Source organism: Accipiter gentilis, chromosome 32 (genome assembly GCF_929443795.1).
Source record: "Accipiter gentilis chromosome 32, bAccGen1.1, whole genome shotgun sequence".
Lineage (NCBI taxonomy): Eukaryota > Metazoa > Chordata > Aves > Accipitriformes > Accipitridae > Astur > Astur gentilis.
Window position 1 is genome coordinate 11781759 of NC_064911.1, and position 138043 is coordinate 11919801.

The 138043-nt window shown below is 38.1% G+C and overlaps 1 protein-coding gene across 3 annotated transcripts; it reads right to left on the reverse strand.

The window, feature by feature from the left end:
- Window positions 1-8053: 8053 nt before the first annotated feature.
- Window positions 8054-110956, reverse strand: USP9X (ubiquitin specific peptidase 9 X-linked). 3 transcript variants are annotated; one of them, XM_049834797.1, is made up of 46 exons: window positions 110737-110956; window positions 88372-88571; window positions 86050-86303; window positions 84021-84166; window positions 83627-83706; window positions 79265-79377; window positions 78275-78493; window positions 76990-77105; window positions 76497-76748; window positions 76279-76417; window positions 74549-74701; window positions 70590-70694; window positions 68862-69068; window positions 67783-67919; window positions 62770-62903; window positions 57892-57979; window positions 55950-56292; window positions 54455-54550; window positions 52605-52816; window positions 50645-50885; window positions 50286-50435; window positions 50063-50183; window positions 49440-49570; window positions 48901-49179; window positions 46139-46264; window positions 43500-43625; window positions 39956-40122; window positions 34766-34874; window positions 34024-34170; window positions 33762-33908; window positions 32713-32935; window positions 30128-30348; window positions 29542-29732; window positions 28924-29097; window positions 26564-26705; window positions 25637-26387; window positions 24992-25115; window positions 23424-23649; window positions 22181-22310; window positions 18195-18380; window positions 16278-16498; window positions 15116-15204; window positions 12342-12498; window positions 11601-11813; window positions 11058-11153; window positions 8054-9639 (listed from the first exon to the last, which is right to left on the reverse strand). In XM_049834797.1, exons 3-46 carry the CDS (start codon window positions 86143-86145, stop codon window positions 9505-9507), a joined length of 7659 nt encoding a protein of 2552 aa, XP_049690754.1. In that variant the 5' UTR covers window positions 86146-86303; window positions 88372-88571; window positions 110737-110956; the 3' UTR covers window positions 8054-9504. The 3 variants fall into 3 exon arrangements, with proteins under 3 accessions (XP_049690754.1, XP_049690755.1, XP_049690753.1); XM_049834798.1 differs by lacking the exon at window positions 88372-88571 and having other exon boundaries at window positions 32728-32935; XM_049834796.1 differs by lacking the exon at window positions 88372-88571.
- Between the last annotated feature and the right edge of the window lie 27087 nt (window positions 110957-138043).

Here is a 138043-nt window from a genome sequence, read left to right on the forward strand (position 1 = left end):
ACCTAAGTTCGCAGAATAAACAACAAACCATGTTCAACAGAAAACACGTGGCTTCCTTGCATGGTCTTGTGCTGCTCCTACCCCTGTAACTCATTGTATGCTTTTATATTCACTCCTAGTAGTTATATTTGAGAAGTACATCATATTCAGCAACCTCTTGCTTAAACCAGCTGTTCTCATCAGCATGACAGACTACACAATTGATTTGCTTATATAGTTTATATCCACGATACTTACTTCATGGTTGAGCATCTCAATTCCCAGCCCTAGCGCTGCACAGAGGACATGAGCTACTATACATATAGTCAAACTTCAAAAACTACAGCCGTGCTTATTATCAAAATAATAATATAAAAAAAACCTCCTGTAAAGATTAGCATGGTTACAAGGACATCACAAATCTTGAAATGAAGCAAATTCTGTTTCAAGGAAAGACATTAAGTGTTCATGCAGGAATTTCAGTATAAGGCTTTGTTTGCTAAAAGGAAAAAAAAAAAAAGATACGTACCAGTGAAGCACTAAAAATCTTCCTTTAGAAGGCCTTCAATTTTCCACCTACCAAAAGACCAAACAGCATTTTCTTTATACTTTTTTGAGGACGTATTGAGAATCACCAAGTCCTACCTAAGCATCGACATGTATCAGAAGTTCCTTCATCATAACGCAACACCCTCGTTAATGTTGTTATCCCTTTCCGACCTACTGCTCCACCGCTATCTCAGCGGCCTGATGGCTGTTGCACAACCAGCCAACGCGACTTGTGCCGAGACGCGCACGGCAGAAGCACGACTTCATCCAGAGACGGGCAAGGCTCACCTCTCCGGTGCTTCCCACACCACCAGCTCCCAGTCCTACCGGGACACCCGCAAACTGACCGCCCGCCCCGGATAAATCCCAAGGGGGCTGCGTTTTTGGAGGATCAACAGCCTGCGACACACCAGTGCAGGGAGGGAGGAAATACAAAGGGAGATGCAAGGAAACCCTGTAAGGTAGAAAAAGGTCAGAGCAAATCCACCTGGAAAGTTTTTGCGAAGAGAAGAGAAGGAAACAAGCTTCAGCAACAAGACTATAACGCTGACTGTTATGCTGAAGTTACCCAGTAAGCGAGTGTCAAAACCAAGAGAAACGCTTTGGGCCGTATTTTCAGCTAATGTAAAAACCACAGGAGCCCAAATTCTAAAAGGTTTCAAGGGGCCGGGTGATCGATAAATCATTATATATTTCATGGTCTCCATAGAAGTTAAATTAAAAATTGGCTTTTCTGTCCTGTGGCATTAATGAATTCTCAGAGAGAAGTGTGAGAACAGAACACATTCGTGGGAGTCACTTTATGTTTTTGCCGTCTTCATCAAAAGCTTTCTTCTCCCAGTTTGTAGCAACACCCCAACTGGTAATGATTTATCGGGATACATCCAAAATTTATCTTGAATTCTTATTTTTCCTAACATGTCAATTCCCAGAGAATTCACACGCACGTCCACTCAGATGGGTTACCTCAACGGAACCGAGCTACAGTAAACTCGGGTGTCACCCGCTTCCATGGATGTCCTTTTAAATTGCTTTTTATTTAATGTCAGTACTAGAAATTCCCAGTGATTTGCCATTATTTTGTATTTTCATTTACGTGTCTTCAAAGCCAGCGCCAAGAGCAAACAGTGAACCAGAGGTTTCCATTAGCTCTCCATTACACCCACTTCAAACTCCTTTTACGCGATGGCCCTCGCTCTGCTAGAGCAAAGCAGCTCGATCGTCGGCACGTTAGGGAAACACAGGCAAGAGCAGCTATCCAGCAGCCCGCATCGGCTTGGGACAACCTGGAATGTGAAAGGCCACCTGTCCCTGGAATTGCCACTTGGTACCCAAGAGAGGCAAGTGCAATTTACAGAAGCCTTTGGCCCTCAGCAGGCGTGAAGGCGGAGTGACCCCCAGGAACGTTCCCATGCAGCCAACTCTTCTCCAGCGACTACAGCGCAAACGAGTCGGTCCTTATGTGCTAGAACAGATTCAAAGGCAACAGCGAACCTGGCTACCTTCCCGAGTTGAGAACACCCCAGCTTTATTTCCCTGTCGTCATCACAGCGAGTCTCTTCCATCGACAACTTCGTTATATTGTATTTTAATAAATTCAACACAAGAGTCCTCCACTAGCCCATTCTTCAGTTAAGTCCACATTTTATTTATGGTTTGCTGTTGGTACTTCAATCAGATTTATATATACATAATCTAAAACCTACATCAAAATCATGTTGACTGCTCTGAAGACCGAGAGAAATGACACGATTGAAGTTTTCTTCCACAGCTATATGGTAAGTCTACATTCCCACAGCAGTTTTTTGGTTCAGGTTGCCGAAGCGTTCAGAAAGCCAATGCCAGGTCTCTCTGACTCGGAGTGGGAGGGTTACACAGTTCTCTTTCAGCATTTCAGTCTTACACACAACCACGGTAGCAATTGGAAACATTTCTTTCTAGATAAACACCTGGGTTGATCTGCAGAATACTGGCTTCTCACATTCTGACATCTCTCCCTTTCTAAACCCTCACCATATCAACACAGCTAGAAACAGATACACCTCCCCGCGGTTGCATTATTGGAACAATATTAGTTGCGAAAGGATTTTATGCTACTTCACGTGGGTAAGGAGGTAGCACAAGAGACTAAGTAGATGTGTTTGTGAGTCCACGCGGTGCCACCTGAAAAAAATGCCAGTTTCTTCATTTTGGTGCAATCATACGTACCTACTCTTGGAGTCACGTTTCAAATGATTTCATACACGCCGAGGGGGAGGCAGGGACTGCCCTGTGCCGGCCCGGCAGACAGCCTGACCAGGTATTTCTGCACCCACATTGGCCTGACCCAGAAGAAACTCGCGCCGCTAAAGCCACTTACCGGCATATCAGCCTGCAGCGGCTCGGCAATGAACGTCAAGAGGTAGAAAGTATTAACAGAACAAGCTCGCGAAGCCTCTCGCTCAGCCCGCTTCCTGCCTTTATGTGCTCAGAGGATTCAACTCGGTACAGATCTTAGAGAAGAAAAATAATGGAAAATGCTTTAGATGTCACTGCATCAACTTGCTGCTAGAAATCAATTCTGCGGTGCTCGGGGAAGCCCGTGGTTCAGAAGAGCTCACACCGAGAGGGCTCACACCCAGCTGCTGCCAGTGAGCCCAGGCAAAGCACGCTCACCCTTTCCAGTTCCCAAGGGATTCCACAGAGCACGACCTCTCTCCCTTCAGTGAATTATTTCAATTTCCGCTATGTCACCTGGTCTTAATCACGCAGCAGGACAGGCAGATGGAATTTGTGAGTATCATTAAGTCTTGAAGACCTAGTCTTCACGTTCCTAAGCTTTTAAATTTGCTTCCAGAAGACTTTCTAAGGACTCTGAAGCACCTACCAGATATTTAAATACAATCCAGTATATTAAGAAGTGTCCAAGCTTTCAACCAGCCGCCTTCTCCAAAGTAGATTCCAGCGAGACCTACCATTTTTATTCACCTGTAGAAACTAACTGTTGAAGATAGAAAATGAAGCAAAAAAACCCCCAACCACCCCAAAACCCAAACAAAAGCCAATAAGCTACAAGCTATTTGAATTCAAGACTGCCATCAGTAGCATGAAACTTCCATATCCCACATAAATTTTGGGAAGATTTAAGAGATGACAAAGCCCACCTGGTCAAGGCTGTGGCTGCAGCTACCACACTGTAAAATGTAAAAGGCTCCAGTTTGGAGAGCCAGGTTCTTTTGTAGCAGCTAACAGCAAAACAGCAGGTGTAGGTAGAAAAGGAGGTAAAAAACATCACGGCAAGAGAAGGGATTTGATTCCAAGAAAATACAAAAATATTAAATAGAAAATGATCCTGGCAATCCAGAGTGAGAAACTTGGTAAGAAAGAATCATAAGAAATGATGGACAGGAATTTAGGAGTGATGGACAAGAACCGAGCAGCATTTCAAGAAATAAAGCTACAAAAAAGGCCAATACCTTTAAAAGTTGTATCCACAGAGGTATCATTACAGAAAAGGAACATAACTGCTCGTTTAATGGCTCAGGTGAAACCACACTTGGGAAGCATTTATCCAGTCCTGGTCATTGTACAAAAACAGAAACAGCACATCACGACAATGAAAATGTGGATTAGGGAACTGGCTTGTATGGGAAAAACATTTATAAAGATTTTGCTCTGGTAAGGACTAAAGGGGACATAACTGCAAATGCATCAGGAAGCTGCAAACTATGCAGCTGACACTGCTTAGGGCAATATAAACCAAATTACTGGAATAGCAGTTGTAAATTAAGAATAAAAATTAACATTATCAGACATTTTAAATAGTATAGAGACAGAGAAGGAGGGAATGATCTTATTTTCCTGCACTGCATGATTTTCTACGGTTAGATTTTGGATTAATTCATAGAACCTTTTTTCCTTTTTTCTCCTATTTTCATTATTCATCGTTGGCTCATTGTTAAAAACTAGAAGACATTTGCACATTATTTTGACCACTGAAGAATGACACTGTCATTTCAGAATTGTGCTGATGTAATTAAGGCTATATTGAATTCTTCCAAGAAAACAGCCTGTAGGTCAGTTTTATTATCAAAAAGTGGCTTTAAAGAATTCTAAAGCTAAAAAATACAGAGTTGGGTATTTAAAATCCGATTAAAAGTTAGCCCTTATTCAGGAGTGTTTTTCTTCTTCAGAAGCTGCTTCTCCCATGCCCATTCTGATTTCATTGTCCGCAAATAAGCGTAAATAAAACAAGTAAGATAAGATAGCTGTCTTTGGGCCACCTGCTGACTTATCTGGCTTGAACCCTGCAACACATCACCAACTTCAACTCTTACAGTGCTGAAATCAACAGGACTCATACAAGTACCGTTCAAATCCATGGATCCACCACAGCTTGCATTGGAAAATCAGATCACAGGATGAGGATCTCTGAATTTAGGTGCTGGAATCTACATCAACACACTTCTGCGAACAGCCTACCGTAACAGACACTACAGGGGCAGGACTGAACACTTGCTCTTGTAAAAAACGGGCAAAAGAATGGCTGCTGGACATTTTAAAACAGTTAGTCCAAGGGAAATTTTTATACCTCAGAAATAAAAGGACATTTATAGTATGAACCTTAAGAAGTTACATAGTGTAAAAAGTGACAGTGCTCAGATTGGGTTAAAGCCCTTCTAGTGCAGTACAGCTGTCTAGTCTGTAACAGAGGGCAAGTCTCAGTGTAAATGAATGGATTAACGTGACAATCCTCAAAGACCAATAAAAGTAAGGTATCAAGAACCCTGGAACAGTATGGAGGGCATACATAGGACGTGTTGCTTGTGCTGCTGCTGCTGCACAGCAACCTTTGCTGCACTAGCACAGACCGATTCTAGCTGCAAGCCAGAAAGAAAATGCTCTGAGCTTTCAAGAGCTCTGTTTGCTGTTGTCCTCCTCATGAGACCACTTGCAAGAGGAACAGAAATCATGCAGAAGGATGCAGCTTTCTGTTTACCGTAGTACCACTGTGCAGCATGCAGTATTTGCAAGATGGTTCCTACTTCTCCCCCAGAAAGCCTCTTTTGTCTTGCTCTAGACAGAAGGCAGGTTTAGACTTTATCCCCAAGACCTCATGGCTGTCTGAGAAGAGTTATTGTGAACACGATGGAGAGCACAGGCGGTAAGAAGACGGGGAGCCAAAGCTACTGTTGTCCCGATTGCACTGTGCTGGAGCAGGGCCACAAACGGGAAACTCCCACACCTGTCTTAAGAAAAGGTGGATTTGCAAGTGTGGACTAACGAGGTTTAGCTAAGCTATTTAAACACTAAATTGGTTACTCTGCAGATTTCCTAACGTGCCACTTCTTCCTCTAATTTATACAGTTAGTCTTTAACTTTCATTTGAAGTTAAATTCATTGCATTGAAAGCCTCACTGCAATGCCTAGTAACAGAAACACAAGCCAACAAAAACATTGAGCCACTTTGCCTTGACATAGTTTATCAGCCTATTCATTTCTGGCAAAAGACTCAGAGGTAGACAAAATTTATGGAAACCAAAAATGAAGGAAATTGCTACGGCAGCCTATTTTTGCCCATTATAGCTTTGGCAGAATGGCTCATCTCATTCCCTCCTGGAACTTAGGAAACATATAGTAAGTTTTGGAACCGTAAGTGCTTCTTCATGATACATATGCTAAAACACACAAGCTAGGCACAACAAAGTGGCTGAGAAGGCATAATAGCAATTACTGTAACACAATTTTTTCATGTTGTCTAAAGTAAAGTTTCACTCTGGAAAAAAATATGAAATGTCATTGTGGAATTTCATTTCTTTCTGGCTCAATTTCAGCAAGATACACGAGCTTTAAAAATAGAGAACTTAATTTTTCAGAGCTGGTAGTTAGCAGGGAAAATAATCTGAAAAATTCCAAGTCAAGCAGAGTCCTTTTCTGCTTGTTCATCACCACAAAATCAGGTTCTGCATGGCAAATAAGCTTTGACTGAACCCTGTGCAATCTCATTGTTGTCAATGGGATAACACAGGTGTAGGTGACCAACTTTGTGACCAAAACTTACTACATTTACTGATACACAAATAGTAACTGAATTCCTTTCATATATGGCTGTACTGTTTTTTTTTTAATAACAGCAGCAAGTGTTAAAAGCTTATTTTAGTCAATAAACAAGCACAACCCAAATGTACAAGAGGGAGAAATTATGCACAGTAAGGTTATGCATTTCCCCCTAGGTCAAACTACACATTAACCACCATGTAACATCACCTATAAATCTTCAGTTTCTATGTATTTGATGTTACATTGCCAGGAACATTAGTAATTGCTTTACTATTTATTGGCTCATTTTATGGAAGACCAGAGATACCCTAGTTACTGTTCTATACAGAAAACAGGACTGAAATTAGTGATGGGGGAATTAAAACTTTAGGCACTTTGAGGACTACTATTTTAAAGTGTGCCATCAACAATGAGGTACTGTGTATCGCCTGAAAATGACCACTGCCAAAATGCTGTGACAGTAACATGCATATGAAACTTTTTGCTTGTACAATATTTGTTAAGTACAATTCAAAATTGTTTTGCCCAGAGTGAAGAAAACATTGCACCTTTTACTGTAGCTATCCGTTTAAAAGCAGCAACTGCAACAAACAATACAAGCTATCCTTCTTCAAAGTCACAAAGATGCACAATATTCTCAATTTGCTGCCTGAAAAACAACGGCCACTGCAGTCATTCTCAATTCAGGGACAGGGGTGTGTATGACTGAAGAGAGTCACAGCCTTAAAGTGTCACAGGTTTGACATGTCTCTACAATCATTGCAAAAGCAAACGCATTTGGCAAGGCTGAACTAGCACATTACATATTTTACCTACACAGTAAAAAAATACATAATAATCCCCTCTGAAATAGCTTGTTTAAGAATTACTGGTCCAAATAAATATGAACTATTTCAACTTGAGTACTCAGGGTGGAATTTTTGAGTTAAAACCTCCAACAAGCATTCCCAAACATAAACGGGAACACTTTATCCAAATTTACTAAGTCCAGGTAAAATGGTATTACTAAAAAACTATGAAAAAATCTGAATTAACTTGAGCACTAGGGAAAACATGGAAGCATAAAAGTGATCATCACTACACAGCATATTCAAAAATCTGTGTGTCTTCCTTACTATACTAAATGCATAAGAATGCACTTGTGACCGAATTTTCCTCTCTTCATTTCAAAACTACCGACCTTTAATTTGATAAGCAGCTTTGCTTCTATCAGCTCATTTGTAAAAAACACCATCAAGCTTGTGCTCATTAAATATATATATGTATATATAAAAACATACAAAAAGTACAAGATAAATCACATTAAGAAACTTTTACAGTGTAATTGTCCTGATTATTTTATTCTTAAGGGCCAAATTTTTTTGTGCACAGAATCTCAATGTGACTGTTCCAGAATTCAGCATAGTGCCACTGCACAGAATTCACCTTTCTGTGCAGTCCATTAAAAAAAAAAACCCAAAAACAACACACACCACAGGACAAAACATTCTTCTTAAATCAAATTCTATTTGTGAATTCAGCAAAATAATTTCTATAAAATAAAACAGCAAAATATTTAAATAGTATAGGGTGGGCTGTATCTGTTTTGCAGGGGTATTTGGTTTTTAGACAGGTTCCAAAAAAATTACACACATTCAAGTTACCAATTTTCATTTAAATACAGTATTTACTGATGCGTTTCTTGAAGTCTTTAAACAAATGTTTATTCTGGAATAGAGATACCTCAGAATTGTATTTGACTAACCAGTAGTTTCTTTTATAATTAAACCCTGCTTCTAATGTTAAGATTTCCTGTATAATGGATAAAGAGCTAAGACAATTCTCGCTTTCAAGTAGAACTGTGAACGAGCAGAAAACCAGCAAGTTAACTTGGTGCAGTGGCACTCACAAGTACTGTGTGATTTTGTTGACTTCCACTTCACTGGGATGCAGTAGAAGGAAAGTGTTAGAAGTTCATCTAATAAGCTCTACCAAAGAAACAAAACAAGCACACCAAATACAGTCTATTATGCTCCAGGCATCCTGGCATAGCAGATTTTTGCATATTTGTTTTAAATCTTTTAAATTCCTATTACTGAAAACTAAGTGTTCTTTATCCCACCCAGAGACAGAACTGTCAAACATCAGATGTGAGGAACATATGTGAAACTGAAAACCACTTGTTTGTCACATTTTCCCTCCCCGTTTTATAGTCTAGGTGTAAGAAGAAAAAGTTCTGAGCAATACAGTTGTCACATTGGGACAACTGCTGTCACTTTTTTCCCCCCCCCTCATTGGCTACACTAACTTGGTGTGAAGCCATGCTAAATGTTACAGCATAACTATAGCTTCAAAGTGATTAACCTAATACCAGAATGAAAAAGGCAATGAAAAAAGATCTAGAAACAATGTTACATCACCAATTTTCCACATCAACCAAATAATTAAAAGGTTACCAGCCATTACGTTGCTCATAGTAAAATCGACTCCAGTGGCAAAGAATTAACATGAAACTATTTTTGTGGTTGACATGGATAGGCTTTTTTGTAAAGGAGTTGATCCGACTGCCATGAGGCAGGCAACACTGGTTGCAGAGCGCAGCAGATATATCAAGAAATTATTTTTTTGTTTTTGTAGATCTGTGAGTCTCATCAAGACAAAAAAAATGTTTCTTGCTCAAGAATTAACAGTCAAACATTAATATACTATATACACCTTTGCCATTTACACATTAGCATCAGGCCATTTATTACAAAACACTATACACTTTCCACTGCAGGCGGGTTATATATTGACAGCAATTTTCTGCAGATAAGACAGTGAATAGACTCTCCACTCCATGTTGATTAGGAATAGTTTTTCTAGTTTTAAATATTAGCCAGACACAGAGAAAGGTTGGACTGTAAGGCCTGGGTGCACAGTCTTGATGGAGCAAGTTAATTGATTATGTGCATTTCACTAATCTTTTGTCTGAGGCGGGGAAACTTCTTCACTGCCTTCATAATTTTCTTGTGCTCGTTGCCCAGTTCGCTGAGGGTTGTTCATATGATGTGCTGCCGGGCCTGTATATGGCTGTCCATGCACGTGGTTATTCTGTAATAAAGCATGAACATTTTAAAGGGACATTAAACTTGCCAGCTGTTTCCTGACTTTTTTCCCCTTTACATTCAGACTATTGAAAAGTATCCTCAAGCACACTGAACTTCTCATGTAGTAATACCTAAGTGAACACACATCATGGTTTCTTCAGTCCTCTGAATCACATCTTTCACTTACCTTTTTAATTTACGGAAGGTAAACAAACTCTGAACTTGTAAAGATAAACGGGTTAGTTAAAATAGTAATCTCAGCTTTTGAATAAGTTACATGCAAAGCAAAAGCAGCAAGAAAAAAAAAAAGACGAAGAAAGGCTGCCTATGTGCTGCGAACATTAAACTGTGCACATATTTTATCAACAGATTCAACCGGCTTGAATTTTTTTCCTACGACAATGGAAAAACCATACCTGTATTTATGCAGCATACTTTAAGTTTTAAGAGGGAAAACGTTTAATGTTACAGAACTGAATGAAATATAAACCCAGTATTTTCTGCAGATGCTCTTCCTCAATTTAAAAAGTCATACACACATCTGGCAAATGAAAATGTCTCATCTATCTACTGTTCAGCCAAGTTTAACGAACTGTGGAGAAACTAGGAATATAAGGATTGTGTGTGTTAGTGAGAAATGCCATCTCTTGCAAGGAAGTGAACACATCACACGGCTAATGGTGAGGTTACAATACGTGTCTGAACTCGGGAGCTCAGAAAGGAGTGGGAAAATCTGCATGACTTACCAACTGCTCTGCTGAAAACACGAAGTAAGGAAAGCAAGATGGAGGGAAAATGGGTTTGGGCAGGAAAGGAAATTAAATTAGCAGATTTGGAATATATAAAATGAATTGGAACAAAAAATGGCAAATAAGTGGTGGATCTACTAACTTAGTCAATTCAGTAAAAAACCTGGTATTTCTTTCAGATTTGGCTTTCCACTGAAAGGTATTAACAAAGCAGCCTTTTAGCATATAAGCAGATTTAGAGATCAGTGTTCATAGCATAAGTTGTATGTAACAAAGTCATGTGCATTTTTCTGAAAGCCTTTCAATTACCCAAACTGAAATTCAGGCCTTGAGGCTTGATTTTGTATTTAAAAACAAGAAAGCAACTCACAAAATATTATCAATGTCAGTGAATATGACAGAATCAATTTCAGTATGCACAAGATGGTGATGACAACCGTCCCCCTGCTCTTTCTATGGACGATTAATTCCTGATCTGGTAACATTAAAATTCTCACCTGAAACTCCGATGGTGAAACTGTTCCTAGCAAAACAGAGGTGTACCTTTATTCCTCCAAGTGTGATATTTGACAGTAACATGCTTCTGGCTAAATGCCTATAATTTAAGTTACCCTAAATGCTAAAAACAGCTAACCTGGAACTCTGAACAAGTGGTTCAACTCTGAGCTTTTACCTGTTGATACTGAGAACCAGGTGAATGGGGATACAGTGGGGCATCTTCAGGTGGAGAAGACTCATGTTCATCTGGGGCATCAGGATCATCTGGTTCCTAAAGTTTGAAAAGGACTTTTAATTTACTTGGGTAAAACATATTACAACTATTCTATCCAGAACCAATCCTACACGCAAGTGGTTGTTTCAGACATGCTCGGAGAAAAATTCCACCCCACCACGTGACCCATAGCTTGTATTGTACTATATAAAAATACCCACTAGCAGTGAATTATTGGAAAAAACAGACCCATTCATTATCTACCTTAAATGGTCAATTTCAATTCTATACTGCTAATTCTTTAAGTGAAAGATGTCTACAGAAAGAGTAATAAAAATAGACACAGGAACATGTAACTGAAGCCAACAAAAATAGAAAGCCATATTTGTAAAATACTTATAAAATGTGTTACCTCTATAATGACCAGAGACTGTTGCTAATGTTAATTATTTTATAGAAGCACTTTACTCAAATTTTTTACCAGCAGTCAAATTAATTCTTTACCTCCTCTGGGCAGAGTTCACAAGCTTTTGCAAGAGTCATTCTAGCACTGTGCGATCTCTCTAGGAAGTAGCCATTTGATGTTTCATTGCTTTGTATTGGTGGAGACCAATTATTATAGGTGTACTGGGGATTGCCAGTGTATGGTCTACGCTCAAGCTCATCTCCAAGCCATTCTACTGCCCAGGTCCATTTTCTCTTCAAATCTCCATTGCTCTGCCGATGGAAAATTAACAATTCAGGATTATTTTCTCTATTCTTCAAAATATTTCTATTTTTCCCTTCCTATACATCAGCTATCAGAGAACAGACCACCAACACATATGCTGCTGTTTATAAAAGACTCCTTGAAATATCCTGTTTTGCACAAAGAAAACTTCAAATTTGAAATGAAGTCTGTGGATTTGCAGCTGCACCACAGAATGACAAGTGCAAGCTTAACCAATTGCTCTCAATCTCATATATTGACCTTCTGATATAGGAATGTTCAAATGAATTGTACCTGTAAGTTGTAATTTCATCAAAGTGACAAAAACTGAATAATGGTACAATGGGGGAGGTGTGGGGGTGTTGTGTGTCTGTTTGTTGGTTTTTGATTGTTTGGTTGGGGTTTTTTTGTTGGTGGTTTTTTTTTTATGGTTGGTTTTTGTTTGGTTGGTTGGTTTTGTTTTTTTTTTTTTGTTTTTTTTTTTTTTTACACAGAACTGGAAAAAAAGCAGCAAGAAACAGAATGAAAGGTATCACCTGAAGGATCTGGTAGGCTACAGGACAGTTGCTGAAGAGAGCTACCATGCACTTTATACACTGGTAAGCTCTTTTCTGATAATGATTCTTAGAGCGCTGAATGGTGTCAAATAGTCCATCCCTGTCATCCGGGATTCCCTTAAGTGCATTGTGAATCCTACAAAACAAACAAACAAAAAAACAACAAACAAACCAAAACCCCAAAACTTCCAAGTGTTAGAGTTTTAGTATTTGAATTAAGGCTTCACTTACAATGTAATTACAAAAGGGATAGTTCATATTCTGACTTCTGGTTTTAGTAGAGAGTTTTGTTGGATTTTTAAAATCAGAAAACTAACTTGACACATCATACACATAACTTCCAATTTTAGCATGTTTGGTAATATTTAAACTCTCTGAATGAGATATACAAAACATTTAAGTATGATTAATTCTAATCACAGCAATCAACTTTAACTAGTTAATTTTTATTACTTATTTTAAAAATAAACTCCATTTATAAAATAGACCTGTTAAACCCAATAGATCCTTACAGAATTGGAACAGTTAAGTCCTCAACTGAATGGTTACTTAAATTATAGTTATGCTTCTCAAAGATACACTCTTTTAGATGCAGTTCCTCTGAAGAAGAATGAATGCTGCATGTTTGTGCATGGGGGTAAGAGACTTGGGACATTCCCTGGAACTAAACCCACTTTTTGTGCCTTCTGCTCTCGAACAAGGGGTAGAGGAATTAATTGCCACCCTGAAACTGTGCAAGAACCGAGAATTGACATAGTTTTAACTTTGAAAAAAAGTCAGAGGAGTGCATGGAACCTATACTGATGTCTCAAAGAGCTACACTCATTGCAGGAAAAGCAATTGCCCTCTTTGCTTACAGCCCCAGCAACAGTAAGTGTATAGACTCCAGGCAGCTGGCAACCCTGGCTCCACCTGTAAAGTGGTGATGAGCTTTACTTCAGCTGATTTAACTGAATGGTACTTGTAACACTATTATCTGAAACTTGGCACCTCAAACTTGGCACCTGAACTTCTCAAATCAAGAGAAATTTATGAGAGTGGATCTGATGCCAAAGAACAGCAGCAGCCATCTTACAGTACAAGAATACAAGGAGCACTGAAGATGCACACTGTCTAAGATCAGATGTTTGTTTTCTAAGAGTTAGAAGATATTACCATTTACTATGGACAGTTACACTATTTGTTGTTTTGTGGTGGTATTCTTTGTTTCGTTTTGTTTTTTAACAAGAAGACAAAGGTCATTAAAATTCTGTGATTATCACAGCAAAAACAAGAACCGGACAAAGACAAGTACTTCAAGCTACTGCCAGAAGTGGAAGCAAGAAAACAGAGGATGACTGCAGCTGGCCACTTAATGCCCCTCTGCTGAAGCCTAACACTATTCCAATGAACACTGCTGTTCCCGAGGCTGCAACCTTGAAGTGAAGTACATCTCCAAGTATACTGAAAGCCATACTACACCATTCAACCTCCTTCTTACCCCATTATTTCAAACACTGCACTATCCCAAACAGCACTTCCATGATTTCTCACCTGCGTTTCCACCCTAAAATATATTATTTTACTTCACATCTGCTAAAGTATGCCCAACCTCCAGCGTTCTGTGGACTTAAAGACATCTTATGGAAGTATTTGTTTATCAGGAAGAAAATATAAACAAACTGCATTATATATGCATTACATATACATATATATGCAAAACTCAAAAGCTTATCTATAAAGGGTATTCTCGTCCCTTACCTAAGCTGTAATTCCTATAAAGAAAATGAAGAAAACTCTCCAACTTGGTCTTCATGTTTTGGAGTGTGGTAAGCCAGACCACCATCTTCTCTTAGAGCATCTTCTAAAGTAAGGCTAAACAACTGATAAAATCCTAAGAGCGCAGTCTACTTCTACAGGTTAAGTAGAAGTTCACTCCAATACTCTTATTTGAGTAAGAGCACACTTGCTGTGTGCTCTTACTCGAAAAGTGTCTTAAGTGTCATATGAGACATGGTTGCAAATGATTTATTAAATCCAATACTATCTATATTCACTTATTATGAAACAGTGACATTTTGAAATATTGACAGGTAGCATGTTGATGACACTTATTTTGTGTTACCTCACCTACTACTACTTCTATATAAAACTTCTGAAAAATTGACTGTTTTCTCAAATAGTCAGTATTTGCAATAATTACATACATTTTTTAAATCTCGACTTTCAGAAACCTTATTCTGTAGACATAGAAAAATCAGGTTTCAAACTGGATGAATATTTAATATATTGAAGTTAAAATTCTTTTGAAAAGTGATCACATAGACAATATTTATGTATGAGATATGCTTTTCTCCCAAGTTCACGCTTTATGCATGTCTTGGTATCACTACTACAACTGACATGCTTCTTAGTAAGACCAGGCTATCATTGGACCCTCTTGAATGAGATGTTTCTAAGAATCAGTCTAAGCACCTCACAGTGAATAGCAGTGAGTTTAGCCTAAATGGCACATTCTCTTGTATGTGAAAAATATTGGGTTTATAGGACTAAGTAGCAAGTTTCTCAATGGTAAGGAAGGTCAAGGTGAAAAATTGTAGATTTATCTCAAAAATTGAGATAAAAGTGAGAAAAAAAAGCTGCATTCCTATATTTTGATTTTATATATATATTTAAAACAAACCTCTTGGAAGGCTTAGCAACAGAACCACTGGGAAAAAAAGCTGTACAAAATACAATAATCTTGCATTATAAAAAGACAGGTAAATACGAACCTGTGAGTTTGCCAAGAGTCCTCAATTAATAGGATTTGCAGAAGGAGATCCAAATAAGGTCGAAGCTCATATGTATATGAATATGCAACCTTAAAAAGTAAAAACACAGAGACATAAGAAAGCACTTCTTGAAGCATGCAAATTACATGGTGCAATACAAAAACACAATTCATTTGAAGTGAAGTTTACTGTAATTTAAATGATATTTCAAGATACAATGAATACTTTAAAAAAAAAAGTTAATTGTGTCAGGGTTTTGGGGGTGTTGTGGTTTTGTTGGGTTGGTTGTGGGGTTTTCTGTTTGTTTTTTATTTAAATATAGTAGGTTTTGTAAAGGACAAAATGTTTCCTCATGAGTCTCTAACACAATTGTTCTGAAGCCCCAAGCATGAGATGCTGAAGATGCTACCTTAAAAAAATATCTTTAGAAAAGCAAAATTAAAAAAGGATATTTTTCACCGATACTGCTACTTCAGACAGCACATTCAAATGTTATCTTCAAAGGTTAAAATAAAATGTAAAATATATGGCTAGCAGAATATCAGTAAAGTGATTTTTATCATGATTCTTACTACTGCGAAACAAAGCGACATTGAAAAATGTGATGTTTACGTGGAAAAAAAAGGGCGAATATAAAGATGAGTTAACAGAAGTAAAAAAATTTATTTGGAGTGGAAAAGCGTGGCTAACCTTACAGAGATTACAAAGGAAAACCAAAGATTCTTTCCTGAGTCTGAAGCCAAGTATGTTCTTCAGACTTGTAAAATGAACCTTACAAACATACTCAAAATAAATACAAGGCAGATCTTGGGAAATGATTCTAACTTTCCATGCAATGCAAGAAGCTCTTTTATGGATAATGTCAGAAAAGCTTCAGGAAATGCTCTTGCAAGATATAAAGACTACCTCAGTCTACTTACTTCCATCCTTAACATAGTGTTCCTAACTCATAAAAGGTCAATTGCTTCCCTAAACTCATAAAAGGACTTCAACATGATGTACAGACCTAAGAGTGTAAATACTGACAGAGGATGCCATCTTAAGGAAAGTTTATCTATCAAGCACCTGTTGCATATTTGATACAACATTCCTAGATATAAATATAGAATCTTGCATCATACACATTTATATTCCCATCTTTCTTCTGGCTTTTTATTTTTACCTGCCAAAGAAGTTCACTGAGGACAGTGGAAGAAAACTGAGGATTCTCCCAACAGCAGAAACGAAGCAACTTGATGGTCTCTTCAGAGTTGCTGCAATCTTCAATAATTTTCTTCACGTAACTAGTTCTCACAAATAAAATGTCTGCTACGTTCTGCTGAAGTGCCATTATAGGTTGAGATAAATTAGGATCACCATAAGGGTTGGCAAGTGGGGGATTACCTAGAATAAACAGTTATTACAGATGAAAAGGTACTGAAGTACTTTCAGTATAGACACAACAAAATATAAACTGGTTTAACTCATGAAAAACAACAGATGGAGAAAAAAATGCAACCCCTAACAGCTGATTTTCTTTGGAAAATACTATGGTATGAAATAACTAAGTTTTCTGATTGTGAAGCTTGACACTTGCTGCCTGAGAGAGCTACTTCTCCCTGTCAGATAAGATTATGCAGTGACAATCAAAGCAGAACAGCTGGAGATGTGTTCATATGCAAGAAGAAAAATTACTGAGAGTTTCCTCAGTGAAATCCTCTTATCTCCTGAATTTATCTGCTTTACTGCCTCTGTAACAGCCCAAATCTATCATATTTTAGGACACAAGGTCTATTTACCTCACCAGGCAATGGAAAAGAGTTCAGAAGAATACCTATGTCACAACAGTCCCGTCTGAATCTCTAGCGTGTAGAGAGAAGTAATATACTCTTGAAAGAATAAAAATTAATGTCTTATTTAGCAAGCTTCATTTTGTATAAGGAAAGACTTGCTCCTGATGTTTCTAAATTTAGCAGTGTTTTGAGTTATTGTTTGAAGATGCCCAGAAGTCCAAGGGAGAACTTTTCTAGCTTAATATGCTGAAGCAAAAAATAACATTACTCTGCAAACAGTAATCATAATCAGTAGTCAGAGTAATATTCATACAAAGTAAGTTTTGTTAGTACAATATTATGAATACAGCGAATATACAATTATTTTTCATAGGCAGAATATCTTTTCAGTGTAAGCCTCAAATAATGCACTGGAAACAAAACCAAATCAGTATTGCCAAATGGTTCTGAAGCTTATTATACCACAGTAAAATTTTCAGTTCATTAATCTTACTATAGCACATTCTAGCCTATTGACTTTATAGCCTGACACATCAAGCTGTAATGAGTTTGCCATTAAATAGCTTCTCTACAAATTCCTAATTAGGTTTTCTAAAAGATGTTTAATAGAATGTGTACATATACAGGCTATAAAGTCCACGTAGTCCAATATTCTGTCAGCATTTCTCAAAAATAACTGCACTCCATTCAACTACTGGAGATATTAATGATTTATACTGTGGTTGACCAATTTCTAGCTGATTCTTTATCTTTTATAAATTAAAGTGCTAGCTTCTGTTTGTCATCTTGACTGTGAACAAGCACCAAACCATTTTCAAGAGCTATCCACAACAATGCAAGATCTCTTTACTGATAAACAGTATTAGTTATTTCAGAGCCTGCTACAATGTTTTTCCTGTACAGATTACTTTTGTACTGGTAACATTAAAATAATCTATTATTTTATTGCCTATTCAGAATCAAAAGATCTTTATGCAACTCTTTACAATGAGCTTAAACTATTCTAAAATAACTACTATTTTGTAACCTACAAACTACTACTTTACTACTCATTTGTTTTCCTATATCTTAAGGAATAAGCCAAGAGGCACAAAATACAGAACAGACTTCTGTCTTGTGCTTTTTAGTATAGCAAATCAGTTTTACTTACGACAAAGAGATTTCTGTCTTTACACAAAAGGAGTTGCTAAACATAAAAGGGAAACATTTTTTCAGCTAAGCCATTTTATACTTAATAGCTAAATATGCACAAAAGACATTTACTGATATATTCAATTAATCTAAGAAAAACTTAAAATTCACTATACCATTGATAGAAGACTGCATCCGTGATGACACATTGCAACAGCGGATCAGTTGTGACACAACAGTGTATAGCTTCCCCAGTTCAGCATATTGGTATTTAATTGGAGGACCTGGACCTTCATCCAGAGCCACAAGCATGAAGGTTGCAGGAACATTTAGTTTCAGAAGTTGCGTCTTCTCTGCTACACCTTTGGGGGGCAGGGGGGAATAAAAAAAAAAAAATACATCTTGTTTCTGGCACTGATAATACCTTTTTTTTTAAAAAGAAAAATAACTACTGTTTACATGATTCGTAACTTTTCAATTGCTGGGTTTTTTATAACCATCTTTTATGCTTTCTGAGGAAAAAAGATAAATCAGTAAAGATGCACAAGAAAATTATGTTCAGCTGAAAAACCACGTTGAAGGAGAGTTGTAAATTACTACAATTTCTTTACAGTGCTCATTAGCACTTTAGTAACCAGCATCTGTGTTAATAGCAAAGCATCAGAGAAGCCCTTTGGACAAAGAATTAATCTTTTTATTGTGAGGCCCAGGATAGGATGAACACCCCCCCCCCCCCCCCCAGTATATTTCATTATTCTTCCATTGTTTCCTAGATATACAATTTACAAATCTGAGACATTTCCAACTGTGCCATACTATGCAGTAAGTGTAAATAAGAGTGACAAAATCAATTTAATAAAAAAAACAAAACAAGAAAGCCTCCAAAATCAACTAAAAACTCAACCAACCAAAAAATCTGAACATACAGCTAGTTTCACTGCAGGAATACCTTACACATGCTACACAAGTACTTACCAGTAAATTCATTATGTCCCTTCTGATCTTGTATTCTGTTTCTCAATTTAGTTAAAAGTCATGATTTTTCATACATTTCCAAGTTTTTTCTTATTCTGAAATAGAACTGGACCTTACCTACCATCTTTCTGATAAGAAGGAGGAATCCAGATAGCCTTATTAGAGCTCTTTTACAGTATCTTTTTGTTAGATAGTTTTGTAGTTACATGCTTTATAGAACTAATCTCTCGCTTGCTTTGATGTGAGCAATATACTATTTGGTTTCTCATTTTGAGACAATTTAATCTTTTTCACAGAACCTTAAGTGCTGCAGGAATGATGTATTGTTGCTTTTGCTGAATGAATGCTCTACATCCATACAGAAGCCTTCAGTTAACAGTAGCAAGATAAGCACAACTGCTTAATACTTCCATGTTTACCTTTGCAGGGTAGATTGTGAAAATGATCAGACCCACTGTCCTGGTTTCAGCTGGGAGAGAGTTAACTGTCTTCCTAGTAGCTGGTACAGTGCTATGTTTTGAGTTCAGCAGGATAAGAATGTTGATAACACACTGATGTTTTCAGTTGTTGCTCAGTATTGTTTAGACTAAAGTCAAGGATTTTTCAGCTTCTCATGCTAAGCCAGGGCACAAGAAGTTGGCACAGGACACAGCCAGGGCACCTGACCCAAACTAGCCAGCGGTGTATTCCATACCATGGGACGTCCCATCCAGTATAGGAACTGGGAAGTGGGGGCAGGGAATCGCCACTCGGGGACTAGCTGGGTGTCGGTCGGCGGGTGGTGAGCAATTGCCCTGCGCATCATTTGTACGTTCCAATCCTTTTATTACTACTGTTGTCATTTTATTAGTGTTATCATTATCATTATTAGTTTCTTCTTTTCTGTTCTATTAAACCGTTCTTATCTCAACCCAGGAGTTTTACTTCTTTTTTCCCGATTTTCTCCCCCATCCCACTGGATGGGGGGGGGGTGGGTGAGTGAGCGGCTGCGTGGTGCTTAGTTGCTGGCTGGGGTTAAACCATGACACCCACAAATAAAATTTAGTTATGCCTTCCCATCTGGCTTCTGAGTGCTCTCCTAGTCAGAGGCTTCAACTGCACTGACTGACCATGAAAAGCTAGTAAAGAAGAAAAGATAAGTTAGAGCAGAAGAATTGCATCTCTCTTCTCTGTAATGACATTAAGTCCACTCTGGGGGTCATGGTGGAACCCTGCTGACAGAGAATGCTTTGGTAGACAAAGTATATGAAAGCAACATACATTTTAGGTGAAATCAAATTAACGCAATTGCCTAAATTAATTTTACAGATAGGAAATTGAAATCCTTTGAAATTGTCTACCCACTTGAAAGAGCTTCCAGAACTCTGTGTGTGTCTGTGTCAATTCTGTGTGGAAATCCTGAAATAACTTCATTTGGACCGATACACTTGCTTAACACTTTAGCCACGAAGTAATCTAACAGAAACTCACATTTATAACTTGCCTGCATGAGCTGATAACCAGCAATGGCTGAGCTGCTCAGTATTACGGGCATTTTGTAAAATTTCCAGGGGAACTGGATCTCCTAGCTTCATACTACTTTACATAAAAGGAGGAAAATATCTTGTATTAGAGTAAGAGGGAGAGTGTAATAGACTACCACTATGGAAGAATATTGTGGTAGAATATTGTTTACAACTTGCCGGAGAGAAAGATGCTGCTTTCTCACTTCGGCTACCACATGTGAAAGACAAACGGGCCTGCAACTGAAGACCCTAATAACTGAGGAAAGTAAGAATGTAGAGCTCTGTGACAATTCACTAGATATGAACCTGTGACTACCCTCATCAACCTAAGAGTGCAAAAGCAATCCTTTATTCATTTGACTTGCATTTTGTTATTCTTAATTGCTCTTCCTCAGGGCAAATATATAAAGTAGCAATGGATTAACCCACCTGAGAAACAGTTTATTCGATCAATCATCTATTAATTTTCAGCATGCTGGTAATGCTATGAGAAAGCATGATTACAGCTGTTCATTTTGATGTGAATAGGACTGATCTCAGTTTAACAACAAAAATATTTTTGTTTGGAATAATTACTTCAGATACTATTAGTATTATTTTATTATATTCTTAGTATACAGACTAGTGACTTTCTATGCAATGAACCTACATAATCCAGGTTTTTGTATACTTCTAAATCTATACTTATTTTCATAATGCGATTAAGATCCTGAAGAAAAATGGGTGATGCTGAAAGTGCACAGCCAGTATTTCATGTCCATCACCACAAAACTGATACCATCTCATCTGTTAGATGCTAAAAATAAATATTCATTTGCAATCATACTCAACTGCTAATTGAATCTTTCACCAGAAAATTTAGGACTCTTGTCTTTATAAAAAGAATCTTTATGAAGAGTCTCGAGCCTGGGAGAACTTTACTTAAGCCTTCCTATATTGCAAAAACACTGGATTTTCTTGCTTGTTTAGTCTTGGAGGAACTACATCTGATAAATTTACAGTGGAATTTCCCAATTCTTGCATTCTTTTACCTCATATGTTGTGTACGGTGAAAGCATTCTGGCAAGCAATGATTTCTAAGAACATACACAGATTGAGCTATTTAACAACTCTTTGGGAGGCTGAGGAAAGGGAAGACAGATACAGAGTCAGTGTTTTGCATTTACAGCTGTGAACTTCAAAGGTAAACTAAAGAAATTGATATTGAAAGGGCACAGTTGGAATATATAGACAAAGCATGACCATTGTATTCACGTTTCTATAAAGAAGAATCATGCATCTCTCTCTTTTTTGAACTTTTATCTTCCTCAACTTCTTCAGGCTCAAACCAGTTGACAGCCCCACATGCTTCTTGGGTCTTATGACCTCCCTGCAAATAAGCCCTGAACAAAGCATCATGCCTCTCTCGCCATTTTTTCACCCACCCCCACACCCTTTCAGAAGGACACAGACTTATTGCTCCAAGCTTCTTGTGTTAACCTTCCAAGGATGGCAGGAAGACCAAAGCCCTAAACTCCAAATTAGAGAAGCACAGATGTTCTAGAGAGCATTTATATGACATTTAGTAATAATGATCTGTCTGAGGCTGAAAAACGGGATTCTCCTGCTGTCACCTAACGGGATCATTAATAAAAACCAGTTTATTACAGTGTCATCAGTAAAAGCATCTGTAATTTGCTTACCTAGATTGGCATACATCACAAACAGATTGAAATACTGCTGCAAATGGCGCCCATGTTCAGATACTTCCCTTCTTAGAAGATTTAGTACCGCTCTCAGTAAGTGATCACTTAAACTTAAGTTATCATAAGCCTGTAAGAAAAAAGTTATAATATTTGTGGTTGAACCTATCAAATCTTTATTTAGTTTATACTTTCTCCACTATGGCAGAAAACAGAATTGGTTAAAAGGTATGGTATTCATACAAGCTCCAATTTACCAGCAACTGGTTAGTCTTCTGTATCTCACACAAAGACAGACAGACATATAGGGAATAAGACTCCCATCACTAAATACCATGTAAGTCCGAGAAATTATGCAAGTATAGAAGCTTTTAATTGAGCTTTTTCTCCGATAGCAGCTAGGCTTAAATACTCAGAAAAGCACATGCAGTTCCACTGTGAACTTCATAGACTAAGACAGACAACCAAATCACCTCTACAGGTATATCTCAAATACCTCATGAAACTGTCAAAGCATATGTAGCTTTAACTTAATACAAATTCTTCTGCTGGATATAGTAGTGAAAACATTCTGAGAAGGTAAGTGGAACAAATACAAATAAAAAGTGTCTTACTGTAGACGTTAAAAACATGACAAAGCAAAGGCTCAAAAAGGTTATCTTTTAAATTTTAATACAGTCCAAACAAAAACGTTGTTATGACAAGTATTATGTTAAGATTTTGGGTTTTTTTGTCAGTCAGTTCTAGGTGTATAAAATTAGGCAATTCACTGTCTACTCCTATGCAAAGTTACAATTTCTTACAATTTCAATGTTGTAGAATACAGGGGAAGAAGAAAACTTAGGGAACTCCTGCATGTTTCCACTGGGTTTGTTTAGGTTTTGTTTGTTTTGGGGTTTTGTTTGTCTTTTTAATTCTAAATGAAAAACAAGGGTTCATGCCCCTACACATTACTTCACTGTAAGCCCCTACTTTTAATTTGTAGATTTCACACTTGCAATTCAACTCAAAGTTCTCACCATTTAAGTCTTCACAGTGATTTACAAATGGGGGGAAGGGGAACTGAACCCCTCTGACACCAACTCTCACACAAACTGGCTGAGTCACATCATGTTATGTAGCGCAAAATGGACTGTACAGCTATCCCGTCAACACCGATGCATCTACTCCAGAATTTACTTTACAATAAATGCTTATAATGAAGAAGTAAGTTTCCAAAGTTTTTCATTAGAAAATTAAATACCTGACTGGAAGGTCCAGGAGAGGCAAAAGGTGAAGGACATGGTCCATCTTGCAATGAAAAATGTGCAATAAATACTATAAGTTTTGCAAATGCACCCCTCACTTCTGCACTAGGGCATTCCAAAAGATACTCAGAGAAGCGGTTTGAAACATTAAAAAGGACGTTGTGTGCAAACCAAAAGCGTACATTCTTGCTGTGACGAAGAAGGATGCATAATGCATCATACCTGAAATAGAAGATGACACAACTGAGAGATTGACTAAATGCAGACATCAGTGAATTTTGGCAGATGTATTCTTTTGCAGAATTAGAAGAAAATACATGTTAAAGGTGATCCCCAAACATTTTTGCTCACAAAACACTTACAATCAGATAAATTGTAATTCCTGTAGTGACAGTCTCTGTTACTAGCAATCACAAATTAAAAAGATAACTTCCATTAAAAACCTAAAATTTTACCGTAGCATTTTACTTCTATCACCCATAAGAATTAAGACAGGATTACATCCCCTAACTCCCAAACTATTATTCAAAGCAGGTCCTAAATTGGAACTGGGGGAGAAGGTGAGCAGCGAAGAAAACATAAGGTGGACTTGATGAGCTGTGTATAAAACAGGTAACTAAATTTGTAACCTATCAGGAATTTATATTCTCATTTACAGATCTAAAAAAACAAACAAAACCAAAACCAAACCAAACCAAAAACAAACCCCCAAAAACCCACAACCAAAATCCAAGGAGTAAAATATCTGTTCCAGAGAGGGTCTTGTATTACTCTGTCCTCCTTCCTGCAGCAATATTTGAATTTCTCTTAATCTCTTAAAGTAACAGGAGTAACTTAGCTACTCTGAAAGTTGCTATTGGAGAAAAATTTGAGATACATATTTGCCATGTATTACATAACTACTTACTAGTAGCTGGTAAGCTACTGGTCATCATGAATACTAGATTTTTCTCTCTAGTTCTACCAGTAGTAACCCACAGTCCTCTCCACAACACAGAATAACCTAGCTTAAAGACTCAAATGCTGTGGTGCTATGAATAAAATTGTACTGTTTGTTATACTACAGATTTGAATTACAGGCCCCATAGAAATGTACATCAACCACTCTGCTAACAGTCTAAAAGACTATATATACACATATTTCAGAAAGATAATACAAATACAAGCTACAAAAATGGGTTGAAAAGAGCTTTGTTTAAAACTACTCAAACCATGAACAAACCATTCTGAATTGGTCAGAACACATAACCTATTAGTTTTGTGCTAGCGATAGATTCTACTCCTTTATTCTTTTTAAAAGACAGACAAGAGGTAGATTTAAGCTCTGTTTGAAAATGAATTTTGAAGCTGTTCAGCTCAGCAGCCTGTTTTAAGGCTCAGTTTCTTCCCATTATTTTCTGCTCAAATTTTTCCCCCTTTTCATGTGCACCTTGACCACATATTTGGGGGAGAGGGGAAAATAGGACAGACCAATAACAGTTTCTATTGTCATATGTATATAACTGGATCTTTTAACAGACATTAAACTTCCAAAACTGTAATTGTTGTTAAAAGACAAAGATACCAATCACTAGCAGGGCCACGGACTATTTTCTTTGTATGAAATCCTGTGGTGAAGAGAAATCTAGCAGCAAGCTGAATACTAATCATAGTTATTTCTTCCGCTTCAGGCAACAGATGATCTTGTCCTAAAGAAAAATCAAAATACTCACATGTAGACAAAGTAAAAACAATTTACTTTTAATAATTTAACTGATTCCAGATTACTAGTTTGTCTGATTTTGTGTTCCAATTTTAACAAGAAACTTGATCAAAACAGCCTCTAGCTTCTATAATGTACCATTTGAAAATGTAAGCTTTAAGACAGGTACCTGGAGGCTAATGTATGTCTGATTTTTAGAAATTCAGCATCTTACCTTTGAGAACTGTCTTCATCAGAATGGCCCACAAACTTAAGTATTTTAACATGACTTAGTACATAAGCTGAATAATAGTCGATAGTTTATCAAAGTATTTTTTGCTAAATATTCTGGCATGTTATCACTGATGAACAACTCAACAACAGATGTTTAACTGCAGAAGTCCAGAAAGACAGAGTATTCAAAGCAGAATACACAGAATTTTCACTGGCTAGACAAATTCTTGACAACACAAATCAAAACTCTTCTTGCAAGAAATTAATCCATAATTATTGCACTAACATACTAACCTGGAGGAGGATTTAAGTAGACACTATTACAAGTAAGCAACTTCTTTATGAACTGGAAATATTCTAGGCTGTACTGCATACGATTATGCATGAACTGCACGTTCTGCTTCCGTACACTTCGTTCAATGGCTGATGGCATTTTAATCTGATGGGGTTTAGTGGTAATAGCGAGTTCTGAAATATATTTTATTAGTTCATTGTCTTTGTCTATTGTGTCCATACGTTCGTAAAAAAGAATATAAGCATTCCACCACCTCTTCTGGCGTCTGTAGGACATACGCTTCATCATGTGATCAAATACTTCTCCCATGTATTCTCCACCAAAACACTGATTTTTCATTTCTTCATCATCATCCATTTTACACTCTGTCACATCTCCATCATCAAATTTATACCACCGATTTTTCTCACCATCTCCACCATTCCTCTGGATAATATAAGAGTAATAATGTCCACCACTGGCCTGTCCACTGTGTACAAGTACACCAACAAGCCTATATTTTGTGCTCCCAGAGTGTTCATTTTCAGACTGTTCATTTTGTATTATCTGATTTTCAGGATTTACATCATCTCCTTCCAATTTAGCTACACCTGCCACCGTGTAAGGCTCCATGTCCAGCTCTCGTGGAAATTCAAAATAATCATTGAACTTGATTGCACATTCCCTTTCCCAGTCATAATCAAATCGTTTCAACTGGATTGCAAGAACTGGAGGCAACTTCTTAATCAACAAGCGTTTCACTGTATCAACCTAAAAAGGGACATGAACAGTTATCAGCTTTAAAGTTTCCATTCATATACTCTTAACAACAATCAAGTTCAGTAATTAAAGGATAGCTTTTTTCCCCTGAGCATGAACTAAGACTGAACTTAGTATGGCTATAACATCACAGTTGTATACAAATTCAATATATAAGGCATCATTACCTTTTTGTTGCATTTTTCACAATGATATGCATTTGCACCTTCCAATAAATCTCCTTTGACGTACTGTTCCAAAGAATCAAGAAGGTTTTGGTGATTTCTTATATCTACATTCAGAGTTGTGAAGGATTCCTCGCATTCGTACCTACCAATAAACACAACAGATGTGAGAAAAAGGTAAGAAACATGTTCAACTTTTATGTTTTACAGGTGTTACACAGCACCTTATTGCAAAAGTTTTATTCAGCATTTGATGTCAACTTCTTGCAAAAGGAGTTGAGCAGTAAAAAAACAACTGAACTGTTTTTTATTGCAGACTTCCTATAATTACATTACAGTATCTGCACATTGTATTTTTTGATCTGCACTAACTATAGTTATTTTATGAAGATCGTAGAAATGACTTGTACGTCTCAAGTTCACTGGAAGTTAAATCTTTTAGCACATCTTGTTTTTAAAGCAGCTAAAGTAGCGTGACAGACTCTTGGCTAACATAAGCTAGTAGAGAAGCACAGATAGCAAAGTAGAGTAGTTTTTCCATTGCTGACCTTTACTGTCAGGAATCAGACTGACAAACACAAGTATTGTATCATTGTATGTTGTATATATTGTATAAAGCCAACAGTTCAAAACAGGTTTAAAAAAACCAAACCTTTATATTTTTCTATGTGAAAAAACCTGAATAGCTGTCTTCATAAAATTACTTTGCATATTTATGACTGGCTCTGACTTACTGTGTTCTGATATAACCTTCAAACAAATTCCTAATGATGAACCAGCAATGTTTGAGAGACAACCAAGTAAGACATCTTGGAAACGATTTTATTTTTTTAGAAGATAAGGAAGTGATGAATACATTTTAAAATAAGTAGCACCTATTCCACCATAACTCTGTAGGGCTTGTTTCTCTGATACGCAATCAAGCATACAAAGGGTTTTGTAACAGTGCATAAATTAATATTTAGAAACACTTCAACCAAAACAGTAATACTCATTTATCTATTGAATAGCTTACAAATTTAGAAAGGCTATTAATCTGTCATACCCCAAACCAATAGTTTAGTTTATCATCACTTTTGTCCTCCCTGAACTACAACCAGGGCAGCATTTTTATTAAGAAGTACAATTATGCAAATCCAGTAGAGTTCCAAAAAGACAGGTTATACTTCAGGATAGTACACAATATCAGGAATGAATGGTAACTCGCGTTGCTTCACATCTGTAGCTTCCATTTAATTACCCATGCATATAAAATAAAATCAGTGCTTTCATTTTATCTTGCAATATTTCAACTTACTTCTGGTCACATATTTTAACCCATGAAACTTAAGATGTTCCACTTAAAAGTTCTTCTATTCACACATGAGCTCAACTGAAGTTGAAAGATTACCACAATAAAGTCAGTTTGTAATCAGTGTTTTTTGCTCTATTTTTATTGCTAACTGAAGGATAACAGTAAATGGTCAACTTTCACAAGAGAATTTGCAATGATAATGTGCCGAGAGATCTATACTGTTTAAGAATCACACATGATTCTTCTGTAGTGAACAGTAAGAAGGCCAACTGTTAGTGATACAAAATTTAACACAATAAAAAAAGCCAACCATTGAAAAAGAACGAGTCCGTCTTGAATCTTGCACACAATTTTAATCATCACGTCAAAACAAATATAGAAGAAAGTCTAGAGAAGTACGACTGTAAGATGCCCAGTTCTATTCCTTCACTAAGCATTTGTCATTGATCGCCATCATCAAGACAGTGGGCTACAGACTTTCAGTCTGATTTGGTATGTGTGTTTTTTTACATATCCTATATGAAGCTGATTTTCAATGTTCACATTTTAAGTTAATTGAAACTACACGAGAAATCTTAAGAAAAAGATAAACTTTCTACACCATTCTCCCTAATTACAGCTTACATAATGAGTCTGAATGGAGTTTTACTCACTGGAATTAAAGATTCATACCTGGGTCTGCTCTATCCACACACTATGGAAGACGGAAGACAGCAACAGCTGTTGGCCATATCTTAAAATTTTATACATTGCATTCGGTCCCTAAGTTGTTTTCACTTTAAACATTAAAAAGCTGTATCTTTTCCTCCCCTGATCAATACAGAATGTTTCACATACAATCTGCTAAGTAGAAGCAATAATAATCAAGTATTTCAAGGCACCTGAAGACTAATTAATGTTAAGGCTGTAGAAAAAACAAGGTAGCAAATTCTATCAGCTTTAAAAAACATAAACAAAACCACTACCACCAAAACCACACAAAACCCCCACTCTTAACTCTTTAGTCACTTTTATAAGGATACAAACACAGGTTGTTTTTCTGTAAGAAAGAAGAATCTTAAACACTTACCGATGTGGGCATCCTTGACAAATCTTCTGATCAGCAAAGGACCCTCCTAAAACTTTACTTAACATTGCTGGATGGCCCAAAGCTTTTAAAGCTTCATCTAAACTGTCCACCAACGAATTAAAAAACTCTAAAGCATCATGTTGTTCACGCAGATTTACAGGTTCACCCCAAAGTCTGAAAACAGAAGCACATTCTTGTCAAATATTTTTTTTGTTCTTCAACAATTTATTTTCTAAAAAAATATTATTCAAGCTATTAATCTCTCCTTCTTACTGAGAAGAACTATTTATTGGTTTGTGATGTAGTATACCACCTGTTACTTTGTCCCTGACACACTTACTGATAAGCAAAACCAAGCTTTTGTGTATAACTTCATACTTAATTCGAAGTCTCAATATCAAGGTCAAGAACTACTAGAATTCAAAATAACCATCTTGCTTTAAACTTTGATTTATTAACAGACTTCTACAGAATGGTGAAAAGATAGGATAACAGATACAGTGCTGCAGAAGTTCTGCTAATTTACATTTACATCACTACCATTTCTTCTACTACGATTAGTTTTGTTGCATTTCAGTGGTCCAGTGAACAGACATCAATACTAAATTTTCTATTTACCTGAATTGTTTCCAAAACCCTCTTGGTACATAGTACTGTAGTCTGGAAGCTGCTAGATGACCAAAAATTACTTGGAGATGCCTCAGAACTCCAATATTGTATTCTTTTCTATCTTCTGTTTTACTCAGTGCTGGTTTGTCTTCATACTGATGTGGATAACCAAACACATCATCTCGTGGGTCAACATTGCTCTGAAAAGCAGAAGAAAATTTGTGCAATTAACTTTGATATGTAGCTGTCTCATAGCTAGTTGTATCCCTTGTTTAATTTAACAGTCTAAGGTGTTTCATGTTCTCATCTGAAGAAATAGATGTCTTTGCATGCATTAACAGAGTTCTGGTGGCAGAAGTGGTGTACAGTGCTTTCATGTACAAATCCACGAGGAGGAAGTCTGCAAACCCTGCTACTTGGATGTTCTGAACTGCCTCTGTGTTAGCAAGCCTATTCAAGTAAGAAATATTATGCTATTTGCTTTCCACTGCTAACAGTGGAAAGCGAAGCGATTAGCAACTTAAATTTGTTATAACCTTTTCATAAAAAAGAATTCTATTTTAAAGATAAGCAAGTTCTACATAATTAAATTTACCTCATTGTCCTGCTTTTCATCCCCAGACATGTCATCATCTACATCACTGCCTGTGCCTTCAATTGCAAGAATCCCATTCCTGATGGCTGGAATCATGTACAGCTGCTGAATGACAGAATTCATGTAACAAGTGGCACCAGCATTTTTTAGTCCTACAAATCCCTTTGGTGGTCGAGGCCCAACTGGTGGTAGATATTCCCATTCTGTAAGCGCTTCACAAGCTAAAAAAAAATAGCAGAATGTGATTAGGAAACTATTTTGTTATAAAAGAATTAGACCATCAATGCAGTACAAAGGGCAGTTGCATAAAATTAGTATTAGTTTGTATCATACTGCAGTTTAATAAAACAAATGTTCCACCAGAAAACTTAAATGCTAAAATTAACACAACTTCTATGAACGACAGTTCCATCTGTAATCTTAATGTTATACCATTTTCTTCTATTGCATAACTAAAAAGGTGGCCAGACAAAAAAAAAAAATCAGTCTGCTTATGTATCAAACAGAAGTCTTCTCTCAATATCAGCAAGTTTCTTAGCTGAAGAATTCAGCTGAATGAATCTAGAATATATAACCAACTTATAAGCCTTTCACAGATTTATACTTTTAAAATTACAATAGTTCACTTTTGCCTCACTTTTCCTTGCCAGGATGGGAAACAGTTTTAGATAATGCTTTCTATATAACCTGTGATAGATTTTCTTCTTCTGAGTCTTCTCCCTCAGGCCTCTCACAACTCTTCAGAGTACTTTTACGACCACAGGTTTCCTATGCTAACCTGTTGTTCTGTAGTTTTAACAAAAAATTCTGATGTAAAAGAAAGTAAGAGCATGCATGTTTACAAGCAAGCTTTACTTGGTATATGAAACACACAGCATGCACAGTTCATACATGTGTTCTCTCTTCTGTCTGACATACCATAGAGATCTGGTGTTCTATCGTGCTTATCAAATACTTGAGTGGAAGGAAATGCCATAAAATCCTTCTAATGGTGAGGTGATAAGAAATACACTACTTCCCAATAGAAAAGGGTGAAGAAAAAAGGATGAGGTGGGGGGAGGGAACCACAAAGCCACCATTTTCATTTGTTCATTTGAGATGGAACCAAACAGGAAGAGATTAAAACCTCAAATGACTCACTGATACCAACAACTGGGCAAGCAGCGCTGCCATTGTGAGAGGTAGTGGACAATTCCACTATGGGATACTATTTCCAGTCGCTTAGTTTTGCTAAACTCTACTAGTTTAAACATGCTGTTAAAACACAGAATGGTTTGGGCTGGAAGAAACCTTTAAAGATCATTTAGTCCAAGCTCCCTGCCATGGGCACGGACACCTTTCACTGGATCAGGTTGCTCAAAGCCCCATCCAACCTGATCTCGAACACTTCCAACAGTGGGATGTCCACAAGTTCTATGGGCAACCTGTTGCAGTGTCTCACCACCCTTAACGTAAAGAATTTCTTCCTTATGTCCTATCTAAATCTACCCTCTTTCAGTTTAAAAATCATTGCCCCTTGTCCTGTCACTACAGGCCCTGATAAAAAGCCTGTCTCCATCTTTCTTACAAGCCCCCTTTAAGTATTTAAAGGCTGCAGTAAGGTCCCCCCAGAGACCTCTTCTCCAGGCTGAACAACCCCTACTCTCCCAGCCTTTCTTCCCATAGGAGCTTGTGTTTGCTTAGTTTGTTTTTTTTGGTCTGTCCGACCACAGTCCCGTCCCCGTCCCTGTCCCCCCCCCTTTTCCTGTTAACATTACAGCCCAAATGGTTTAGCTATCCCATTTAGGGCTGCAGAAAAGATGTTCCTGTTTGTTCATTTTTAAGAAAGTCTTAACGTGTTTTTTATCAATAACAAAATCTGTGTTAAGTATGAGCCTTTTAGCATCCTTGTGAAAATTAGCCCAAGTTTCATTTGACTGCCAGTTTTTGAAACACTAACATTTGCAAGTTTTTGTACATTCTGCAATTGCTATAATCTTTCTCCAGTGAAGAGGAGAAATTAAGTGCAGAGCTGTGCTAAGACAAAGCCAAAACTGAAAACAAACATTTGAGGAAGGATACGACAAGCAGAGAATGAGTACAGAACTAAAAAGGGAAAGAGGACAGTGGACCTGTGTCTGTGTGCAGACAATAACGACAAATTAGGTGCGCAACCAAGAGACTGGCACTAAAACTAAGCCGAAGATACCTGGTGAGGTTCTGGGATTGGTTAGGCAGAGCCTGAAACAATGAGACAAAAGTAGAAGATACAGACAGAATGAGGTTCCTGGGAGCTGGTATGAACAAAGGGGAGTAGCCAGAGATCAGGGTAGGAAGGGTCAGACTGTGTAAGTGACTGGGGCTGGAACTTGGATGCAACCATGTAATGCAAATCAGTACATTTACTGCATAAAGAACAACAGATAAAGGCTACACGGACAAACTTTTCCAGATTTTGACAGACTCATTTTGCAACATTAAAAGCAGCCACAAACAAACCACAACCGAAAAAACTCAGCATCTAGTTTAGTTGATAATATAAACAAAACCTGTGTGTAATATATACATCAAAAAGTAGAAAATAGATAATTAAAAATATTACATACTAGTGATTGCTGTACCTATGTAATACATTTCAGTCAAGGTGTCTACTATCTGTTTGAGATTTCGCACACATCCAACTGCTAGTGCAACTAGTAGCTCAAAGCCAGCATTAATAGTAGCTGGTGAACTACAGACTGGTATGGCCTGCTCAGCAGGCAATTCTCCATTTCTCATGTATTGTAGATAAACATTGGATGCCGGAAAGATGAAATCATCTATCAACTCCTGTAAAACAAACAAAAAACAACAACAAAAAAAGAAAATAAATCACCTATTACCACAGAAATGCGTACTATTTTATAACAGAATAAGAGATATTACACAAATGAATGCCTGAGAACCAGAGGAGTACTTCAAAAACCCAAGAGCTAAAATTGAGAGCAACACCACAACAAGCTTCTAAATTTAGAACAAAGTAACTCCGTTCTAAAGTGGCTCCCTGCAAACCCACCCCCCTCAATTTAAAAATAAATCTGTATTATTCTTGATTGGTAAAAATTTTCTTTTGCCAAACCAGTATTATCTACAAAGCTCTTTATCTTTTAGTGCTAAGAAACCCAATATTCCTATGGTATGATATCAGAGGTACAAAGAAAACACATCTGATTAAAGACACGCTCAGATGTCATGCATTTGTTCAAACCCCCCATAAACATTAACAACACTAATTAAGAACATGTGGAGAAAAGACAATACAGGAGTAATGAAAGCAGTCCTGTACAGGACTATCCTGTATCTAAGCTCACTATCCTTGTGTGATGTTTGCCGAGTCTTGGAATAACAGCTTACAATGTCACAGCAACTCCATACACAGCAGTTCTGAAGAACGAAAATGTTAAGTACTCTTATGAATGAAATGTGTAATTTTTTCTAAAAATTAGTTTTAAAGAAAACATTAAACTCCAATTAGAAGCCCTTGTCAGAGAGTTAAATTGGGACCTTTTACAGTTACAGACCACAAGATGTGAATGAAGCTTCTTTTTATCTATTTATAGTTTAAAAAAAAAAAAAATAATCAAGAAACTCCATAGGTCAAAAAACTTGAACTTACTTTAATGAGATTAGCTCCTCCTTTTTCACAACCAATATGGTATTTCTTCTCAGGTGTCTGGAATGCTAACAACTCTTTTGTTACTCCAAGGTGACCCTCTAAGATAGTTTCTTCAACACCCGTTTCCCCTGTTCTTTTTACTTCATCCTGCCATTTCAGAGAAATTTAGTTAAATAATATACATCTACCAAGCTTAAAACTGTACTTCACAACAAAGCAGCAAAAAGCTGATTATCAGAAATAAATTGGTCCTAAAACTTACCCTAATCCTCTTAAGCCAGTCAATTTCATTATTGAGAAGAACTTCAGCATTGGGTACATTAATATTACTGTTGTAAGCATAGTTAAGAAGATGTCTTAAGAGAGTGAAGTAGTCTCCAGAATGCTTAGCTCTCTCTCTTGCAGTACTCTATGTAAACAAAAACAAATGACATAGAATTCACAAAGACTTCTACTTATAGTACAACACTAACGTATTTTCCCTAAAACTGGCAGTAAATATGAAAGAAAAGAAGTGTAAGGCAATTTTCAACCCTTTACAAATTTATAATTGTATTTTGCTGTTAATGAATGACTTCTGGACTATTTTAGTAGCAATTTCTATACCTGAATGGGAACCAAAGAGTGAAGTGATCAAATGTTCAAGAAAGCCATGAGCACGCAGAATTGAAAAGCCCTGGCAGGCCCAGTAAAAGAAGGCAATAACTGTAGGTATCTATCTAATCTGCTAATGATTTTTACTTGAGGGTTAGCATTCACTGAAGGCCAAATGCATATATTAAAGCTTATTGTTCATGTTCTTATCAGAAAATGCAAAAAAAGTCCCTTTCCTCTTCATCTAACTCAAAATGGAAATCAACTGTGCTGCTTGCTTGTAGGTCAAAAGGAATCTATATTTTGGTGACCGTTATTAATAGCAATTTGCCTTTTCTTGCAGATATTTTGTCTTACTACTTTTTACAGAAATTCACATTGTACTGAAGCCTTTACCACTAAAAACTTACCCCTAGAACAGTAAACAGCAGGGTAATGAAGAAAAGGAGAGGTCTCTGTCCCATGCAACACCTGGTAGCCATTAAAAAGAATTGCTCCTGTGCCATCTGACGAACAGTTCTGGAAATAATTTAATAGAAACATTAAATTCAATCTCCCTATCCAAACAGGACATTAAAAAAAAAAAATTAAATTTGTGCTTATCTGCTTAATGCCATTTTCTAAAACTGCACATAATGTAAGAAATGGGAATACTTTAATTATTCACTACCCATTATACTGTTTCTCCTTGCAGTGAAATTTTAGACACATGAATTACTATTACAAAACCTGTTCCACAAATCAAATATTTAAAGGTAAAAGAAAAAGAAACTTATCAGCATCTAACCACTAAACCTTTGCAACTGCCAGCAAATACTGGATAACACAACAAGCAATTTGCAACCCTGAATAATTTTTTCTTTTTTTTCTAATCAAGCACCAGTTGTGCCTGAAAGACAAAGTAGAACCACCCTAGTAAAACTGCTCTTATGTATCACTACAGCAGTTTGCTGAGCATCTATGAAGTGATCAAAATTTATCATTAGTAAGAAATGAGAAAAGATGATCCCCTGAAAATTCAAGTGGCAAGAAGTAAAGGAAATTTTCCATCTAAGAACTTAAACTAACCACTGGAATAATATGGGAATGGATAAGCTTAAGGACAAAAAAATAAATTAAGGCAAACCCTATTCTTTTAAGTTGTAAGATTAATTGTCTAAGCACTGTATCTTGTAAAAACTGTTAGAAACAACTCTGCTTGGGTGGGGGAGAATACAAATGAATGCTGTGCTTTATGAAAGTATCTCAACATACAAGAAACTGAATTTTACAGTGTCTTTTTGGTGTGGCTGTCATTGTTTTCTGCCCATGAGGTCACTGTGGAAAGCATACGAAAGAATCCCGTTTCCTTCAGAGTTCTTTCATGTGTGAATAACTGTGCTTCGAAAAGAGACACAAGAATGACCATGAGGTCAGAGCGAAGATGCACCTAGCTGAGCACCCCGTCTCTGGTATACATCTAGGAAAGTACAGAAGAAGAGGGAAGCATGCAGTGACACTTCTCCAGAACGTTCTCTCAGCTTCTAACAATTTGTGGTTCAGGAAGACTACCAAAAGCAGTATTTCATAGCCCTCACTGGACAAATTCATGAAAGAACCCCTCAAACTATTTCCAAACCAAAGGTTTACACTGCTTAAATGTTATGCTCAAGAAGTTCTTACACAAAGAAACACTCTTCTCTATTTATTCTCTCTTTGCTACTTCTGATTTTAAAGGTCTCTGTGGTATTCTCCTCCCACCATTTATCTCTTCTCCAATACGAAGTGCCCCAAGCTATTCAGCTGTTCCTCAGATGGAAGTAATTTCAGAGCTTTGATCTCCCTTGTCACTCTTCTCTGATCTTTGCAAGTTCTACTGCATTGCTTTGAGTTGCAGAAGACCATGGGGTGGAGGAAGACTGTTTTGGTCTTAGTAATAACTGACATTTTATGGGATCTGATCGCTGAGCTGATGTTTTCATAAAAGTTCTCACAGAAATTTATTTTAAGATGCAACCCTTCAGCTGCTTGGGACACATCACATAGACACTCCTTAGGTTCATGCACTTAAAGGAAGAATTAGATAAAGGTGCTATTTTCCAGAAGTGAGAAACGTGACCAAGGAAACACATACATCACACTGTTATGTCTCTAAGGACTATGCAGTATTTGAACACAAGTAGTATATTTTTGTGAGGCTATAACAATTTAAGAGCTCTTAAGGAACCATGGGAGGGATGCAGCTGCCTAAATATAGGCATCTAGTGCCATGTTAGACACCATGACAACAGCATAGAGCTAGCAGATAGGACATGAATTGCATGATGAACTCACACGCACCCAGTGAAACAGCTGGAGGCCAAACACCTCCGTTAAGGCAGGCAACCTAAATCACCTCCTATTGATAGCTCCAGGATACAGATTTCTATTTAGTTAACAGAAGTCAGCCTCTTCAATGGGTGTAAGTGCCACTGCTTTACAGAAGCAGTAAGAAATTTTATTTATTTGGGCCACATATGTATGACCACTAAACACTTTGCAGCCATCAGCAGAATACTTCTGGGTTCCAGGATCATTTAGGACTAACTGTTCAGCTATATACTGTTGACTAAGCCAGTCTTGTATTCAGGGGTCACCACTATAAAATCAATTACCTTGGAGAGTAAGAACTGCTCTAGTATTTAGTATTAAACATTTTGCATTCTGTTTCTCAATTTATAGGTAGCATGGTTATGCTATGAGGAAACAGCAGAAGTTCTATACATTCTCAACCCCTGAAAGAAACAAACCCCAACAATCCATCTGATCTTTTCCAGAAAGATCATATTTGTGAGATCTGAACTTGATCATCTTCCTTGTCTTTTATGGTGCACCAAAACCATTTTCTCACATGCGTATTTTTGCTCACATTGTTCTCTGATTGAGGGTAGGAGATTAGAGAACAATAGTTGAAACTGGAAGGATATTCAGAATTCTGTCTGGTATTTGCTAAGCTTTCTCTGCACTGCAAATACTAACTTGTTTCCACATTAATTCAAAAGAGGAACTTTTTTTTTAGCTTAGTTCAACTTCGTCTTCATTTTCAAAGCAGTCTTCCATTTCTACTCATGTTTATGCTATTCTAACTACGATGTAATAATGAACAGTGGCATTCTAAGTGAGATTATCATATATATCAGAAGTTTTATAAGCATATGAGAGAAAAGAGCCCAATGGTTAGCTTGTTGTACTGACGGTATCAGGTGGATAAATAAAGCAGACATAAGGAGCTAAGCACCAGTTCACTTGGATAAGAGAAGCCCTTAAAAATTTTATCCCCTCTGACCAAAAAACCAAACCCCATCTATTAATACTACTCTTATTTTTAAAGGGCAAAAAGCTAACGTACCTGGGGAATTAAGCCACTGCTGTTCAGACTTGGGCTGACATGCCAACAAAACATGTGAAATGAGAAGCCCCAGCTTGGGAACACATCTAGTTTCTTCCAATATTTTAGGAAGAAAAGTACAGTAGTCAACTATTCACTAGGCATAACAATACGAAATAGTTGGGATTCAAATTCAGTCAACAAAGCTCAAATCAGCAAGAAGAGTAACCATTGGAAGAGACTGGCAAAACTGTGACAGATATTCCCATCTGTAAATCAAGACTGTAGGTTTTGCTAAAAAGACGTTCTACCTCCATCACAAGCTGTGTTGGATGGAACCTGCACAATGAAATTCAGAGACTAAACTGACTTATAGATTTAGACATTTCTGATTTGAACCAATAGTTCACTTCCTTAAGGAAACATCCTCCCAAACAGAAAACAACAGAAAAATCCTCCCAAAGAGTATTTGCAGTTTTCAAAGACTGAAAGAGCAGTAACAAGTATTTTTACCAAACACTAACTGAAATATAAACAAATGCTGGTAAACACTTGAGAAATGTCACTTAAATTCCAAATACAATGCCAGAAAGTCAGATAACTACAGTGAAATTAATTATAAAAATTATCACCCATTACTTGCAGTTGTACAATTAAAATCATGTAAAAAAGCCATAAATCTGATAAATATTCGGACACACATCAAAAATCAAAGGATGGGGCAGCACTGACACTAGCCCATGCTATTCAGCTGTACTGGTACTCCAAATTTGACATGTGGCCAACATACACTTACAAAATAGTAACTTGGTATCAACTGCTGACAGTTTTAAAAATAAAATTTAGTGATTTCTTACTTACCAGCCTTGAAAGTTACCAAAAATAGTAAAAGACAGCTTGTTTCATTTAATGTGTAAAATTACAACATACATTTGTCAGCATGTTTTGTTAAACTTCTGTAACTTAAGTGATAATAACAAGCTTCAGTGAAGCTGAAAATTCAACATTCTATACCACAGGTTGCAAACTAATAAAGCTTGTGGGATTCTGATAGTAACACTCCAGTTTCACCGATGTGTGCAAATACATTGTAAAGAGATACTCTGATGATACTACTGATGCTTTTTTTTATGGTGAATATTCCTGAACATGAGACTTTTAAACCTGTTTTGTCTAGAACAGTAAAAAACCCCCAAAACATGGTGCTGAAATTCTGACTCCATTCATCTGAGCGCGCCATAACCTGACTCCATTTAAAATGTACTGAAAAGCTTAGACAACTTCACTAATTTCTGATCCCTGTCCTTTCTCAAAGAAAAGTTAAAATATTCATGAAACAGCAGCAGAGATATCTTACAAAACTATAATTAAATCTTTAGTAACAGTTCAAAGCACTGGTAACTAAGTTTAATACCAACATACAAAAACTTTCCACCTGGATGGCTTCTAAAAATACACACCCCAATACTTCACATAGTAATTTCAGATGGGCTAAAAGTCACAAGACGCGCATCATACAGATGCTGTGTTGTGCAGATGCTGTCTAAGGAGATCTGTAGGAATAGCTTGGAGATAACAAGAGATCCCTGAACTCTATGGCAGGACTGCAGAGCAACTGAACCACAATGCTCTCAGCAGCTCCTGCTGGTTTTCCCTGTCCATCTGTCCCCCAACAGTGCTAACAGTTCTTCCAAGACACTGCTACTGCACCAGGTGACAGCTCTATGTAAACATGCGAGTCACATGAAGAGTCACAAATGTACCACTCCAATGCAAGAAAACCAGAGGATTAAATCTTAATTTCCCCCTCTCCTCAAACTGCTAGTACTGTATCTTGTCTTTACTTACCAGAAAAAGTATAGGAAAGTTCTTCTATACCTAAGTCACTTACACATTCTAATGTAGCAAGTATTCACATAATTTCTGAAAAACATAAAGTACCTATTATTTTATTCTAAATAAGTTGTTCTAAAGCCATCAGTAGCACATTATCAGGCATCCATCTGGCTTGACAATATCCTCCTTACGAGTACAAAGCAGATGGGACTGATACAGCTACCACTTTAGGATAGATATCCAAATTACACATTTATATTACTAAACAATAAATTAAGACAACCACGAGGGGTGGGGAGGGTGGAAAGTCACTTATATAAGCAGTCACTGCTTTGCATTTAGGCTTTATATTCATTTTGACTTGTAAAATAACATATGTGATTAAAAAAAACCACAACACAAAACCATCAGAACTTACTTGCTGTGACAGTGCAATAGTAAATCAATGATAAAGGTCTGCCATGCCTTTTCTTTACTAAGCGCATCCAGTGCCGTTGGAATCAAAGCAAAACACAGGGTCATCACCTCCAATGCTTCACAGCAAACTTGTTCGTCTTCCATGTCTGGTTCATTTCCTGCATTTGTCTGTAAAAATAAACAAGATAGCACAAAGTGGGTAAAGAAAAAAATCCCAAGAAACCCAAGTGGCTCCAAGGTATATACACTAAATAGTATACAAATTTGTGGTTTGTGTTTGTAAGTGATTATCAGTGCCAAGTATTTTATGCACTCCGCTGTGATTCAAAGCACTGTGAGGGATGACCTAAACTTCCAGTACTGTGCTTCTCAAAGGAGGATTCCAAGCATGAACTTAAGGAGCCAGAAGTTAAATAGGAAGCTTGTAGGCAAAAGTTACACGAGTTAGTATTGTTGGGGGGGGATTGTTGGTTTGTATTTAGGTTTTGTTTACTTGCATTTTTTTCAATTTTTTGAATAAGATGTTCTTCTTTACTACTCAGAACCTGGAGTCTGAAGCTTTAGAAACAGTTACTATTTAAACAGAGAAAGGCTATAGTGCTGTATAATTCATCAAGAAGTCCAGTTTTACAAAGCTGTGATATGCACAACCTATTCAACCAAAAGCTTCTCAATACTGCTAGCATTTATTCAGCACTTCACTATTTTTCAGAAACATGAAAAAGCTAAACCAAATTTCAAATGTAGTTGCTGTGGTGATTTTTGAAATAGGAAATAAAAATAATGTTTCTAATTGGTATATAGGTTACTCTTTTAATCAAACATTTGAATCAAGTGAGTTGATTTTGGTACATTTTTCCAAAATAAATACTTTTAGAATAAAAGCAAGCCCTCTCCTCCATCTAAGCCAAAATTAATTAGCTTGAAGAAGTTCTGAAAAAACTGAATGTGAGCAGGTTTCAATCTTAATTCATCAGTAATCATGGCTGCAGGTTAGCAACATCAACTAGAGGCTTAAAATAACTATTTGTTTTATATATGGAAAGGTATCAAGATTAAGTAGGCAGAAAGAAGGGATTACAATGCAGAAAAGATAACTGAACAGCAGCAGAAGAGGGCAAAGCATGTCTCAGTCTGGCAACAGACACTATTTTGTCTTTGCACAAAAGCTAAAAATCACAGGCAGTCACTACCACTGCAGCAGGAGGATGTGGTAATTCTGACACATCTCCAGATATGAAAGTAAAAGCAGAATGCTTCCAACAAGTTCAGGACTGCACCTAACTCTGCACTGAAGCCCTGTTTAGAAAAGAAATTTATTTCTGCATGGCTGCCGGCATCTAGTAGAAAGGCAAAGTTCATTTTACACTCCATGAAGTACTTCCCTATACTCGGGCACCAAGAGCTGACGGATCTGTACAAGCAGCTAGTTGCAGTATTTGAGGTGGGTATGGGCCTTCTCTGAGCTAATAAGGAAATGATGGTTTGACACCACTGAAAGTTGCACACAGTCTTCTTCAACCACTGAGAGGACTCCCATACCAGAATTTTGAGGCAGGAGGCAGAAAAGACTCCATAAAAGTTATGCTCAAAATAATTTATCTTGACTTTGAAGTTTAATTGAATTCATTAGTTAAGTTCAGAAGCTTCTTTAAGTGCTCAAAACATTCTTTCAGAAGTCATACTTGATGGGACTACTCTGAAGTGCCTCTTAAAGATACATTTACCATAGTTGCCTTTGATGTTTTTAGGAATCCTGAGATGTCATTCCTGATTCCGCAAAAATCAGTCCGCTCTTGTCCTTAAAATAACATTTAATGACAAATTTCTACCTCACAGACTTAGCAAAATGCTCCTATAACCTATGAGATGAGAATCTAATGTTTAGTGGTCAACTAAGAAAACAGAGAACATTTTTCTTAAAATACTTTTTTCTCTAAGCCAGTGTTTGCCAGTCACTAGTATATTCAATCTTTATAAAACTACCATAGGAGTTACTTCCTCTCTTGTATAACCAAATGCAATTCTCTTAAATTAAGAATGTGTCTTTTCTTGCATAGCACTCCTCTATTTCTGCGACACCTTCCTCTCTTAATGTTATTTTAACAAAGTGTACTTTATTCCCCCTTCTTAGCACTTCTGCAATTTCTTCCTCTTTTTCGTCTCCAATTTTTCCCTTCAACATTTATTTCCCTTTTCCCTAGCATAAACCAAATGCAGCTGCCATTTATTACAACTTTCCATGTAAATATCAATAATTAAAACAAACAAACAAAAAACCCCCAACCAAAAACCACACCACCACCATCACCTCCCCCCCAACAAACCCACCTGTGAAGGATGACTGATAATGCACAGCTTCAATTTCACCTATTTTAACACTTCGGTTATTTGAAGGTATTTTTACAGAAAACTGTACAATTTTCACCCACAAAAATATCAGGAAAATACACTGAGGTATATTCGCCTTTAGCTGTATTTTCTCTAGTGCACTACCGCTCATAAAACATCTAATGTATAGATAAGAGCACATCTTCATGTGCCTGGACTAGCATGCTAACTAAACCACATTTTATACACTATTTTATCACCTCAAAAACAACAACAAAAACCCTAAAACAACAACAACAAAAAAACACCAACCAAAAAACCCCCAACTTATTCCAAAGAAGTCATTCTCATAGCAATAGAAGCAGATGCCATTATATCACTACATAAGCTAAATCAAGAGGTGTTGCATTTTGCTGAAGTAAATATTCTTCCTCTAATTGATCGTTTAAGCACAACAGCTAATACACTAAGAATAAAACCTCCCTACATCATCTTTTCCCTTTTACTCTCAGGCAAGTATTGATGAGTACTAAACTTGATTTTGTAAGATGAACAAGAGAAGATGTTTAGACAACAAAAAAATATTTTTTTTAAATCACTGCCAAAATACAGGTTACTATTTCCTATAACTGTAAGCAACATTCGCTGAACACAAGGTCTGTGATAACATACTAATACGTAATGCCCAACTCCAAACTATTTTTGTAAACTACACATGAAACCATGAAGATGTTTTACATATCTACATAATAAAAGAAAAAAGCCATACAGAATTACCAGTGCTTCAGTGCTAATTTCAGATCAATTAGCTCTTGTTTCTCATTCTAGACTGCACATATGCTTTTAATCAACTTCTGTAGAATAGACCTTTTAAGTTTGAAGATGAGAAAAACTAGCATAGCAAGAAATGCTTATTCCTTATTTAGATACAGAATTTAATTGGGCTGAAAACATGTTACAGCAACTTACAGAACTAGTGCATTTTTGAACTGACACCAGATTCGAGTTACAATTAAGTAGTTAATGAGAAAAGGAATGTGAAATAGAAAATTAAACTCTGGTATGACAACTGACGTATACTAGACTCCAAATACATGATCACCAAGAAACCTACCTAAAAGCTCGTTACACTCTAAGCCTGACCCAGTTGACACTGTCCCTTTTGTAAACAAAGGAACAGTTATATACAAAAGAAGTTGCTTAGGAATTCTTACCTTTTCATAGATTTTACTAATTTCTTCATTTGAGCTGAAAACCAGCTGAACTGACCCACAACCTGATGCCCAAACAATTTTTTGTACTGCCCTAATAACACAGATATCAGGGATGTATTTTGAAGCCTGAAAAGAGAAATAAACCAAAGCAACATTAAAACACAGTTGCAAATAACATTACAATGGATTCTAAACTCTCACAAATGTATTTCATAGAAAGTTTAAAATTTAAAATTTTAAAATTTAACAAAGAATTTTTTCCTAAACAGAAAAAAAAAAGACCTATCTTGCAAAGCATTTGTATTTCACTTACATAATATGTCATTTTTTAATAGAAAACAGCATTACAGAATCTTAAATCATAATGCTACAAGTACCAGGAATTACAAGAAAGTGAGCATTTTTGACAAATAACCAGCAACTATTTGATTCTGAGTAAGATTTAGCAGAAACTACCAACTTGAATACTAAAACATTCTTGATTTGGGGTAAGAAAACAACAAACCACTAAGCATGCATCTCAAAGTCAGCTAGCCTCTTAAGTAATATAAGAGGCTGAAGTTACTTTAGGGTTTGTCCCCACCATGATATTTGTTGTGCTAGCTGATAGCTAGCTAGACAAACTAATGCTTATCAAGTATGTGATTAATATATAAAGGGTTTAAAATCAGTAAGAACATAGATCATGCATCTTATGAATCATATAATCTTATGAATGCGGAATCACTCTTCAGTATTTTGGGCATGAACTGAGTTAACATCCAATAATTTCTACTGATATACATACATTACAAAACATACTACAACTGCCATTATTTACAGTTTGCATCAACTTTCAAAAAAAAAAACCCTGGACCTATCTGGAGTCTACATTCAAAGTAGAACTGTCCAAAAAATAGGCAATCTTTAAAAGTAGATGGTAGAAAGTTCTCAAAAATTTCAAATTTCATTTTTCTAATGCTCAGACTTAATAAAAAAAAAAGAGACTTTAAGCAGCTTAACTAATAAGCTAGCTGCATCAGGAAAGCTGAACAATGTGCATTCTTGCTACTGATACAGACATTAACAATAATTACAAGAAAAATAATAGGTATTTCACTTTTGTCACAAGCAAAGCAACCTTACAGTAACAGCACCACAAGAAAAAACTGTCATACATAAAAACATCTTTTTTTTTTTTTTTTTATCTCATTGTAGTTTTAAAATCCTGAAGTATCAACATTTTTTTAAAAGGTGAAAGATTTCTTTCCATGCTGTAGTCTTCTGTCTGGCCTATGAAAACCACATCAGATTTATATTTTTTTTAAATTGTGAGGTCATGTGAAAAGAGTCTTTGACCATCAAAATATTAAAAGGAAAAAAAAAATCTTTCAAAGGCAAACTACAATACATATGAAATTTAGATCTACAGCAGTTTTCATAATTTCAGAAAATTATAGACAATACTTTAACAGCAATATTGTTAAAGAAATTCAGATTTTGTTTGCTTTGATGTGCCTGGTCAAAGAAAAAAATATTATTAGAAATCCTCCAAAAAGGACAATGGCACAATTGAAAACCTTTCTTCATAACTCACCTCAAAAGACATTTCTTCTGTGGAAGGAATTTAATTAAATCAGAGTTCAAGTGGCTAAGTTTACACATACCATCACCTATGGATGCAACACCACCACTAATGGAAGGCAGATGGTTCAGTCTTCCAGTCTAGTACATTGTGCTTTCTTTAGACACGGCTCTTTGTTCAGAAGAACTAGTGTATTCTTCAACATTAAGATGATAATACGAGACTACTTTTATTTAGATAGCTCAGAAATGTTTGGAGATAGCTTTGCAGGGATCCTATACAGTACAGAAAACCAATATTCACTGCTTTCACACCGGAAACTGAGGGATCCCGATTCACCATGGAAGAGGAAGTTGCAGTGGTTCCAATTTTAACTTCTGCTTAATTCAGGAGATTTCACTAATGTATTCAGTAACATGACTCATAATTCCAAATCCAAATGATGTTTGGTCATACTATACAGATAAGACTTATATTTGCAAAGCACATTGTTTAACCCTACCAAGCTCCAACATCCAATTTCTCACTTGTATCATTAATGCATTTTCAATATATAAAGATACACTGGCAAGAATTTGAGACTTATCTTTCAGGATTTAAAAATCATGCTCAAATTTTAAAAACTCCCCTTTTCTGTGTTTCTCTTCAGGAAGAGAATGTTACTCAAAAAACAAAACATAAAAGACCAAAAAAAAAAAAGTATCACAAAAATGTTTTCAAAATACCCATTAATTTCTTTAAATCTATTATGTCAAATTCCTGAAGTTCTGATCCAAGTGTAACAACATTCAAAATCCATTAAAGAGCTTGTACAGAACCTGCCTAGTTCACTTAAGCCTCTTCATGCTATTAGACACTTAATTTCATAATTGCATATGGAAACAATTCATTGCATACTTTCAATTAGTTAACAGGTTGTGAACCATATGAACATTACCTAAAATGTTCCATGACATTTTAGAAGGAAAATCCATGTCTTGCAAAGCAGTAAATTTAAAGATTAAAAAAAAAAAAACAAAAAAACAAAACACAAACCAACAGGAAAAAAAGGTGACACAGAAAGGAATTCACTAACCTCATCAGATATTTGTTGTGCAAGACGTATTGCTACATTTCTTAGCATGCATTCTGAAGTTGGATTAGGAATGTTTTGTAGGGCATTTTGTAGCACCACTGCCTGGTCATGTGTAGCCTGGTTTATCTGTAAGAAAGTATTTCTTACACTTATTTTTACATGGAAAAAAGAGAAGAAGAAGATATGAAAATCTAAAGTTACCTGGAAAAGTATAGTAGAAGTAGGTAAGAACTTGGAAGGAAAACTACTTACAGAAACTGCAAACATCAAGAAAAATAAGCCCCCACATTTTCAAATAGATACCATCACATCTGAAGACACTGTATGCTACAGCGTATGATCATACAAGTAGTTAAGAGGAGAGGCACTTGCTCAAAACTACTTCCGTTTGGGGGTTTGTTTATTGATCAGATTATTTCAAGTGAACGGAGTATTTAGAATTACAACGCCTCCTTCCCTTTCTGTTGATGTAGGAAAGAAAGGGTTTGCTAAAGCAATGGATATCCCTCTGAATTAGCTGATAGTGTCCACACAGAACATGGCTGCAGTGTACGTTATAGTTAAGTACATTTTAAACATTTGATTTAGAGCACTATTGAAGAATTCTGTTCTGAATTCTCTCTCCTGTTCTTTATCATACTTTCACAACAGAAATGGCAGCAAGACAAGTTTTGATCTTTTCTGTATTGATTTGAGCACAGAGTTCCTTCTCCTCGGGCTGACAGAGCTTCATAGTTTCAACAGTTCAAATCTGAAATGGTTGTTTACTTCTCATAGACATACTTGCTTGAATAGACTGTGTGCCGTGGTTACAAGTTAAAAACTTCTTGTACAAAAAGTTTCTTCATTTTCCAGTACCATTTAATCAAAAAAACTTGGCTCAAATGCTGCTCAAAAGACACACTGTGAAGTGTGCTGGTCATATCCCTTTGCTTTGTCAGCTTCACTAAGACACTTGACTCAGGGAGCAAAATTACAGAACTCCCACTGAAGACTAACAGAGCTTACACAGACAATTAGCTATTGGAAACAGGCTGTATGAACAAACACAATATATATGGAGGCAAATCAGGATCTATGTACCAGAATACTATGTTTAACAACATTATTGATTCAACTTTCTATGAAAGCAAGGAAGAAAATAAAAATGTAAAAGGTCCTAGTGACAGCAGCAGACCAGTAACTGGAAGACTGCAGACACATAATCTTGGTTACCTCATTCTCTTAAGTACTGATGGAAAGCCAAGACAGACAGTTATGCTATGGTACTTGTGCTTTAGATAAGACAGATGAAAGGTATTTACAAATCTCACCTCCATCCCAAGGTGTAAGCTTATTGGTGCTGCAACAATAAAAGGTATCAAGACCACAATGACAGCAAGAATAACTGTGTTTTTTCCAACAAATCAGTTAAAGTTAGATGTTTGCAACACTAAACAGTGAATGTCAGCAGTCATGGACAAACATTACCACCTCCTAAGTGGTCAGCATAAATCTCTTCCAAACAGTACTTCAAGACTGTTCGTTCCAAACAGTACTTCAAGACTCAACCACTGCAATCTGTGTTCCAAATGGCCTTTTGAATACTTGTCATAAGAAAACAGGGCAGTAAAATTTATTCATTTTAAATAGGCAAAGGATAGGGTGGCAAACATTTGCTTTAAGATGTTTCTATTATATTCTAACATAAGACATGAAAAGGGATCGTCACCTCTTTGTAATCATCAAGAGTTTTGATTTCCTTGACAAAGGATGAATTTGGCATCTTCCAACACATGCAGCTAATGAAAACAAGTATTTATTTTTCAGACTTAAGGGGAATGTACTACTTTGCTTCAGAGATGGATCTTAGTAAATATCCTGGAAGAAAGTGCCCTGAAGTGGGGCCCTCTATATATTATTGAGTATAGGCTGATAGCTCCAGCAACTATTCAGGATGGAACCTCACAAAGAAAATTAAAAAAACCCAGCTGGAACACCTGCAAGCAAGTGTCCAAGGATAGCAGCAAATTTTAATTCTTAGGCTCTATGCTGTACACCTACAGGAAGAGGGCAAAAATGAAAATCTTGACCCACAACCTATTTGTCCAGATGGAGAAAAACTAACTGGCCATACTGAACATGCATAAAATCTACTACTATGGACACGTGAGATCACAGTTCAGAACACCTGTGTTACACTGTCTTTTTCCAACTCTGAGAAATCTTAGGGTAGGACACCTTTCAACTATCAACATGTAACTTTGCAATATACTTAGCTATTCTCTGCAAGAATTTTCTACAAGCAACGGACAAAATTAGGAATCTAACAAGCCAAGGGCTTATTTTTGTGTAGAAGAAGGCATGGCTCAACGTCAGTTCTGTTGTTGTATGCTCTAATCATAAATAGGAGATTCAAGAAATTCAGAGGCACATCCTTCAACAGATTCAACAGCCCAAAAGAATCAGAATTCGCATTTATGGGATAGATGTATTTGAAAATGGAAAGTTACTTGTACTGACAATCATGCAAACCGTTGAAAATCATACAAAGAGCAAGTGGATCTCACACCTAACTTTTCTACAGTCAGAAAGAAACAGGATTTGTTTAGTAAGTTGATCTCTTTTTTTAGAATCATCAGACAACATTATCTGGAAGTACTGTGAGTTCTTGACATGCAACTCACTCAGAGAGATTGTCAATGGAGAGTAGATAGATATTGCTGCAGACAACATAAAAACCAGAGTACATTGCTATTTGCAGCAAGGAAGATTTATATTACCGGTGAAATTGTACTTGTGCCTTCCACAACTGGCTGACAAGCTTCTGCCACTGCTCGAACATGGCCGTATCCAATTGCTGTTAGCAATAATTTGGCTATTTTTAGAGCATTAAGGTAGGCACCCCTTCGAGTTTCCATATCTGCATTTGGCAGGAAGTTATTTCTAGTCAGCATGCTCAATACAAGAGGCAAACCACCACTTTTTAAGAAGTTGTATTGGAAGTCACTGGCATCTTCTCCCAGAGGTGCACTGGCAGGCATTAACAAGGCATAAACTACCTGTAGAACAAAATACAGAATTAACTAACAGAAATGCACTAGCTTGAATATACATGATTGAACATGAGACTATGTTGGAATACCACTTAAGCAATGCTTTGACAGCATTGGCCATTCACCAGCTTATTCCAGTAAATTGTTAGGTATTTTCAATTATTAATTTCAAACCAGAATTTGATCTTAGGCTTCCATAATGTTACAGAAAGGATTGCCAAAGAGAGAGTTGAGGATTTTTAAAGAACAGGCAAAGCATCACAAACCTCTGTTAGATACAGCACTTGTGAGGCAGAAGGACCAAAGAATAGAGAATCAAGGGATGGACTAAGGCTGCTTTCCCCAAGCTTTGCATGATCCAAACAAATAGCTCTTAATTTCTCAACTGTAGTGTTATCTGCAATAAAACCACAACTTATAAACATTTTGTAACAAAACTACACCAGAACAAGGCAGTAGTATTTACAATTATAAATATGAAAAATTTTAAGTCTATCAGAAAAGTTGCAAAAAAATGTAACTGACAGACAAGATCAGGCTATGAAGTGTTTTGCAATGATTATTTCCGTCAGTAGAAAAGTGATCCTGTTAAAGCAACTCTACAAAACCACGTCAAAAATACAATGCTTCTCCCCATCTTCACTGCACTGAACTGCACTGTGGCACTGAACCCCAGTACCAACTGCAAAGTAAGCAACTTTGCATGACAGACAAGAAATAACTATTTGGGAAATGTATTTACAATTCTAATTAGGATAACAGTCATGAATTACAGTATCAAAAAATACCAGAAAATGGAAAATACTCCCCGATCTTCATTTTTATATAACAGGCAAGAAATTATTATACAGGGGATTACAAGATAAAACAGGATAAAATTAAGATTTACCTGGTGGCATGAGCTTCATAAGAACACGTGCTCCATCTCGAAGAGGTGGCATATTTAGGCTACTGCCCAAATCTGCAACTTGCCAAAGAAAAGAGATGTATCGAGGATGCAGTGACATGATCTTAAAGTAAGCAAATAAAAAAATTCCCATAAAACTCATTATTTAAAGACAAAGTATAGGGGAAAAAATGCTTTTAAACTGTTCATTTCAGAATATGCTTACCACTCCAGGCAAACAGCTTTCAACTTCTGGATTTGGACCATCGCTGTAGTGATTGCCATGGTTGCCCGGAGAACCAGTTGAAGAGTCAGAAGAACTATCTGGACTTGAGGGCATATTAGAATTTATCTGTGTAAGCTTAGCTGTAATTAGCTGAAAAACACAATCATAGTTTTAATACTATGCAAAAATGAAGATTCTTTACTACACAGGCATCTGATATAATGTTAATGGTATAATACAAGGAGGAGGAATGGAACTATCTCATAAGAGTAAGCAATCCTATGCATGGTATTCTTCAAGCAATTACAAAAAGGAAGCGACATCTGAATTGACATAAATATTCAATTTGTAACACTTACCGTTTTATCTTTGAGATTCAACTGCCCAATTAACTTTCTATCATCTGCAGGGTCCACCAGCTCACCACCAATGAACAGTTCTACTTTTGTGTGAGCACTATTAGCTTTAATACGATTCAGAATACAACGCCGTACTTGGCCAATTGTGTCGTTTGTATGAGACCAAATATCCAAATCTTCCACCTGCCGGCCTTGGTTTGGAAAACGAACTACCAGTGTGATATGTTTACCACGGAAAGCTCTGAAAATAAACCAACCAGATAAAGTTATTTTTGCCCTCAGGAAATAAATTATTTTTTCTGCTGTATTTTACGTTGCAGATATTTCAACATCAAATCTTTACATATGGTGATATACTCCAGCATGAGATTATGTGAAAGTCCCAGCAATTATGCAAACATAACATACACAGAAACTTTCAAGAAGCCACACTCTGCACAAGTGCATTAAACATATGGTCAACTATACAGTCAGGTTAGGAACATTGACAGAATTTTTAAAAGTCTGTTATGAAGTTCTAGATCTTTTCTCTGGCTTGTAATTTCCTTATCAAAATGTGCAAATAAAGCTCACACAGACTGGCAACTGTGTTTTGCTCTTTAACAAAACAACTCAGTTTTAAATACACCAGGATCGGAAAAAGCCGTCAGGTCACCAAGTCTTAATGCCTTCTGTCAAAAGCTGTTACAAGTTTTATATTAGAATTCCAATTCTAAATAGCAGAACGCTCTTAAAAAAATTTAAAGAGGTCCAAAAAAAGAAGCAGCATTTTCACAATAGCGGTGATCACACTTCGCACAACGGCAGGGAAGTCATTAGGAAACATGTGCCCAGATAAGCCCAACAAACTAATCCCACGCAACAAAGGAAGGCAAAAATTCCTCATAAAATCTCCCTGCCAACAAGACCTGTGAAAAAACTAGTCTAATCAAATAAGCAGCCCATATATAAAAGATGCACCCACAACCAACAAGAGAACTTAGTTAGGACTAATCAATCAATATATACAATAAAAATGCTGTAGGAGTGCTGCAAATTACTGACGCATCACAAAGAAACAGCAACCTCTTCGATTTTCTTGACAAAAAGGACATTTAAAATAAGGGGACAAAACCCCAACCATGCCTAAAAACATGTTAGCTGCATCATAAATCCATAGCAATCTCAGTGTATTTCTTATGTATTTTTGAGACTTTCTTCCCATAGCAAGCAGCTACTAACACTGGAACATTTAAACAGTTTTCTGTTCTGCTTTCCCCTCAGGAAATAAAGTATTTTGTTTGTGAAAATATCTACACAACATTGGATTTAAGTACTTCCTTTTTCTTTGTGCCAGAGTTAAAGAAGGAGCAGCTAGGATTTAAGCTAAGTTTTTACTCAAAGACAAGTATAGGAATAATGAAGGTATACAGAAAATAAATACACTTCAAAGTGCTGTTAACTTCTTCCCCTTTTTATGAGGAATTTATACAGAATATTTCACTTAGAGATAACCCAAAATTTAAGCTTGCAAAGTAAGATTAGCATCTCTGCAAACAACTCTGGAAGATGAAGATATACATTAACAACATGGGTTTTGTATGACAGGACTATGAAAAACAGAGTAGCTTTGCCCATGCTAACTTAAAGAACAGTACAGCTTTTAAGTAATTATCTGAAAAAGTGAAATACATCCAAAACAATCTAGCCACAGGGTATGCTGTGCTAGTTATAGAACAAAACACCAGAAACGAGTTTATTCTCAGGTCTGCTGTCCCTTTCATATATGCCTGTATTTGCCTGATCTTTCAATTTTTTTTTTGCTACAGATCAGTTTCATGTATTAGCAAAGAAAACGGAATTTTGAAACTCTATAAATAGATTCCCTGAATAGAAACCCTTTAGAATGTAAATAGCAAAAAGATATTTGTAGTATTTTAGCTAACAAATCAAAATCACAGTAGTACATTTTCACACATACCTTGACATAGGTAGAATAGTTCTCTCTTCGTGGTAATCACTGTCACATTCATTTATATACTCTCTTAAAACAGTCAACACTCTCACCATTCGTATTGCTTCTTGTCTTGCACAATTGATACTGTCTTTATCTCCATCCAACACACATAATGTATCATAGGAGGCTTTCAGACGATCAAAACAGGACTGAATGAAGTCTTCATGAATCACTACCTAATTACATCAAAAAATTGGTGCAATTACAAGAAATAGTAAAAACCATCTTTTCAGCAGGATAATCCAATGGTATAAGTAAAAATAAAAACTAAAACAAAAAAAAAAAACCCACCCCGCAACCAAAAAAAGGCAAAACAAAACCAGGTAAGTTACTCTACAAAGCTGTTTTATTCCACTTTAGAATAAACTCCCATTGACAAATGGCTCTAATTTAGTGTGCGCTTCAAAAATCTTGCAAGTCATCAGTAGTTGCAACTGTACAGTGCAAACTTGCACTTAAATAAATGAAAGTTTGCACAGAGAACACTAAATTGGACTTTCTTTTATTCATTTCCTCAGACTATGTTACAAGACTTTCTAGCTAACAATCTAGTACAGGTTAACTTGCTTTACACTAAGAGTGAACACAGAACATTTACATTCCACCAGAACAACTACCCCCACCCCCCACAAAACACATAAGCCAGTTCCAGATACACACTCTTTTCCTGCATAAACTCAGAAATGGATTTTAAACTAGATTCAGTATAGTGGCAGCTGCAGCAAATCTCTTCCTCCTGCCCGATATCTAACATCTCCTTGCTCCTGACCTAGACTGACATATAACCTATAGTACCACTGTAAAAAGTTTGCAGTGTCTCCAGGTAGTAGTCTGCAATAGAAACATTAACAGTCACAGCTATGGCAGTAAACCACAGTCCAGTAGCCACTTTTCTTAGAGGCAGCTTAGGAGCAAAGGAGCTACCAGCACACTGAAACAAAATATTTGTGTGCATATTAAGTAAATCCAACACTTCCTGGAAGTATCAGACCTAACCGTGTGCAGATGGACAGATCTACACATGCTTAGTAAGCCCAGACCTATAGCAAGCAAGAAGCATACAGCCCACCTGTAAGATACAGCTTGAATGGCTGTAAATGCACTACCTAGAGGAGCTGTGCTCTATCTAGCAGACAAGCAGCTCTGAAGCCTATAAAAGTGGTTTTGAGGACAAGTATGAAAATTGGGAGTTTCAAGAAATATGGCTGGCAAACTACCAATTGGAGATTGTCTGGAGGACAATATTCCCCCCCAAATTTGTGAACTCCCAACAGTTCACTTCCTCTGACCTTTCAGAAACTCATTATCTCTTCTCTCTGTCCACTGAAACACAGCTCCCAGCAAATATTAACGTAGGGAGATAGTATCTGATTTGCTAGAGCTCAGCTTGACCATTATACGGAAACTCTGTGACCCTTTGTAAGGGACATGACATAAAAAAAGATCAGATTAGCTTGTGACAACACTCAACAGACCCATCCAGTGAACATACTAGCACAAGTACCACAATTGGAAGTTCAACAAAAGACTTACTTAAGTACATGATATGAACTGTTTTCTGAGTAGAAAGAGCAAATACGACAGATCAATTTAACCTGAAAAATTTATCAGAGTTCAGTCTGCAAATATCAGAAAAAACTCAATTGTGCATCTGACCAGAACCCGATGGCTGGACTCAGGAATATACTCTCCAAAACATGAAAACTATGCTCTGTTTTCAAAGTTTTCAAATATAAAAATATCACAAAATTGAACTTTATGACTGTTTTTCTATCCTATTATATTCCAGTTTTCTTGTCATTTGTTTTTTTTACCTGATTAACTTGTAACCTTGGGCCAAGATTAGTGTAGATCTCTTTAAGAAGATCTATTGCTCTGTTTGCGATGTCATCATTTCCCTGAATCACAACCTAGCATAATAAAAAAAAAAAAAAGGCATTAGAACATCTTAAAACTTTCTGGTATAAAATTTAAAAACAAAAAGACTACATAAATAACTTGACACAATAGTATGCCTAATTATTTTATGAGGTGAAAGTGACTAAAATGCTTAGTTAGAAAATACTATCAATACAACTTACACTGAAATTAACTATATAAGAGTCAAAATTAAGAATTAACTAGTTTAAAGGAGTTCAGAGTCAGCAAAAAAGCCTATGCTTTATAAACAAAAGTAGTGTTTATATATTCATCTTTGCATTATATTTCCATTTTCACTAGTTTCACAGAACAAGACAACTGTTTTTCAGATGCTTAAACAATCTACATCAACAAAGATTTAAAAACAGAATTTTGAAGTATTTAAATGGCTGTGAGTGGGTGGAAGGGGGACAGGCAAATGAGTTCTGTTCCTAACCTGATAACCGAAATTTTAATTACTAGACACCAGGCCTGAAAGCAGCCCTTACAGACAACCCCTGCAGGATACTGAGCTGAAGCTTCACGAGTTCTGTCATGCTGCCATATGGCAGGGCAGATTCAAGTAAGTTGATTCCCACAACTAAAACATGCTAGCATTATGTGGGCACTTTGTAACACTGTGTGAAAACTTAGTTGTATAAAAATTGTGATCTACTTTGTTTTTAACTATTATCACCATGATTAAAATACCTAACCCTTCAACAAATTACTAAAGACTTCTGCTTTATATATATGACACATTTTACAAAACGCAGCTATGATAATCATGCCACAGTGCGCTACTGTGGGTTCTAATGCAGCTCTTGAAAACTAGAAATACTCTGAAAAAATTAAGCATCAAATTAGATACTGTTGTCACCAATAGACTTGGCAAGCTTCAGAAAGCTACAGTCTTCCTTTTGAAAAGCTATAACCATGTTTAGGCAAAAGGTTGTGGATATAGGAGAAAGAATCAAACCAGTGATCACTTGGTCTAATCTAGAACAACTTCAGTTTACCATACTAGAATGAATGACATGAACTAGCTTATAAAGTGCACAAAACAAAGTTTAATTCTAACGTGCGTGTGAGAGAGAGAGAAACCTACAGATAATTCACCTGAAATGATCCTTTCTTCTTCAACAGTATAGCCAAATTTTTAATCTCATGTGAATATATAAATATACTTGACGTTTCAAATAACCTTCCATTAAACATCAGTCTGCAAAGTTACCAACTTGCATACTTGCTGGGAAGACAGTGCAGTCAATATCCATGCATTTAGTTTGAAAAAGTAGCTTTTTGTCATTTCAGTCTACAACTAATAAATTACACGTTCCTAAAAATATAAAAAGAGACTGAGAAAGACTTAGCAGTTAACCTTTCAGATGTTTCCTCCAATTAACTCACCCTCCAAAGGTAGTCTAATCCTATTAATTCCAGATCATCCATCATATAGGCTCGTCTCTTTGCTACTAGCTTTCCTTCTCGACAGTTCACAGCTTTGAAGAAACGTTCAAAACATTTCATTCCATTTTCTGTTAATAGGGAAGGATCCAGCTGAAGCACATTATTTTCAAAGAAGTCCTTATTAATGTCAGGGTCTAAGTCTGGTTCATCCCCCATTAGTTTGGAATACCATTTAAAACAGGCTTCGCGATCACAAAGATAAACCGCATTTTCAGCTAAACACTTCCATATTTGCTTCGCCTGAGGGGCACAGAGCCACAGCTGACCATCCTTCAATAAAAATCTTGAGCAAAACAAAAAGACAATTAACAGCACTGTCTAACACATCTGAAGTTACAATTCAGTAACAAGTACAGGCAAAAAGGTGAATACGCATATTATACATTTATATATCATATGACCCTGAAAACATCATCAGTCCACTCATAATTAGCCCCATGATTTCTTAATAAGTTTGAGCAGATCAAGACCTTATAGTCCAAACAAAACAGGAATAAAATTTGGCAACAAATGTTTTTGACAAAAATACCAAGCATTGTTTACAAATTATATACAAACAAATCCACATCTCCTAATGTAAACTCTTTAGTTTAAAAGTCAGGTCACAACGTAAGAGATAAAATGACTTCTGCAATTATTCACCATGCTTTAGCACTCACTTTAGCAAAATCACAAAATAAGGTATCAATTCTATGGAGCAGAGCCAGAAGCAGAAGTCAATGAAGTGGAAATTCTTCCTTTTCTTTACATAAGTTTTTCATTTGTGTTAAATTATTAAGAACTTGAATTCTGAGAGCTAACACTGAGAATATTTCAGGAAGAACAAATGATATTCAAAGTTTTCAGAATAATTTTTCAGATTCAAAATCCTTTCTATGTAAAAGAAGTCAGGGACTAAGTTATGGTATTGCTTTTCAGAAATCGCTACCTACATACTCTACATTTGACAGCCATGGGACTTATAAATTCCTTTACATTAACAACTAGTGAACTTAAATTTAAGGAAGTTACAATTTTTAACATGCAGGAGTGATAAATTAAGTCTGCTATCCATACGCTACTGTATAAAGTCATTAAACAGTTGTTTAACACTGCAGTTTAATTAATAAAAATTCTTGGTAAAATTTTAAAAAGTAAAAAAATCTGCCTTAGAAAACAAGTAAAAAAATACTTCAGAACTTGACAGTTTGACAGTTCATGTATTTTTACTTGTCTAAAAGAAGGTTAACACCAAGTAAGAAAAAGCTGAGAGAAACATAGCCTAAAAACCATCAACATACTGCAGCTCTGTGATGAGCAGAGATCCTTTTTCTTATTTTACTCAAACAGCAGCTGGTCAAAAGTCATCCAAATAATTTTTTTATTCCAACCGCTTTCTAAGGCTCAGTTGCTGACAACCTAACATCAGTGTCTGACAAAAGCGTATGTCAGTTCTATGATCATGGATTTAAATCTTGTGTGGTACAACAAAGAAGGACACATGGACATATAACTACATGGAATATTTTAAATTTTCGGCTAAGTTACTCCAATATGTATGCAACTGTATCCACATGCACACTGTATGCAAGTCAGTAGTGTTCTGCACACAGACAGAAAAAGCCCATACAAATCTTAGTGCAGAATCAGAGCCTTGGACTGCAAAGATCTTAATAAACTTTATTTGAATATTCCCATACTAGCATAGAAGCCCTCTGGCAAAAAAAAAAACCAAAACCAAACCACAAACAAAATCAAATACATTCGTGTATTTTTGCATCTGAGTTTTGAAAGAAGTTAACACACCAACTTAAAGCTAGATAAGAGATACCAAGGTGGTCTTTTTTTTTTTTCTTTAAAATATTCTTACAGAAGTTAAACAAATGATAAAGTTAAAACTAACCGTAAGAAATTCAGTCGCTCCTGTACTTCCTGCACATGACTGTATCTGCTTCCTGGTCTTACAGTTTGAGGATCATATTCACCATGCTCTGCAAATATAAACAGTTTTATTAGACAATACATTCAGAAAAGACATGCTGACTCTAAAAGACAGGACATGTTTTAAGACTTGTCGGAATATAATTAAAACCACTCAAAACCCAATAAATTTTCATTAAGGTGTATGAAAATAATTTTCAGCAGCCTGCTACCAGTTAAAACTTCATCCTAAATTAAAATGGGTATAGATAAAGACCACTGAGGTCTATAATCAAATCAACAAACAATTATGTGCAGATGCACGAGCTCATTATTCAGTATAATGGAAGTGTTACAGAACAATTAAGACCCTGCATTCTACTTATTCAAATCAACTTCCTTATTTCAAGTAGTCAGTTTGAAGTCAGAAGTCAGTTAAAATAAAAGTATACCAAGCATAATTCAGATTACCCAGTGTTTTTCCTGAGGATGCTTTAGTTTTGTTACAGAGCATCTTTTCCAAAATTTCAGTTTTCCATTTTTAGTTTTTTTCCTCTCCAGAGGAAATCACGACTCCACTTCTTTAACACCTTTATAAGTAGCTATGTACATGACATCACTTAGAGGAGGAAAGTATATGACAACTTTATTTACTGAAAGTTTCCAAGTACAAAAAACAAACGCCTGTAATACCAACAAGCTTGAAACAGAAGTTGTTGAATAATTTGAAAGTAAGGCAAGAAGTCAAACTTTTGCCTGCATTTTATCAAATCTCAGATCTCAGCATAATGTTTTGTTTAACAAACAGCTGTTTGCTTCATAGTAACATGGTTTTGGTGTGGCTTTGTTTGGTGTTTGGTTTGGGGAGGGGGGGGGTGTTGGGGTTTGTTTTGGTTTGGTTTTTTTAGAGATACAATCTAGATCTGTACTTGCACTACCTTGATCTGTACTAGTAATATTTCATCATGACAAATGTTCATTATGACAGCTCCATTATAGACTAATTAATCCCATATTTCTTATTTGCAAAGGTTTGCATTTAACTACACAGATTGCATTTAACTTAGATGACCCAGCTGTGGGAGACTGCATCACAACAACTTCCAGACTCATAGTAAAATTTATCCTCAGAACAGAAAATCAGTATTCTCCTATTATATCAAGGAGGGGGAAAAAACCCCAAACCCAAACCAAACAAGTCTAACAGCTCACGTGCATCATCAAAATTCAGAGAAAAATAATTGTATATAGAAAACAGTGCTTATGACAAGTGCAAAAGGTACATTAACTTAAATCACATAAAAGGGAAAACAGAAGACTAGTAGTTAACTGATGTCTACAGAACTGGAGACATTATGTTCACCAGAAATCCTTCAGAAATTTAAATTATAATCCTAATGAAGTAAGCACAAATAGGCAATTATCAAAAGAAGAAATATGAAAAAAATTCTGAAGAAAGAATATAAAAGTAGTAGAACAAAAATTATTTAGTATTAGAAGTAGAAAACCTGAAAAATATGCTGTGGGAAGAAACAATTACAGTAGATAAGCATATTGCAGAGAAATTAATTACTTAAAGTGTTGGGTGTTTTGGGTGGTTTTTTTGTTTGATTTTGGTTTTTTTTGGGGGGGGAGGGGGGGGGGAGGTGGTGGTGGTGTTCCTTTGTTATAATTATGGGGACTGTCTGGGCTTTTTTTTTTCCTGAATAGAGATTAATTCACAGACACAAGTGTCAACAGTGGCAATAACAGAAGAATTCAGGTATTAAAGGCCAGTCAGTTGCCAAAAGGCAGTATGTATGTACTTAAGAATTCTGAAAAACTCTGAACTACAAAAAAAATTCAGTCGCTCGAAATATTCTCCATATCGGCTTCTTTCTACATTTGCCCAATTTATTTTCTATGCTGTGCATCCCACAGTAAGTCCAAGTGTGATCTTAAAAATTCTTTCTACATACAGGAGCAGAAGAACGAACATAGAAATTGTAGATCAAAAAATGACTGGTTGAAAAGTATAATTAGTGATAAACACACATAGATGATCATATGGCACAACTTCTACAAACAATTACATTTCATTACCACTTTGGATTTTTTTATTATTTCAAAAAAAACAGAAGATAAAGGAGAACTGGCTACCAATCTTCTAAAATTTTCAAAAGGTCTTCAATAAATAGTCAAAAAGATGAAACTGTGATGTCCTCCTTCAGGACTACACAATGTAATAGCAGTTGTCTCATCTCATGGAGGACTTGGCAGAGTTGGAAGAAAGGGTGATTTCAGTAGAAGAGAAAGTCATAGATCATGGAAAAAATTCTGAAACATAGATTAGGCTTTTCTTTAACCTTAAAAAGGCAAACATATAAAAGGGAGTATGATGGAAAAGAACATGCATTACTGAATAACAGGAGAATAGGAACACTGTTGTCCATCACAGAATGCAACTATGGAAGCCTTCAAGGAAAATAAAAATATGGCAAATTCAAAATGAATTAAAAAAAAAATAATCAAAACTTACACAGTAATCATGGCGTTAACTGCCAAAAAGATCTGTGGGCAATGGGATTTTCCCCCCCCCCCCCCCCTATGGCATTTAACTTGTGTTGTCTGGATGTTTGCCTTGAATTTTCTCTGTCTCATTCACCTTCTCCAACTAAGCTTAATTCTACAGCTGTCCACTTCTTTCTGCCCTCACAATCATTTTCTTCTTTCTTCTCCTTTCATTTATTCCATTCCCTGCCCACCCCCCCACCCCAACCTGGCATCTTTTCCTCCATGAAGGCATGGAAGGCAAACTTCACAGTGTTCTATGTTCTGCCCTATGTAGTATATAAAACTGAAACTGAAAGGAAAGTTGCACAGGAACTATGTATTACCATCTTAGTACAGTATCTGGAACATTAGGAGACATTTTCTGGCTGCCCTTAATCATGTAATAAAGCATCTAATTAAAAAAAGAAAGCCACACTATTGTTCATCTGGTTTTGTAATCTGATGCAAACAAGTAGAAGTCCTGCAGCAGCTTTGTCTCAAGAAAACACAATTTAATTGCTTTGTAATTAGATTCAATTTAAACTTTGCACACTTGTAATTCCTACCGTGCTGAAGATGTTTAATATTACTGCTTTACCGAGTCATTATAGCTGGGGAGGGGCAGGGCAATGGGACATGGTTTTTGGCACCAGAAAAGAATCATGCAAGACATCAGCCTAATTTTTCTGCCAAAGTCATCAACAATTTGATAGGTAAACAACATTGTCAAAAATGACCTTTTGGCTTCAGAGTTCAAAAATAATTGAAATGAATGAATAATAGTTCATATATTACTACTACGTGTAGACTATTTTTGGACAAAGACAACATTGCATTAGAATATAGTTGTTGATTATGTTTCCTTCCTAACCCTGAGGCCAAACCCCAGATTACATAACCAGCCGAAGTCCAAGAGAAAGAGACAATCATAGAATCACAGATTCCAAGCTATCCATATACTTAAGATGCAAAGTTTGTTATCAATGAAATTGCATTTTTGCATCACTTCAGCAAAGTTAAAGAGCACTCCAACAGCTGACGGAAGTTACATGAAATAACTTGTTCTATTCCACCTTCCAGGAAAAATCTAAGCCCAAGACAGTATGGCCTGAGAACAGAACAAAGCATTTAGTATTATTTTAACATTAATTTGTGCAATGCCATCATTAAGGAACATAAATTAGGGTAACCCCCCTCATGTATTGTTGAACAGAGAAACATAGCTGCAGTATGCAGATTTAGCTTAAAGGTCATTCTCATTGACCTATACCTGGCTGAAGCTATTGTCTTCATATAGCACCACTATTCACACGAGTCTTCAAGGACATGTTTTGGATATTTTTTATCAAGTACTCCAAAATTAAATGAATTCCAAACTTAAAGGTGTCTAGGCAACTTACCCGAGTGCTGGAACACACACACACTTTACAACGTGCAAATATCTTGCCCTCACTAAACAATCTACATCGAATTCCTACGTAACATACTGCATTGGTTTTGAGATGTAACTGAAAGGCTGGTAAGGTGTTATGATGCTGGGTTTGAATAGTCCTTAGTTCCAGTCAGTAAAGTAGATGGGGGTGAGGGGAGCCATAAATCTCCTCCTCTCACTTCTGTTGGCTTAATTCAACATATAAACTAATGTGGTCCAGTGTAACAAAGTTTCTTGATCCATCACTCTCCTCCACTTCCCTATTTCTACCTCACCTCAGCAGCTAGAAAGCTAATCCACAATAAGAGTGTAAACTCATCAGGGAAAGGTTGAGTTTAGCCTGAAATATATAAATACTAACATGATGTGCTGCCAAAGTGCTGCTGCTAACAAATGCAGCGAGAAAGCAACTACACAGAAATGGAAGTTGCATGGCAAAAAAGAACTGGTATCCCTGTGGTTTGAAGTCCTTCTCCCTGACAAATTCCAAACACTGGCTTCAAATAGACATGATTAAAAAACTTCTCAAAGGAGCCTACAAAAATTCAAAACTAGAAGTGGGACAAAATCCAAGATTATTATTAGGACTTTCCACAAAAATAACTACCCTAGCCTAAGTAGGGCAAGATCATGTTTATCAACCCACAGATAACCAAGAGCTACCACCACTTCCCCATATTCTGCTGTAAAACACACATTTTCAATTATGAAACAAAATGTCTACATTTTAAGCTTTTCTTGCCTAATCAGACACCACAAAGGCTATCAACCCCACAGATGCTCGAAAATTAAACAAATAAACTTAAGAGTTATTTCATTATGAGAATTTGCTTTTAACTCCATTTTCAACTGGAGTTTTCATACACTCTATGAGGCAATTTTTATTTTAAAACTTACCTTTAGCATACTGCCTCATGCTTTCCATATAGGCAGAGAGATTTTCTGCAACCAGTGTAACTAGGGCATGATTGTGCTGAAGTTGATTGATTAAGTCATGTCGGTAAAACACATGGGGACTTCGCTGAGTTTGACTGAAATTAAAATACAAGTGTTATAAGCAGAGAGTCTTGCACCTAACAGTTCAGAAATCAATTGAAGAAACTCATCTTTAATACAAGTTCCAAATTTTCCTAAAGCATCTCCAATAGAAAGCATATTAAGTTTCTGACAATATTTTTCTTTTTTATTCTGACACATTAACAGTTTTTATCAGTTATTAAAAGCAGTTAATTTATGAGGATTATACAGACACAGTATGTATGAAAAATATCAAAGCAATCTGAGCCACTCAGTATGCTGGAGGGAGCATATCTGCAGCAAGACAGGAATAGAAATACCTGCCCACAAACCGCACAGTAAAGATAGAGACCTTCAACTGTAGTATAACTACAATATGCATAACCACAGTTTCTTCTACATCCATTTAATACTATTTTCTAAATTTAATATTAAAACAGTAAGTAAAACTAGGTGACTTTTCAAAACGCAAGCTCATGGTCTTAGAACTATAGTGAAAGAACGCTAGCCAATAATCACACCAATTCTTTCAATACTTCAAAAAACTGCACAACTCTTCATTGTTTTTTCTAAAAGTAGCTATCTGAAAAAAATGTTAGTACAAACATAGAAAAGCACAGGTATGCAGAGCATGTAGCCTAAGAAAAACCAGAAAAATTCAAGTAAAAAAGTACCCCAAATAAATAAACTGATGACAGTTTAAGTGTATTATCAAGATCTGACGAAAAATGCTGCTCTTAAACAATACTAGACATATTTAGATTACAAAAGTAAATTGCCAGAGAAAATACAGAGCTTGGGTCTGAATCCCATATGCCATGAATACTATCAAGTTCTGGAACTTGGGGACTAACCACCTCTGCAGAACAGTATCAAAATGCCTCACCTTCTTTAGATCAGAGCACTTATCTCAGCTGCATAAACAATACAAAATTGTGCTGCTCTTCCACGGTAAAGAGAAAAAGAGAGAAAAAAAGAAAAAGCAGGGGGGGATTCCTCATTGTATTGCCACTCAGCTGATCCCATAGCCTGCCCTGATGAAATATAAATGTGATTTTAGAACAGTTCTCCTTTCCTTCAAAACTTAAGAATTAGCTGAATGGATTACAGGTAGGAATTTTCATCCTTCCTAGGAAACAGGGTCTCCATACTGTATGACCTACAGCACTCTACGGTAGTGCCACACCTTTTGAGAAAAGCAGGGAAGGCAAGAAATCCCAGTTCCAGCATCAGCTGATAATGATCTCACAGCTGATAACCACATTTCACTGTAGATGTAACAACAACAGATAAATTGATTCACTGGGCCAAAGATCACTGTCAATCTGGGTTTAAAAGACAGAAGCCATCAACACCCTTCCAATAATATTATCTGCAACCAACAGAATTTGGCCTGCCAAGCATAAAGATCTTTAGAAGATTAAATTTCATAATATGCAGCTTTCCCAAACAGCTTGAAAGAGGCACTTAAAACACAAGTTGTGTTAAAAGAAAAAAAAAAAGAAAAAAAGACCCAGAAATTTGTCAGAGAGAAAACAAAATGGATGTAAGCATGAAGGAAGAAAACATACAGGACTTCATATACCCAGAAAGAACACCCTCTGTTTTCACTTTGATAAACTTTCCAATTACACTTCATTCCATCTCTGCCAACCCTCCTTGCTCAGCATAAACCAGCAGCAAAACCAGCAAAAGACTGAATGTCTCTGTTTTAGTGGCTACCCGAGAAGTTACCTCTAGATAGAAAAATGCACTTACAAAGGCTAACAGTAAATAAGAATATTGACTATTTGGGAAACGCATATAATGAAACAACTAAAGGAACAAGCAGAAGCAACACAGGGTATTTTGCAGTATATCAAGCTACTGGAGTGTATATAATCATAATATAATGCATTTATATAAATCTTACAAAGTATAGCAAAAAGAAAGCTTTACTGGCAGAAGACTAAATAAATCTTCTGTGCTAGACATTTTTTACTTTTCTCCTTTCTCAAACACATGCGCAAACAGTAGATCTGGACACGCGAATTCATCTTGGTTAGCAACTACTTCTAAAAGTTGAGTAACTGTAATAACTATAGACTTATAAGCTATGAGTTCTGAGTTGTTACATAGTATTTGTGAGCAACATTTAAGGTGTTATTTTGATCATCTGCTAGAATGGAGTCAAAGGCAACACAACTGTCTTTAGGCACAGAAAAAAGCTGGTCTGACAAGAATTTCTAGAATAAAAGCAAACTCCACATGCAACTACAGAATTATTCCTTAAATATGAGGTTAGGCTGTATGATGATGTTGCCATTGGGACATATTCCTTTAGTAATAACTGAGGAGCATGAAAAATTGAAGTTAACAGCAAAACTCATCTTTTCATTGTGTTTCTACTAAATGGATATCAAAAGCCAATGTACAAGAAGAAAAACTAGCATTTTGAAATGGATGCTAAAGTACTTTGGAAATACTAAAAAGGACATTTCATAGTTAGAATGCATGCTTATTTGCTAGAAAAAGTGACAAAGGCAAAATTCCAAACAAATTAAATGGATTTAAAAAAAAAAAGTATCTGCACATATATAACATGCCCAACGTAATACTGCACATGTAACTTGGCTTTTTAAGCTGAGAGTTCTGCTAGATGAATAAATGCTATGTACCATTAAAAGCAGACATTAAAATAAGAATTATTTTCTTGTGCTGTTGCAATTCTGGTTAAGCTAAACTTCCCAAAACATGTAGCATTTCTTTGTGGTTAGGGAGTTAAATTTTGCCAAAGCAATTGTATAACCAACTCGTCACTTTGCTCAACTGCATGAATAACTAGCAACAATTAAATCCTCCTCCTCAAAAGAATCTCTACAGTGCCAATGGCATAACATAATTTATACTTATTTTTGCCAAGAATCAGCAGCCTTAGCTGTTCTGGACTGAACTTTTAATTGCCAGTGTCAATAAAATGAACCACCCCAAAAGAGCAGTATATAGATTACGGGATTAATGTTGCACACAGAAAGCTCTGTGAAATGTTTTTGAGGCAGTTGTCACAAACAGCTGTTTTGATATATTTTCAATCTGAATTCTAGAATTATGCTAGAGATTGAAGTTTTAAGTCAAATAAGGTATGCTGACAGGAACAGGTATTAGATGCATGCATTACAATTTCCAAAGTCTATCAATGTTAAGAGTTATCAGAAAACTCAGAGGACTGGAAAGTCACTGATTACTTCAAAATGGTATTTTCACTCACTAGGTTTCCCAGTCACATAGGCAGTAATACTACCTGACTAAAACAACTCCCTCAACATCATCTTGCTAACAAAGGCTTCTCGACAGGAAGAGGTCTTTTGAAGTCCCTTGATTAAAACCTTTAATTCAAAGTTTACTTTTCTGCCATATGTGTTTTCAAATTCTGCATAAAAATGAGGTATTATTACATACTGCAATGCAGATTTCCATGAAATCTGAGGAATGGAAGAGATGGTCTGACAAAAAAAAGGAGAGAGATTCAAGCCATATAACTGTACATATACCATACAGAGAACCTAAATTTCCACAATCACAGGAAGTTAGGTTCCTCCCAAGATTAATTCAGAGCAGAAACCTTCTCAGTGCCTTGAACAAGCTCTGCTCCAATAATTACTTAAAGCAAAGCCTCTTTGTTAAGGTCTTGGGCTAAAAAGCATTCAACTTGAACAAGCACCATGAATAACTAGGTAGCTACATTTGCCTAGATCATACAGCATGTAAAAGGTTAAGGACTCCAAAACACAGAAAACAGACTTATCTGCTAATAAGCAGGTAACTTTGTGACCTTATTGGAAAAGCCAGAAACAATCATTAATGTGAAACTGTAAAGGATTAAAATGTTTCACACATTAAAGTGTGAAAATTGAGGAAGATGTTGCAAACTAAATGAATAACGAAACCTCCAGAAGTCAGGAAAGCAATATTATCACAGGTCTTTAGAACGGTATTAGTAAGAATATAGAGTTGTGTAAACTGAAGGCTTAAGTTCTTCAACTTTCCCTGCCTTGATCCTTCTTGTAAGCAGACTGTAATAACAACAATGATTTGAATAGTTTACCTGCTTACAAAAATTTAAAACAAAGCAATTATGCAACATTGATAAGCAAAGACCATTTTTCTGGAGTTTGCAGAAATTCTTATGTGAATACAAAAACTGTTAGGGGCAGAGAATCTCAAGTATTTCTGTAATGAGAAAACATTTAAAATAATAAAAACAAGCACGTATATTTTAAGAAGTCCAAACAGACAATGGCTTTTCTTTTCTTCTTCCTTCTAAAAACAAACAAACAAAAAACCCACCCCACCCCAAAACAACAACAACAATAAAACCCCATCAATAAAACAAACCCAACACATTTATAATCTCTTCCATTCAGGAGAGAGAATCAGTAGAGTTATTTTTCCCAAAGTCACCTTTGATTTCAAGTATATAAGCTAGATGACCTGTATAAATTTATCATCAAAGAATAGGGATGGGTGGGTATGTTTGTGTGTGTGTGGATGTGTGTGCATACATACATATATGCACATAAAATACATTTATACTTTGTAAACTAATTCCATTGTTAGGCAGGGAAGTTCATGGATAATAAAAAAAACAAACCAGATTTTCCACCAGTCTCCTATTCTAAAAATTAATAGAAGCATGTTTGAGGAAACAGTTAATGCTCTCTTGGTGAACCTAGGTGTCTGAATTTTTAGAGGCTATTTATACATACTAAAACAAACTCAAGAACATTTTCAAACACAGGCTAGGATTTTACCTATGCTTTCCCTGCCTCCTGTAAAAAAAATAATTTAAAATTTGCCTCATTCCAACCCATTCAACTTTTAACAGACAAAATTTTATTTGCATTCCATTCTTACCTCAAGTTTTGTGGTGCTTCACCAAACAAGCTGCAAATTTCTCTAATTTGTTTCAGTGCAGGAATGACCCATTTGTCATTTGTGCGAAGCTCTTCTATAAAACGATCTATCCACTGGATCTTTTGTGTATCTCGGTCCTTAAAGAACAAGCGTTTATAATCAAAATCAAGTATATTGCAGCAACTATCATCATTCCCTAACTTTGTTTCCAAGATAGAACAGAACATGCAAAGCCACACAAATACTAGATCAGCTGAGTTCTGAAGCACACAAGCATAAGAAAAGTATCTGAGCAGAACTACATGTTGGCAGAAGCTATCGTGTGTTACAAACTCTCTGCCTTCAAGCACTCAAGCATCCAGTACGTCTTTAAGAAAACCTTCAGCTACACAGGATCATCCGTGTTTAAATAATTTGCTCTTTCCCTTCTTTCCTTTATTTCTACTGACTGGTACTCAGAGTAAACTGCTATAAAATATCAAGAAACAATGAGAACTGCTTCTTAACAACTAAGAAACAAAACGTGCCAGTGGCTATCAAGACAGATAATGGATTAATTTTGAACCACAATGAATTATTATTGTGGCAGACTTCCACAGAAGTTTGGGTGGGGAACTAGAGTGTGTAAATGTTTTCACTGTCGTTTGCTAGGTCCTTTCTAACATTATACAAGACATAAGGACTTACCAAAAAAAAAAACCCAACCCCACCCCACCCAAACAAATTAGCATAATCAAGTTTGGAAAAAAGCAGACACAGGAGGGGGGCTGCTTTTCCTTTCTCCCTATTTACTTTGGCAGGGTTGTTTTCCAATTCCTCCGATGTGGTCATTACAGTATGTCACCAATTGCAACAAGACAGGCAAACTGATGTATTTCACTCTCTCCAATTAAAGCACGAACTGTGTTATTTAGAATATGTCCCATAACATTTTAAAAGTACCTGGATGTTGGTAGAATAACACAAATCAATCATAAGGAACACTTTTGTTCAATTACCAAATCCCTTGAATTTTTCATGGGGCATGGAAGGAAACTGTCAGTGACTGATTTCACAATAGAAAATACCAGATTACTCACCTGTGAACAGCTATAATCTAAGATTTTAATATGGGCACTAAGAGCCTGGTCCATGATATCAACAGGTACATCATCACTATGAGCCAAATTCCACAAAAGGTTCAGCACTTTGTGTGCCATCACACCATCCTTGTCATCCTCTGCAAGACGACGAATTAACTCAAGTAGTTTCTCACGCTGTTTCTTGCTTGCATTTGTCCAACTTGCCTAAGAAAATATTTTATTTGATATGAAAACCAGTCTTGTCTTTTTTTTTTAATTCCACACATAACCTGCACCGTTAACAAATGATGCAACAATGAAGTGATGTAACTAACATTACGTCAACATTAATTACATCACATTAATTTCTTTCATCAAAAATAGCCCATTAGATCAATATATGTCAGACAATTGAACAGCTCTTCTAGTGTGTTTATAACTAAAGTATAATCAACTTGAGACTTAAAAAAAAAAATCTTTAAATAAAGATCACAGATGTGCCTGTAAAAATTAACATTACTATTGACAAGTTCACCAACAGTCAAAATAGAGCTGACTCAGCTGCTTCTTGCAATGCTTTCTCAAAACTCGTGTGCTTATACTTAGAAGACTTCTTAAATAACTTATAATCACTAAATGAGTAAAATTTTAATATCACTTGTGCCTCTGAATCTGACAGAAACGAACGTCCTCTGCATTAAGTTAACCTTTTTCTGAGTAAGTTTCCAATATGAAATTACTTCATATCCATCTCCCAAGGTGAGACACAACTTGTGACCATTTCCACATAGAATTTCTGAGCATTTAGTTCAGTATCTGGATTACAGATCATTAGACCCATATTCACCAAACTAGAGGACCCCCACTAATCAGAGCACAAATGGCACGTAAGCAAAACTGTGACTATAACACATTTGTCTGAAAACAGGAAACAGAGTCTACAAAGCTAGCTTGCATTTTCTAGTACAGCAGATCAACTCCTAAAATGAAACGGTAAAACAAACCAGATAGCACCATTACTGGAAGCTACAAATGTTTATGTTAGCATACATAAAAAGCCAGTAAATGACATAACCTTTCAGAAGTAAATTGTTTTGTGATTTCAATCAAATTATTATATTTATAAACATTCAACATTATCTTCCTGAGACTGTTTCATTCTGTATCAATGTTAACCAGAGAAAAATTATTACATGATAAAGAGGAAGTTGGGGGAGCGGGGAACAGAGGTCCTTGATCTTCTCTACTTAAAGATCAAAAGTAGCAATGCCTGGTAAACTTGATGAAACCTACTCTAATGCTAGGAGAAAAACATTATTTACTAAATCACCAACACTTAATATTTTGGAACAAATGCAAAAAAGTATTTAAGATAAATAACTTATTTGAAAAATTCAATATTGCTAGGATTGCTAAATGTCACTTTAATACTACTGCCTCAACAGACATGCACTACCTAAAAGCATTTAAACCAGAAAACAAAACTGTCAATTAAACTAGCATAACTAGCTTTTGCTTTAGACAGGAAGTAAATCAAAAATCTCACAATGAATGGTCATTAAAGAATAGCAAAATCTAGCACTTCTAATATTAAATATTACAGACTTGCTACACATTAAGAAGTCTTCTAACGCAAGGCAACTGGCCGTATCTAAAATAAGTAGAAAGTAGACATTTAAAGAGTCACAAATCTGTATCCAGCTTCACAGCCCATTTCCTGAATACAGTCAAAACATGCATAGTTACCTTAAAACAATCGAACAGGTGATCAAGCTGTTCAGGAGAGAAATCCCAAGCTAATTTTGCAAGGAGATCATGCACATTTTTTACAATGGCTTCATGTTTTCCTGCCTGTCAAGAACACAAAAAGATTCCACCAAAATTTGTAGCAATCCACAATAAGTCAAGCAGTAAGATATCCTATGTCATTTTTACAAGAAGACTGTTTGAGGTGGCCAACAAGAAAAGCTGATGCCGTGGGAGCAGTGTGGCAAACTGAATACTTACTTCACTAGGAAGTCACAATATTTAGATTTCCGTTGTACGTCTAAGTATTTAAGTATGCTCTGTGTGTGTGCATGTGAATATTTATTTAGCATATAAATACTGCAGTATCACAACAGTTTTCTTTTTATCAAAATCATGCTGGGACAGTAGACAAAGTCTAAAAGGATATTTAAACTTACAAAGCAGTATTTTTATGTAGTTTTGCGTTTTGGTTTTTTTTTTTAATAAAGGACTCAAAATCCACTTCCTCAATGAACTTCATTGAGGTGTTTTAAGCTGTAGAAATATTTTTAATATTTCCACGTAGACTTCCTTTGTACTAGTGGATTCATAGACAACTAAAGCCTTCTATTACAAACAGCTTGTTGGCAGACAACAATTTGAAGTCCAGCAGCTTATAAACTTACGAAGTCTAACAAACAAACAACTAAGGCAACATGTTGAGTTATACACTAGACACGGTTTTAAATAAAGAGTTTGGTGTGTATCACAATTTTGACATTTAAGGAGGAAGACAACAAGGAAAAAACAGCTAGCTCAATTTTAACTCTGGGCAAGAAGAAAATTTCCTTCCTACATGCCCAGGCTGGAAAATGCATCCTGTACTTTAAATGTGCACTCAAACCCAAGAATTTTGGGCTATGTGAATCAATAGCTTATTTACTGTAGAAAAATTTCCTGTAATTATAGAATAAAAAAATGTGAAACATACCTAGAAAACAAACTTTGATATAATTAATCTCGTACAGTATTAAAAATGCATGCATAAGCAGTTTTGAAATTCATTTCCTTCTAAAAGCTTGCATCAGTAGTTCACTTAAAAACAACAAAAAAGAGACTAATAGCTTTGTTACATGCTCTGCCATAAATCCTTTATAGTGTGCCATAAACTTTTCTTTCAAAAAAGTGAATTTAAATTGTAACATTCATTTTCATGTTATGAGTCAGATTATGAGAGGGGGAATTACTAAACCACTTATTCCACTTGATTTTGCAAAACATCATGTAATTTTTTTGCTCTTACCAGACCATTTCCTGGGTAGAAAGAAAAACTGAGAGCATACAAGGCAGAAAGAGCATCTACAATGTAACAAATAAGAGAAGTATGCACAGATGCTGGGGGGGGGGGTCGGAGCAAGAAGGCGAAGGCATGTGGAGGGTTTTAAACAGACATGGGGAAGCCCTTAAGAACAGAAAAGGCTGAGGAAGCAGTACAAGACAGTAGGAGGAGGTGAGGAACCTGGCATGTGAACTGTCAGCTTGCTGTGCTGAGACAGGGAAGCGCCTGTAAAGTTTTAGTTAAATGCTCCAGAATGTAAGTCATGAGACTCCAACACTAATCTCTGCAATTTTATTTCTTGTCCAGCTGGATCTTTCCCTGCAACTCAACAGGCTGCAACTTAATGCTTGCCTTTTAGAGACTTCCAACATTATTCCTTGAATCAAATATACTTCTGTATTGTGAGCACTGGCTTTGTACGACATGAAAACATTGCAAAAGCAGCATGATTATATTACTTTTCATAAACTACTCATTTTTATTCTAGTTGCATACTGAGATTCTCAGGGCACTTCTATACTGTCAACTGTAAACTTGTGCATGCTCACCCTCTAAACCCAAGCAGCAACATAATGGCTTTAGCCTGAAAGCAAAACCACACCGTTGCTGCACTGAGCCAGAGCTAAAATAGCCTGCCTGTTATATAAAGCTACACAGTAAATCAACTCCTCACTACTGAATTTCATGCTCCAGCTGCTCTTGGAAGCAGTCATTTAATAATAACTTCTAAAAACTACTAAACACAGGGAGTAGTGAAGTTGGTGAAAATAATTCTGTATTAGCAGATTTTGATATTCTTACTTTTTAGTCTATTTTAATTCCATGGCCAAGACTTACTGAATTCAACTTTCACACAAAAAAAATACAGGGCAAAACTATAGCAAGTACACTGCAGCAACTACCTAACTGAAAGCATAAGAAGTGAGCAGAGTAAGCTTGGTATTTGAGGGCATGGGAGATTTATTCCTAAGGGTTTTTTTGCAACTGTTGGGGTGGGCTATCCCTGTCTTTTAAGGGTTGCACCACTTGTTCACTCTTTTCTGGAAGGGTAAAGAGTTTGGCTTAAACTAGCTTACCCACATGTCCCATTTCCAGGCACTATGAGTAACATAATTGCTTGGAAGACTTTTTTCCAAATTTCAGATTTATTTTTTTTTTTCCCTCCTTATAAAAAGTGAGTGTCTAATATAGCTAATGCAAGCCTAGTAAAACAGCAAACTAACTTCTCAAAGTCTCCCCCCGGTCCCAACTTCTTACAGTCTGGAGAGGTCTACAGACCACAAGCTGAAAACTAGCAGTATGATCAGAGACCTTAATTCAAGTAATCTGTGTACTGCTCTGTTAAATGATGTACTTTTTTTAAACAGGACTTAGGGATAACGAGAAAATAAAAACTTTCTTGAGTTTCAGCCTGTGCATTTACTATCATGCTGAAATTGAAGTCTAGAGATTATGAAGTTAGTTGCAACACCAGAGATCTCAAGTCAACCCTCCACTACATCACCTGTAGTCCCAAGTGTTTTAAACATAACCTGAAAATAGCATGCCTGAAAATAGGGACACCTGGGTAAGTCCACTGAAACCCAACTGTTTGAGTTTCAGAAGAGCGTAAACACACAAAACCTAGGGATATAGCACTACCCAATTCCCTTATTTAACCCTTGTCATTATATAACCTCAGCTAACCACTAGGCACCACACAGCTGCTCGCTCACTCTCCACTCCGCAGTGGGATGTGTAAAAGTGAAAAAACTCATAGGTTGAGATAAAGAGTTTCACAGGTATATCTTTTGCTTTACCTACACAGCCTCATATAAGCTACTATGAAGAAATTTAACTCTATATCCGTGCCAAAACCAGTACAGCCCTCTATCTTGGAAAGTACATTTTAGCCTTCTCACACTTGAAAGACTGGCCTAAGGGCTTACAGTTAAGTTGGAGTTTCACTACCCATTACTTATGAACAAGGATATATGTACTCATGCTTGTTTCTATCCTAAAATGACCCTTTATTTTCTGCCTGCTCAACAATTAATAATGATTTTGTCTCTTCAGCTGCCCATTATGTGTGCTAAAGTCATGCAGCCCACAGCTTAGAAGCCCAGCTTCACTGATCATTTAAGTAAACAAGCCAATATTGCAAAACTTGTAGTTTTTCAAAAATAATCATTACAACACAAAGGAAAGAATTTGCTATTAAACAACTTCCAGAACAGGCACTATTAGAAGCCTTACTAACAGTGCTTTACCCAGGAAAAATTTATACAACTATCATGAACTCCGAGATTAGCAATACACAGTCTTAATGCATTTAAAAATATTAAGTCATCATGTATCATGTTCTTTCATAATCTAGACTTCACTCAACATTGAGGGTTCCTTAATACTTAGAAAGGATAATCTTTGCACCATGTTCTGACCCGTTCCTTTAGACTTTACATACAGGTGTAGTTGACCCCTTCCACCAAAGACATTCGATAAGACAATTTTGAGATTCAGGACCCCAAAACCCAACACCATTTGATTTTAAGTTTTTTCTTTAGTTCTGTCTAACACCGAGAAAAAGAAGCACAGGTCATCTTCTCAATACATGACATATAACAAGATGCAGTAGCAGACAAGCAGTTGAATTCTTTACCTGTGCAGCCCAAATGTTGTCAAGATCCTGCAAAGTGAGGGCTTTCTCTTTGATGACAAACCGGAGAATTTTCTCTAACTTCTCTACATACTGAGGTTGATGAAGACTATCTCTCAACACAATTGATAAAATATTATTCTGCTGGATCCATTCCTGAATATAAAAAGAAAGTAGTGCCATCTCAAATTATTGAAGTGCTATCACTGATATGTAAGGTAAAAAGAAAGATTTCAACCTGTTACAGATTAATGACTTTGTATACAATATTCTAACTGGGAGACATGAGAAAGGTACAGCTCAAGAGGAAGGGATTTATCTATAATTTCCTCTTTTAAAAAAAATCAGCATTTTAAATAATCCAATATGCTAGTCACTGTGATATCTTAAGGGGAAATATTTTTTCAGGCATATTAAAAACATGAATTCAAAGCATAAAAATGTTCAAACAACTTCAAACATAAAAAGCCAATGGGAAGAACACTTAACTCTTCTATTCAAGGAACAAAATTTTACTCTTCCAATTCACAATCATTAAATATCAAAACCAAATTGTTTAAGATATTTCTAGCTTTGCTGGTACACCTACAGCATATCACATAAAAAGGCTATAAGGAAGGACTGAAATATAAAAAGGTTAGATTAAGTACTGCCACTTATAGGGTTTTTTAAAATGTGTCTAACTGAATTAGAGGCAAATATTCAAGCCATATTTAAGCAGATACAATTGTTTCAGCGGTGTCATTGACAGCAGTCAGACTAGTGTCATGTATTTTTTGTTCCAACTGAAGCAAAGCAAAGTGTGCTTTGAGCACTGAAAAAGAAAACAAACGTACACAGCATCCTACCTTCCAACACTGTCCTTGATTACAGACTTACAACATTCAAGCTAGTCTCGTGAAATACTTAAATTTGGAAGTTATTTAAAAACAGAGGTCTTGTCTGAGATGCCAAACTATAGGGAGTATGTAAAAAAGAGATCTACTTCCTCCTACTGCTTTTTTTGACTTTTTAGTCAAACTGCAGTTGTTTTTTTTTTTGTCAGCAGTCCTTTTGTAGATTATAAGCCTCACAACAGGTAGCCAGTCACAAAGATGGGACAGAACAGTGCAAAAATCACTTAACAAATAAATTTCAAAGATGAAGAGAAAACTGTCCCTACTTTAACTTCATAAATACTCATTTTAATAGTTCCCTACATATGCACTCAAGCATGAAACAGTATTCAAAGTATGTAAAATTAAATAAAGTGTGGTATCTAGAACTTTCTGTACCAAAGAATCCAGCTTCTGAAGTATGAAAAGAGTACTCACTTAGAACTCTAACGAAAAAAAATTACTTGAAGCACAAAAACCAGACTAGATCCTTACTTAAATGAATATTTATTTTGTTAGGTACAGTGGCACTAAAGTTTCAAATGAATCACACCTCTTTCACCTAGGTTTGTTTTGGTTTTTTTAAATACTACATAAAAACTATATATTCAAGGTTCCATTTTTAAAGCTTTTTTTTTAGCAGCACTGAAAATAATTCTCAACAGCACCTCTGAAACAAATACAGCAATTTTTCACAGAAAGACTACTACTGAAGTGACTTATTAACATCACATGATACCTACTGTTTATAACACTAGATATGAAAATTGTGCAGGATCCATAATATATAGCTACTTCTACAAGTAATAAGGAGGAAGAAAATCTATTCAATGAATTTCGGTGAAGAGGAGAACTTACTGCCATTCTTTCAGCTGTAAGCCATTCTTCCTCTTCAGGATTACCATGCCGATGAGTATAATATGACACACTGGATATTACTTTGTTAACTTCATTTAGTGCATTCATTTTACCATTGAAAGAAGAAATTTGTAACAACCTGTAAGAGAAATTAAATGTAAGAAGTGTGGGGAAAAAAAAGTCAGCAGGGGCGTATCATATTAGGAGTAGCATCTTACCTAAGTATCATTTTTAACCTAAATATTTCTAAGTTTTTTACAGTTTCTTCTTGTCCTGGAACTCTTGAAGCTAAGTTCTTTAAAGATTTGATTATCATTGATAGAGCATCATTTTTGGCTTCATTCTTTGCTTCTTTTTTCAGTTCATCATCTGTTAAATTTTCTAAAAATTGTGGAACCATTTCTATAATTGGAAGGAAATATTTCTTCACTGTATGTAATGTTAGAAATTCGTAACATTGTCCAAATGGCCTAAAAGGAAAGAAAAAGGGCCATAATCAGTAGTTGTGTAATATTAAGATAGTAAGGAGCAATTCACTCAAACTCAATCTATTTACAATCACATGAAATTCTGAAGGTAAACACAACTAGTTAAGAGATGGAGTGAGGGGAAGTGCTTCAAGAAAAGTGCTTCAAGCTTTGTGCTAACATAATATCTTACACTTAGTCCAACTTTTCCAAATATGTAAACTGTTATTTTTTAAAAACTTACTTGATGAGAGCTGCAATTATCTGAACATTCAATGCTGATCCACTCATGAAGCGATCATGCAAGATCTGAAATCCATTTAACGTGCCAAACTTGTTGATAAGATCTACGAGCCAACCCTGCAATATAGTAAACAGTTATTTTCTGACATTTACAAATTACCATCTAGAAATACTTTCAAGTACCTGTTAGTAACAAAACTTGCTTTAAAAACATCCTTACACAATGCACTGTTAGAAGGTAATAAAATTGACAGTGAACTTGCCTATGTAGCTGAAATATTCAGTTTTAAGGAAATGCTTCAAAATAGGCAACAAGATCTTTCCTGTTACCATATCAAAGAACAGATGCCGTATAGTTGTTATTCAAAGAAATTTATCAAGTATATAGGAATAAAAATGACTATACTTCAGGTTCAGCTTTGGCTACTAAGTTACTACAGAAAGCACGACGATTCTAGTATTTTTTTCTGGTCCTGGATGTGATAATGCTGCATAAAAAAGCAGTAAGAATGCAAAATAACATTCTTCTAAACATGGTTAGCAATGCAAGGAAGTCCAAGGACACCGAGTTCTTTATCTTTGGTTCTTATGTATCAATAGCTACCAGTTCTACTATAAAGGAGAAAAAGGAAGAAAGCAACAAAAACGTAATTCAGTTAGCTCAAGTTGTAGCAATGCCATTTGGAGCAAAATTCTGAAAAATTCAGACCCAAGAACCAAAATAATTATTAATCTGCACAGTCAGTTAAAAAAAACCAAACCCCAAAAGCCCCACCAAACCACCCAAAAAACAAACCAAAACTAAAAAACAAAAAAGAACCCAAACCCAAAACCACACTGACACTAGCACCCTGTGCCCAATTAAAAACATTTCTCCCATCTTTGGGAACTATAAGAAAAGGGAGAGAAAATTTCTACTTTATCACATTATCTCCTCCTCAAAATATGTCACCTACAAAACCACGTGGAGTAAGAAGGTAAATCCATCAACTGGCAAATACAAGCTAGCCAATTAACACAGCAGGAACGGCATTCCAACAGTTGTGCCAGCTTACCACAGAAACACATGACACAGTTTGGTTGTGGACCAAAGACTGAAAGAGTTAGAAGGTGAAATGTATACTAAAACATGATCAGTTTAAGTGTCAAAAGCAGCAGAACATCTTACGGATGTAGAGAATGAAAGGGGTTCCCCCCCCCCCCCCGAAAAAAACCCCACTTTTCTATTGCTACTGTATAATTAGGTAACACTACATAAAAATACAGGTATGAAAATGCTCTCACACCTTTGGTGATCGTGGGTCAGGAGGACGGGCATAAAGTTCATCTTCAGCGAGCTGGACTCCTGCAGGAACTGTTTCTGAGGGACGAGTACCATTGTATAGATGGAATTTGCAGTGAGGATTTAAGGCCATGGCAAGAAGTTCAAGAAGGGGAAACCAGTCTTGGGACAGCTTGGCCACACAGAGTTCCACTAGTCGATGAGTGTTGTTAATAATACATCTCTATTAAGAAAAAAATAACCACCAAGAATGTGGCAGGTGACTCTACAATGAACTATAAACCCTGAACCATTTGTACCTATCATGCAGAGTTGCATAAGAGTTTTACAATGTTGTATTTTAATTTGTACTTCCTCCAATAAAGGTTTTAAACAAACGTTAAACTATCTGTTTTCAGCTAAAAATTACATTTAGGAAAAAGATACATATTTTTGGTTGAGACATTTGTGAATCGCCACTGAACTACTAACTTTTCCTTCTTTCACCCATTTCTCTCACATATTTTAATTTGCTTATGAACATCTTTACAGTTCCTCATTTGGCATCTGACTAGCTATCCAACAGGTAATTTTTATACTCACGCAGCTGCTACAAACATTCAGAAGTTAGCAGGTTGCTAAAAGCTTTTACTAAAAAGGTAAGTTTTCATGTCCTAGCACGTACATAAAAATAAGCAGGTCTCTAGACATCTGGCCAAAGACAGCTGCTTAACAAAAGAGCTGCACTACTGAACATACAAAGTTCCACTGCCCCCAGATCATCTCTCATGTTTTATTTCCTTCCAAAACCACCAGAGGCAGTAAGATGAAACAATGACAGAAGTATGACTCCCCCCCTCCCCGAGCCATGTATACAAGAGTTTTCTCACTTCTCTGTTCAGGTGAATTTCAAAACTAAGATGCAGTCTCTGCAGTCTCCTCATAGTCACAAAGGCAATCCTGTTTCTCGTTTATATTACTATGCTTTTTTAGAAACAAAACTTTAAAAACTCACATGAATCTCAAACTTCCAGCCACTCACTGCCTCATCTGTAAGGATTTTTGTGAAAGATATTGTTAACCCATCTCGAAAAAATCGCTGGCATGCTTCACTTTTGACATCAAGGCCTATTTTAAAATAGAAAAGAAAAAAACCAAACTATTAGATATGCAATTTCATTAGTAGTTACATGAACTTTTAAATATCGAAAGCAGTGATTTGGACTTCAAAGGTGGTGTTTAAAGTTTCAGAAATATTTTAAAGAGAGAAGTGTTGGATGAAGACAAACTTAGGTAAGCTTGAATGGACAAAAACCTGACAGATGAATGTTCTAGTAAAGCCACCTCAAGAATTGCACTCCTTTAGATAATACTTAAATTGTTTTAAAAACATGTGATTGGGTTGGTGTTTTTTTCATTCTTGTAACACTTCAAGATACAACAGCAAAAATAAGTACAATCGTTATTTTCCATTCTTCCAGTATACATGCATTTATGTTCTTTCTTATTTAGCTGCTACCAGTAAAACTCAGTGAGTGAAGAGGAGAAAGATGAGACCTGCTCAGCTTCCCAAACACAATTAACCTGCAAAAATAAACATGAATCCTTCTGTCTCTCACCCTCACTTGAAATACAGTTTCTTGTAATTCTGCTGCTAGGATCCAACACACCTAACCCCAACACTGTCATAAACCTTTGCAGCCACAATATGTCAAGTTTAAAATTAGAGTGCTCCATACTTTTCTTTTAGCTATTTTTAAAGCTCTGGAGTTATTTACAAAATCACTCAGTTCCTCTTCTCCAGGACTTTGGACACACAACTTTTGTAGCTGCAACCCTAGAGCTGAGCTGGCTCCACACACTGGTGTGGTGCTGTCCCAGCAAAGCCCCCACCAGACCTGGAGCCTCAGGAAGTGCAGCACAGAAACCTTCCAGCAGCTTGCCAAGGGCTGGCTCAGACCCTGCAGAATTGACAGTGACCTGGAGCTAATAAGCGCTGGGGAAACCCACGCTTGCCTATGGGCACAATGGATACACATGGTACTCACGGATTCTGGCAGACTTTCAATAACTCTTAATCATCAGGAGTATGAGTGTCCTTCTGCACCAAGATACTGCACTGACCCTGCTGTAACTCATTTCACTGAATTGGTTCTAGCCCACATACCTGGCTAAGAAACTTTGGAGCATGACGACACAAATCTGCTGTCCTTGCTTTAGACAGATGGCTAAAAATAACCATTTCAAGAAAATGCAGAAGATACAGCTTCAGTAAGGAACTCAAGGGTGATCCCATAGACATGCAGATGGATTATCCAGAGAGAGATGGTCTTTAGAGAGGATGCTGGAAACAACTCCCATTATTGGGCTGCCTAGCTTTTGGATGCACGTGTGCTCATGCACACACACACTATTTTTTTTTTTTTTTTTTTTGAGGCTCTAGGGCTTGCCTCTCTACTCTTTCCCACTCTGTAAGCCTTTGTAATTCATCAAAAACAAAGATTTGGGATTAAGGTTGAAGGTTTAAGTTATGCAGTGAAATCTCATTTCAGTTTAAATAAACTACAAATTCCAAAAGCTGCCTTGCGTCTTGCTTGCATTTGTCACATTGGAAAGTTCTGGCAGCATGTTAAAAATTGAATGTAAACGTTAGGAGCAATAAAACCCACAACAAAGGCGGAGCAGTGCAGAGCTGTTGAGGGGATTTTGAAAGAAAGAGTGGAGAATATTCTAGCCTATAAAAAACCAAAAACCTAAAACTAACAACTTTTTTTACTTTTAAATTTATAGCATTATGACATTTATTTCTGGAGCAAATCTCATTACTCAAAACACTTCATAAGTATTCCAGAATTGTTGTAAAGATAAACATCAGTCTTCCTATTAAATGCTATTTTTCAAATAGGTTTTCTTCTATTAGCCAGTAACTCCAGACTATCATTTGACAGTCTCATGGTTTGCTTAACAAAGAATAATACACTGATGCCTACACATAAAAAGATAATCTTCCATAAATAAATGCATCTCCCAGGAATAATATAAGTCACAGTCTAGACAGGATTCATACTACTCTTGTCAAATTTGCTCCTTGCACTTGAAGGTGGTAATGATGATATTTAATTCTTACAAGTACTTTCAATTCAGTTATGTCCCTTTCAATTTCAGTTCCTGAAAAGATTTAAAGAGGATGGCAAATATCACTCTTATTTTATAAACAGGGTCACAAAGACAGCAGTTACCCCAGAGTCACTAGAGAATGCCAATGCCACTGGCCACTGGCACTGTTAGGAATAAAAAGCTACTTGAGAATCCTAACCACTAGAAAATGGTGCTTGATAAAAAAATTTACTGGGCTCTTTTTAGGTTTTGTTGCTTCACAATCTAAATGAGTTACAGACTGCAATATAAAATTTATGTAGTTCAACAGCTGGTTATTTTTCAATTTCTCCTTTCAGTTCTCCCCTTTTGAAACAGAACTCCTCAGATTAAGAAAAATGCCCTTAGAGAGGTAGCAAGGTGTCCAACTTTAGATCTTACTGAGATCATGGAACACATTTTTGATCTGTTAAGAAATGTACACAACAGAATCATTTGTATTACTTCTCTATACATACACAGCTCTTAAACAGTGTCCGCCAAGTTTTGAGCTACCAAAATAGTGTCAGTTATACCAAGTGAGCACCCTATCATATTCCTCAAGCACTGGCAGTGATTTAAAAAAGAACCATCATGTAACTTCAAGTAGCGAGGAAAAAAAATATAGGATGTAACTGTAAAGATAACAGTTAACGAACAACTACCTCTAATAGCTTTCCTTATTTTCTCCTTAGCCAATAAACCTTGCATAAGTACAGACATAGGAATTCATCTAGAGGGCAAGAGGAAGAATAATTAGATAGCAATGCAGAAGCCCTTTTCAGAATTGGACATCAACAACTTAATAAAAATTTAAGTGTGTAAAGCACATGAATAGATTTCCACTGTTTTTCACAACTTCAAGAGGAAAAAGAGAAAACTTTTTGTTTGGGAACGTTCAACTAAGCCTGACACTTTGGAGAGGTACGCTGATGTTACAAGTAGCCAAAAATCTCATTCTGCTCTTATTACTGCATTGCATTGACAGTTTTTTGTAGGTTTTCTTTTTTTTTTTAATACATGACTTCACAGCTGGCAGTACACACATCTCCTCTCTCACAAATCACAAGCAGAGAATTTTTTTACTGCGCTGTTCCAACAGCCCAGACAAAAAGATGGCTGCATTTTCTTTCTGTAAGTTGGCATTTCTTTTGTCCCTGAAGAGATGCGATCACTTGAAAATTCTACACTCACCTTAGGATTCCTGCCAGACCTAGCTATATGCAAAGAAGCCAATTCCAAGTGCAACTACGGCTGAAATCAGTGTTGGCAACAACATGTCGTTATCTTGTTTTGGATCACAAAGGTGCACCGTAACTTTTGTTTCTCCAGAGAGTGCTCCAGAGCAAAAAAGACTTAAGAAAACAGTAAAGATAACCCAGAATATCATGACCACGATCAGGTTTTTATTCTTAAAACTGCCTAAGAATAACCTTTATTGACATGGAAGTGAAGTCATCTTGGTCCAGCTATGCAAAAGTAAAGAACAGGCACCTTGTATGTCACTATATTTAAAACACAACTAGCTGGTAAGTGTAGATACCCCAGAAAAATATTTTGATCTGACTTCTGGTATTACTCAAATACTGGGGCAACAAATACTGACCTGAATAGGAGACCCAAGCAACTTTCCAGGAGAACAGAACTTTCCACAACACACAATGAACTTGTCAGTCTGACTAGTACAATTTATCAAACACATACACAGTCCTGATATGGAACCCTCCTTCTTTTAGGCAAGTCAGACACGGCAAGCAATATGGTAGAATTATTAGTCTAAGTCACGCTGTTGAAAATTCTAACTTCTCTCTAATATTCTCAAAAGTACGTGCATGCCAAATTTGAAGAAAAAATTACGGCAAGACATTTGGAAAGCCAGGTTAATAACCTGTTTTTTAAAAAAAATAGAATTCTTTTGAGTTTTAGTATCTGTTATAAAGACCAAACCCACTAGGTCTGATATCAAAGTGAATACAGAAAACAGGTAGGACAGGAATGACAAGATTTTTATTGCTGTGAGCTTATTCAACTTCCCTACTCATGCTAAGGCACCTAATTTCTAACTACATTGACGGCTTTCTAAAATTACTGATCTACAAAAGTTCTGCATACCACTCTGACACAATCTTCTGGACCAGGGTTGTAACAGAAACAATTAAAAACTTTTAAGCCTCCACCAGGGATTCAACAAGAAAAGACTTTACACACTGGCCAATAATCATTAACTGCCTTTTCAGCTTACCTTTTTTACTTAGGTCGATAGCAGCTTCTAGAAGAACTTCTAATTCCCCTTTCGGCAATACAGGAACAACCCATCGAGGCCTATATTCAAAAACAAAACAAACCCCCCTGTATTTCAATTGTGCTGCTTAGAAATCAAGAATCCTTGCCCTTTGTAATGCTTTTAATATAGGGTAAGAATATACATTTTTAAAGGCCCTGATAAGCACTTCATTAAAAAAACCAAAACACCACACCACACAAACTCTGATTTAAGCCTCTCTCTCTTTGCAATTCTAACTCAATAAAAAAAGTATTTCAAGAAATCCAGTGAAACAAAGATGCAAGAATCCTGATTCCACTATCAAGATATTTGCACAAATAATCTACACCCTCTGAAAAAAGTGTGAAAATACCTGTTAATCATGTCATCCAACTTTGCCAGGTCTGTGTGTGGAAATGCAGGCTCCTCATCTTCAAGCTGGGGTGGAGCATCTCCTTGGCCCTGCTCATCAGGCGGGGTAGCTGGGGAGTTCTCATTGGATGAATCAGGTGAAGAAGTCTAAAATTGGTATGGAAAATACTTTAAATACTGACTGCACTTACGTGCCACTTATTTTGGCATTTTTGCTTCACATTGTGTTTCAAAGAATCACTTGAAGTAAGTACCTGTCATCATAAAATATAATAAAACCGTTTGATTTCAAATTAACAAAAAATAGAGCATAAAATGTGCTATATGCTTTTTATCTCAACAGTTTAAAAATTAAGCTACTTTCCCACTGAGGAAAGTGGGAGGTTTTTGTAACAAACTTCTGCAGACCACTTATCTAGAAGGTGAAAATAAAAGACTATACAGATGCTCCAGTTTTTACAAATCTTCTGCAGAAAATATGATTATTTTAGGTAGAAAGACAAACTTCAGCAACAGCACAGAAGAAAACCAACACGAAAAACATTTTTAGAAGAAGTTTGCTAAAAATGAGTAACACACTACTAAAGTTGGCTACTAACCATGACTAGTTATGCCCATTTTCATGGGTCATGCAAAACACAATGCATTTTGTAGATTCATGCTTATTTGTATATAGAAATAGTATGAATTGACAATAATAAAGATTCAAATCAGAACAGCAAGATTTAGGAGGACAAGAAAGGACCAAAATCTCAAGAACATTTTTCATATGTTGTACAGGGTCTGGTTGGCATGGAGTTAATTTTCTTCAGAGCACCCTGTATGGTGTTGGGTTTTGGATTTGTAACCAAAATAGTATTGATAACACACCAGTGTTTTGTCTGTTGCTGAATAGTGCTCTTGCACAGATTCAAGGCCTTGTGTTTTTCACTTTGCCCCCCAGCAGTAAGTAGGCTGGAGATGGGCAAGAGGCTGGGAGGGGACACAGCCAGGACAGCTGACCTGAGCTGACCAAAGAGATATTCCATACCATACAATGCCAAGCTTGACCATAAAACAGGGGGTGAGTTTTTTTCCAAGGTAGCTGCTGCCTGGGGACTAGTTGGGCATCCATCAGCTGGTGGTGAATGACTGCATTTGCATCACTTGTTCCCCCCATTATCCCTTCACTTATTAAACTGCCTTTATCTCAGCCTATAGAACTTCCCACTTTTTCCGATTCTCTCTCCCATCCCACTGAGGCGGAGAGAGTGAGCAATAGGGTGGGGGCTTACCTGGCAGCCAGGGTCAGCCCACCACACATGTTCCAAAGAACAATTCATTCTCAGGAAGTAGCAACATTAAACCTTATGATATTAAACAAATATCATCTTCTAACTGAATTAAATGACAGTGTAGTTTTTCTTTTAAATGGGTTTGGCTGCACTGTTTAAAAGCATCTTTTCTGGTATTTTTTCCCCAAACAAAAAAGAATCATCACGTTACGATGTAGTATTTGAAAGTTTTTGCTTATTTTTTTGAAATCAGGATAACCTGTTTGACAGAAACGTGCCACGCTGTTTAGGTAGTCTAGTACAATGAACAGAGACCTAGATGAATCTGGTCTTAAAGAGCTGATACCCACTCGTAAGCTGTTTTATCCAAAAAGTGCTTTTGCAGAACTGAGCATAAACTGAACTCTCAGAGTGTAGCTTTACCAATCTGTGGCAGGTTAAGTCTACAATGCAGTTCTGAGGAAGCTTCTGAAATTATTCCAAGAAGGCTTCTTATCCAAAATACGTATGCTTAAAGAACTATGCTACTGCTTGAAAAGGGAGCATCTTTTGCAATGCAGTGCTCCCTAACTGCATCTACTTTGCCACTAGCACTACCTTCATCCCTCAAAATCTTTTTGTACTTCCAGACACAACAAAAAGATATCTAACTTAACTAGACATCTCTAGGAATACACAAACTCAAATAATTCAGAAACACTATTTCTAAAGTACTAAATGCTTTATTTTTAGACAATTTTATTGTTAATATCATACCTGATTCTGCTGGAGGGGAGGCTGGGACTGTCCATCAGGAGCCTGGCCCTGGCTATCATTCCCTCCTACCGGAGAGCCACGAGTCGTGGCTGTCATACTCGACACAGGGCAGATCTTTGCAATTTTGTCTGCTTATGTAGTTGTTGCGAGAGAAGAAATTATAGTCCACTTAGTAAAGTTGAAGTACCAGCATATGCTTGCCTTAAAAAGCTCCAACTCAAGAACATGCCATCTTGCAGAGACCATTGCATAAACTGAAAAAAAAAAAAAAAAGACAACATGCTATATTGACACATGCCGATAAAGTAATCTGTACCTGAAAAAGATCACTACAAAAAACAAATACACTACTATAAAGAATCTTTTATTTTAGACTTAGTGTTTCATTTTATTGAGTACAACTGACAAAGGAAGGTAACATTTGAAGTTTTTAACACGATTTTAATGTTCTAAGTAAAAATTACACTGATAATTACCTCTATACCACTGAGAAACTGACATGCATCCAAAATGCAGCTGTTTACTCTGACTCTGTTGTGCTTGAATTGTTAATAGTAGATTTTCAATTTGAATTCAAGGTGCTAATCAAGTTCTATGTAGAAATGACCTGATTAAGAGCATAAGCAGCCAAATTTGTCATCCTTTCTAATACTCTTCTCCTGACACTAACTGCAGATGTCTGAGAGGGAGATTGATTCTACCTCAGCTAGACTAATAGAGACCCTGCAGCCAAACTTCTTCTGTTAGCAAATCAGTATTTACCCAGGGCATTTGACCTGTATTCCATTCTTCCAGCATGTGCCTATGAAAGCCTGGGTTCACTGGCCTTTCAGGCCCACTACAAAGCCCATCACATCCCCACCAACTATTTTAGTGGATTATATTAAGAAAATTCTGATATCAGATTTATTTGTTGATCCTGTAATCATGATATACCAACAGTTCAATAATCACTACGTATTTCAACTTCATTGTGTTAAATACAGAAATAAAAAGTTGCGTTAAGTTATAACAGCAATTCCACTCTATACCGCAGGGCACTGTATAACCACAGAAGACAAAAAGTAATTTTCTAGAGCAACTCAGACTTCCAAGCACCACATAAACCAACAGCAACAGTACTCAGGAAGTTCAAAAGCCAAGTAGGGTAGTAGAAAGAATTCTATGAGCTTTCAGCAAGATTCATTCGGCAGTGCTAAGTTCCTGATTCAAAAACCTTCAAGTTAACCAGTTAAGAGTAAAATTTCTGCTGTAACATTATGCATATTTCTAAGTGTTTTATTATGACATCTCATCTCAAATTATTTTTCAATACTGTTATCTTTCTCCAAGATAACAGCATTTCTTTAAAACCCTTTCAGAAATCGTGCAAATTTGTAAGCCATTATATATACAATAAAAATTTTGACTGAATGCACTATTCCTCCCCTGTGCAGAATCCAATATTAACAGCACCAACAAATTTAGAGTTCTCCAATATTGTCAGCTGTCTCCAATAATGTTCACTGCTGAACAGAACTGTGTTCTTTGGATACAAGCAATTGTAATCCATCCCCACTCTTCAGAATTCATATTCATAGGGCTTAGTAAGTCTGCTAAGTTCAGAACAGAGGCATTACCGACTCAAATTTTCTTTAGGAAGAAACTGATTTTTTTTAAAATGCAATTTTTAAAGTGAACTTATTTTAATTGGTGTTCTTTTTAAAAATGCCCTCCTGAGTATTTACTTGTTTTGTATTGATGTTTAGAAAGATCGCTAGGTAGAAAATATTAGCAAAACTAAGTTTCCTGCCATATATACCCCCCCCCACACACAGAGCAGTCTACTGCAGCTCAGTGCAGTCAGTTCCCCTGCACTACCTGATTGAGGCTTCTAGATACTTGCATAAACCATGAAATCAAACTTCCACCAACTTACATTGTACATTTCAACAGTCCTAAGCCAACTATCACCACAATAAACCTTCCTTAATCACCACCATTCTTCCGTAACAGGTCTGGTTCACAATACAGCCACACCAAAACTTGTGCTGGCACAAGGAGTGAGGTAGCAAAGAAGCAGAAAAAGGGTGAAACAGCTCCTTTCAGCAGCAATCCTGGTCTAGGTTTGCATAAACTGCAAAAAGAAGTGACCACTGGCAGCTGTGGTTCCACAATAACTTATATCAACCGCAACCTGCTTCAATCTCATCTCTTTCTTACTCTAATACTTTTGGCTGAACTATCACAAAGTTAGCCAGTTCACAGTACTAAAGGAAACAACAGCAACAAAACCTCCCAAAGTTACAACGACTATGATTATCTTTCAGCTTCTTTAATTACCTGAACTAGTGTACTGCAAGACCAGAGCATACTCATCCCAATGCCAGCCAGACAGCCAGGACAAAACTGCAGCTCTTCTGTTCGACTTACGTACAGTAGTGTGGATTGACCCTCAGATTTTGCCTCTGTGCTTAGCTGAAGGGTCTCGGCAAAGCATGCTTGTAAATTCCTTTCTGCTCAAGGTCAGTGACATAATTTAACTAGGAGATACAAGAAAACTACTAATGAAATAACCAACTTATTCAAAATCTTGTAAATTCAGAGTAAAACAAAATCTGCACAACAAAAATATACAGAATTTTGTAGATACTAGTAAATACAGAATATTTACATAAAGGACTAACATATCTTTTTCTTCCTCTTATTCAGTGACTGTTTGCTTAAGACTCTAATCACAATACTCTATGTATATTACTTAAATTACATTCCCAGAAAAGTGTATTTCAGGGCATCCAGAGAAGTTCACTTGGCTTGGACACGTGCATAAGATAAGTCAAACTTCTTAAGTAAGTTCATCGCTTCTCCCCCGCAACTCCCCATTTGTGTGATGTCCTCAGAGATACAAAAGTAACTTCAAGTTATGCTGCACCTAAGTAGAAACACTCCATCTCCAATAAATGGTCTGATTGCTTCTTGTAGTATCTGCATACTCTAAATTGCAAGGATACCCTTGTTCAGGTATTTTCCTTCTTACAGACTATACAAACATGTTTTTGTAAGCACAATTCATCATCCAATTTATGCATTTTAAACAGTATTAGAAGGGAGTAGTTTACCAGTCCTGTTTTCAGCCACTGATTTAACCATTATGTTTTAGAAAAAACATCAAACTGCACACCCACAGAGAACACGCTACTTCTTTAATCTCTCTAGAACTTGAAATTTCAAATTCCCATCACTTCTTTAATTCAGACTATTCAATTTGAGTTTTTCAGAGTTAAAACTCACCAAGGTACAGCTTGGCTCACCCCAAGAATAGCCTTTACACCTATTCATAATTAATTTGATTATTTATGATGAAATGAAAACTGACACAGCAACACCTTGGTTTTGAGCAGACAGCCCAACAGAAACAATTCAAACTGCCTGTAACCAGCTGGATACTCTATATTAATTTTTATATAGGTCTCATTTCTACTATATTTGATTTTGGATTCAGCACATTAAGCCATGTTAAAAAACCCACAACTATCGCCTTCACCCAAAGCTTTGAATGGATATTTTGATACAGTGACAAGATGGAGACAGACACCTATTAAATGACAAACTCACTACACCATTGTTAATCTGATGTACGAGGCTATGAAGACCGAGTCAAATCCCACTGCCATTTGCTTTTGATTGCCAACTGAGCAAATTCTGATTCGTCATGCTTTTGCCATCTCCTTATGTCACGCTGGATCCACCACTAAATTATAAGTGAAGGTCAGCTTTTGCTCCACCTGACTCCTTGTAATTTTAGTAACACCAAGAAAAGACAACTATAGTTTTTTTGACTCCGCATGCTCCCCATTTAGAAGACACCACCCGCTGCAAGTAGCATTCCAACAGAGCACCAGACTGCGCAGAGGACACCGGACACTGCACTGCCCTCCACGATGGGCCTCTGCTTCCAGGCTCAAGCATTCAGTACAGCTGCACATCTGAACCTCACCTCAGCTTCCAGCAACCAGCAACCTCACGCCTGTACGGCAGAAGAGGTTAATTTTGTCTGGGTAAGAAAAGAAATCAAGCACCTTTCCAAAAGCCAGGAAAAAAGCTTCAGTTCCTTGGAAAGTGCTAGATAAAAAGCAGGTATGTACATATTACTCTGTTACAGGGTAACATGTAACAGCAAATACAAAGGATGGCATTTTAGCATATAATGATCAAGGAACACACATCATGTTCTAATGCAGTTGACTTCTAGAACTGCTTTATCTAAGTTTCTCAAAGTCATCTCCTTAAAAGTAACTGAAATACCCCAATACATACAGTCTTTCTCCTAAATTAGCTACTTACAATATAGAGTCTCAGAAAAAAGCAAATGCAAGGTGACAGATGACAGTAGCAGACCTCAAAATACAATTTATTATTCATGCGCATTACCCAAGCCCTATCTAGGGACACAGACCTCTTTTTCCTTTATTTAAAGTTTTCTGTTTATATACAAGTGAGAATATATGCCACAAAAACTACTCTGCAGTGTGTAACAATGTATGGGGTATATGAACAGACCAGGATACTAGTCTACTCAACATGTAGTAACAGAGCTTTCTGAAAATCATACAACTATGCTAAGAAAAAACAAAATTATTTTTTCTCCAGCATTATTTATGGAATGACATTCCTATCTTAACAGGATCTCACAGAAAATGTGCTTTTTCATCGTAAGTGCTGTACTGCAAAAAAGCTTAACTGCAGCAATACATATTTTAGGTTGAAAAGTATCAGATTTGTTTCATATAGGATTCTGGGACCTGCTTTCTTAAAATCCTAATAAATACTGACTCATCACAAGTGTTATGACATGATTCTAGTCTAAAAATTCTAGACTTAGGAATCTAACCTTCTACCCTATTCCTTTATTTCAATCAAAACGCCTTCTCATCTAGAAACACCTCCCCCAAAACTGTAACACTGACCTAATTCAGTAGTTACAATCTATACACACCCCTACACACTTATAACTTTCTTTTTCCTCTGTGCCTTACGTCTTTCAGGAAGGAGGAAATTATTTACATAATCAGAATAGAAAAATGGTGGTCCCAGAAATTTGCTCATTAACACTGACATGCACTAAAATTGAAATGTACTCAATAATTAATGAAAAACTTGTCATAAAGCTACTATTCAGCAGAGCAAGAAGTGTCTAACTTTCAGTGTTTAAAAAATACCTGATAAGCAGCCATCAGAGAAAAGGTTATTTCAAATAGTTTATATTACAATTAATTTGGATTCCTTCTCCTAGTAAAGAAGTGAGTGCACATGGGACTTCATCAGCTGCATCAGGCTCCAACACATGATTTCAAAGCAATAAATTTCTAAGTGATGCAGTAAAAAACAGATTTTGAGTAACTAGAATTGTTATGAACCAAAACTATTCTCATTGAGAAATAGGTTACTTCAAGTAACCTTTTTCATTCCTCTTTCTACATCATACACCTGAAATTAAGACATTTGACAGCATAAGTTTCTAGAATTTTGGAACATCCATGCAAAGGTACAATTCTATTCACCCACAATGTCATGCAACAAAATAAAGAGGGATGTCCTGAAACACACTTCAGTTCTTCCAGGATTTTTTTTTTTTTTTTTTAAACTTCAAAGTTTAGTGCTAAGACTAAGTGTAGCTAAGCTACATCTACGTCATGGTACGCAACTTCACTTTGTACAACATGCTCCTACACCTACCATCCACATGAATCTAAGCAAGCAGTAAAAGCACAGAAAGTCAACTTCCAAAAGAAAGGATCACTGCTTATTGTCAGGTCAAGGGCAAAGCAGAGGGACCACAACTCTCAACCCCATAAATATGTCTCAAAGGAGACATCTAAATGCATTCAGATCTTCAAGTACCAGCTACGCAGCATTCTATGCTGAAGAGACCACAGAGGAATGCTGCAGAAAATGCTAGTTTTAAGCAATGATGTTTCCTCCTCCTTGAGCAACAAATATGAATATTATCTGTATTACAGACTTACAGGTGTTACAGCCTGATCCTATTATCTTCCGCCCATATTTTAGAGCACTGGGGAACTTATGCAGAGGTCTGGTTGAAAATTTAAAATTCTGAGGAAATTCAAAGATTGAAGCCTTAATGTGAATGAGATTTGGGGAAAATGAAGGTCAACAACCTCAAAGAAACAAAAATTCCGTATGTACACCCTGTGTTAAGAGAACTAAAATACTCATATATGTGGCATAATTCAAGAACAGGGATAGAGAATTCAGTATCTGTCCCATCACTTAAAAAAACCCCAAACAACCCCAAACGAAACAACTAGACATAGAAGGCTTAATGATACAAAGAGCAATTTTTTTTTAATACAGCAAAATCACATGGATTATTTAATCTTTTGGAAAAAAAAAATCAAACAAGGAACCAACCTCAAAACTAAAATTAAAAAAAAAAAAAAAATCTAAGAACTTCAGTATGTACGTTTGTTTCAGACAGTCAGATTCAATCTCATGCTGCCAAGCAACACAATGGTATGCTTTTTTCCAATTATGCTACGGTTTATTTATGCAGGAGGCTGGCCTTCTGCAACCCAAAATATGTGTTCTTGGCAATATAGCCAATTAGGATTGAGTTGATAGTGCAGGTCCAACTGCAACCTCAGTCCTTTACAGGCCCCAGTAGAACACTATAAGCAAGGACAAATCATGTTTTAATGTTTACACTTAAATAATGCTTTAGATTAAAAGGAATACATACATTTGCAGTTGATTATCATCTATGGAGCAATTATTATTAAAACATGTCTACTTAGCACTATTTCAAGAAAATAATATGTCTAAAGTTTGCACCAAAGACTGATTAAATGCTCTTGGTTCCTTCTTCTTTCTGATTATTAAATCTGTAGTTTGGTCATGGTCATATCAAATACTTCAAGCTGTTCCTCCAATTCTAAAATGTATGTAATAGTTACACCTCTCCAAGCTATACAGCAAAGTTCACTGTCCAGAACACCTTAAGAACCCTGTTTGTTCCTTAAAGCATTAATCCAAATTCTAATAATTGTGAGGTGTTACACTACTAGGCCTTTTTTAAAAGATTTGATCTTCATTTTAAAAAGGGATAATTACTTTTAATGTTACTTCATATTCAACTTGCCTGCTCTGCCTTTTTGCTACAAAGTGTTATTACTGGATGCTCAAAAGTCAATGGGAAAAATCAAAATACATTCGCAGTATTAGGGGTAGCAAAAAATATAGGCTTAATTTCACTTAAGTAATGAAGGCTCTTCTCAGCAAGACATGAATTTTTACAGCAAAGCACTAGGGAATAGAGGAAATTTCAAAACTTCTGAGCCTTTAAGTATCAGTGGCTTCCTACTAGTTGCTGAAGCACACTATGAAAGGGAAATTAAAAGCTTTGGGAATGTACAGAACGGGATGTATTACAAAGTCTGAAAGAGACAGGCCAGACACCTAAGCTTACATAGTAGTACTCATCTCCGTGTTTTCTCTGCATGAGGATGTGCACTATACAGTCTACAACTCCTAACAATTAATATTCTTCACAAGAGCAGACTTGTAAACTATATTTCTGTACTAGCATTGAAATTCTTCTTTTTATTAGTTATAACAGTATCTAGTAGTGGGTTAGAAATCAACTGGACAGTGATAGCAACAGGTTCAGTTTCCTAGTGGAATGAGTCTTTAAAGCTGTTTCAGGAGAACATACAGGTTTGTATACTAACACAGGTAGAAAACAACACCTCACTTCTCTTGCACTTGTAACAAAATTTAGTTTTGGATTAACATATTGCAATATACTAACAAAACAGAATGATGTATTCCAAAATATTTTTTTTTCTTCATGCAATTCATTTAATATATGGTCTCCAAATTTATTCTAATTGATTATCCTTAATTTTTAGCCAGTGTGTATTTCCTAGTACACACATATGATTATCATTCATAATTAATACATTGAAAACATCCTAGCAACCACCATATAAACCATTAAATGTTAAACATCTCAGCCTCTTCTGCCATATTAATATTTCTGCTCTGAATCTAAACACAAAAGATGCATCAATGTCACAACAAAAAAAACTCAGTTTCCAATATTTATAATGTAATAATTACAACAACTTATGCTAAATATTTTAAAATCAGAAAACCAAGATAAGCTGCACTCAAAGAGTTTTATGATATGATCAAGAATCCAGAGAAATCTACAGATGTAACTTCTACTAGATCTTGAAAAACAGGATATAGTCCAAAATAGCACAGAAAGGAAGGGGGGGGAGGAGCAGGAGGAATGGAGAGAAGAAATCAAACTACCATCTCTGGACATAAACCCATTTAGTGAAACTCATAGCCACTAATGCAACTTCCTACAGTCTAATAAATAAGATCAATTTAATACGTTTCTTCATCATAAAAGTGAAAGATGTTAAAGAGTATTTCAATTTCTGTACTGCATTTTTAGATGCTTGTTTGACTAAATTTACAGTAAACAAAACAGGTTTTTTAAAAAACCAACAAACTCCATTGATTGAAACCAGAATTATTAACATGATTTTAACAAACAGGGACAACATTCCTAGCCAAATGCTTCACATATCAATTCTCAATCTCATACTATTCAATATTACCAATAACATAGAAAAAACTATAAAATTACTAATAAATTTTGCACATGGCACACAAACTAATGGAGTGATAAACAATGAGAACATGTCACAGAGTAATCTGATCATCTGATAAGCTTGGCACAATAAAATGTGCATTAACGTAGCCAATTGTCAGGTCATTCACCTAGAAAAAAGGACATACAGAAAACTTCATATATATTGGGGAACATGACTAGAAGCATGGTTATTCTAGAAAAGCAACTGCATGTGAACACCACAATTGCATGTTTGTAGGAAGAATAAATCTCAGGACTGTTGTCTTTTTAACAGAAGCATATAACTTTGGCTGCAGAACTGGTAAGAAACTCGTGAATTACAGCCTTTTACATCTAGAAAAAAAACTAAGTAGCAACAAAGATACCTTCCACACCAATTAGCTGCCCCAGCGAGATGAGAGTGCAATATGCTGAACCAAGTTATCTGAACCATTACAAGACTGGCCACAGGATAGAACACCAGAGACCATCCACTTTCACAACAGCCTAGTTGTTCTGGGGTTTCCATCTGCTATTTATCTTATTCCCTTGCAGTAAGAGAATAAAGGTGTCCTTTTAAGACTGCTATTACCACTCTCTTCAACTTTTGGGTCTACCAAAGGAGAAAGAGAACTGAGAAGCCAGCAGGCAAGCACTGTATTTGTAACTGACATTTTCTTTTCAAAAAGCAGTAATTGCCAATCAAGCACATAAACAAAATTAGAAAAAGCAGTGAAGACCTGCCTTTTCCCTACAACGTTTAAGAAAAGGTACACTATTTACTACACAACGTAGTATTTCTTTTTCAATTCTGAAGCCTGAAGTTATAAACATAGTAAGATATTATTTCATGCTAAGAGCTTTTAAGCTGTAGACTTTAAGAACAGAACCAATACATCTAAAATGTGTGTTTTGCAGATCTTTGGCTAGTCATGCAAGAAAACATTTCTTGGCTGTTTGAAATAGTACACAGAGCTAAGACGACCAGCTGATACCACTACCAACTATATATAGCTATACTTTCAATTAAAAATAATGTCCATACACAGAAACCATCTTTAAACATAACTTTTAAAGCATAAATGAAAAAGAGTAATATATTCAGTAACACTGTTCTTCATATCAAGCAAGTAGGGAGGATGCTGAATGCATTCCCAGCACACTGGATAACAATGAAGTAGTATTTCCATCCATTGCAATTATCCCACTGAAAGGGGTTAGGAATTTTATCTTCCAACATAGGAGGAACTAAGTACTGTGACATTATTATGGTTTTGTGTTGGAAATTAAAGCAGACAGCAGATATAAAATATAGATAAAATACAAAACTAAAATGGGGAAGAGGATCTAGGTTTAGTAAGTTTGAAACAAAATCAGTAATAGTAGGGTGTAAAAAAATTACTACCAGCTATGCAGATGAAATAATATCAGTAAGTCTTCAGCATTAAAAAACAAAGCCAAAAAAGCACTTCAGCTAAAAACTCTTAAAAGGAGTTCAATCATGCCAGAGAAAGAGCAGTAAACGTAATTTCTTAACCAAAGAGCTCAGCAAGAAAGTCAATTCATACAACCCAAGAAGTGTACTAGTTTCTATGTGGTAACGTTAAAACAAACAAATCAAATCTGATTTTGTTAACATATAACCTTTTACCTAACTCCACTAATATAAGAAAATGGTCTATCACATTTATGTTTCTCTGTTGAGCAGTACCCATTTTTAAAGTACTAAAGCAAATTGAAACAAGGCCAAAAATTTGTTTGTAAAAAGCTGCCAGTCTCACTTTTGTTTTGATGAATATCATCAATACTACACTTTGCAGCAGCTTAAACCTACTCAATTTTGTTTGTGTTTGGACACTGCATCATTTCACAGCAAAGAATTTTTTTTTCCATTTTGTTCAGGTTTGCTATAAGAAGTGTGCAATATTCACATTCAGATTGACAAAAATAAACAAATGTTGTTGCATCTACACAAATGTTTTTCCTCCAAACTGCAAACTCCAGTTTCTTAACCAATTTAGAAGCTCCTTCAATTCTACCTTTAGGAATGGATATTCCTTTCTTCTTTCACAATCAAATCCTTGGACTTCTAACTTCGTAAAAGCTTTGGGGTTTGTATCCAATATTGCGAGGGTGGCAGTGAAACCACTGATACGTATCCAGAACTTTAGTTCTGCAACTCATGCAGGAAGCTTTTATTGTTATTTTAGGTTGCATTAGATTCTATAATTTTTCTCTAAACTGGGTCCTAAGGTTAACTGGAGAAGAACATGAGTTTTGTAAATTCCAAGAAGTGTCCACAAAATATCTCACTACTTTTGGAGAGTTGAACTCAAACTCTTAATAATTGTTAAGAACCTTTATTCTCTAGCTCTGCTGACCTTTGAAACTTCCTTGGAAGTTGTGTTCTTTTGCTGCAGGTCTCACAAAGAAATCTCAGAATTTTTTAGCACAATTTTGTAGGCAGGATTGATGAAGCTAAAAACTATGAAGTATCCGCCTCCTCCTTCAATAAATAGAATACTTAAGAACAGAATTATTTTTCAGCTAGGAAGGACCTACAATGGTCATCTAAGTCCAACTGCCTAAGGATTACAGATAACATTAACTGCAGACAAAAATCTAAAAGCTTAATGAAAAAGGTTTAAATCAAAACACTCCCTTTGATCTGCTATACTGGAGCAATTTAATACTATTCACAACTTCAATTCCTCCTCGGGAACAGAATGGAAAAGGAAGTAACACTTCAATGCTCCATCCTTAGAAGATCCCACTGAACCGTACAAATGTCCAAATCATCATTTCTCATGTTCAGTGGCATCCCTAGCCTTGGTTCCCCCGAGATACATAAATACATCATGGCTTCTGTTATTTCTGATAAGGTTCATACATTCTACCAGGCTACCAGGAGGTGCTGAATGGCTTTTGCTACCTTCATTCTTTCTCAAATATTTGAAGGCAAGCATAACAGCATCTTCCAGGTTCACTCCACTTGTGGCTTTAAAACATGAAATTATTTATAGTACACTGCACTTAAGGCTTTGCGAAACTCAGCGCTATAAATATTTGAAATATTGTCTAAAGCCATTCAGCCAATGAATTATGGATATTACTACAATGTTATTTCTACATTTTACTTGCACGCTATTCTTTGTTAAATCATGCTTATACATCGCACCTGACATATCACCGTAGTGTGCAGTACCCAATGCCACTATCAAAATTATACTATAAAGCTTCTGTTAGAAAAGTGAAGTTTAAAGTTAGCCTGCAAAAATCAGGCTAGCCCCTTCTGACTCCCTTCATGTTTTCTATGGAGAATTCAAGGGCTTCTCTAAACTGTGTTACACATTAAATTATTATTTAACTAATTATTATTAGTAGTAGTCTATACTTCTAATATCCTGTGGCATTATCAACACATTATAGAAATCTTCCCTCAAAGTATAAAATTAACACAACTTATTGCTTAGTTAACTGCAAATAATTAAAGCATGGTACAGCATCTAAACCACATAGTAAGTTGAAAGCATTTTACTTTCTTGAATCATGACAAAATTAACTTTATGAAATACATAGGTATTCTGAAATGCTTTAAATTCAAATAATCTAAGTATTGCCGTTACTGTAATAGCTTTAGTTTCCCTTCTCTGTTTTTTAAACTCTACTTTTCACGTAATGTTCAATCAAAAAGGTACAAGCGAAGCACAGGAACTCAAACACTACCATCACCATCATCATCAAGCATAATTTTAAATGTCTCAAATACAGAAGAAAGTGATATCAGCATCAAAATTCACGTTTCAATAAGCTTCTTCATAACCTCTTAACAAACTTAGCCAAACTTCCAACTAGTTTTCAATGTACCAACTGCCTAACAGCCTGGCGATCTTTGTACAGTTCAATGCTAACTAACTGCAAGTAAACATTTTGCCATTTCCTGTTGCCTTACAACCATTTCAGTCAGAAGATACTTGCTCTGAAAAAATCAAGCTTGCACAAGCTCACTAGAGGTGTTACAATAAGCTGATAGCTAATTTTTTTTAAGACTGTCTGCCTTAAATGTGCTCCATTCCAACTAAACTCACACAAGCCATCTGCCTAAGCAGACTCAATGCTCAAGAAATCACTGAAAACCATCTATCTGCTCCAAAGAACTTGTATTAACAACTCCCCTTGAAAATCCTGGCCTCTCTGCAAGGAAATAAGAAGTGGCAACAGGAACAGCAGTTTTGTCTTCTGTCTTAATGCTCCTTCTTCCAACACGACGAAGTCTGTAGTTTGATATAAATGCAAAAAGGTAAACAGCAGAGGAAGTTGGATAGAAATAAGTAAGGAAGCCCCTGGAAAGTATATTAAGAACAAAGCAGGGTTGGAAACAGAATTATTTCTGCTATACCCACTTCTCCAGAGAACCAAAAGTGACTCCACTGTCCCAGAAACTTAATATTCCTGTATGTATAAAACCTATCAAAAAGCATGTCATAACCTTCTTTACTGAGAAATGCAGGAGACAATGATCAATTACTACCACACCCTAAGGACTGAGAATGGGTTTAAAAACTCTTTTGCAGTTCTGTCTGAAAACCAGGAAGTCATTCAAAAAAACCAACCCACCACACAAAAAACCCAATCCAAAACACACATTACTACTAATCTCCCTGCAGTGAAAATGGTTAACTGCTGAATCCCATAAACCCCCTTGTTAGAGGGCACCTCTCATCGGTACACAAAATAGACTATAAAGATACCAGTTTTCAGCTGAATCCACCAGCAGGCCAAGAGAGACAAGAGGGATGTTGTAACTGTTCTTTTTAAGGACAGTGCTTAAACTAGCACAAAGTGACAGCAACGGAACTCTCATAAGGTTGTTTCGCCACCACTGTGTGTACGTGGATCTTTTCTGCTTCCATTGTTGGAATCTCAGTGAGACACAGCAATCTTATTCCCCAGTGAGAGTATTATATCCTGGTAAATTTTAGAACAGAAGTTTCATTGTATTTCTGCACGTGGACAAGCCTTAGCTGAAGCTACAGCTTCACAGTCTGTTTGAAACCAGGTAAGTCTCCACTGTCAGAAGAGAAGGAGGGCGATCTTGCTCGCTTTCATCCTAACCACCCTCTCACCACCAGTACTAGCCCTTGCGTCACCACATAGTCAGCCAGATCAAGAAGCCAATCTGGCTGAAAGGTAACTGGGAGAAAGGAATGAAAATAATTTTCAATTTCAGCTGCATCACATGCCATATGAACACTAACAATGGCACAAGAAACAGGAAGAGTACATAACCATGGATAGAACCAACTCTTTCAGCATCAGGACAAATCTATTATGAAATACACCCTGAAAAAGGAGGAAAAAGGAAGGAAACAGAATATGGATAATTATAGTTAGCACATATTTAGCTATGATAGCAGCCAAGGTTCACATACATTAGAGCCAAGATGAGTCCTGACAACACAGAAGTGTCATAAAGACCAAAATTCTTCTCAAGCATAATAGATATCACAGGAAAATACACACAGAGAAAGCCGCTTAGTCTATGCTAAATGCCAGGAATGTCAGTTCACGAACAGCACAAGTTCAGTCATGAAAGAAAGAGTAAGTAGCCAGAGCTAATAAGGCTAAGTGTGAGAAGTCTAAGCAGGTGAAGGCAAAAAACTATCTTTGCCCTGGAAATTATGATAAAGCCAGTGGAATACTTTACAGTAAGTCAGGAAAATTAATTTAGCAGTAACACTTTGAACAATCTGACCACAAGTACATAAATCAGTGACAAAGCTACAGCAGGTAATGCAGATGATGTAGAACACAGAAGGTGGCAAAAATTTTACTCCTGCTGACAAAAAAAACAAAGGCCAGAGTTATGAAACTGTAAACAAGACTTCATGATTCAAATTATTATCTGGAAATTCAGGTCAAAAAACTGGAATTAGAGAAGACAGAGTATGAGTAGTGAGTACAACACCTGTATCCACTGTGATAGTTAACGTCTTGCTACTTTTTAGCAAAAGACATTTTCCTATAACAAAATTTTGTGTCTGTGTGTGAGACACAGGCAGACAGAACATGCTCTCTAAAATCGTCAAAGGCTCAATTTGTCATTTTTCTCCTACATAATTCGGGATTTTCAGAGTGATCTGGTTTCCAATGTCATTTCATTTCCATCAAACTAAGTCCCCTGGGTAAACAGTAATCAACTGAGGCACCAGGAAGAAAAATTGTCCATACCTTATTTGTTGCAGAAGTTAAATGATGTTTTACAAGAAAATAAATAGAACAGCACAAGTCAAAGGGAAATCTCTGGGTTATAAAGCAGCTATATAGAACCCCGAGAAGTTAATTCTGTCTGTGTCTTGTTCATATACGTTGCTGGAGAAATCACAGATTTTTCAGATTAACCTCTTCATCTTCCTCTCATTTTTCTGGGTACTGAGATAAAGGAAAAACTGAGGAATAGTGAGGGAGCACAACAGCAACTTAAGCCAGCATAAGCTGTGTCTGTAACACCTGAACATCTAAAAAAAAAATCTGTTGAAAAGTTATGACAGGAGGTACTTTTGAACTTTACAGCCTCTGCGCCTCAATTCTTCATCAATAAAACAAAAGACAACACAAGCCTTTTCATGTACAGACTGATGTGAGAAATAATACATTAATGTTTGGGAAATGTATAGGCTGAGAGTAAAAAACACCTATCAAGTTTATTAACAGAGTAATTATTCTACTTCGTATGGGATTTAGACTGATGTAACACATGAATTTACAGAATGAATTCCAAAGATGAAACACTGAATGACAATCCAATCCACCTTCCAGACTGAATGAGTCAAGGATCCAATGGGAGGAAGAGTTCATAACCAAGGAGGGGCGGGGGGGGGAAAGATGGGGACGGCACCGGTTTAACAACAAGTTTCATTCTTGTATTTCCCCATTTTCCACTTTTATGTAAGCTTAGAGGAATCTTCTTAAATTACCCATGGCTCAAGTGAAAACAACCCCCTTAAATGGTAATATGCTTAAATAGATCATAACTTGTGCATTTTTTCCAAGGCTCTTTGCATCATTTGCTTTTCCACCACACACAATTTTTAAGTAACTTCACTGAGCCATCTAATAATTCAACTGAAAAAAGAATATTGGAAGCATTTTAAAAATCAAGGTTTTAGTTCTGCTGAGAAATCCACTCTGAAATACTGCAAACCCCAAGTCCTGATGGAATAATACATACTATAGCTGGGAAAAAAAGTATTACTCCTATCCAAATTCAATTTATGTTTTAACTTGGGGCAAGGGGGAGAGAGAAATCAAATTTTTCACTTATGTTTATCAAGCATCTGAGGAAAAATAAGGTACCTCAAACATCAACCTCATATTTACAAATTCAGCAAAGGAAAGAAAAAAGACAACTGACTATTAGCACCCTGTGACAAGTTGTTATCTGTAAAGATGACACTTTCTTCCCAGCAAGAAAGCCTCTCCAAAGTATACACCTAACCACACCAATTTTGGTGAAACACAACATTAGTTACTCAGAAGCATTAGCTACCCAAAAGTATTAGAGAGAAAAAAAAAAGAAAGAAAAAAGTCCAAAGGAAGATATTCACTAAAACAATTGGGCACTCTGAATTCATAAGTAACATTTTCAAGGAAAAATGGCATAACAAAACACAGAATGAATTAAACAGAAGATATTCAGGAAGGAAAAGAAAAAAGGTAAATGCATAGACACTAGCTTTATCAGATCAATGAAGTATCACCACAGAGTTTCTTTAAAGCAGACTAACACCACCAGAACAAGCAGGCAAGTAAGAGCAAACTACAAAAAATTAAACAAAAAACCCCCTTATTTCTTACTAAGAGAAAACATCTTAAAAATCATGAGAAAGTATCTTAAGAGAAAACAAACATTTCCAGAGCTTGTGAAAGAAGCAAAGTTTTTTATACCTACTGTTCCGGTCTACAGAAATGTACCCCAAGAATAATGTCTTCATAATTCCTGTAGGTGCAAAACCAATTCCAGCTGAACTGTTTAAACGTCAACATGGTTGTTAAGGCCCCCCCCCCCCCATTTCTGGCACAGAAGTTCTGCAAAAAGAACTTAAATTCGTCAAATACACTAGAGAAGCTGCCTATGTTAGATGTATGGAATAAAGAATTCTAGTGGACAACTGTCATTTAGAGTTAAATGACACAGCATTATAAATTCACATTTAAAGCAAAATGTTGCTGTTAGAGTAATTGAAAGTAGAACTAAAGGGTTAGTCTTCATTGTATAAGTATGAACTGCTACTATTTATTGTATTCTCAGACCCATGAAGAACCACAGTGGCTCATCAACACTGAAAACCTCTCAAACCGTATTTTAGATGTAGTATAGCATAAGCACATACTTATAAGTGTGAAACAGCTCTCACAGGAGAGATTTTGATTCTCTGCTCCCAACTGTTAGTTACTTGCTGCTGGTCTAGATAATGGATACAACATCTCGATCTTCCTGTGTGATACTCGCACCAAAGTAAATACAAAGCATATAAACAAACAGCACATCAAGTATCAAGTACAATTTCAATTTTAGAAAAAGATGATCTTCCGAAGTACCAACTAAGGTTCAATCAACACAGTGCATTTGAATCACCAAATCAGACTCTCATTTTGGCTACTACTTGCCAACAACAAAACTAAACTAACATATAGGTCATTCACTATCCTCATCCAGCTGCCTCCAGGCACCATATCCAGAGTTGCTACTGGTTCTAAATATTCATTCCATTATCAGGAAAGTGATAGGAAGAAAAAGGAAAATTCATGACAGGATGCTTTATCAAACCCTCCTTCATCTGGTCAAAAAAATCTCAGGATGGTGCAGGTAAGTGAAAAATTTCAGTCATATACCTGCTAGCCAGAGGCTGATACTGATCACATGGGGTTTTTTTCCATGACTGGACACATCAGCTTACAGCAAGGTTTCACTACCACTATGCTAACCCTGCTGCAGCCATTGCCACTGATGAAAATGAAGCTTTTCATTTCGCTTCAAAGCTTTTCATTTTATGAAAAATTTTCTCTTTTCCCAATCCTTAAGCATGGAAGGAAAGGGAAAGGAATTAATAGCTTCTCAAACACCGTAAGGGCAATTCATGTTTTAAGTTACATCTTCACTAGACACGTTACAAACTGTCAACCACAGCAATCTGGCTAAACTGCTAGAAGAATAAGAACAGTAAGAATTTTCAGGCTATCTGGAGGTTATCTTCCTGTCTAATTACCAGACCTATCACAAAGAAACTCTGACACAGCAAGAGAGCTATAAAGCACTTAAGAAATCTGACATGACTACCTTACCGACTATCTTACTAAGGAAGATAGCAAGTGTATCATCTTAAAAAAATGTCTCATTGCACGTGTGTGTGCACGCACATGTGCACGTATACACACACACAATTATAAGCAGTCAGGAAAAGCACCTGGGATTTTAAGGTCCCACTGCGATTTAATAAAGTACTGTCTGAAATACGAGGTCAAGACACATGGAGGGCTGTGAAAAACTGGAGCCTGAAACTGTAGAACAAGTCACTGGATTTTTCACCTTCAAGCTCCAGAGAATTCATCACAATTTAAAAAAAAAAAAAAAAGAAAGAAAGAAATCAATCCTCACATCTAAAGGATTCAGGAAAATGCATTAAAAGGAAACCAACAGAAATCACCAAACAATTAATATTTTATTTCTAAATTAGAAATATACAAAGTCCAATATAAAATATAATTTAAACTATAGTTTAACCTTTTAGCTTATCAAAATTTTGGTCTTTCACCAACCTATTTACCTAAAAATTAAGCTAAGCAGGTCCACCTTTCTTCTTTAACTTTCAAATTCATAGACTTGTTCTGTTGAAACTTATTCAAAACCACACTGAAGTACTTCATTGCTAAGACAGCAGAAAAATTAAAACACCAAAGGATGCAAGGCTCATTTACTGATACACCAGTATATTCTGACAACAATGTTCATTCTCATCTCCTATTAGAAAAATGTCCTGAAACACTTGTACCACAACAAAAAGTAAGAGACTTTTCTTCCCCTCACTGTCAATTTTCACTTCTGGATAAGAAAACTGAAGTTCCACCCACAGCCAATACAGGACACTCTCCTCCAACCAAAAAAGCCTGTCTGGTAACAGAGAGATCCTACCTGGCACACATCACTACTGTTTTTTCTTTACTGGACACATTTCCAAACAATCTCCTTTTTCTTCTTTCACCATTTCAGAGCACTGTAGCTAAGACCACCCTAACACAAAACAATACCTTTTCCTCTTCCCACACCTAGTCCCGCTGAAGCTAGAGAAAAGGTTAAGCAGCAATTAGGTTACTTAAGGATTGAAGCCTACGGAATTTAAAACATACATTTTTGTGCCATTCCATGTTGCCATTCAGCTGTTACAAAAAAGCGTTATTTGTCTTAAACAAAGGCTCTTCTAGGGACTATTTTCCATTACTTGAGTTTTGCATATTTTACATGAAAGCTTAATGAAAAGTTAGCCCTGAAACTCCCTGCATGTACTTTTCATTATTTTGAAACACTCACTTGAACAACACTTCAGTTAAAAAAATACTATGGCAGCCTTTTACATTTTATAGCAGACAGGAGAAGAGGACATGAGCAAACATTAAGGAGTCACATGTTTGTGTCTTGCCTTCAACATATTCTTGAATCTCAGCTTAAGAAAAAAAAATTGGAAAAAAGGTTTCTTCTGTCAGAGTTCTCCATTCACAGATGTACATCTTTAAGGAATGATGCAATGTGGAATTCCCCTCTTATGAGTGAATTCATGGCTAAACACTAACTACCAAACAGTATGATTTGCTAAGATGTCCATGCAAAGATCTGTGTGAAAAAAAAAAATCACATTTTTCTGTTGGCAGTTACATGTGTAAGGAAAACTAAATCACGAAACAAGGTTACATACTGTTTTTGTAAGCACATCAAGGATGCTACAAATAAAAGTTTCCCACCGTTCCTGATAGCTATGCATTACTTCTAAAGCAGCATTCATTTTAACTTCATGAAAAAAGCTGAAAATATTAGCAATCAAAACATGACTAGATTTTAAATCTACATCGAATGGATCTCTTTTGGAGGTGTACTAACACAAAGAAATTAACCAAAAGCAAGTAATCATTCTCAGCTAATACTAACCAATCCTCTAAGAAAACCATACATCCCTAATGCAAGCAAGGAGAAAGCAAGACTGTGAACATATATGTAGCCAAATGGGTTTTATTCTCAGCATTTTAATTTTTATTTGAAAACACATCAACAGCTGGCAACCAAAAACCTTTGATATCAAGCAAATTGAATTCAACTCTCAAAATGAGTAACTAATGGCTTCTTACAAAATGAAGCAAGTATCAGAAAATTCACAACAAAAAATGCAAAAGGAACTGGCTGTGCTGTTAAGCTCCCTTAAGGAAAAAAAAAAGCCGAAAGATTTTACACTTAGTCACAACTGGCTACTTATGTACTTTGCTCCTCTCCTCTATTGTGGGGAAAGTTAACAACAGCTCTCCTGTAAACTTACCAACACACAGTATTTTAAATTATTTTACTAAACCAGATCCATAGAAAGTTCTCCAAGCACCAGTGGGCTCAAGTGGACACTGTAATGTCTCAAAAATGCAATAGCTGACATTTTCATGGTGCAAAGTCATGACAGTACGGCTTTCTGCCACTGTCTATCTATTCAAGACTCTAAACAAGAAGATCTAAGTCAAAACATGGTTCTGTCATGAAGTGCAGAGGGAACCTCCGTTAACCATATTCTCAAGTCATGCTACAGCCTTAAGCGTAACAGAGACAGCCAATACAACATAACTGTTTTAAAGATTACGGAACTGTAACTCATTATAACAGAGAACTTTAAGATGTTCTTACATTAATAAGAGAACAAAACCTAGATTTAAAATATGAAAAATGTCACTGCATTTTTCTAACCTGTGAATCCAAAGTAGCTCAAACTTCCCAGGTAGAAAAACTCAAGTGTCACTGCATGCAACCATATGCTTATGAAAGACCTCCTTTCCATCCCTCGCCTCTGCTATGGAAAGACTGTTTCTTTTAACTACCATTCTGCAATACAAAGGTTTACCAAACTGCTCTTCCTAAACATAACCAACTGCTTGGCAAGACAGCTAAGCAACTGACTTTCATCACTACTGGATATTGCAGAATAAGAACCTCTTAAGAAAAATGGAACAAAACAAGATTGTGGTGAATGTTCTAAACTGATAGTAAAGGGCAGGTATAGCAGTATAGCTTAATTTTTAATTAGGTTTGTGTCGGGGGACAGTATACATAACAAAGCTCAGTTATGTTAAAGAAAAAAAAAAGTAGCGTAGTTATATACCACAAACATCACGTATGATATAAGACAAGTCTACAGCAACAGTACATAGCACTGTTAGCTTTGCAAAAGGAAAGGTACTGCAACAAAAGACAGACATTAACAAGCTGTGTTCCCAAAACATACCCTCAAGTACAGCTTTAAATTTTGAACCCTGATTTTAAACAAGGGTGATATGGATAATAAAACCAGATGCAGCTACACAGAGTTTAAAGGTGACAGATCCACTTTATAAGAAAAACTTAAGATAACTGAACAAGAGAAACCATGTCCATATGTTCAGATTAATACTAATGCAAACATCCAGGAAACAATTTTCTAAAGGCCACAAAAAAGCCTTCACATGTACAGCTTTTCAAGTAAACAGTAAACCCAGCGTAGTTTCTTACATCTTCAGACAACCACTTCACACTGGTCTCTGCAAGTGCTGGATAAGCAAGACTACTGGTTTGATTAAACGTGTTTGTGATTAAAAGAAAAAAAGTAAGTCTAATAGTTTCTGGGGTTTTGCAGGGTTTGGCTTGTTTTTTAAAAAAATAAATAAATCATGCTTTAAGTGAAAAACTGTTAAGACACACCGCCTTTGATTCCTTTACTTCACAAATGAGGCCATCCTGCTCAGGATGTTTTCAAAATATACCTACAGTTTTTAGATCTGTTAGGATATATAAAACAGTATTTTGGGGTGGGGGGCGTGGTGAATAAAGAATTATATATATACACACACACACTCTCAAGAGTACTGCCTAACACAAAAGAGTTTGCCATTCAAATACCTGAAATAAGTTCGTACTTCTAAACCAGAGCAGGAAGGACAGAAATATTTCCCATGAAACTTCATATATTTTCAATACACACCTGACAGAAACATAACTTTAAAGACATTTAATAGTGATTTGTTCAAACTGATAAATAACTGAATTCCTATCCATTTTAACGCAGTTGTACTCGTATTGGAACTAATTGCAATTTTAAATGTAAGACGTCTTGGAACAAAGGTATTACAGATACCTTTACTTTCTTAAAAGTCTATCTTATTTTATTGAATAGACACTAATCCACTATTTTTGTTTATCCTGAGTCTCACTTGTAAGAATTCCAGAACATTAATAAAATGCATAAACCTAAAAGTGTGCATTTAGAACAGAGAGTAGTTGCCCTGGTCTATTTCTGAGTACAAATGCACCACAATGTGGGAAGTAAAACGTTTATGTAAGGGTGACAGTGTTCCACAGATACAGAAAGAGTAAACTGTTTTGCTACGGCTATCCTTATTGATTATCACCTCCAGATGTAGTCTTCCTGACAATTCAATGGGCAGAAGTATCACAAGGGCAAATTCTGCAAGACATGAAGTAGCAGCCTGGAAAGATTAAGACAGAGGCTACCCAAAAGAAATACCATTAAGAAAACATACATGAAAGAAAAGTACAAAAGGTATTGGAGAGAGAGGAGAAAGTTACTATGATACAATCTTACATTTATTTTTAGCTACATTCCCCCTTGCCCTCCCCCAAACACAACATGCTGATACTTGAGTTTCTTCCACTGCAGTTTTATGATTATGTTTATGTTTTCCACTCAAAGTTATCATTACGCATCACCATTGTCCAGGGTATTGCAACAGAATAATCGATACATGTATTTTATATGCTTCCCCAAAATTATTGATATTAGCTACTGTACTTTGTTGGTTCAAAGAATAAACATTACTTCAACTCAAAGAATCAAAAGCATTATTTTAAAAAAAAAAAAAAAAAAAAAAACCCCAAGCAAACAAACAAAAACACCTCCAACACCCTCATGTATGACTTAGGTTTTGCTGAAATAAACATGTTACTTGATCAGGAATATTTATGATGGGGACTTCTGCCAATTTCTCAAAGTAAAACCTTAAAATATCAAGAATAAAGTTAGCTGCCTAGAGATTTCAGTCACCCCTAAATCTTTCTTACTAGAGACACCATTTCTATTCCGTAATCAATAAAGGTCAAACCTCCAAACACCCATCAATAGTCCCTTCCTAAACAAAACAATTTTAATATCCATTCGTCAGGCATTTGAGAAGCCTGCTGAAAAACACAGGTTATGTAGTCCATCTGTCATAACAAGTGTTGCCACTAGTATACTTAACACGGCATATTAATAACTAAATTCAACAACTTTTTAAAAATACAGGTCCCAGTTCTGCAACTAGGTCAGCAAAAGTGGGCCTTGTGCTAGCTTTGAGCCTGTGACTTCAGAGGGTCTTTGGGCCAATACAAACGTCCAGAGATAGGAATACAACTGCAGAACTGTGAATGTAAATCAAGTTGTACAGACAACATGAAGACAGCTGAGACACACAAAGTATGTCTACAGTGAGCCTGGGAGTCCTTTGAGCATTTAATTAGAACGATTCTTTTCTGAAATAATTTTTTTTTTCCTGTACAGTTGTGTGTTATTGTACATCTTCAAAATACTTAACTGGGCTTCTGATGGAGCCACCTGAAAATGAAATACGGCACCTTAAAAACCACCTCAACATTTTTGGATGCTTCTATGAGAACAAAATAAATAATTTTCAAAGGCTGTTCTCTCTGTATACAAACAATGCCGCAAAAAAGTGGGAGAGTACACGTTAGCACATCAATTACCAACACACCAAAAAACCCCCAACAACCCATCCAACTGGTGAAATCCTCCGTTTTCTTGAGGACAATAACAGAGAATAACCGTGGCCAAACTGCACGCAACTACCCCTGCCGCACACCTCGGACGAGGGCAGAGGGTTATATGGCCTAAAATAAATCTCAACGGACAAGCCCTAAGACATAACTTCGAGAAGAAGCGGCAGGGTGAACCAGAAGAAGATGCAAAAAGCCACAAACGGGTGTGTGTGTGTGTGTGCATCGAAATAGGGTTGCTGGAAGCCGAGGCTAGAGGAGTGGCCTACGTGTTAATAATGTTTACAGCGGGCGTGAACGAGCTGGTGCTGGTGGTTTTCATTGAGACTGTAGGAAAAGCGCCTCGGCAGGGCCTTATTTCCAGGCGTCGCCCGGGCCTACACGGCTCCAATCACTCCACCTCAGTAATGGCGTTCGGTGCGAAGGGAAGCGAGAACCAGGGGAGGCAAAGCTGGGTGCAGCGCTGCGGGGAGCCACCGGGCCCTCCTCGCCCGGCGGCACCGGGAAGGGAGGACACGGGGACGGCGGGAGGGGCCGCGCGCCGGCCGGCAGAGCCCCCCGAGGGGCGCGGAGCACTTCCACCTCCCGGCAGCCGGGGAGAGGATGAGGAGCCGTCAGCCATTTTCCCTTGCCCTCCAAAACACCAGCGATGCAGGGCCACACGCCGGGGGCTGCGAGGGAGGCGCTGCCGCCACCCGCCGCTCGTTATCCCCACACACCCCCCTCACCACCACCACCACCCCCGCCCCGCGGGGCCCGGCTCGCCCCCTCCTCCCCGCCGCACCCCGCCGTCCCGCACCCCGACCCGGGGAGCCCCATCCCCCGGGGAGCGCCTCCCTCCGCTCCGCTCCGCACGACGGCGGCCGGCTGCAGCACAAACAGCTGCCCCCGAGCAGCCGGCTTCGCCTCGCCGCGTACCCGGCCCCGGCCTCGGCTTCCCGGCCCCGCCCGGCCACAGCGCTCCTCCACTCACCCCCGCACGGCTTCTCCTTGTCCCGCGGCTGCTGCTGCGACGGCCCGGTGCCTTCCTGGGTGCTGCCGAAGGAGCGCGGCCGAGGACCGCCTCATCCCAGGTAGCCAGCAGGGCAGAGTCTCATGCCAGGCCCCGCGATCCCGGGCGTGCGGCCGGCTGACTGAGGGGGCGGCTCCGCTTCCCCGGTCCCGTCTCCCCCCCCCCCCCCCCAACACACACACACCCCCAACCCACCCCCCCACCCTCCTTCCCCGGGCGGGCGCCGTGTACTGCGACGGAAAGAGGGAGGGCGAAGCTGCCGCCGCTGCCCGCGCTTCAGATCCCGGCCCAGGCCGCTCCGCTCTCTCCGGCGCCGGCGGCACCGCCGGGGCGTTTTTCCTGCGTCACCAGCTCCTGCCCGGCGGCCCTGGGCTTACGGCTCCGGCTTGGGGCTTGGCCGGGGCCTGCGCTCTCCGCTCCGCCCCGTCCGGGGACCGGGCGCACGCGGGGGAGGGAGGGAGGGGAGGGGGGGCGCACACGCAACCCCGCGGCCTCTGGCGGGGGCCCGGGGCTCGGCTGGGCGGCTGCGGGCGGGGGCAGGCGGGCAGGAAGGAAGGTGGCAGCGGAGGGACCGGCCCGGGCGGCTGGAGCGCTGTGCGCTGACGGGCTCCGTGCGTGACGGGGGGGGAAGGGAGGGGAGGGGAGGGCGGGGGATGGGGGAGGGAGGGAGCGAGGCGAGGCGAGACGCGGCGGCGGCTCCTCGCGCTCCCGGCGGCGGCAGCAGCAGCAGCAGCAGCGCACCTCCGTCTGGCGGGGCCTTGGGCAAGATGGCGGCGCCGGCAGAGCCTTCTTCGCCCGGACCGCGCCGCAGGCCCCGACCTAGCGTCAGCGGCGGCACGGCCACCCCAACGGCGTGACGCGCTCCCCGCCCCCGCTATCGTCCCCGTTCTTCTTTCCCCCCCCCCCCTCCCCGGGCTGTCACTCACGCCGCAACGGCGAAGCCCAGGCCGCGGCCCGCCTGCCCCCACCCCTGTGTGTGCGGCGAGGGAAGGAGCGAGCGCGCGCGAGGGAGGCGGGGAGGGTAGGGGAGGGGGGGGGGGGGGGAACGAGGAACGAGGCGGAGGCGCGCGCGCGGCCGTTTCACGTCGGTTGGGCTCGAGCGGGTTCCATTGTGACCCGCCGGGCGAAGCGCGCGGAGGGCCCGGATAATGACGTCAGCGCGGCCGCTGGCGCCGCGCTGGGCCCCGTCGGCGCCGCGCGCGTCCCCTCGGGCCTAACGGCGGCGGTCGGTGGCGGCGGTCGGTGCCGCCCCGCCCTCCGGTCGCCGTGCGGGAGGACGGGCGGACAAAGCCGGGGCGGAGGCGGCCTTGGCTTGCCCGCTCGCCGCCCGGGGCCAGGAGAAGCCTGGGCGGGCAAGGCAGACCGGGGGACGGGGTTGTCCGGTGGGCGTGTGGCGGCTGCGGTTTTCGCACCGGGCAGGGCCTTTGGTCGGACCTCGACCCCCCCCTGTAGGCCTCGGGCCCGCCGTGAGAGAACGGGCTGTGGGCAGGGCCTCGGGGCTGACACGGTCGTACGCGGGAGTGACTTCATTCCTCGGCGAAACGCCGCCTCCCTCAGAACAGGCACCTGGTTAGGGGACAGCGCCGTTTTAAACAAGCCGAGTGGGTCTTTTGTTGCCGTTGTTTCCTCCTCTGAGCCGTTTGCGTTCATGGGCACGGCTAGAGCACGAAGCCAGTAGAACCCCGGTCTGTGTAGGTGCTTTGTACGGCAACGGGGGAGACTGTAAACCTGAATTTAAAACCTGGGGGAAAATGGGAAATCACGCCTTGTGGAAGGACAGAAGTTTGACAGACCTGGGGAACTCGGTCTCGGAGACTACCTGAAACGATGCTTAATGTCTTTTGTTTGTCCGTATTCCAAGGTCAAAGTCCCATTTTAACGACATCATTCAAGAATTACAGAGCAGGAAGCGAAAAATACAGTATCCAGCTGAAAACACGGGAAGAATTTAGGTTGCATGGGTTGGAATTTGCTCAAGAGGCTAGGGCTAACAGCTTTAACTCTTGTGCAAAATGTTTATCTTGTGGACCGCGCGGTGAGAAAGACTAAAATACCGGTTGCTCATTGCAGGAGCTGTGGGTGGGTGTTTTTCCGTAAAAAGCTAGAACACAAAACCAAGCGGTGATACCTACTGTTACTTCCTATTTTAACAAAGTTAGAGTTAGTCCTTTTTTTGCTAATCGCTAGGTTGTATTATTTGGGAAGGAAATCTGAAGTACGTCTCTCCATTAACCACCCGGTAAACAAAACGAAGGATGCAGCTGCTTCATGGCCATACAAATGCAGCAGTTTGTTTACTGGAAGAATAGTTTTACATGCATTTTCTTCACCAACAATAAAAACAAGCCATAATCATGGTGAAAATCTGTGTATGTGTAAGCCTGTTCATGTTTGGGTTAGAAATAGCGTAATCGGAGAAAGAACAGCCCTTTTATCTCAGTGATTTTCATGCCTCTGAGCATGTTATTGTGGCCTCCTTTTTCCTTTTTTTCTCCTTCATCAATTGCTTTGGGCTTTCCCTGCTGTTTGCAATTTATCCGGTTTGTTTTCCTGGGAAAGCATTTAAAATTACTGCACCTATAATGCATTTAACTCTCCTTGCCTGCCATGGTATTCTCCCTCAAGCTCTTCTCTGTTTATGATGACTTACAGAGGCACAATGGCACCTCAAACAATTGCAGTTGTATATTTTTTGACACTTCTTATCCTTAAACTGCTGTGTTTATTGATGGTCATTTCTTTTTATTGTTAAGTAGACCCCTGTTTTAACGACAGGCCAAATACTGTGTTCCTTCCAAGCACTGTGGCTTTTTTGGCACAGCCAAACAGTGACACATCAGTGGATTTTTATAATGTGGGCAATTGTCCACCAAGAAATTGACTGTCAGTTCACATAAAAGTCAACAAAACAAAACAAAAAAAGATGTGAACAATACTTGTGGAAACAATACTGGTAGAACTTGGAGCAACTATTCCCTGTTGTGAAGAAGGGTTCCTTCAGCCAAGACAAGAAAAAGTAGAAGCTCTGATTAATTTAATTGAAACCTTAGGTTTGGAACAAACAGAACCAATTCTTCTTCAGCTTTCCGGGACTTTTGGTGATAGTTTTCTGATTTTAGATTCTACTTGAGGTACAGTTTGCAGAAGCATAATGAAATGTAAGAGGAATTTTGCACTTGTATGGGGGGAAAAAAAATACACGACCATGTTTATTCTCTTACTTTTATATTTTACCTCCTTCCTGTTTGAAAAGTGTATTCTGAAGTGCTATCTCAGACCAGCAGTTGCTTGTAGCTGTGTTAATCAAAGGTCACGATAGGCTGAAGTAGGGAGCTATTTATGGCACCAAATAAAAGAAGATATTGGGACAGCAGTGGCACTTTGTGGTTACTGAACAAGCAAACTGCATGCCAGACTTCTGACTGGGGAATTCTTCCTGTTCCCCCAAACAAAAATCTATGCCCGTCCCTCTTCCCTCGGGCTTCCAGAGTTCTCTGGGGGCGTTGCCGTGGCTCATCTTGTACAACTCTGCTTTGCCTTTGGAAAAGATTGACGGTTCCCCCTCCCCCCGATACTGCAGATAAATGTTACCGGTTTATCTTTGTGCAGCAGCTATGGAAACAAAAGGATATGAGTGAGGTAAATTGCTGATTAGAGAATATCCATGGTATGAAGACAGAAGTCAGTAGGCGCTCACAAAACTCACTAATTGTTCTGAAATAAGTGTCCATGCAGAGAACTACGGCAGACTCGTTTATTCCGCAGTAGCCCTTATGGTTAACTCCCCTCTGTACACAACCGTTGGTATGATTAGAAATGCTTTTGCTACCTTTTTAATTCAGTGGAAAATGTGGGGAATGGAAGTGTTTCCTTTCAGGCTTCCCAGCTCACGCACTGCAGCCTATCAAACAAAAAGTGAAACCAGTTGCAAACTACCTCATTACGTTGTTCATTGAGTAACCCGAAAGAAATGAAAAAGGAAACATTGCGGTGAAGGAATAATTCAGAATTCAGAAAATCTCTAGGTTAATAGGTGCATTTATCGCCTGTTCTTACACTCTGATTAATGCCACGCTGCTCCATAGCCAAAACTGAAACTTGCAGCGTTGCTGATGCAGAGTAGTGCTGTGGAGCTTTGCAACTGGGTAGCATAAAAGAGCAGTAACAGAAGAGAGAAAGCAGAATTTTACCACAGGCCCATGAAAGATCATTTTTTTTCCTTCCGGTTCAGCCCCTTAGAGGCTGCATTATTTAGTACCTACCAGCTCTCAGAAAACAAAATAAGCAGCATAGCAGATAAGGAAAGTTTCTATCAAAAAGAAAAAACACTGCTTGAAAATCAAACAAGCTACTGCCTGGACATGAAGATTTGTTGTAAGGGATCATGTCAAGGATCAATCCTGCAACATTTTCAGTATTTTTGGGCCCAATCCATTAAATCACTTAAGCAGTGAGTAGTGCTGTTGGTTTACATAATTTTTCGTTGACTTATTTGAGCCCGCGTGTGCATGCCCGTAAAGAAAAGAGTACTTTGAACTTGCCCAACTCTTTGGTGTATGCAGCATATATTTGGGGTAGTGTTTTGGCAATAACGATGTGTGGGTATATGTCATTTTGTACAACGGTGAATCGTAGGATGTCATCCCTTTCAGAAAAGAACTCCTGTTTTTCACAATTGTCATTCCTAACGTAAAGCGTAATTGTCTCATAGCAGTCACAGAACATTACGTAGATGATGAAATGATATTTTCATCCTGCAAATACTGAGTCCCAAATACAACCCACGAGTGGTGGGCAGCGTCTGATATTGTCACCCTCACGCTCGGCGCGCGCGGTGTTGCGTACCATGGGTTGGGTAAGGCATGACGAAAACAAAAGATGGTGTGCAGGGATGTTCCCCATGGGAAATGGGTTTCACCAGGGTACCCCAGGGACCGGCTTTTCCCTGGGGGCCGGGAGCATCGGGGGGTCCCCAGGGTGTCCCAGCAGGCCCTGGCAGCCGGGGGCCCATCCCACCGCCCCAGCCAGGAGCAGCCAGGGGCACTGGGGCAGCCCCAGCCCCGGGCATGGGGAATCTCCCTGCTTGGGTGGGCTGAAATGGGGTCCTGGGCAGGGGTGCGAGGAGACCCCCCAGGAGACAGCCAAGGGGCTCTGTTAGTGCCCTCAGGGCCCTGATACATCTACATTTTCTAGCCGACATGGCGGGTGATTAGTGTCTCTGATGGGAAAGTGCCAAGCAGCTCAGTGAGAACTTTGCCCTCTGTACCCCTTAAATTGATAAGCAAAACCCAATAAAGTTATTCCAATAACAAATAAGATGGGTTTAGACTGTTTAGCGTATCATTACTATATCTAGACGCCATATATTTAGGCTTTTCTATATGGAGCAAAGCCAGAATCCAAATGCAATAAATTTTAAAATTTAGCTATTGTTTATGTATTCCAAAACTCAGATGTAATCTCTACCTTCCTATCCTGAGTTTCATAAACTCGAGGGTGGAGGGGGTAGGGGAGGGTGTGACCCTGAGGTATCAGACAGTACTTACTGTACATGTAAATTAACATTCAAACTTAGGAAAAGAAATTCCCACAGAAGTAATGTATCAGGTTGCAAAAACTGTTCTGGAGTGATGCAATATCTCTTTTCTGTTACAAATAAAGGTTGAGTATGGACATTTCATTTTAGTTTCTCCTGAGACGGCTGCTTTAATTACCATTCCTCACAACAATAGAAGACTTCTCTTCATAGTCATAACTTTCCATCTTTCCACTTTTGATTTCTGGTTGGATGAGGTGTTAATTAACAGTGATGTTGGAATGAGCGTCATGTCACTCTTGAAAGACTCATAGAAGCAGTTAAACCCAATTTATGCTCCATACTTACAGGTACAAAAGAATGCATGCTTAGGTGGAAATCATAGAAATTTGATAAGAAAAAGATGTTGTGGGGACATGTGGTCTCTTATGTTGAAGAAAGAATGGTATCTGATTAGGAACAATTCTTACGGTAAGAAAAATACGGTGTGGCGTTTTCCTGTTACTCAGTTGTTCAAATAAGGGTTAAATGAATAGCATAAACAGAAATTCCGTGTGTGTCTACCAAATATGACAGAGACTGGTTGTGAAAACTTCTATTTACAGGCCCAAAAGTGTATCTCGTCCGTCTTTTGGAGAGGGAGCAATTCAGAATACTTTATTTTTTCTGTCTAGTTGGTTCCTAGCCGATCTGTCCTCGGATAAACCATGTGGTGTCCATGTGAAAAGCATCCGTCTCATAGGATTTGGACAGAGTTCAACAAATTGATTTGACAACCATATGGTCCTCTTCATCCACATGAACCTTTAAGAAGTCTGACTTCCTTCCAGCCTTAGGAGCAGAGTGAGGGAAGAAGGGAACTGTTCTTAAAACTTGTCAATGTTATTCCTAAGCAAGCTAGATGAGAACATTGTCAAAAAACTGCAAGAAATTCTGTAGATTCATGGACTACTGCCATTTCCTCAGTTTTTCTGAATGCATCTCTGCACACAGACTGTTTGTCATTGCACCAGTATAAATTTGAAGCAGACTGTTGTTCACAAAATTATATCCATTACATATTATGTGATGGTCATTTTCACTTACATGGCGTTTCTAAACACAAGAGTTGCTATGCGCACAGTAGAACTAAAGCAGCTTGTTTTCCTATGGCTGAGCATCTTGTTCCCTTCCAACCCTGATTTCCCTCCAACCTTGAATTACATCCCTCACACGCTAAAGTGCCTGGTTTATGTTAAATACGCTGGACAGGTCAGGAGCTTAATTAGCTAATAGCAAGCAGGAGGTATAATAACTAAATTGTACTTGCCTTTCCAACAGTGGGCACTTCTTTGGCATTTCTTCCCCCTCTTGCTAACAGTCTTCCTAAAATTTGTAGGAATTAACATCTCTTGGAAGCCCTTATCCCTTCAAAGTTCATTGATACTGGCTGAAAGGCTCAGGGGGAACTGATAGGCAGAGGGACAGCTAGACAACAGGATCATGTGAAACCGGTATCATTAAGAAACCGTGAAAAGTTTCAGAACAGGGCAGTTGGATAGAAGAAAGGTTACTACTGCAGTTCTGGAACAGAAAAAAGACAGAGGTGTGATCAGAGAGGAAGAAACAATAGAAAAAGATTATTTAAGACTAAACCACAGAATTTGAAACAAGCATGCTAACACGATTGGAACCAAAGCACAGATCCATTTCCAATCTTGTATCTGTAGTTTTATCTGAGCTTTATAAAATAGCTTGTCAGAAAGGCTTAAATCTAAAAATACGTACAGGAAGGAAGTTTGTTATTTTTTTAAAGCTAGTTTTCTTTTTGTTTCTTGGGATTGAAGATTATTTTTTTTTCAGTCTAAAGAGGGATTTAACAGTGCAGCATGCGGAGTAGTAGAATTTTGGAATGTTTAGTTATGTGTTTGTCACTCGGCTCTCTTCTTTTTTTGCCAGAAGTTTTTCTTGGCCATCTGTATTTTATTGCCAGTTACCTGCAAAAATAATCCCCATTGTCAAAAACTTCTGTAAAAAAATCATTATATCTCTTTTCATGAAACAGTATACTAAGCAAATGTCATTTTATGTTGCTAATTTGTAAAGACTGAGTTTTGGTAACTGCAATTATATTGTAATTCCCTTATCTCATTCTGACAGGTCACTTCAGAACATAATGCAGATTAACTTTATGCCATGTTTTTTTCTTTATGTAGCCCTATGGCCTTTCTGAGAGATTACATACATTAAAAATATGTTTGATAAATATGAAGTAAGTCATACTAGGACTTTTGTAGTGGTAGTGTTATTTTAGCTGGGAGGTTAGTAGTAGTAATAATGTTTGAGCAATAGCACTGTCTTTGTAGCCAGAGTAGTATAAGGCAATAAGCAAGCCAGAACTTGTAAGGAGAGGTAATATCTTTTATTAGATCTGAAAACAGGCTTGTATGCATCAAAGCTTGTCTGTTTTTACTAGACATATCAGTTGCTCTATTGAAACAATATATAAGTAGATCCTTTATCATCCAGAGGCAATCTGCTTTTTCTCAGCACACTAATTCTTTTCCATTTATTTTTATCCCATTATTTTGGGAAGGTAAATATAATTCAGGATCTAAACATATGGAAACAACATCAAGGGACAAAAGCTAAAGTTTATGCTGTAAACAAAAGTTTATTTCTGTGGTTTGCCTTTTTTTGAATATTAAGCAAAACACACTTTAGAAGTCCAAGTGACTTGTCGCTAATTCTATCTTTTCCACTGCTCTCAATTACAAATTGAGACCAAATGGACAAACCTGATACCAACAAGTTACTTTTCTTTTTGAAAGCTTAACTACTAGAATTCTGTAGTTCTTCTGCTTTTAAACTTATTACCGGTTATTTCCTAAGTTAAAATGAGAGTCAAATTTCAGATCACAATGTCCCTTTAATTGTTTGCCTTTCCTTGCGTTAGTATTTTTACAAGCACATGTAGTAATACACGTTTAGGCGTACTTCTGTATTTTTAAATCTTTAACAGAAAATCTTAAAGTCTTTAACATGAAATACAAAACAAACCAAAAATGAACAAAATAATGTATTTTAACTGCCTGGAGACAAAGTAGTTACTCCTTTATTTTCTGAAATGACAGGAAAAATCTTAAATCATCCATGGGTTTTGCTGGGTTTATTTCCTTTTTTTCTGAATAAGATTTTTAGCAGATGAACCAAAACGCCAGCAGTTCTTAAGGATTATAATTTGTGACTACACATCATCACAAAAGACTAATTCCTCGCTCCTCTCAGGTGGAGAGCCCAACTGAAGTCCATGGATTAATGCCATCAGTAGTATTCATTTCACCGCGCAACAGTAGACTTTTGAAGTTTTCCTTGAACCTTAATTCGAGGAATGTTACAAGCATCAAAAACATATGGCTGAAAGACTGCGGCCCGTTGCAGTTCAGCACAGATCTAGCCCCTACTCGGCGGGCTACATCCATCCTAAGTCTGTCTCTGTTTCAAAGGAGAGCGAGGCTCCTAACACGTTAAACAGTAGTCGTTTCGGCTGGACACCTCGCGCTGGGTCGCGACCACCTACAAGTGGGGACACCTTGTCGGCCGCGGCTGCCCCGCGTCCCTCGGCGCTCCACGGGGAAAGCCGCGGCACCGCTCGCCCCGCTCCGCCGCTGCCCTCCGGAGCCGCTTCCCTTTCAGCCTGCCAGCGTCAGGCGGTAGGAAATTTGGGTTCTCGGCAAGGGGGGTGTCTGCCCAGCAGCCAGTTTTGCAGCGGTAAGCAAGCTGGGCAAGGAGGAGCGCCGACGGTTCGGGAGGAACCCCGCAACTCACGTTTCCCTTAGTCGGCACGCAGATTGCGAGGGTGTTACAAACTGCCCGCGCCCGAGGAAGAGAAATGTGCTGTTTGGAGCATCTGAAGTATTCAGAGAGCAGATATAATGAGTAATTCATGTAGTGGGGTTGATGACAACCACTTATCTGTTTTACCAGACGTAGATGAGGTGCCTTGGCAGCCAACGGGAGAGAAAGATAGGGTGAGAAAAGAGGTGCGATAATGGGAGTCTGAGCAGAAACAATTCTTTCCAGAGAATGGTCTCTTTAACTTATCCTAAACAATGGGATACACTGTCCAAATACTACCTACGTAGTACTTGAGAACACTCGTTCTAATAGCAAACAGCTGCTCGGTTTAACCGCGTTTGTGCCCTTTTCTTAGTGTCCATGGACATTTGTATGATTCGAGTTTTGGTCAGCTGTTCAGGAAATGGCTGATCTTCTAAGTGAGTATCTGTCCTGCACGTGAGGATACTCACAGTTTGACTTCAGTCGAGCGCTATTCCTTGTTTCCTTCCTTCAAAGGCTTAATTCATTGTATCAGGGAACAGGAATTACAAGATGACCGTTGTTTCGTGTGTAGATTGAAAATTTGGGGTCCAAATTGTTCTTGGGAGCCACACATACATTTGTTTTTCCAAGAATTGTTTTAAAATTGTAAACTGGACTCGGGGAATGTGGGGCTTATCACGCTGCACACGTTTTCCAGGTGTAGCATCTTGGAGTTGCCTTAAGGGTGCTGAATTTAGATGCCGATGGTGTCTGCAAGAACCGATACGTGACAGACTGGCTCAGTCTTACGCGTGTGAAGAATCCGTCAAGCTTACACTTGGGTTTTTTTCAATTTCTACATGTGGCTGATACTTTTTTGCTCGCTTACTTTTAATGGTGAGCAAAGGTCACCCTTGAAAGCCATATAGATGCCCTCAATGGCAAAATTGAGTATCAAGTATTTTAAGTAAGTCATATTAGTACTTCTTACTATCTGGGATAAGTACCTGATTAATTCAAATCCATCTGAAAATGAGTTTTCTCCAACTCTGTTTCTTAATTTTCTGGAAGGAGTATTATTTTCTAACTCTATGATATCCTAGCTAAAGACCAAAAAGATAGCTCAGAAATTGAAGGTTACCATTGTAACACTACTGAATTTAACTTGGAGCACAGTTACAGGCTTCAGATTGACTTCACACTATACGTAAGAACAGCAGCAGAGCGGAGGAACAGCAACAGAAGCAGAGAAACAACAGGAAATGCATTGCTGCCTTTCTCACCTTTCTGTCACGTGTTCGTGAAAGACCGTCTAAATTTCTTATTGATAATATTCACTCTTATATTGGATGGATACAAAAAATATAAAGGAAGAATAAGTTGCCTATTTTTCAATAAATATTGCTTGGATTCTCTCATGCCAAGTTCCAATTTGGCACACCAGAACACAACATGATGAATTTTGAACATGCTAGAAAGCTCTGTCATTCTTGCTAAATCCCTTATTTCATTATCTGATTAAAGAAAAATACAAGCTAAAGATTTTAGCTTTTATAAAAGCGTAAGGTTAATAAATATTACAATTGCCTAACTAACTGTTTCCCACATAGCTGTAATACACCAGCACATTTTCCTCTGTTCTGGAGCATATCTCTTAAGGAAGTTTCTCCCACTAAAACCTGCTGTAGAGTAAAGGGGTGAAAAATTACTTGCTGTTGAGGGCATTAGTCAGCTTCTATGAAAGTAAAGTTTTAAAACCAACTGTCTTGTAAACTAGGGAAAAAAAGTATTATTTCTGCCTAAGTAAGCACTACACAATCACTCAGGAAACGACTTCATATTAACAGGGGAATATTATTTAAAACAAATACAAAACAAAAGTGTATAATCAGCCTCGCAGCTTGTCACAAAGCACTTACTGCTTGATCAGCTCACCCAAGATGTGGAAGATTTCAAAGACGGTAAGCAAATTCTCCTCCCAGACTCACACCACACTAATTAGCTTTGACTTGCTGTTCCTTCTGTGTATACAGAGAACTTTTTTTGACTTCATAGATATCCCTAGCACTGCAAGATTAAATAATGTGTAAATTCTGTTATTTTGTGCAGTAAAAATGGGTGATGTATTTAACATAGGCAAATTATAGTTAAAAGATCTATCCCACAGTAATCAAAATATGAGCTATCAGTGTCAATTTTATGAGAAGTATCAAATAAATATATAAAAGCGTATAATGCGATGGTACAACTACACAGCTGTTCACATAGGAGTAAATGTGAAAAGAAAATACACAGCCTTAAGTCCTTCCCTGTCATACATGTGTATGTAGTGTATTGTTAAGTCATTACATACTGTGCGTGCTTAATTATAAATTAAGAACTAATTACATAGTGTGGCTTTTCTAGCACCTTAACAATGCGTAGATGTATTGATTATGGAATATCAGATAAAGTTGATTGATAGAATATTTTGCTGCAGCTATGAGACTTGTAGGAAGAGGAGATATATTTTAACATGCCAACTGTCATAGCTGAAGAATTCAGACAAGCTTTCAGACATACGAAGCCATTCTTCAGGACTGAAATAAAAGCAACAGATTTCAAAGATCTGGGGGTTGGACTGGATGATCTTTAAAGGTCTCTGCCAACCCAAACCATTCCTTGATTCTGAGAGTCTAGGAGATAATTATGAACTGAGAATGATCGCTCAGATTTTAGCTGGTTATGCACCAATTAGATCATCGCTTAAAAATAAAGGTGATTGGTACCTGTGAAGTATGGGGCATACTGCAGGAGAGGGGAAAATGCGTAAGAGATGGAGAAATTTCAGGCTTGCTAACTCCTGGGGGAAAAAAGAGAGATGTGTACTTTATAACCTGTAGAGCACGGAGAGGTTAACGTTGGAGAAGAGAGTTTATAAAATGTCAAAAATATATCTCTGCTAAGTCTCTGGCTTCTGGGATTGTGCAGAGTTATAAATGACCCCATAGTTCCCAGCCTCATCTTCAGGAGGTTTCTCCTGAGGGTCAGGATTGAAGGATTAGGATGAAATGACTCTTTTGTGAGAAATATTCACCCACTGGCAAGTAGGTGTTTCTTCCTCTATAGGTATTTTGGGTGATTTTTTTCCTGGGGGACAATGGTTATTTACTTGCCTTTGCTTGCTATCATGCACTGGATGAAGTTTATTACATTCCTTGACACTCAGGGATAGGCTCCAGGATTATTTTGCTGTAGTTGGTATTTCCTCTGCAGCCGTGATGGACAAGAGCTCCCGAGTTTTACATTGTATGATTGGATGCAGTCTAGACAAGATTGGTATACTTTAGACCACAAGGAGTTTGCTTCTGATCATATGCTCGGTGGGACTGAAGAATGGTTTGAAGACTAGGATTGACAGCTCTCTCAATCTTTCCAATTAAAATCTTCTTCTGTATGGAACGTAAGGTCTTCATGATTTTTTGCGTAGACTAAAAGGCAGAATTGTATGCGACAGTCAGAAGTGTATCACCAAAGGGAACCCCCACATAGTGCTTGAGTGTCTCTTCAAAATAATGCTTATTACTTTAAAGAGCTGTTTCTGCGTGAGGATGAAAGAAAAACAAAGGGTTTGCTTAAAAAAACCCTAAATTCCACCAGCTGCACTCCTGCTGTATTTTTGCCAGTGATAAAACACAGTGATGAGAAACAATATCTAACATGTAAAAAGTGCACACGTCTAATAAGAAGTGAGATAATGCAGGAGAAAAGGTTATGTTAAATGACAAAAGCAAAGGGTAAATATTGCTAATGAAACCAGCAAGAAGTTTGGGGTTTTTTTATCCTGGAGAATTCACTCCAAAACCATAAAAGAAAATGCATCAGGTTTTGCCTTTTTATTAATAAAAGCATTAATGTGATGAACTTGCAGAAGACAAAATTACCTCATTTAAAATACAAAAGCTCAAAATGCAGGGTACTAGGAAGGAACACAGTAACAAACAAGCGAACAAAAAAAGAATTAATTTGTTCTAATATCTCCTTGACTCTCACTAACATAGGAAAAGCTAAAAGAAAGAAAAGCATGAGTTATTAAGACTATCATTAATTGTTATATTATTTTGTGAGAAGGGGCACTTCAAGACAGTTGGGGGGTCTTGTATTTTTCTTGTTTAGCACATCAGGGTGACAAAGTGAATTTCCACCTTTTTTGGCTTAATTTTATTTGACTTACTCTAAGGAACTCAGATACTTGCAATTGCTCTGTTAGTTCCTGGCTCCCTCTGATGTGTTCGAAACCCACAGCCCAAAGAGGTCAGGAAGATATCTTGTTCCTGCAGGTACCGTGAATTATTGGGTAGAAGGGAGCGACCAGCTCGGCATCCTGCAGGGAGAGGGGAGCAGGTTGTCACCCCTGGCCCGGACGATGGCTGGTGATGGCTCGCACCCAGGCTCACTGCAGGCTTCCCCTTGCTCAGCCAGCAGCCAGGGAGGTGGCAGGTTTTTTAGGGCGAAGCAATGGGATGTCGGTAGCGGGAAGAGCGGAGCGTGGGATGGTGGGGACCATGGGCTACATTTGCATTATCCAGTCAGGCAGCTCTACAGATGGTCCTGGGCTCTGCTACCTCGCCTGCCCCATGCGGCACATGTCTTAGTCCACCCTGGAGCTCTCTTTCTGGGGTGAACAACTAGCTTCCTCCAAAACAAAACCTCTGTAGGACTCAGGGGTACCTTGTTACAGGAGTGAGAGCCTACCGGGCTGAGCCCCTGCAGTCCCGTGTAACCTGCTGTCGTGCTTTAACCCCAGCCAGCAACTGAGCACCATGCAACCGCTCGCCCACTTTCCCCCCACCCAGTGGGATGGGGAGAGAATCGGGGGGGGAAAAAGTAAAACTCATGGTTTGAGATACATACAGTTTAATAGGACAGAAAGGAAGATGATGATGATGATGATGATGATAATAATAATAATAATAGGAATATACAAAACAAGTGATGCACAATGCAATTCCTCACTGCTCGCTAACCGATGCCCAGTTAGCTCCTGAGCAGTGATCCCCCCAAGGCCAACTCCCCCCAGTTTATATACTGGGCATGACATCACACGGTGTGGAATAGCCCCTTGGCCAGTTTGGGTCAGCTGCCCTGGCTGTGTCCTGTGCCAACTTCTTGTGCCAACTTCTTGTGCCCCTCCAGCCTTCTTGCTGGCTGGGCAGTATGAGAAGCTGAAAAGTCCTTGACTTTAGTCTAAACACTGCTTAGCAACAACTGAAAACACCAGCGTGTTATCAACATTATTCTCACGCTGAATCCAAAACACAGCACTGTACCAGCTACTGGGAAGAAAATTAACTCCACCGCAGCTGAAACCAGGACACCCCCTAACTGCATCCACGCAGGACTTACCCAGGGCGCACCGCATGGACTTTTGGTGTCATTTTAAAAAAGCGTTGCTCCGGGTGTTCATGGCAACCCTCTTCTTATCTGAAGGCCATGGGGTGGGGAGGTGGCGGTGCTGGAGAGGGCTGTCCCTCCGGGCAGGCACCTGGCAGCGGGCAGTCCCTGGGGGTCCCTTTAGGAGAGGGTGGACAGACCAGAGGACTGCCTGCCTGAGGTTATCTCGGAGAGAGAGGATCTACAGATGAAGGACACAAACACACAGGAGATCAAATCACATCAATTCCCCCGGTTACTGTACAAATTGCGCGCTAAAACGTGAAGACGGCAGCTCATTGCCTCTGCGTGCTGGGGTAGGGCTAGCAGTCTCCGGTTATCCCGGTCTGGAAGTGGATGTACGTTGGATCTAAGAAGTTGCCTTAACAGATGGGATCTGGCTTGGAAAGGGGAATTGTATTACGTTGTAAAAATATAAACATGTTTAATATTTTATGCCATGTTAGGAGTGCCTTCCAGGTTAAACAATAATTTAAGTGGTGCTCAACAAGTGTACAACAAGCCGATTGCGAAAATCAAAATCAAACAATAATTATAATGAAAAAAATCACACACTGGATTCATTAATTGTCTCTAGGATGGCTGTTGTATACATGCAGCTGTTTCTCGTCCTTAACTTAAAGGCTCGCTTAAAATGTAACGTTGGGAAAAGCAGCAAAGTGAAGAAAAAAATATTGGAAGATAAAGGGTTCACTTCTTTCTTCTCTGTTGACAAGGAGGATACTGTGTCAAGAGCATTGACTAAGACTTAAAAAATTAAGTTTCTGAGAGTCTAACTGCTAAGATCATTCACTCCCCAAAGCCTGTGGAAAGATTATTCAGCCATGACTAGACAGTGTTACTGGTACAGTCATATTTCCAAATCTTATCTGTGAGGAGCCGGCTGGACTAATGAGCATTTGCAGGAACTGGAATGTGGTACGGACACGGAAGAGTGACTCGGGTCTGCAGTGGTACTGCCACTGGGTTTTTCTGTCCGTGGTGTCTCTCAGGCTCAGGTTGTCCTAGGTAATGGAGAGCTGGTGGCATAAGGAATGTATCACGTGGATAAGGCTGGTGATATTTTTCCTCTTTTTCATATAACCCAAACCCCGTATTATTAGATCACAAGTGGTGAATGATTCCTAAACTGTTGTTAATCCAATGCGATTTAAAGGAATGATAAAAATAGCGCGATGGTGTTGCTTTACAGGTGATCACTTATGGTAGTAAACTTTGTCCGGTGCACATAAATTAGGGTGGATAATTTCAGGCTTATATTTCTTACATCCCAATTCTTAGAACTGACATCTTTTAAAATAAAATATTAAGATGCTGTGATTCTATAGACATGTCTTATTTAGTGGTTCTACTGAATCATTGCAGTAAATATTGATTTAGGTGACTAAGTCTCCTGAGATAAAATTAGGCACTGAGAAACACACTCTGGCTACAAAAACAAAATCAGATGTATTTAAAAGTTTAATAGTGCTTGTATTAAGGATTTCAAATGGTTGTTTTCTGCTGCTTTACTGATTATTTTTTTTATTCTGTGGGCAGGCTGGATGTTTTGGAAATCTTCGTGGGAAGCTTAGCACTGCAGTGATAACTGGGATAAGTTACTGGCTCTTCAGGAGTTCTTTTCAGCTCCTCTGATCTGTCATGGCCTGCAGAGGTGACTTCTTGGGTACAATCTTGAGGACGAAGGTTTGGGTTCTGCATTAGGATCACACTGCCCATCACATTTACCAGCCATGTCCAGAACACACTTGAGAACATCCTCTACACAAAAACGGGAAAAGATTCTTATAAACTCAGTTCTAGAGGGGTTACTTTTGATCCACTGACACAAAAAAATAAGTGAATATTTAAAATTTTCATAGGTGAGCACTTAAACACATTATTTGGCTTTGTTGAATAATTTTATTAGTAGTGTTTTATGTTCTCTCTTACGAGCAATACAAATATGATAATTTTTTTGCTTCTGAAAAAGGTCTTTTCTTCAAGAATAACAGTCCTTAGCATATATTAGAAATGGGGTGACAAGTTAGGATAAGAACCAACAACTCCCAATTTCTATATGTAGTGAAGTAACTCCTAACAAGTGTCTTTGCTTTTAGCCTACTTTTGTCTGCTTACAAAGAACTTGATTTGTCAAGAATTGTAGGTACCTACTCTTCAAGTGGAAAGAATAGCTGGCCTCCAGTCCCCCACAGGGAAAGCTGAAAATTAAAAAGATCTTTTAGAGAACCTAAGAATGGCTTTAGCTCCTTCAGCAGCTGAACAAGGATTTATAATAAAAGTGTGAACGCACGTGCTACAACTCACAGTGAAAAGCTGTCATGATACCACAATATTTGCAATCTAAAAATCAGCTTTCTAGGCAGCCTCCTGCACTTCATAAATGCTTTTGATGTACAAATAATTTCTGGCATAGCTCTTGATAATTCTTGACAAATATTTTAAAATTATAATGCAAATTAAACGTCTGTGCTGGAAGCTTTCTTTTCAGTACATAGTGTACAGCAGTATGGGCAGAAGCTGTCTCAAATGAGCAACAAAATCGTTAGCAATGAACATTACATGTCGTAGGCAGGTTTGTACCTGGCTGCCTCGACTCTGTCAACTTCCCTGTGTGCTCGGGTACTGTTGGTGATGGGGACATTTCTCAATGCACTCGATAACAACTACTGCCAGTGCCAAATTCCTCAGCACGAACAGTAACAACTTCTGAGCTTCTTTATTGTCCAGAAGAAGTAATCGCTACTTGGGAGACACAGGTTTGTACTTCTAAGGCAGTTTCAGCCGCTGGGCTGAAATATCCATAGAGCTGAATATCCAACCCAGAGTGCTGGGAAAGCCAGTACCCCAACACCACTCATCTTTCCAAGGAGATCTCACCGCCCGATTCTTCTCGCCCATTCTCCCCCTCCTCCAGTCCTGTTGGCTTCTTTTTGCGCTTGCCCTCTTCTCTGCCCTTCAATGGCACAATTACATCTCCCATACCATTCATCATAACTTTTATCTCCCTTTCTCCCCCCTGTCCCATCCCTTGCACCCGTCTGCCTCCACTACGTGTGGTTCACTGGGGGGATCCCTTTTGTCTCTTTGGTTTCCCTTTCTTCACTCCAGCTGCCCTGGACTGCATTTAGTTTCTCATGTTCTTCTGGCCCCTCTTGCCAAGGGAGGGACTTTGCTGAAAAGGTCTGCCTCTGCGAGAGGACCAGGGATAATAGCTGTTCTGACTCCTGCCTTATAGCATGCTTTAAGAATGCTATATTCTTAGGTCTGGGGCATTTAAAATATACATATTGTATATAGTCAGGAGTACGTCTAACCCCATTACGCTCATACCTTGTCTTCTGTCCCGACAGTTTGAACTGGGCAAAATTTCCATTTACCCACATCGCATCATCCCCTATGTTCTCTGCCTGGTCTAGCTGCAGCCTCTCCCTGGGCATTTGCACATGCAGCCAGAAGTTGTGGGAGCATAAACCAGTGTCCTGCTGTCCACCCCAGGGAGAAGAGCGGCAAAGCTGTGACCAGAGTGACTGCAGAGACGATTCAGTGAATTCCCAGCCTCCTGCCTTCCCACTCCTCCCCTCTTCCAGGGACTCTCCAACCATCTCCGTGTTTACTTCTTCCTTCCCTGCGGCATCTTATAGTCTCTGTTCCTCTTTTGCATGCCGGAGAGCATGTTATCTGCAGCGCTCCATTTTCTCTTCTGTTGCACGGAGCGTGCCTAGGCCCCTTCACAGCTCTTCAATGAAAAACGGTGCATTCATCGCTTCCCCTCGTTCACGCCATCCTTAACAACAACAACAAAATCCTTTCCATCCCAGCCTTGCTCCTCTGTGCAGCTTTCAGCTTATTTTTAGTAGGCCTGTGTTTGTCATTTGTGAGATTGGCTGCGCAAACACTGTAGGTGTAAATTTATTAAAAAGACATCTGTAAACATTACTGCACTCGGCACCATGATTTTTTCAAAATGTAAAGTTGGCTGTCCATATCACAGGTTTTGGGTTGTACCTAGCCAGGCTTTAATTTTAAGGTTAAGTTCCTAGATCCTTTTCCAGATGAGACACTAAAGACAAATACCTGTGAAGTTTCTGAAAGGAAAAGCAGAGGCATCTCAGACTGGTGTGCAGTCCCACTGTAATACTCAAACAGGATTTTTCAGAGCCAGATGAAAGCATGACAAATTGGTGAGGGGAAGGGTCAGTCAGTTACAGGGGAAAAAAAAAACCCACAAAGTTTGCCCTCCTGGCTACCTTCTTGGGCTGGCTAACATTCCTCCTGCATAACAAATGTGCGGGCATCATCTTCCCCAGCTGGGAGGAGAAACAGCAAGAATGTGGGAGAAACGAGGTGAAATCAAGAGCACGATGGAGGGATTTAGGAAATAAACCCCTCCTTTATGGAAGGATCTGGGCTGGTGGTAAGGGAACTATAGCAGGCGGGAAAGATATTAGGCGTGCTGAGGAGGCAGGACAGCAAGACACGGGATGCAGGCTCCGTAAAAAGACTTGTGTAAGGCATTGCTTGTCTGTAAAGGCTTACATGACCTTTTACAGTCCTTCAGCACAGACATTGCTGAATCCTCATGGATCAAGTCTCCCTACTCTTGTTTTTGTCCTCTTTCTACATTTTCTGGGCTGTCTGTGATGCTTTGGTATTAGAGAAGGAAAGCAGCTCAGTTTATGGCTTCCAGCTCGCAGTTTTGCTGCTCAATATGTTTAATCTGCTACCGGTGCTGACAGTGGGTCCTATCAACAGCCACAGGTGCCAGAAATGGCACAATAATGGTGAACTACTGTGGTAGCATGGCAAAAAAATGGGATTCCTGGAGTCTTTCTTCCATGCACTCTTGAGAATCTCCGCATGGTCTCCTGACCAGCTACCTGCATGTCCTTGAGAGAGCACAGGTGAATCATGGGGAACAGTCACCAGGGTTAAAGACAACATACGGTGAAATAAAGTATCCCAGCTCCCAAGAAGTAGAGGCTAAGGAGGAGTGTACAGCAGCCAAAGAGAGTTGTGCTGAAGAAGGTTCAGCTGCATTTGAGTCTATTCTACTTTCACAGTATAAAATGGGTAAGTGGGAAGGCAGGCTACGGTGGATGTGCAGTCATCGTTAAAGCAAAGCTTGCAAGTTCAGCTTGCGTTCATCTTCAAACAAGTGAGGGCAGCAGCTTTTTTGATAGCTGGGTTCGACTGTCTCGCACATCTCTGTCTCACCCCTCCTCCCACTCCTGCGTCCTGACAAAGGCACAGCGTGCACATCCGGAGGAGGCTGGGAAAGGAGAGAGTTGATCCTTAGGGTTTCTACATCCCTTATTGCCAGGCCCTCCAGAATCTGCCTTGAGAGTCCCTCCCGAGTACCCTTTCTCCAAGAAGTCACAGGAAGGCTTTAGCTATGGATGGCAAACAGCCATGGGCACGCGTGCAAACACACCAGGTTATGCCTACGCCGCAAGCTGAGCTAAAGGATCCTTGAGGTTGCAAATTCAGATGCTCAAGGGTTTGGCAACGTCAGAATCATGGTTGCCCTTGGCAATGCAAGCCTTGAAAAGTATCATCAGTTTTGTGTATATCCTCCTTGAGAGGCTCAGTTCTTTGTGGCAGGTCCAGCGTGTGATGTTCCTTGTGGCTCTGCACAGGTCCATCATACGCATCGAAGACTTACAAGTCTGCCACATCTGTGAATGGGTTTTCTTGCAGAAAGCAAAAGATACTTTTGTTAAGTCCACAGTTGCTGATTCCCCATTATCTTGAGAAACGTTTAAGCAACATAAATTTGAAGAGGGAAATGGTTAATATTAGTTAGACTGCTTGTGTTTCAGTATTTTGAAATGGCTGAGCTGTCTGTGGGTTTTTTTGTTTGGTTTTGTTGGGGTTGGTTTTGCCTTGAAAATGGACTTCTACTTCTAATCTGATGAAAAAACTGGAAAATGTTTGCCCAAATCATCAGCAACTGAAAATTACGGTATAATGGACAATGTTATGCAATCATAATATAAATGTTTATACTACTTTGCATATATCTACAAATATATTTATTTATATTGTAAGCTAAATGAATGAAAATGCCTACTGGAAAAAAGCTTGTAAACATGCAAGTAGCTCGTGAGATCTGCAGCAAGCTAGACCAGCGGAACAACAGAAGATTTTCTTAAACTTACTGGCAATTGGCCCTGAAATAAGAAGCTACAATCAATAGATTTTAGCAGTTTACACACCACGATAGAAAAATAAACAAAGCTTTGCATGGCTATGTGCTCGATTTCCTTGTTTACCGCAAGGCTGTATCTTGAACAGTCACATTTCAGCTCTATTTTTAGGCAACATATATGGAGAGGAACCGCGATACCCAGAGCTCCTATGAGCTCTGCGTTTCCCAGGGAGACCTCAGGGAGCAGCTGATGTCTTGTTTGCTCTTCCAAAGCGGGTAGCTCCGAGCCCCCTCTTTCCTGCCACGTCCTTCTGAGAAAGGCAGAGGAGGACGTTTCTTCCTCGCATCCCTTGGGATGCGGCAGGGGCATCCTCGCGGGTGGGCAGCGCTGCCAGCGCTGACTCCGCGCCACGCAACCCTATAAACGAGCCGCCGAGAGCTGCTGGATGAAGCAGAAATTGCATTTTGCAAAATAAGCCCGAAGTTTACTCATTCTTGAGGTAACGTACCTAAGAAGGAAATGAAACTCCTCTCTAGAAGAGTGATGTATTTGCTTGTTGTCTGAGGAGCTAAATATTGTGAAAAGGAAAATGGAGACTATAAAGTGTTGTATTAGTTTGTTGTGCAGCTCAGAGGGTAAACTTGCCTTTTACCAACTGTAGGTGTAGTGACAGAAACCATCCCTTGGTGCAAGACTTAAAACCAAATTTAAAATGAACGAGTGGATGTGATTATACCATAAAATTCGGTCACACTGAAAATGAAAGCAAAACCCATGAAGGATTCACATGGAACCCGCAAGTGACATTAACCTCATGAAAAATCCGCTTGGCTATTGTCTGCAAGCGTTTCACGAGCGGGAGGATTTAATGCTGAGGAAGCACCCGGTTTATTTAAACTTCCTCTCCGGCAGCTGTGGATGGGTTTGAAATTTCCCCATGTCCCCTGAGGGGCTCCCGGGTAAAGGTGATGATTTTGGTTCAGAACCTCAGGGGATGTGCACTCTCACCGCCCTGTTAAGAGAGGTGATCTGACTGCCAGGACTTTTATATGGCATGGCTAACACAAATAAATCAATTTAACAAACACTGTTTTTCCCTTTTCCCCTAGATGTGTTCACGGATGCCTGTGGCAGCACCTACAGAGGTCGGGCTGAGCAGCTGTCGCCATCATAATTTCCTATTTTCTGTCACACCTGACAAAACTGTGGGTTTCTCTCCTCTTGGAAGGACCGACTGATCTCTGGTCAAATTTACTAAGTAAATAAAACATCGGGTAGTGTCCCTGTGGACATTTAGGACTGTAAAAAGTGGCAAAGTAGGTTCGTTTGAGCTGCTCTAGACTGAGGGCAATCACTCCCACGGCATCCGTCTCTGCGCTGCCTAAAGGCAGGTAAAGTGCCTCTCTCTGAAGGCAACACGTATTCTACCATCTACATTAGGACAGATGACTCTCACCCTTTAGCTTTTATTCCATCTGCCCCTTCAAAAATAGACAAAATAATTTTAATTTTATTTTGATGATTATTATTAACTATTAAGACTATATTATGATTTTAGCATGTTGACTATAATATGTACTAATACTATATAATATAATTGATATAATTATAAAATATAATTTAGTATCATTATTATCAATATCCGAAAACAGAGCTGGAATACTTTCTAGTACGCTCATCAGGAGAGAACCCATGTTTCAATGTTGAGTCTTTATAATGAAGATAAATTGCATTTAGATATGCTCATAGATGCTTCAGCTTGATCAAGGCTATTTCTTATTTTTTCTGTTTGAAATAGTAACACATTTCTGTTTGTACCTCTTACCTGTACACTGAGTAAATGTAATACAGATGTCCATGAAATCTTGGGAATGACGTAATAGTCAAAATTCAGTGACTACAGAGTTGCATTAATTAAATACTTTTTGCATTGCGGTTAATCATTTAATGTGAATTCCTGGTCATCCTGAAATCACTGACAGCTTTTTAGTGGCTTCAATGGGGCTAGGACATCAACAGAGAGACATCCCAGATAGATGAAGCAAAACACCCCACAGTAAAATAAAGCAATTACTTTGCTACTAGAAAAATGCTATCAACTACAATTAAACTTAGCATGCTGTATGCAGAGGTAATTTCTGCAAAAATATGGGCAGCTCCTATCTATTTTTATACCTGTTTGGTTATAACAACATCTTATAACTGGTATAGAGTCACAGCCGCGGTTTCCCTTTCTTGGCGCTGGTGTAGTTCAAAACCTCTCTGGTTTTGTACCTGACAAGCCAAAGGCATATACATTCTAATCTTGTCCAAAAAGAAGATTGTACCAATTTATCTCAATCTTTTTTAAATTGAAGTAGTTAAATTGATACGTGTGTGTGTGTGTGTGTGCAGCTGATGGTGTTCATCTACACTTCTCTTTCAATTAATCTCTCTGGCAGTTGCAGCACATCCTGCCTACTAACCAGTCCTTGTGTGGGCTTGGGAGAAGTTCAAAGACTCTGAGTAGAAAAGGACCGGGCTGCAAGCAAAACAAAGCAGAACTGAAACTAAAGTCCCAATGTGTTTTGCTTATTGCTCAGACCTCCTTTGCAATACGTCGTCTCACCGTGCCCCAAATTAGGAGGCTTGCCAACAGGGACTGTTTGAAGCCTGGTCGATAGACCACATTTTCTAATGCTGTTTAAATACATTGCCCTTTCTAGAGCTGCAGTGCAGAAATAATTAACATTTACCGAATTCTAGCAAGAATTTGCCTTTGTAGGACTCGAGCTTAGTAACCAGCTTTGAACTTCTGCTGACAGTCCTTCTCACCTTTCTCCTTAGGATTCGACTTGACCAACATTTAAGCAGACTGATGCTGGCACTCCCACCACACTCAGTGGTTCTGCTCACCCCCAGCATCTTGTCCCTGTCCCTGAGCTCCCTGTTTCTTCAGGCAATTGTAAATATTTGTGCAGTTGCTCAAGGGACCGATATAGCTGGTGAAAAAAAAAAGAAAGAAAAAAGATTGCTTTCAACCGTATCAGTCTCCTGGTGGTATTTTGCCATGTGGATATAGAACCAATTCTGCCGGCTGAGGGGAGAAGGTAGCGTGGCTGAGTGTGATGGTTGGAGGCAAGGGGAGAGCAGAACAACATCTCTCAGTGGCTGCGCTGACTTGGAGTGTTTGTCAAACAGTACACCCTTCAGCTCAACCTTTTATTTCACGTGACGCCTCCTCCTAAGGAATTCTTCACAAATCACTGATACTGGTCACGTTGACTAAGTGCATCTAGTCGCATCTCGGCCTGGGAGCTGAGCACGCCTGGGGCTGACTCTCAGCCTGGGATGCCATGTAGGAGTCCTGGACACTGGGGTTCAACCCACAGTTAGCATCAAATATTCAGTGATAACAAACAGGCAGAAAGACTTTGCTATGTCCTATCTGAAAGACAGGAGTAAAACAGAAGCTTATTTGTGCTTACGTGTTCCTGTAATTAAACCACTAGCACACCGAAGTCTTAATCCGATTGAAAGTTCTTTGATTACAGCGTTTAAAAACGTGCCTTCATTATGAACTCAGTAGGCCCACTTAATTTGTAATTATAAACATTAATAAGCGCCATAGGAAAATCAGGGCAGCCTGGAGGATTTGGGGATGGTAACTGCTCCTGAGCAGGATACGGATGTGTTGCTCAGGAGTGGAGTTGGTCAGAAGCTGCTACCAGGCAACCTGGGACCTCAGGGGAACCTCCTGGGATGAGGGGCAGGATCTACCTTACCTCATCTCGTCTCGTCTCGTCTCGTCTCGTCTCATCTCGTCATCTCCTTCGAGAGGGAGAAGAGACTTGTGTGGGACTCCCCACCGCCGTCTGCTCTGAGCACAGACAGAACTGCCCCACGGGAAGCAGAGAGGGGCCACGTGCTCTTTTCCTCAGGGCTGCCAGAGAACCAAGTCTTGGCAAATGACTTCCACAGCAAAATGTGGTTAGAAGTTTTTCAGACTGGCTTTATCACATGCATAGCTACAAGAGAAACTGGGCCATCTCACTTAAACAAAAAAGGCCCCAGCCCCTGGCTTCGTGTTGGTGCTCTTTGGGTCAGGGCAAAGAGAAGTCGTGATGGTCATGAAAATGTCTGTGACAACAGAAGCTTCTCTGACTCAGCATGGCCTTTGTTCCCATACCTGCCTTTTTGTTGAAGCATGATTTGAGGACTCTGGGATAGGACTCAGGCTTGACTCAGCTAAGCTCTGGCTCTTGCCTGTAGTTTTCTCACCAGCTACTTTGCTGGTCCCTTATTGGTTCCAGATACCAAAGTAACAGGACAGGAAAAGGGACCACAGACTGGTGACCGTTTCAAATTACACAAAGTAATCAAACGAATCTCCTTTTATAATGCCAAGGATGAAAAAGTCATGATAAAGCAACAGTTACTTGAAAAGATTATGGATTAATTGTAAATTAGTATTAAGGGCACTCAGAAAGCCACAACCCATTTTGGTAGAAGAAAGTTCTAGTGATCACTTGCTATTTCATGGCTCACCTGCTAGCTCTACTAAATTGCCATTTTGAAGGCAGGTGGAATTTGAGAAGATGGCCTAGGCAGGGTTTGTAGGCATCCATCTCCTGTCAGTGCAAGCTCTGAAGTAGAAAAGGCAGCAGACAAGCATGTAACAGTCTCAGGGTTTTGAAGTCTACCTGTTATTTCTGTCTTAGAGAAGAAGGCTTCCCATGCTCGGTGGGAGCTCATCTAGCACATTAAAGGGCAGCACTGGCCTCCTTCAGAGGAAACGCTCTAACATTTTAGAAGGCTGGGAAGCAGAAGTTCAAGGTAAGCGATAAAGTTACTGCAGTTGAACATGTTATTTCCCATCACCTGAGGTAAGGCAGCTTGTTCTGAGCATGCTTCAACTGAAAGGTATTGTGCCTTGGTAGAAAACCTCTCCCCGGAGGTTCACCCACATCCTTCTGGCCTCACCTGTGCCGTCCTGCCCTCCCCATCCGCGCTCCTTTGGCACTGATGTGAGCCAGACCAGGGAGCCAAAATGGCAGAAAGAAAATCCCGTCTTCTGAAGGGCGACTTTTAAGTGACTCCCAGCAGCGCCGGAGGAGCCCCAGTGTCAGCGAGGAGGAGGAGGCGGAGGAGGAGGAGGAGGAGGAGGAGGAGGAAGGGTGGGAATGGGCGCTGGGCACAGCAGAGGGGGAGCGGGACTGCCTTTTCAGCTGCGCCGAGTCGTTAGACAGGCTTCGCTGTAATGTCACACCACACCTTGAGTTACACCACGCCACCGTTGGGTTTGGCTATGCGAGCCTGCGGGGTGGGTTACCGGCAGCTACCTGATGGGCGGTAACGTGGCCTTTTGCCACCGCTCCGTTTTATTGTCGTACTGTTGGCGCAATTGCCTTTTCATTCAAGGGTAGCATTACCTGCGGCCTTAAAGGAAGTGTTCCCATTGCCGGGTGAGTCCCATTAGCTGTAGGGGCAGACCTGAAGAGCTGAGACCTCTGTGTGCAGGCCAGCCTGCAGCTGGGCTCCTGTCCAACACAGTCAGGGATGCTGAACTAGAATTACAGAAATATATATAAAGCACATGCTTTGTAAGACTGGTCTCTTCTAACTTTAGACCTCTACAGGGTAGACAGCTACGCTGATGCAGCTGGCACGGCTCCCTTTGGAGTCAACTGGAGAGAAGCAGGCCCTTTCAGGATGCAGTTCATCCCTTTCTGGTGTAGATATACACATCTGAAGGTGATAAATACTTCTCTGAAATTTTAAAGGGGCTAAATTCTCCATAGGCAACTATTTTTAAATGAGAGAAGCGTGCCCTACGAGGGCCTGTTTCCTTCCAGCTGACACTAGAGGACCTTCAGTGGCTTGCTGGAGCACACACTCAGCCAGAGGAATCCCACCATTTCTCTCCCAGGACCTGAAGGATGAGGAAATGCGAGCAACATATTTCTCCATGTTTGCAGAATCATAAACACATTCTCATCGCAAAGCAATAACAAAAAAATTGCATCAGACTCGGAGGGAAAGGTAATGATGAAAGAAGGAACTGCATTCCATTCTCCAAAGGACAAAGAACAAAAAGCTTTTGAAAGAAGAAGAAAATTGCCACAAATTCAGCTTTGTTCTGGACTGACGCAGATATTTCTATGCAGTGTGATGCTGACCGCACAGCTGCCTCTTTGCAGCTAAGCCTTGACACCTGTAATGAAGTTTGGTTTGGTTTGTTTTGCCGTTAGCATCTTAAGATGTATTTTTTTATTTAGAAAAGTGCTATTTGGCTCCCTTTAAAGCCAAAGGTAGATGCTGCTCGATTTTTATTCTGAACATTAATCTACATTTAGGGCTGTGTAAA

Bases quoted from the DNA above. Each gene is read 5' to 3' on its own strand.
- USP9X (XM_049834796.1), bottom strand. From the start codon at position 86,145: ATGACAGCCACGACTCGTGGCTCTCCGGTAGGAGGGAATGATAGCCAG. The intron at 29,098-29,541 runs GTAAATAGAAAA...TTCTGTTTTCAG, and splicing joins GGGTTTTGGAAACAATTCAG to ACTTTGGGGTGAACCTGTAA. The intron at 22,311-23,423 runs GTATTTAATTTT...TTTTTCTTACAG, and splicing joins CTCCTGGACCTTCCAGTCAG to GCTTATGATAACTTAAGTTT.